The 144,179-nt window shown below is 30.3% G+C and overlaps 4 protein-coding genes and 1 long non-coding RNA gene across 6 annotated transcripts; 1 reads left to right on the top strand and 4 right to left on the bottom strand.

Moving 5' to 3' along the window:
* Positions 1-27,733: 27,733 nt before the first annotated feature.
* LOC122269491 (zinc finger BED domain-containing protein 5-like) lies at positions 27,734-28,690 on the bottom strand. Its single transcript, XM_043042897.3, has one exon. The coding sequence runs from the start codon at positions 28,688-28,690 to the stop codon at positions 27,734-27,736; it is 957 nt and encodes a 318-aa protein (XP_042898831.3).
* Positions 28,691-36,560: 7,870 nt separating this feature from the next.
* Positions 36,561-48,835, bottom strand: LOC147812709 (uncharacterized). Its single transcript, XR_015432250.1, has 2 exons — positions 48,496-48,835; positions 36,561-36,762 (listed from the first exon to the last, which is right to left on the bottom strand). It is a non-coding gene; the product is annotated as an uncharacterized LOC147812709 (long non-coding RNA).
* A 3,517-nt stretch (positions 48,836-52,352) lies between these two features.
* LOC107439715 (uncharacterized) lies at positions 52,353-71,244 on the bottom strand. Its single transcript, XM_016052394.3, has 8 exons — positions 70,815-71,244; positions 65,419-65,607; positions 63,553-63,639; positions 60,266-60,329; positions 60,056-60,182; positions 58,984-59,227; positions 55,939-56,084; positions 52,353-55,628 (listed from the first exon to the last, which is right to left on the bottom strand). The coding sequence occupies exons 1-8, from the start codon at positions 70,864-70,866 to the stop codon at positions 55,464-55,466; spliced, it is 1,074 nt and encodes a 357-aa protein (XP_015907880.1). The 5' UTR covers positions 70,867-71,244; the 3' UTR covers positions 52,353-55,463.
* Positions 71,245-71,338: 94 nt separating this feature from the next.
* On the top strand, positions 71,339-80,693 carry Gorab (Golgin, RAB6 interacting). Its single transcript, XM_016052395.4, has 6 exons — positions 71,339-71,576; positions 73,197-73,425; positions 74,331-74,453; positions 75,524-75,664; positions 77,494-77,701; positions 79,319-80,693. The coding sequence occupies exons 1-6, from the start codon at positions 71,495-71,497 to the stop codon at positions 79,475-79,477; spliced, it is 942 nt and encodes a 313-aa protein (XP_015907881.1). The 5' UTR covers positions 71,339-71,494; the 3' UTR covers positions 79,478-80,693.
* Positions 80,694-84,738: 4,045 nt separating this feature from the next.
* LOC107439717 (uncharacterized) lies at positions 84,739-128,761 on the bottom strand. 2 transcript variants are annotated; one of them, XM_087158596.1, is made up of 10 exons: positions 128,378-128,761; positions 112,738-114,429; positions 107,033-107,302; positions 102,069-102,587; positions 98,826-99,018; positions 97,427-97,585; positions 93,816-94,000; positions 89,189-89,423; positions 88,244-88,261; positions 84,739-85,089 (listed from the first exon to the last, which is right to left on the bottom strand). In XM_087158596.1, the coding sequence occupies exons 1-10, from the start codon at positions 128,435-128,437 to the stop codon at positions 84,908-84,910; spliced, it is 3,513 nt and encodes a 1,170-aa protein (XP_087014722.1). In that variant the 5' UTR covers positions 128,438-128,761; the 3' UTR covers positions 84,739-84,907. The 2 variants fall into 2 exon arrangements, with proteins under 2 accessions (XP_087014722.1, XP_087014723.1); XM_087158597.1 differs by lacking the exon at positions 88,244-88,261.
* Positions 128,762-144,179: the final 15,418 nt, after the last annotated feature.

Raw genomic sequence — 144,179 nt, 5'->3', positions numbered from 1 at the left:
TCACTGCCGGGGTTTGAACTCCTCCCCTCTCGCTCGAGGCGTATTTCGCAAGCACATGGTCTTAGCCGTTGGACCGCGCTTACACTGCGATCGTGCTACTACATAGCTTCAAGTACCCTCTCCCGGCTAGCTAAACAAAAGATTTAAGGAGCCATAGCGACCCCCCTAATCTATCTATAAATACATTCGTTGGAGGGGTGTTTAGCCTTGTAGGGGACCAACTTCGGTTCGAGTTTTAAAATTATAACTTAATATTAAAGGGAGTTAAGCGGTCTTGAAATTTGAAACTTTTTTCTGAAATTTTATTTTATTTTATTTTTTATTCCATTATGCGTTCTTTCACTAAGAAAGACAATTGATTTTATACATAGAACACATTTCGTATGCTAAACTAAAGCGAAAATATTGTAAAACGAGTTTAAAAAAAATAATATTATATAAATAAACTTATTTTCCGGGATTTTTCCAGTTTTAAAGAGTTATTTGAATATTCCCGAATAAAAGAAAATATTTTTTTTTATATAGGATCCCTTAATTTATCGAAAAGCACATTAAATAAATAATTTAATGTAATATAAACAAAAGAGAAAAAAAAAGAAGAAATTTTAAAAATCGATCACTGCCGGGGTTTGAACCCTTCCCCTCTCGCTCGAGGCGTATTTCGCAAGCACATGGTCTTAGCCGTTGGACCGCGCTTACACGGCGATCGTGCTACTACATAGCTTCAAGTACCCTCTCCCGGCTAGCTAAACAAAAGATTTAAGGAGGCATAGCGACCCCCCTAATCGATCTTTAAATACATACTTTGGAGGGGTGTTTCGGCTTGTAGGGGACCACCTTCGGTTCGAGTTTTAAAATTATAACTTAATATTAAAGGGAGTTAAGCGGTCCTGAAATTTGAAACTTTTTTCTGAAATTTTATTTTATTTTATTTTTTATTCCATTATGCGTTCTTTCACTAAGAAAGACAATTGATTTTATACATAGAACACATTTCGTATGCTAAACTAAAGCGAAAATATTGTAAAACGAGTTTAAAAAAAATAATATAATATAAATAAACTTATTTTCCGGGATTTTTCCAGTTTGTAAGAGTTATTTGAATATTCCCGAATAAAAGAAAATAATTTTTTTTATATAGGATACTTTAATTTATCGAAAAGCACATTAAATAAATAATTTAATGTAATATAAACAAAAGAGAAAAAAAAAGAAGAAATTTTAAAACACGATCACTGCCGGGGTTTGAACTCCTCCCCTCTCGCTCGAGGCGTATTTCGCAAGCACATGGTCTTAGCCGTTGGACCGCGCTTACACTGCGATCGTGCTACTACATAGCTTCAAGTACCCTCTCCCGGCTAGCTAAACAAAAGATTTAAGGAGCCATAGCGACCCCCCTAATCTATCTATAAATACATTCGTTGGAGGGGTGTTTAGCCTTGTAGGGGACCAACTTCGGTTCGAGTTTTAAAATTATAACTTAATATTAAAGGGAGTTAAGCGGTCTTGAAATTTGAAACTTTTTTCTGAAATTTTATTTTATTTTATTTTTTATTCCATTATGCGTTCTTTCACTAAGAAAGACAATTGATTTTATACATAGAACACATTTCGTATGCTAAACTAAAGCGAAAATATTGTAAAACGAGTTTAAAAAAAATAATATAATATAAATAAACTTATTTTCCGGGACTTTCCAGTTTTTAAGAGTTATTGGAATATTCCCGAATAAAAGAAAATAATTTTTTTTATATAGGATCCCTTAATTTATCGAAAAGCACATTAAATAAAAAATTTAATGTAATATAAACAAAAGAGAAAAAAAAAGAAGAAATTTTAAAAATCGATCACTGCAGGGGTTTGAACCCTTCCCCTCTCGCTCGAGGCGTATTTCGCAAGCACATGGTCTTAGCCGTTGGACCGCGCTTACACGGCGATCGTGCTACTACATAGCTTCAAGTACCCTCTCCCGGCTAGTTAAACAAAAGATTTAAGGAGGCATAGCGACCCCCCTAATCGATCTATAAATACATACTTTGGAGGGGTGTTTCGGCTTGTAGGGGACCACCTTCGGTTCGAGTTTTAAAATTATAACTTAATATTAAAGGGAGTTAAGCGGTCTTGAAATTTGAAACTTTTTTCTGAAATTTTATTTTATTTTATTTTTTATTCCATTATGCGTTCTTTCACTAAGAAAGACAATTGATTTTATACATAGAACACATTTCGTATGCTAAACTAAAGCGAAAATATTGTAAAACGAGTTTAAAAAAAATAATATAATATAAATAAACTTATTTTCCGGGATTTTTCCAGTTTTTAAGAGTTATTTGAATATTCCCGAATAAAAGAAAATAATTTTTTTATATAGGATCCCTTAATTTATCGAAAAGCTTATTAAATAAATAATTTAATGTAATATAAACAAAAGAGAAAAAAAAGAAGAAATTTTAAAAATCGATCACTGCCGGGGTTTGAACCCTTCCTCTCTCGCTCGAGGCGTATTTCGCAAGCACATGGTCTTAGCCGTTGGACCGCGCTTACACGGCGATCGTGCTACTACATAGCTTCAAGTACCCTCTCCCGGCTAGCTAAACAAAAGATTTAAGGAGGCATAGCGACCCCCCTAATCGATCTATAAATACATACTTTGGAGGGGTGTTTCGGCTTGTAGGGGACCACCTTCGGTTCAAGTTTTAAAATTATAACTTAATATTAAAGGGAGTTAAGCGGTCCTGAAATTTGAAACTGTTTTCTGAAATTTTATTTTATTTTATTTTTTATTCCATTATGCGTTCTTTCACTAAGAAAGACAATTGATTTTATACATAGAACACATTTCGTATGCTAAACTAAAGCGAAAATATTGTAAAACGAGTTTAAAAAAAATAATATTATATAAATAAACTTATTTTCCGGGATTTTTCCAGTTTGTAAGAGTTATTTGAATATTCCCGAATAAAAGAAAATAATTTTTTTTATATAGGATACTTTAATTTATCGAAAAGCACATTAAATAAATAATTTAATGTAATATAAACAAAAGAGAAAAAAAAAGAAGAAATTTTAAAACACGATCACTGCCGGGGTTTGAACTCCTCCCCTCTCGCTCGAGGCGTATTTCGCAAGCACATGGTCTTAGCCGTTGGACCGCGCTTACACTGCGATCGTGCTACTACATAGCTTCAAGTACCCTCTCCCGGCTAGCTAAACAAAAGATTTAAGGAGCCATAGCGACCCCCCTAATCTATCTATAAATACATTCGTTGGAGGGGTGTTTAGCCTTGTAGGGGACCAACTTCGGTTCGAGTTTTAAAATTATAACTTAATATTAAAGGGAGTTAAGCGGTCTTGAAATTTGAAACTTTTTTCTGAAATTTTATTTTATTTTATTTTTTATTCCATTATGCGTTCTTTCACTAAGAAAGACAATTGATTTTATACATAGAACACATTTCGTATGCTAAACTAAAGCGAAAATATTGTAAAACGAGTTTAAAAAAAATAATATAATATACATAAACTTATTTTCCGGGACTTTCCAGTTTTTAAGAGTTATTGGAATATTCCCGAATAAAAGAAAATAATTTTTTTTATATAGGATCCCTTAATTTATCGAAAAGCACATTAAATAAAAAATTTAATGTAATATAAACAAAAGAGAAAAAAAAAGAAGAAATTTTAAAAATCGATCACTGCAGGGGTTTGAACCCTTCCCCTCTCGCTCGAGGCGTATTTCGCAAGCACATGGTCTTAGCCGTTGGACCGCGCTTACACGGCGATCGTGCTACTACATAGCTTCAAGTACCCTCTCCCGGCTAGTTAAACAAAAGATTTAAGGAGGCATAGCGACCCCCCTAATCGATCTATAAATACATACTTTGGAGGGGTGTTTCGGCTTGTAGGGGACCACCTTCGGTTCGAGTTTTAAAATTATAACTTAATATTAAAGGGAGTTAAGCGGTCTTGAAATTTGAAACTTTTTTCTGAAATTTTATTTTATTTTATTTTTTATTCCATTATGCGTTCTTTCACTAAGAAAGACAATTGATTTTATACATAGAACACATTTCGTATGCTAAACTAAAGCGAAAATATTGTAAAACGAGTTTAAAAAAAATAATATAATATAAATAAACTTATTTTCCGGGATTTTTCCAGTTTTTAAGAGTTATTTGAATATTCCCGAATAAAAGAAAATAATTTTTTTATATAGGATCCCTTAATTTATCGAAAAGCTTATTAAATAAATAATTTAATGTAATATAAACAAAAGAGAAAAAAAAGAAGAAATTTTAAAAATCGATCACTGCCGGGGTTTGAACCCTTCCTCTCTCGCTCGAGGCGTATTTCGCAAGCACATGGTGTTAGCCGTTGGACCGCGCTTACACGGCGATCGTGCTACTACATAGCTTCAAGTACCCTCTCCCGGCTAGCTAAACAAAAGATTTAAGGAGGCATAGCGACCCCCCTAATCGATCTATAAATACATACTTTGGAGGGGTGTTTCGGCTTGTAGGGGACCACCTTCGGTTCAAGTTTTAAAATTATAACTTAATATTAAAGGGAGTTAAGCGGTCCTGAAATTTGAAACTGTTTTCTGAAATTTTATTTTATTTTATTTTTTAATCCATTATGCGTTCTTTCACTAAGAAAGACAATTGATTTTATACATAGAACACATTTCGTATGCTAAACTAAAGCGAAAATATTGTAAAACGAGTTTAAAAAAAATAATATAATGTAAATAAACTTATTTTCCGGGATTTTTAAAGTTTTTAAGAGTTATTTGAATATTCCCGAATAAAAGAAAATAATTTTTTTATATAGGATCCCTTAATTTATCGAAAAGCACATTAAATAAATAATTTAATGTAATATAAACAAAAGAGAAAAAAAAGAAGAAATTTTAAAAATCGATCACTGCCGGGGTTTGTACCCTTCCTCTCTCGCTCGAGGCGTATTTCGCAAGCACATGGTCTTAGCCGTTGGACCGCGCTTACACGGCGATCGTGCTACTACATAGCTTCAAGTACCCTCTCCCGGCTAGCTAAACAAAAGATTTAAGGAGGCATAGCGACCCCCCTAATCGATCTATAAATACATACTTTGGAGGGGTGTTTCGGCTTGTAGGGGACCACCTTCGGTTCAAGTTTTAAAATTATAACTTAATATTAAAGGGAGTTAAGCGGTCCTGAAATTTGAAACTGTTTTCTGAAATTTTATTTTATTTTATTTTTTAGTCCATTATGCGTTCTTTCACTAAGAAAGACAATTGATTTTATACATAGAACACATTTCGTATGCTAAACTAAAGCGAAAATATTGTAAAACGAGTTTAAAAAAAATAATATTATATAAATAAACTTATTTTCCGGGATTTTTCCAGTTTTAAAGAGTTATTTGAATATTCCCGAATAAAAGAAAATATTTTTTTTTATATAGGATCCCTTAATTTATCGAAAAGCACATTAAATAAATAATTTAATGTAATATAAACAAAAGAGAAAAAAAAAGAAGAAATTTTAAAAATCGATCACTGCCGGGGTTTGAACCCTTCCCCTCTCGCTCGAGGCGTATTTCGCAAGCACATGGTCTTAGCCGTTGGACCGCGCTTACACGGCGATCGTGCTACTACATAGCTTCAAGTACCCTCTCCCGGCTAGTTAAACAAAAGATTTAAGGAGGCATAGCGACCCCCCTAATCGATCTATAAATACATACTTTGGAGGGGTGTTTCGGCTTGTAGGGGACCACCTTCGGTTCGAGTTTTAAAATTATAACTTAATATTAAAGGGAGTTAAGCGGTCTTGAAATTTGAAACTTTTTTCTGAAATTTTATTTTATTTTATTTTTTAATCCATTATGCGTTCTTTCACTAAGAAAGACAATTGATTTTATACATAGAACACATTTCGTATGCTAAACTAAAGCGAAAATATTGTAAAACGAGTTTAAAAAAAATAATATAATGTAAATAAACTTATTTTCCGGGATTTTTCCAGTTTTTAAGAGTTATTTGAATATTCCCGAATAAAAGACAATAATTTTTTTAGGATCCCTTAATTTATCGAAAAGCACATTAAATAAATAATTTAATGTAATATAAACAAAAGAGAAAAAAAAGAAGAAATTTTAAAAATCGATCACTGCCGGGGTTTGAACCCTTCCTCTCTCGCTCGAGGCGTATTTCGCAAGCACATGGTCTTAGCCGTTGGACCGCGCTTACACGGCGATCGTGCTACTACATAGCTTCAAGTACCCTCTCCCGGCTAGCTAAACAAAAGATTTAAGGAGGCATAGCGACCCCCCTAATCGATCTATAAATACATACTTTGGAGGGGTGTTTCGGCTTGTAGGGGACCACCTTCGGTTCAAGTTTTAAAATTATAACTTAATATTAAAGGGAGTTAAGCGGTCCTGAAATTTGAAACTGTTTTCTGAAATTTTATTTTATTTTATTTTTTATTCCATTATGCGTTCTTTCACTAAGAAAGACAATTGATTTTATACATAGAACACATTTCGTATGCTAAACTAAAGCGAAAATATTGTAAAACGAGTTTAAAAAAAATAATATTATATAAATAAACTTATTTTCCGGGATTTTTCCAGTTTTAAAGAGTTATTTGAATATTCCCGAATAAAAGAAAATATTTTTTTTTATATAGGATCCCTTAATTTATCGAAAAGCACATTAAATAAATAATTTAATGTAATATAAACAAAAGAGAAAAAAAAAGAAGAAATTTTAAAAATCGATCACTGCCGGGGTTTGAACCCTTACCCTCTCGCTCGAGGCGTATTTCGCAAGCACATGGTCTTAGCCGTTGGACCGCGCTTACACGGCGATCGTGCTACTACATAGCTTCAAGTACCCTCTCCCGGCTAGCTAAACAAAAGATTTAAGGAGGCATAGCGACCCCCCTAATCGATCTATAAATACATACTTTGGAGGGGTGTTTCGGCTTGTAGGGGACCACCTTCGGTTCGAGTTTTAAAATTATAACTTAATATTAAAGGGAGTTAAGCGGTCTTGAAATTTGAAACTTTTTCTTGAAATTTTATTTTATTTTATTTTTTATTCCATTATGCGTTCTTTCACTAAGAAAGACAATTGATTTTAAACATAGAACACATTTCGTATGCTAAACTAAAGCGAAAATAATGTAAAACGAGTTTAAAAAAAATAATATAATATAAATAAACTTATTTTCCGGGATTTTTCCAGTTTTTAAGAGTTATTTGAATATTCCCGAATAAAAGAAAATATTTTTTTTTATGTAGGATCCTTTAATTTATCGAAAAGCACATTAAATAAATAATTTAATGTAACATAAACAAAAGAGAAAAAAAAATAAGAAATTTTAAAACACGATCACTGCCGGGGTTTGAACTCTTCCCCTCTCGCTCGAGGCGTATTTCGCAAGCACATGGTCTTAGCCGTTAGACCGCGCTTACACGGCGATCGTGCTACTACATAGCTTCAAGTACCCTCTCCCGGCTAGTTAAACAAAAGATTTAAGGAGGCATAGCGACCCCCCTAATCGATCTATAAATACATACTTTGGAGGGGTGTTTCGGGTTGTAGGGGACCACCTTCGGTTCGAGTTTTAAAATTATAACTTAATATTAAAGGGAGTTAAGCGGTCTTGAAATTTGAAACTTTTTTCTGAAATTTTATTTTATTTTATTTTTTATTCCATTATGCGTTCTTTCACTAAGAAAGACAATTGATTTTATACATAGAACACATTTCGTATGCTAAACTAAAGCGAAAATATTGTAAAACGAGTTTAAAAAAATAATATAATATAAATAAACTTATTTTCCGGGATTTTTCCAGTTTTTAAGAGTTATTTGAATATTCCCGAATAAAAGAAAATAATTTTTTTATATAGGATCCCTTAATTTATCGAAAAGCACATTAAATAAATAATTTAATGTAATATAAACAAAAGAGAAAAAAAAAGAAGAAATTTTAAAAATCGATCACTGCCGGGGTTTGAACCCTTCCCCTCTTTCTCGAGGCGTATTTCGCAAGCACATGGTCTTAGCCGTTGGACCGCGCTTACACGGCGATCGTGCTACTACATAGCTTCAAGTACCCTCTCCCGGCTAGCTAAACAAAAGATTTAAGGAGGCATAGCGACCCCCCTAATCGATCCATAAATACATACTTTGGAGGGATGTTTCGGCTTGTAGGGGACCACCTTCGGTTCGAGTTTTAAAATTATAACTTAATATTAAAGGGAGTTAAGCGGTCCTGAAATTTGAAACTTTTTTCTGAAATTTTATTTTATTTTATTTTTTATTCCATTATGCGTTCTTTCACTAAGAAAGACAATTGATTTTATACATAGAACACATTTCGTATGCTAAACTAAAGCGAAAATATTGTAAAACGAGTTTAAAAAAAATAATATTATATAAATAAACTTATTTTCCGGGATTTTTCCAGTTTTTAAGAGTTATTTGAATATTCCCGAATAAAAGAAAATATTTTTTTTTATATAGGATCCCTTAATTTATCGAAAAGCACATTAAATAAATAATTTAATGTAATATAAACAAAAGAGAAAAAAAAAGAAGAAATTTTAAAAATCGATCACTGCCGGGGTTTGAACCCTTACCCTCTCGCTCGAGGCGTATTTCGCAAGCACATGGTCTTAGCCGTTGGACCGCGCTTACACGGCGATCGTGCTACTACATAGCTTCAAGTACCCTCTCCCGGCTAGCTAAACAAAAGATTTAAGGAGCCATAGCGACCCCCCTAATCGATCTATAAATACATACTTTGGAGGGGTGTTTCGGCTTGTAGGGGACCACCTTCGGTTCGAGTTTTAAAATTATAACTTAATATTAAAGGGAGTTAAGCGGTCTTGAAATTTGAAACTTTTTTCTGAAATTTTATTTTATTTTATTTTTTATTCCATTATGCGTTCTTTCACTAAGAAAGACAATTGATTTTATAAATAGAACACATTTCGTATGCTAAACTAAAGCGAAAATATTGTAAAACGAGTTTAAAAAAAATAATATAACATAAATAAACTTATTTTCCGGGATTTTTCCAGTTTTTAAGAGTTATTTGAATATTCCCGAATAAAAGAAAATAATTTTTTTATATAGGATCCCTTAATTTATCGAAAAGCACATTAAATAAATAATTTAATGTAATATAAACAAAAGAGAAAAAAAAAGAAGAAATTTTAAAAATCGATCACTGCCGGGGTTTGAACCCTTCCCCTCTCTCTCGAGGCGTGTTTCGCAAGCACATGGTCTTAACCGTTGGACCGCGCTTACACGGCGATCGTGCTACTACATAGCTTCAAGTACCCTCTCCCGGCTAGCTAAACAAAAGATTTAAGGAGGCATAGCGACCCCCCTAATCGATCTATAAATACATACTTTGGAGGGGTGTTTCGGCTTGTAGGGGACCACCTTCGGTTCGAGTTTTAAAATTATAACTTAATATTAAAGGGAGTTAAGCGGTCTTGAAATTTGAAACTTTTTCTTGAAATTTTATTTTATTTTATTTTTTATTCCATTATGCGTTCTTTCACTAAGAAAGACAATTGATTTTAAACATAGAACACATTTCGTATGCTAAACTAAAGCGAAAATAATGTAAAACGAGTTTAAAAAAAATAATATAATATAAATAAACTTATTTTCCGGGATTTTTCCAGTTTTTAAGAGTTATTTGAATATTCCCGAATAAAAAAAAATAATTTTTTTTTATGTAGGATCCTTTAATTTATCGAAAAGCACATTAAATAAATAATTTAATGTAATATAAACAAAAGAGAAAAAAAAATAAGAAATTTTAAAACACGATCACTGCCGGGGTTTGAACTCTTCCCCTCTCGCTCGAGGCGTATTTCGCAAGCACATGGTCTTAGCCGTTGGACCGCGCTTACACGGCGATCGTGCTACTACATAGCTTCATGTACCCTCTCCCGGCTAGCTAAACAAAAGATTTAAGGAGCCATAGCGACCCCCCTAATCGATCTATAAATACATTCGTTGGAGGGGTGTTTAGCCTTGTAGGGGGCCACCTTCGGTTCGAGTTTTAAAATTATAACTTAATATTAAAGGGAGTTAAGCGGTCTTGAAATTTGAAACTTTTTTCTGAAATTTTATTTTATTTTATTTTTTATTCCATTATGCGTTCTTTCACTAAGAAAGACAATTGATTTTATACATAGAACACATTTCGTATGCTAAACTAAAGCGAAAATATTGTAAAACGAGTTTAAAAAAATAATATAATATAAATAAACTTATTTTCCGGGATTTTTCCAGTTTTTAAGAGTTATTTGAATATTCCCGAACAAAAGAAAATAATTTTTTTTATATAGGATCCCTAAATTTATCGAAAAGCACATTAAATAAATAATTTAATGTAATATAAACAAAAGAGAAAAAAAAAGAAGAAATTTTAAAATTCGATCACTGCCGGGGTTTGAACCCTTCCCCTCTCGCTCGAGGCGTATTTCGCAAGCACATGGTCTTAGCCGTTGGACCGCGCTTACACGGCGATCGTGCTACTACATAGCTTCAAGTACCCTCTCCCGGCTAGCTAAACAAAAGATTTAAGGAGCCATAGCGACCCCCCTAATCGATCTATAAATACATACTTTGGAGGGGTGTTTCGGCTTGTAGGGGACCACCTTCGGTTCGAGTTTTAAAATTATAACTTAATATTAAAGGGAGTTAAGCGGTCTTGAAATTTGAAACTTTTTTCTGAAATTTTATTTTATTTTATTTTTTATTCCATTATGCGTTCTTTCACTAAGAAAGACAATTGATTTTATACATAGAACACATTTCGTATGCTAAACTAAAGCGAAAATATTGTAAAACGAGTTTAAAAAAATAATATAATATAAATAAACTTATTTTCCGGGATTTTTCCAGTTTTTAAGAGTTATTTGAATATTCCCGAATAAAAGAAAATAATTTTTTTTATATAGGATCCCTAAATTTATCGAAAAGCACATTAAATAAATAATTTAATGTAATTTAAACAAAAGAGAAAAAAAAAGAAGAAATTTTAAAAATCGATCACTGCCGGGGTTTGAACCCTTCCCCTCTCGCTCGAGGCGTATTTCGCAAGCACATGGTCTTAGCCGTTGAACCGCGCTTACACGGCGATCGTGCTACTACATAGCTTCAAGTACCCTCTCCCGGCTAGCTAAACAAAAGATTTAAGGAGGCATAGCGACCCCCCTAATCAATCTATAAATACATACTTTGGAGGGGTGTTTCGGCTTGTAGGGGACCACCTTCGGTTCGAGTTTTAAAATTATAACTTAATATTAAAGGGAGTTAAGCGGTCCTGAAATTTGAAACTTTTTTCTGAAATTTTATTTTATTTTATTTTTTATTCCATTATGCGTTCTTTCACTAAGAAAGACAATTGATTTTATACATAGAACACATTTCGTATGCTAAACTAAAGCGAAAATATTGTAAAACGAGTTTAAAAAAAATAATATTATATAAATAAACTTATTTTCCGGGATTTTTCCAGTTTTTAAGAGTTATTTGAATTTTCCCGAATAAAAGAAAATAATTTTTTTTATGTAGGATCCTTTAATTTATCGAAAAGCACATTAAATAAATAATTTAATGTAATATAAACAAAAGAGAGAAAAAAAGAAGAAATTTTAAAACACGATCACTGCCGGGGTTTGAACTCTTCCCCTCTCGCTCGAGGAGTATTTCGCAAGCACATGGTCTTAGCCATTGGACCGCGCTTACACGGCGATCGTGCTACTACATAGCTTCAAGTACCCTCTCCCGGCTAACTAAACAAAAGATTTAAGGAGCCATAGCGACCCCCCTAATCGATCTATAAATACATTCTTTGGAGGGGTGTTTAGCCTTGTAGGGGACCAACTTCGGTTCGAGTTTTAAAATTATAACTTAATATTAAAGGGAGTTAAGAGGTCTTGAAATTTGAAACTTTTTTCTGAAATTTTAATTTATTATATTTTTTATTCCATTATGCGTTCTTTCACTAAGAAAGACAATTGATTTTATACATAGAACACATTTCGTATGCTAAACTAAAGCGAAAATATTGTAAAACGAGTTTAAAAAAAATAATATAATATAAATAAACTTATTTTCCGGGATTTTTCCAGTTTTTAAGAGTTATTTGAATATTCCCGAATAAAAGAAAATAATTTTTTTTATGTAGGATCCTTTAATTTATCGAAAAGCACATTAAATAAATAATTTAATGTAATATAAACAAAAGAGAAAAAAAAATAAGAAATTTTAAAACACGATCACTGCCGGGGTTTGAACTCTTCCCCTCTCGCTCGAGGCGTATTTCGCAAGCACATGGTCTTAGCCGTTGGACCGCGCTTACACGGCGATCGTGCTACTACATAGCTTCATGTACCCTCTCCCGGCTAGCTAAACAAAAGATTTAAGGAGCCATAGCGACCCCCCTAATCGATCTATAAATACATTCGTTGGAGGGGTGTTTAGCCTTGTAGGGGACCACCTTCGGTTCGAGTTTTAAAATTATAACTTAATATTAAAGGGAGTTAAGCGGTCTTGAAATTTGAAACTTTTTTCTGAAATTTTATTTTATTTTATTTTTTATTCCATTATGCGTTCTTTCACTAAGAAAGACAATTGATTTTATACATAGAACACATTTCGTATGCTAAACTAAAGCGAAAATAAAGTAAAACGAGTTTAAAAAAATAATATAATATAAATAAACTTATTTTCCGGGATTTTTCCAGTTTTTAAGAGTTATTTGAATATTCCCGAATAAAAGAAAATAATTTTTTTTATATAGGATCCCTAAATTTATCGAAAAGCACATTAAATAAATAATTTAATGTAATATAAACAAAAGAGAAAAAAAAAGAAGAAATTTTAAAATTCGGTCACTGCCGGGGTTTGAACCCTTCCCCTCTCTCTCGAGGCGTATTTCGCAAGCACATGGTCTTAGCCGTTGGACCGCGCTTACACGGCGATCGTGCTACTACATAGCTTCAAGTACCCTCTCCCGGCTAGCTAAACAAAAGATTTAAGGAGCCATAGCGACCCCCCTAATCGATCTATAAATACATACTTTGGAGGGGTGTTTCGGCTTGTAGGGGACCACCTTCGGTTCGAGTTTTAAAATTATAACTTAATATTAAAGGGAGTTAAGCGGTCTTGAAATTTGAAACTTTTTTCTGAAATTTTATTTTATTTTATTTTTTATTCCATTATGCGTTCTTTCACTAAGAAAGACAATTGATTTTATACATAGAACACATTTCGTATGCTAAACTAAAGCGAAAATATTGTAAAACGAGTTTAAAAAAATAATATAATATAAATAAACTTATTTTCCGGGATTTTTCCAGTTTTTAAGAGTTATTTGAATATTCCCGAATAAAAGAAAATAATTTTTTTTATATAGGATCCCTAAATTTATCGAAAAGCACATTAATTAAATAATTTAATGTAATTTAAACAAAAGAGAAAAAAAAAGAAGAAATTTTAAAAATCGATCACTGCCGGGGTTTGAACCCTTCCCCTCTCGCTCGTGGCGTATTTCGCAAGCACATGGTCTTAGCCGTTGGACCGCGCTTACACGGCGATCGTGCTACTACATAGCTTCAAGTACCCTCTCCCGGCTAGCTAAACAAAAGATTTAAGGAGGCATAGCGACCCCCCTAATCGATCTATAAATACATTCTTTGGAGGGGTGTTTAGCCTTGTAGGGGAACAACTTCGGTTCGAGTTTTAAAATTATAACTTAATATTAAAGGGAGTTAAGCAGTCTTGAAATTTGAAACTTTTTTCTGAAATTTTATTTTATTTTATTTTTTATTCCATTATGCGTTCTTTCACTAAGAAAGACAATTGATTTTATACATAGAACACATTTCGTATGCTAAACTAAAGCGAAAATATTGTAAAACGAGTTTAAAAAAAATAATATAATATAAATAAACTTATTTTCCGGGACTTTCCAGTTTTTAAGAGTTATTTGAATATTCGCGAATAAAAGAAAATAATTTTCTTTATATAGGATCCCTTAATTTATCGAAAAGCACATTAAATAAATAATTTAATGTAATATAAACAAAAGAGAAAAAAAAAGAAGAAATTTTAAAACACGATCACTGCCGGGGTTTGAACTCTTCCCCTCTCGCTCGAGGAGTATTTCGCAAGCACATGGTCTTAGCCGTTGGACCGCGCTTACACGGCGATCGTTCTACTACATAGCTTCAAGTACCCTCTCCCGGCTAACTAAACAAAAGATTTAAGGAGCCATAGCGACCCCCCTAATCGATCTATAAATACATTCTTTGGAGGGGTGTTTAGCCTTGTAGGGGACCAACTTCGGTTCGAGTTTTAAAATTATAACTTAATATTAAAGGGAGTTAAGCGGTCTTGAAATTTGAAACTTTTTTCTGAAATTTTATTTTATTTTATTTTTTATTCCATTATGCGTTCTTTCACTAAGAAAGACAATTGATTTTATACATAGAACACATTTCGTATGCTAAACTAAAGCGAAAATATTGTAAAACGAGTTTAAAAAAAATAATATAATATAAATAAACTTATTTTCCGGGACTTTCCAGTTTTTAAGAGTTATTTGAATATTCCCGAATAAAAGAAAATAATTTTTTTTATATAGGATCCCTTAATTTATCGAAAAGCACATTAAATAAATAATTTAATGTAATATAAACAAAAGAGAAAAAAAAAGAAGAAATTTTAAAAATCGATCACTGCCGGGGTTTGAACCCTTCCCCTCTCGCTCGAGGCGTATTTCGCAAGCACATGGTCTTAGCCGTTGGACCGCGCTTGCACGGCGATCGTGCTACTACATAGCTTCAAGGACCCTCTCCCGGCTAGCTAAACAAAAGATTTAAGGAGCCATAGCGACCCCCCTAATCGATCTATAAATACATACTTTGGAGGGGTGTTTCGGCTTGTAGAGGACCACCTTCGGTTCGAGTTTTAAAATTATAACTTAATATTAAAGGGAGTTAAGCGGTCTTGAAATTTGAAACTTTTTTCTGAAATTTTATTTTATTTTATTTTTTATTCCATTATGCGTTCTTTCACTAAGAAAGACAATTGATTTTATAAATAGAACACATTTCGTATGCTAAACTAAAGCGAAAATATTGTAAAACGAGTTTAAAAAAAAAATATAATATAAATAAACTTATTTTCCGGGATTTTTCCAGTTTTTAAGAGTTATTTGAATATTCCCGAATAAAAGAAAATAATTTTCTTTATATAGGATCCCTTAATTTATCGAAAAGCACATTAAATAAATAATTTAATGTAATATAAACAAAAGAGAAAAAAAAAGAAGAAATTTTAAAACACGATCACTGCCGGGGTTTGAACTCTTCCCCTCTCGCTCGAGGAGTATTTCGCAAGCACATGGTCTTAGCCGTTGGACCGCGCTTACACGGCGATCGTGCTAATACATAGCTTCAAGTACCCTCTCCCGGCTAACTAAATAAAAGATTTAAGGAGCCATAGCGACCCCCCTAATCGATCTATAAATACATTCTTTGGAGGGGTGTTTAGCCTTGTAGGGGAACAACTTCGGTTCGAGTTTTAAAATTATAACTTAATATTAAAGGGAGTTAAGCGGTCTTGAAATTTGAAACTTTTTTCTGAAATTTTATTTTATTTTATTTTTTATTCCATTATGCGTTCTTTCACTAAGAAAGACAATTGATTTTATACATAGAACACATTTCGTATGCTAAACTAAAGCGAAAATATTGTAAAACGAGTTTAAAAAAAATAATATAATATAAATAAACTTATTTTCCGGGACTTTCCAGTTTTTAAGAGTTATTTGAATATTCCCGAATAAAAGAAAATAATTTTTTTTATATAGGATCCCTTAATTTATCGAAAAGCACATTAAATAAATAATTTAATGTAATATAAACAAAAGAGAAAAAAAAAGAAGAAATTTTAAAAATCGATCACTGCCGGGGTTTGAACCCTTCCCCTCTCGCTCGAGGCGTATTTCGCAAGCACATGGTCTTAGCCGTTGGACCGCGCTTACACGGCGATCGTGCTACTACATAGCTTCAAGTACCCTCTCCCGGCTAGCTAAACAAAAGATTTAAGGAGGCATAGCGACCCCCCTAATCGATCTATAAATACATACTTTGGAGGGGTGTTTCGGCTTGTAGGGGACCACCTTCGGTTCGAGTTTTAAAATTATAACTTAATATTAAAGGGAGTTAAGCGGTCTTGAAATTTGAAACTTTTTTCTGAAATTTTATTTTATTTTATTTTTTATTCCATTATGCGTTCTTTCACTAAGAAAGACAATTGATTTTATACATAGAACACATTTCGTATGCTAAACTAAAGCGAAAATATTGTAAAACGAGTTTAAAAAAAATAATATAATATAAATAAACTTATTTTCCGGGATTTTTCCAGTTTTTAAGAGTTATTTGAATATTCGCGAATAAAAGAAAATAATTTTCTTTATATAGGATCCCTTAATTTATCGAAAAGCACATTAAATAAATAATTTAATGTAATATAAACAAAAGAGAAAAAAAAAAGAAGAAATTTTAAAAATCGATCACTGCCGGGGTTTGAACCCTTCCCCTCTCGCTCGAGGCGTATTTCGCAAGCACATGGTCTTAGCCGTTGGACCGCGCTTGCACGGCGATCGTGTTACTACATAGCTTCAAGGACCCTCTCCCGGCTAGCTAAACAAAAGATTTAAGGAGCCATAGCGACCCCCCTAATCGATCTATAAATACATACTTTGGAGGGGTGTTTCGGCTTGTAGGGGACCACCTTCGGTTCGAGTATTAAAATTATAACTTAATATTAAAGGGAGTTAAGCGGTCTTGAAATTTGAAACTTTTTTCTGAAATTTTATTTTATTTTATTTTTTATTCCATTATGCGTTCTTTCACTAAGAAAGACAATTGATTTTATAAATAGAACACATTTCGTATGCTAAACTAAAGCGAAAATATTGTAAAACGAGTTTAAAATAAATAATATAATATAAATAAACTTATTTTCCGGGATTTTTCCAGTTTTTAAGAGTTATTTGAATATTCCCGAATAAAAGAAAATAATTTTTTTTATATAGGATCCTTTAATTTATCGAAAAGCACATTAAATAAATAATTTAATGTAATATAAACAAAAGAGAAAAAAAAAGAAGAAATTTTAAAACACGATCACTGCCGGGGTTTGAACTCTTCCCCTCTCGCTCGAGGCGTATTTCGCAAGCACATGGTCTTAGCCGTTGGACCGCGCTTACACGGCGATCGTGCTACTACATAGCTTCAAGTACCCTCTCCCGGCTAGCTAAACAAAAGATTTAAGGAGCCATAGCGACCCCCCTAATCGATCTATAAATACATTCGTTGGAGGGGTGTTTAGCCTTGTAGGGGACCAACTTCGGTTCGAGTTTTAAAATTATAACTTAATATTAAAGGGAGTTAAGCGGTCTTGAAATTTGAAACTTTTTTCTGAAATTTTATTTTATTTTATTTTTTATTCCATTATGCGTTCTTTCACTAAGAAAGACAATTGATTTTATACATAGAACACATTTCGTATGCTAAACTAAAGCGAAAATATTGTAAAACGAGTTTAAAAAAAATAATATAATATAAAAAACTTATTTTCCGGGACTTTCCAGTTTTTAAGAGATATTGGAATATTCCCGAATAAAAGAAAATAATTTTTTTTATATAGGATCCCTTAATTTATCGAAAAGCACATTAAATAAATAATTTAATGTAATATAAACAAAAGAGAAAAAAAAAGAAGAAATTTTAAAACACGATCACTGCCGGGGTTTGAACTCTTCCCCTCTCGCTCGAGGCGTATTTCGCAAGCACATGGTCTTAGCCGTTGGACCGCGCTTGCACGGCGATCGTGCTACTACATAGCTTCAAGTACCCTCTCCCGGCTAGCTAAACAAAAGATTTAAGGAGGCATAGCGACCCCCCTAATCGATCTATAAATACATACTTTGGAGGGGTGTTTCGGCTTGTAGGGGACCACCTTCGGTTCGAGTTTTAAAATTATAACTTAATATTAAAGGGAGTTAAGCGGTCTTGAAATTTGAAACTTTTTTCTGAAATTTTATTTTATTTTATTTTTTATTCCATTATGCGTTCTTTCACTAAGAAAGACAATTGATTTCATACATAGAACACATTTCGTATGCTAAACTAAAGCGAAAATATTGTAAAACGAGTTTAAAAAAAATAATATAATATAAATAAACTTATTTTCCGGGATTTTTCCAGTTTTTAAGAGTTATTTGAATATTCCCGAATAAAAGAAAATAATTTTTTTTATATAGGATCCCTTAATTTATCGAAAAGCACATTAAAGAAATAATTTAATGTAATATAAACAAAAGAGAAAAAAAAAAGAAGAAATTTTAAAAATCGATCACTGCCGGGGTTTGAACCCTTCCCCTCTCTCTCGAGGCGTATTTCGCAAGCACATGGTCTTAGCCGTTGGACCGCGCTTACACGGCGATCGTGCTACTACATAGCTTCAAGTACCCTCTCCCGGCTAGCTAAACAAAAGATTTAAGGAGGCATAGCGACCCCCCTAATCGATCTATAAATACATACTTTGGAGGGGTGTTTCGGCTTGTAGGGGACCACCTTCGGTTCGAGTTTTAAAATTATAACTAAATATTAAAGGGAGTTAAGCGGTCTTGAAATTTGAAACTTTTTTCTGAAATTTTATTTTATTTTATTTTTTATTCCATTATGCGTTCTTTCACTAAGAAAGACAATTGATTTTATACATAGAACACATTTCGTATGCTAAACTAAAGCGAAAATATTGTAAAACGAGTTTAAAAAAAATAATATAATATAAATAAACTTATTTTCCGGGACTTTCCAGTTTTTAAGAGTTATTTGAATATTCCCGAATAAAAGAAAATAAATTTTTTTATATAGGATCCCTTAATTTATCGAAAAGCACATTAAATAAATAATTTAATGTAATATAAACAAAAGAGAAAAAAAAAGAAGAAATTTTAAAAATCGATCACTGCCGGGGTTTGAACCCTTCCCCTCTCGCTCGAGGCGTATTTCGCAAGCACATGGTCTTAGCCGTTGGACCGCGCTTGCACGGCGATCGTGCTACTACATAGCTTCAAGGACCCTCTCCCGGCTAGCTAAACAAAAGATTTAAGGAGCCATAGCGACCCCCCTAATCGATCTATAAATACATACTTTGGAGGGGTGTTTCGGCTTGTAGGGGACCACCTTCGGTTCGAGTTTTAAAATTATAACTTAATATTAAAGGGAGTTAAGCGGTCTTGAAATTTGAAACTTTTTTCTGAAATTTTATTTTATTTTATTTTTTATTCCATTATGCGTTCTTTCACTAAGAAAGACAATTGATTTTATAAATAGAACACATTTCGTATGCTAAACTAAAGCGAAAATATTGTAAAACGAGTTTAAAATAAATAATATAATATAAATAAACTTATTTTCCGGGATTTTTCCAGTTTTTAAGAGTTATTTGAATATTCCCGAATAAAAGAAAATAATTTTTTTTATATAGGATCCTTTAATTTATCGAAAAGCACATTAAATAAATAATTTAATGTAATATAAACAAAAGAGAAAAAAAAAGAAGAAATTTTAAAACACGATCACTGCCGGGGTTTGAACTCTTCCCCTCTCGCTCGAGGCGTATTTCGCAAGCACATGGTCTTAGCCGTTGGACCGCGCTTACACGGCGATCGTGCTACTACATAGCTTCAAGTACCCTCTCCCGGCTAGCTAAACAAAAGATTTAAGGAGCCATAGCGACCCCCCTAATCGATCTATAAATACATTCGTTGGAGGGGTGTTTAGCCTTGTAGGGGACCAACTTCGGTTCGAGTTTTAAAATTATAACTTAATATTAAAGGGAGTTAAGCGGTCTTGAAATTTGAAACTTTTTTCTGAAATTTTATTTTATTTTTTTTTTTATTCCATTATGCGTTCTTTCACTAAGAAAGACAATTGATTTTATACATAGAGCACATTTCGTATGCTAAACTAAAGCGAAAATATTGTAAAATGAGTTTAAAAAAAATAATATAATATAAATAAACTTATTTTCCGGGATTTTTCCAGTTTTTAAGAGATATTGGAATATTCCCGAATAAAAGAAAATAATTTTTTTTATATAGGATCCCTTAATTTATCGAAAAGCACATTAAATAAATAATTTAATGTAATATAAACAAAAGAGAAAAAAAAAGAAGAAATTTTAAAACACGATCACTGCCGGGGTTTGAACTCTTCCCCTCTCGCTCGAGGCGTATTTCGCAAGCACATGGTCTTAGCCGTTGGACCGCGCTTGCACGGCGATCGTGCTACTACATAGCTTCAGGTACCCTCTCCCGGCTAGCTAAACAAAAGATTTAAGGAGGCATAGCGACCCCCCTAATCGATCTATAAATACATACTTTGGAGGGGTGTTTCGGCTTGTAGGGGACCACCTTCGGTTCGAGTTTTAAAATTATAACTTAATATTAAAGGGAGTTAAGCGGTCTTGAAATTTGAAACTTTTTTCTGAAATTTTATTTTATTTTATTTTTTATTCCATTATGCGTTCTTTCACTAAGAAAGACAATTGATTTCATACATAGAACACATTTCGTATGCTAAACTAAAGCGAAAATATTGTAAAACGAGTTTTAAAAAAATAATATAATATAAATAAACTTATTTTCCGGGATTTTTCCAGTTTTTAAGAGTTATTTGAATATTCCCGAATAAAAGAAAATAATTTTTTTTATATAGGATCCTTTAATTTATCGAAAAGCACATTAAATAAATAATTTAATGTAATATAAACAAAAGAGAAAAAAAAAGAAGAAATTTTAAAACACGATCACTGCCGGGGTTTGAACTCTTCCCCTCTCGCTCGAGGCGTATTTCGCAAGCACATGGTCTTAGCCGTTGGACCGCGCTTACACGGCGATCGTGCTACTACATAGCTTCAAGTACCCTCTCCCGGCTAGCTAAACAAAAGATTTAAGGAGCCATAGCGACCCCCCTAATCGATCTATAAATACATTCGTTGGAGGGGTGTTTAGCCTTGTAGGGGACCAACTTCGGTTCGAGTTTTAAAATTATAACTTAATATTAAAGGGAGTTAAGCGGTCTTGAAATTTGAAACTTTTTTCTGAAATTTTATTTTATTTTATTTTTTATTCCATTATGCGTTCTTTCACTAAGAAAGACAATTGATTTTATACATAGAGCACATTTCGTATGCTAAACTAAAGCGAAAATATTGTAAAATGAGTTTAAAAAAAATAATATAATATAAATAAACTTATTTTCCGGGATTTTTCCAGTTTTTAAGAGATATTGGAATATTCCCGAATAAAAGAAAATAATTTTTTTTATATAGGATCCCTTAATTTATCGAAAAGCACATTAAATAAATAATTTAATGTAATATAAACAAAAGAGAAAAAAAAAGAAGAAATTTTAAAACACGATCACTGCCGGGGTTTGAACTCTTCCCCTCTCGCTCGAGGCGTATTTCGCAAGCACATGGTCTTAGCCGTTGGACCGCGCTTGCACGGCGATCGTGCTACTACATAGCTTCAAGTACCCTCTCCCGGCTAGCTAAACAAAAGATTTAAGGAGGCATAGCGACCCCCCTAATCGATCTATAAATACATACTTTGGAGGGGTGTTTCGGCTTGTAGGGGACCACCTTCGGTTCGAGTTTTAAAATTATAACTTAATATTAAAGGGAGTTAAGCGGTCTTGAAATTTGAAACTTTTTTCTGAAATTTTATTTTATTTTATTTTTTATTCCATTATGCGTTCTTTCACTAAGAAAGACAATTGATTTCATACATAGAACACATTTCGTATGCTAAACTAAAGCGAAAATATTGTAAAACGAGTTTTAAAAAAATAATATAATATAAATAAACTTATTTTCCGGGATTTTTCCAGTTTTTAAGAGTTATTTGAATATTCCCGAATAAAAGAAAATAATTTTTTTTATATAGGATCCCTTAATTTATCGAAAAGCACATTAAATAAATAATTTAATGTAATATAAACAAAAGAGAAAAAAAAAAGAAGAAATTTTAAAAATCGATCACTGCCGGGGTTTGAACCCTTCCCCTCTCTCTCGAGGCGTATTTCGCAAGCACATGGTCTTAGCCGTTGGACCGCGCTTTCACGGCGATCGTGCTACTACATAGCTTCAAGTACCCTCTCCCGGCTAGCTAAACAAAAGATTTAAGGAGGCATAGCGACCCCCCTAATCGATCTATAAATACATACTTTGGAGGGGTGTTTCGGCTTGTAGGGGACCACCTTCGGTTCGAGTTTTAAAATTATAACTTAATATTAAAGGGAGTTAAGCGGTCTTGAAATTTGAAACTTTTTTCTGAAATTTTATTTTATTTTATTTTTTATTCCATTATGCGTTCTTTCACTAAGAAAGACAATTGATTTTATACATAGAACACATTTCGTATGCTAAACTAAAGCGAAAATATTGTAAAACGAGTTTAAAAAAAATAATATAATATAAATAAACTTATTTTCCTGGATTTTTCCAGTTTTTAAGAGTTATTTGAATATTCCCGAATAAAAGAAAATAATTTTTTTTTATATAGGATCCCTTAATTTATCGAAAAGCACATTAAATAAATAATTTAATGTAATATAAACAAAAGAGAAAAAAAAAGAAGAAATTTTAAAAATCGATCACTGCCGGGGTTTGAACCCTTCCCCTCTCGCTGGAGGGGTATTTCACAAGCACATGGTCTTAGCCGTTGGTCCACGCTTATACGGTGATCGTGCTTGCTCTTCTATTCCTGATAATTATTATCAATAATTTGACGGTCAATTTAACGATTTTTTATATTCTTTTGGTTCACGCGAGAACATTGTCATTAATTTTAAGTTATTGCACAGGTGTCAAAATTTCTAAAAATATATGCATACGCTGAAAAATATGTACTAAACATCTTTAAAAATTTGTTTATCTTGTCCGCATCGCCCTAGATTATTAGCACAGGTGTCACTAAAATCGATAGTGACGCAAATATGATAGGAGAAGGGTCGGGAATATTCTTTATCGTCTTCTTTTTAAATACACTATAGTCTATTTCAGTTACAGACATTGCTCTCCTTTTTTTATAATTAACATTAATAAAATATTAATAATTTTTTATATTTTTTAAATCACGCGTGAACTTTGTTATTAATTTTAAGTTATTGCACGGGTGTCAAAATTTCTAAAAATATATACATACGCTTAAAAATATTTATTAGACATCTTTAAAAAAAATTTTATCTTGTCAGTGTCATCATAGATTATTAGCACAGGGTGTCGCTCAAATCGATAGTGACACAAATATGATAAGAGAAGGATGGGGAAAATTATTTCTTGCCTACTTTTTAAGTACACTATTGTCTATTTCAGTTATAGACATTGTTCGCCATTGCTTTCTAAATAATATTAAAAACTGCATCTGAGGGGATCATTTGGCGGACAGTTAAATGATTTTTGATATTTTTTTGGCTCACGCGAGAACTTTGTCATTAATTTTAAGTTATTGCACAGGTGTCAAAATTTCTAAAAATATATATATATATGCTGGAAAATATTTATTAGACATGTTTAAAAAAAATTTATCTCGTCAGTGTCACCCTAGATTAATAGCACAGGTGTATCTGAAATCGATAGTGACGCATATATGATATGAGAAGGGTGAGGAAAATTTTTTCTTGCCTACTTTTTAAGTACACTATTGTCTATTTCAGTTATAGTTGCTGTTCATTTGCGTCGCACTGGAGCTGCACAATGGGCTATTGGCGTCGGTCTGGGAAACATCCCTGAGGTGATCCGAAGACATGCCATCACAATTTTGATCCTCTGCGGAGAGGATGGCACCCCCGCTTCTGTAGCCCGACGACCTACACGCGAAGTCGAGCACTTTACGGTAGAACAGTTTAACGAGGACCCATATCGCACACCCTCGGTCCCTACGCAGACTGATCCAAGTGGTCACCCACCGCATAGTGCCCACAGCCAGTGATGCTTGACTTCGGTGATCTGCTGGGAACTGTGTCTTAACGATCAGTCCACTGCGGGACATTTCAGTTATAGACATTGTTCTCCTTTGCTTTCTAACTAATATTAAAAACTGCATCTGAGGGGATCATTTGGCGGACAATTAAATGATTTTTGATATTTTTTTGGCTCACGCGAGAACTTTGGCATTAATTTTAAGTTATTGCACATGTGTCGAAATATCTAAAAAAGTATGTATATGCTGGAAAATATTTATTAAACATTTTTTAAAATTTTTTATCTTGTCCTTGTTGTTAATTTACGTCGCACTAGAGCTGCACAATGGGCTATTGGCGATGGTCTGGGAAACATCCCGGAGGATGATCCGAAGACAAGCCATCACAATTTTGATCCTCTGCAGAGGGGATGGCACCCCCGTTTCGGTAGGCCGACGACCTGCGCGCGAAGTCGAGCACTTTACGGTAGCACAGTTTAACGAGAACCAATACCGCATACCCTCGGTACCTACGCAGACTGATCCAAGTGGTCTCCCAGCCGCACACTGACTGCTGCCAGTGATGCTTGACTTCGGTGATCTACTGGGAACCGTGTCTTAACTATCAGTCCACTGCGGGACTTTTTTATCTTGTCAGTGTCACCCTGGATTATTAGCACAGGTGTCGCTAAAATCGATAGTGACGCATATATGATATGAGTAGGATTGGGAAATTCTTTTTGGAATACTTTTAAAGTACACTATTGTCTTTTTCCGTTATTGACATTGTTCGCCTTTGCTTTCTAATTACTATTAAAAACTGCATCTGAAGGGATTATTTGGCTGACACTTAAATGATTTTTGATTTTTTTTGGTTCACGCGAGAACTTTGTTATTAATTTTTTGATTTAATTAATTCACAGGTGTCAAAATTTCTAAAAATATATACATATGCTGGAAAATATTTATCAAACATCCTTAAAAAATTTTTTTATCTTGTCAGTGTCACCCTGGGTTGTTAGCACAGGTGTTGCTAAAGTCGATAGTGACGCATATATGATATGGGTTAGGTTGGGAAATACTTTTTGGAATACTTTTAAAGTACACTATAGTCTTTTTCCGTAATTGACATTACTCTTCTTTGATTTCTAATTAATATTAAAAACTGCATCTGAGGGCATCATTTGGCGGACACTTAAATGATTTTTATATTTTTTTAAGGGAGCATAATACCGACGCAATTAACGAGCTCGATGGAAGAGCCAGGTAAGTGACATTTTTAGGGATATTTTCTACGGATTTCCTGAACAAATTTTTTATTAACCTTTTCTCTTTTAACTTTGCTTTTTAGCACAACAAATAGCTATACATGCTTTAGTAAATAATAAAAATAATTGATAGCAAATAATAATTATGAATAACACAAAAGAACTTCATAAAGCATATAAAAGCAATTGTGTTTTGTCTGTAAAAGGGATTGTTTTAAATAATAATCATATAAGGAAAATTTATTTCAACACGATTTAAGCAATATTTTAAATAAGCTGCCTAAGATAACAAACTTGATCTTCCGTCCCTGAGTGCAGGATGAGGGTAAACTTTGAAATCTTTATTATGAACTCCCATTTTTCTTTATTTCATGATTCTCCAAAAAAAAAACTACTCCTATGTTTTTGTTTTACCCTTATCTATAGGTTTATTTATTTTGCTTTATAGATGACGTTGTAGGGGAGAAATTTATATACATCCAATTGCTTAAAATTAATTGAGTTAATTGAACAAGAAGGATATCTATATTTAAAATTTGCTATGTTGTGATCAAATAGATAGTAAGTTGGAAATACTTGACATCGAACTTTTTCAACTGTTAAGTTTTATCAATACATAAAAATCAAACAGCTTTTTTAACTGTTCAAAAACGAAATCGGTTTAAAATTTTTAGTGAATATAGTTGACTCTCAGTTTCCTAAAGCACCCAAATTTTCTTTGATTCCAAAACAACTGAACCGATTAAACTTTGTGACATTACGAACTATAAATTTGGCAGCGGATTTAAATTCCGAAATGAGTCCTACACACAGACTTTCATTTCTATATATATAGATAACGTGATAAATAACAATGATTTATTCTAATAAAAAGCTAAAAATTTAGCACTTAATAATACTCAATTGCTATTAAATTAGCTGAAGCAAAAATATTTTACGTCGCTCAAAAATTTAAACTATTTATTGTAGTTTTCTCTTTATACAAATCTGAATACGGCGTTCTCTTATGATTAGCTAACACTTCCGAGGATGACTTCACAAACCTACTGAGACGCCTTGACTCTTGGTGGCTATGCTCTAAACCAGGGCTTCTTAAACTTTTTTATATAGCGACCCCCTTCAAGCTTAGGAAATTTTAAACGACCCCCTCCTCCATATAATGAAATATATATTAACCGTAGATGTAGATGTAATATCGCACTATTTTACAATGTAAATAAAATAAGGATTAAAGAATACGTACCCATTCATTTCACATATATATAATTGGAAACGTTGACGGGATATCGGTCGTAATAAAACACAATAAATAGAATGACATAAAACTATATATATATTTATTCAATAGAAAAAATAAACTTTTGTAACAATTTTTTTATAAGAAAACATAAAACTATATCTATATATTCAATAGAAAAAATAAACTTTTGTAACAATTTTTTTAATAAAAACATATCATTAACATCAAACAATATTAATGTGACGGATGTGATTGTTTATTTTTACACAAATAATTAAATCTAGGCTCAATTTGAGTTAGTGCAGATCGTAATAAATTTTCAACGTTTATTAAAGTTGAACGGTATTTTGATTTTATGTAAGTTAATGTGGAAAAGGCTGATTCACATAAATATGTTGTACAAAATGGCAGTAATTTGTTCATTGCCATTTCCGATAGTAGGGGATATTCTGATTTGATTTCTATCCAAAATTCATGCACAGGCACTTGAGAAAATCTAAGTCGCAAGGTAGTATCACTTGTTAATTCGGCAAATTCTTCTTGTGCTTTTAAGTTTAAAAAATTAATTTCTTTCATTTCAATTGAAAATGGATTGCAAATCCATTGTTGTGTATCGATATCATTGGGAAAATACCTATGCATGTAAACTTCCATATCCTTCAAATGATTAACTATAATTTTTGTTATAGGAGTATCTTTTTTTGAAATATTGTTACTAATTAAATTATATACTCGTCAGTAAATGGAAACATTTCGAGCAATCCACTTTCCACTCTGTTCTTCCATATAAGAATTTTTTTAACAAAGGCCTCAAGTTTATTTTTTAACATAAACATATTAACGCAGACTCCCTGCATTGATAAATTCATATCATCGATTTTATCAAAAATATCTGCCAAATAGCATAGCTTGAGAAGCCATAAATTATCTTGAAAATAATCGGCCAAATTAGAATTTTGCTCTGTTAGAAATATAAGAACTTCATCTTTTAAAGTTAATAATCGTTTCAAACTTCGACCTCTTGATAGCCACCTAACTTCAGCATGTAGCAATAAACTTGTATAATCCGAATCCATATCAATGCACAAATTTTTAAACAATCGACTATTAAGTGCTCTACTTTTAATAAAGTTAATGATTTTGACTGCATCAAAAAACACAGTGTTTAATTCTGGTGCAATTTTTTTTAACAACAAGTGCCTCTCGGTGAATCATACAATGTGTAAATGTAATATGATCATTTCCAGCTTTAACAAATGCTGTGAAACCCAGATCTTGTCCGGTCATTGCTGCAGCACCGTCCGTGCACACACCAACACAATTTTTCCAGTTTAATCCTTCTTTTTCAAAAAACTCATTTACTTTTTTATATATATCTTTTCCACGAGTATGACCTTCCAGAGGACGACAAAACAGTATATCTTCATGAATGCTTCCCTCATAAATATATCTTACAAAAAGTAACAACTGTGCCATTTTTGAAATGTCTGTCGACTCGTCCAGTTGTATTGCAAACTTTGAGCTGTCTTTAAGCCTCATAAGAAGCTGTTGAAATTGATCATTGCTAATGTCTGAAATTCTTTTGGACACAGTGTCATTTGATAATGGAATTTTACTAATTTCAGCAGCATACTGTTTTCCATGAACAATTTCAGACATTCTTATAGCTGCAGGTAGTAAAAGTTGCTCTCCAATAGTAAAAGGCTTTTTCGTTTTTGCTATCAAATACGAAACTTCATACGATGCCAATAGATATTTATCATTCAAAGTAACATACTTCTCCAAAGTGTTCTTTTCTTTATTTGATGTTTGCAAAAGACGCTCAAAATATTCTATTGGCTTTTTTGATAACGTTGCATGTTTAGTATTCAAATGTCGTTGCAGTTTTGACGGTTTCATGCTTTCTGCAGCCAAAACTTCTTTGCAAATTAAGCACACTGGTTGTTCTTCATTGTTGTGAGAAGAGCATGTGAAGCCATACTGCAAATATGATTCGTCATATTTTCTTTTTTTTGTTTTGCTAGAAGTCGGATTTGAAGCACTGCAACTTGGTTGTGACGGCGTGGCAGACTTATTAGTTGGAATTTTAATTAGCCATTTATCCATGATGGTTAAATAATAATAAATAATTAAACAAAATGTAGTTGAACTTTAACGTAATAATTAAAAACACCAACTGAAAATTACACAGTAAATACACACATGTCACTACGAAGACAAAGCTGAGTCCAAACTGAAGTACAAACAGAAAAATAACTACACTCGAATCTTTACCAGTGCAATGACAACAAATTACGATCAGATCAACCCCGACGCATGGCGTGTTCAAAGTGTGCAGCGCACAAAGGCACCGTATCACAAAGACGCCGAAAAAGAAGCTTTCATTTAATTTTTTTTATTATTCTGTTATAAAAATAATATGCCGATTCGCCTAGCCTAGCTTGATTATGCTTCCGTATTGTATGTGTAAGCTGTAAGGCGACGCGGCGTCTGGGTACTTATAATCACTAAGTTATCTTGCAAACACTGACGCCGGCGGCCAGACATCAATGTCGAACGTTCAGTTGAAAATCGAGGAGCGCGTTGTATTTATTATTTTAAATGCTACTTCCATATTTTCATTTATAGGCCCTACATAACAGTTTTGCATTGCCACTTTTTTAAAAAAATAGTTATAATAAAACTACAATAGTATTTTGTATGATTTTTATTTGTATTTATATTTGTACGTAGTGTGTATACTAATTTTAAAATTTTATTTATAATGATTGAAAAGTATCAGATCTTTGCGACCCCCTTTCAGTAGTCTCGCGCAGGGCTAAAGAGAATAGAAGGGCTGGTTCACTCCTTTGAAGTATCTCTTGCCGCGCCGATCCTCTGACGTCACTCTAGTGACGTCACTTTGGCGCAAAGCTCGCACTTTTACTTCAAGAACGGAGCGTTTGGCCTTACTAGCTCTAACTAATATTGGATCATTTCTTTTTGCGAGATATTCTAAGACATTTGTTATTTTCTATAATGACTTTCCTCAGTTTTTGCAGTGAATTTACAAGAATTTAAAACTATTATCGAAATGCCAGTTTGCGCGATTGCAACTTGCAAAAATTCTGATATAAAAACAAAAGGAAAAAGTATAATTTTTCGCGTGTTCCCTAAAGTAAATGAACAACTATGTAAAGAATGGATTCCGAAATGACACAGTTAATATAAAACCGCAATACGTTTATTCTGTCGTAAAGAACTTTTATAAAAATTCATTATCTAAATAGAAACCGCCTCGCTACTTCATAAAGAAAGGCAGGTGAAAAGAATTAAAAAATGGATAAAGTCAAAGAAAATTAAAATGTAAGTAAAAAGTATAAATAAAATATATAGTATATAGTTGAAATTCTCCTAATTTCATAACATATTTTTTAATGTAGTTATTCTAAATATTTATGATTTTTTTTAAAAATTATAGTCTCTTCAATTTAAATATCTATATATTATATCATCGTAAATTTAAATGTCTATAAACAATTGTAAAATTTCTGATGTCATTATGAACCTAAATTATTATTTTGTTTCAGTAATTAGCGTTTAAGGTTGATGTTTCCTAATGATTAAGTATGAACAACTTGCTATTAACGACATATTTTAAAATCAGGGATTCTAAATTTAACTTAACTTATCTTTATAAAAGAATATGTAGATAAAAAAAGTGTCGATATATGCCTCCATTTTTCTTAATAGTTAAAGTTAAAACTGAACTTTTTAAAATAAAGTATTTATCGTGTCATTTTCACCAACTAGCAAAACATTTTTATAAGTTTAAAATGGTATTTTTTTAATATAATAACCAAGAAAGTTTTTTTTGAACTATGTTTATGAACGGAAATAATGTGTTAATTACGTAAAGTTTGATGGCTAATAACCAGAAGAAGTCTAACTTATTTTTACAAGAGAAAGATGCAAAGTTATCATATCTTTGCTTGCGATCTCCGAGATCTGTAGACACAGTGACGTCATGAGGAGGGAAATCGTAGCTTCAGCTCTAAGAGCGGAGTGAACTAGCCCTTGTATTCTCTTTAGCCCTGAGTCTCGCGACCCCCCTGGGGGTCGCGACCCACAGTTTAAGAAACCCTGCTCTAAACCATGATCCGTCTACCATTGAAGATATTTTACGTCAGCACTGTGGTCGGTTCAAGTCGGATGCGAAATTCGTTTCGACCAGTCATCGTTGGGATTCGAACCCGGTTCACCTCATTGGAAGGAGAATGCTCCACCCCCTGAACCATCACGGCTCTAGGTAAATGATTGGTGAACGTCTTATAAAGCTACTTAGCTTCCTTGAAGCTGGGTATATACTTTAGCTGCGAGCTGTCAATCTCATGACCAGCTAAAGAGGGGTTCGAATCTCAGCGCTGACACCACAATATTTACTCCATTCCTCCAGCACATGAGGAGTTTCTACTGTCTTGCACTTTTCATATACATGGTTAGGTTAAATAATTTTGTCCGAACGTCATACTTACAATAAATACATTGTCATTTACACACATCTGGAACCAAAGCAATCAATCTGGAGCTCTCATATAGCTCTAGGCACCTTTAGTTTTTTTTCCTATTTTCATTATTTTAAATTTTTTAGGCTTAACATTAAAAAAAAAATTCTTTCGTGTTTTTAATACTGATTTTTTTATTTTATTTACAGACAATTTTCGCCTTTCAGAAATATTTTATTTAATTTTGTTTTCAATTGGGTTATGCAGTATTAATTTTCATTCTAATATTTAATAACTATATCATAAAAATCCTAATACTATCTAAAATTCGTTTTCATTTTTGCATTTAAAATACCTTGTTCCATTTTATAAAATAAATTTTAAATGAAGTTATGAAATTCAAAAAAACGCATAAATAAATAGTAAAAATGCTGAAGCCTTAGCGGAGGTAGAACTTTAGCTCATTATCTAAGTGCGAAACTGGAGCATCAAAAACTGATCGGCTCCCTGGTCATTCCTATGATGTGGTAGATATAAAAGCATTATCTCATTCTAAAATAAACAGATAATAAACTGTTTTTGCCCCATGTTTTATTTATTCAAAATAAACACATGATGATCCAAAGGAAGATAAGGTACACTTTGGACTAGGTATGAATGAACAACGCGAAGATATCTAAAAAAAAATAGCAATAGGTTTTTTTTTTAACAGAAAATTGCCATTATTTGCTCCTTATCCTCTGTGTTAATATATCTTCTATGCTTTATTTATGCAGAGTAATCTCTCGGTAGTGATCACTCCCGCATTAAAATGGTCGTTGATGTAGGTGGGTCGTTCTTAGAAGTTACCTCCATTGACTTCAAAAATATTATCAAAGGTACATGATTTATCGCAAATGATATTAATTTTTGTCATTTTCTTGGTGCGGCAATGCCACTTCTGTTCGCGTCATGAAAAGACGGATCGATGACTGAAATTTAGTGAATATGAAATTGATCCCAACTGATATAAAAACGTGTAAAAACAAATGTACCAATTTTGTATGATCAAGTTAAGTAAATAAACAACTACGTTTTTTTTTTTCCTTCTAATTTTATATCATGAAAATTAGTTAGCTTTAAAAGGTGAGAAGAGGTTGATTTATTTGAAATGCTTGTTTCTTCTAAAAAACTTTTTTCCTAATTCAACTTTCCACTCTAAAAGTAAATCACTGATAGCATCATCTTTCGTGCACTTTGACTGCAACATGAGACTGTATCGTCAAAAAGCGATCTCTAAATAAGAGTCTCACACAAATATTTTGAATACATTTTAATCTAGTTAAATTTTCTGTTTTTATATTTTTTCGTGTTTCCTTATTTGACCTTTTCCACATTTGGTGCAGTTGTTTTCCCGGTAGCTGGAAGAGGTTTTAATGATCTCTCTTAAAGGTTTTCTTCAACACTAAGTCTATGGAAAAAATTCCGTGCCTCCCCAAGGTGATCGCAAATAGAGGTGGTCTATTCCTGGAGGTTTCACGTAATTACATAACGTGTCTCAAATAAGGAGATTAAAAAAAAAAAAACAATCATTCACTGAATGATTAACAGAACAATCGTGTTTGGCTTTTAAAAAAGTGATTTGATTTCAGACATTCTGCGAAGTTGACGTAAAGGAGTCTCGTAATATCATAAATAAAAGGTAATTATATTGGCAACCACCAGTCTTTTGAAAGACTACAATACAGGGTTATTCATAATTCCCTTAGCCTGTAAGGGCCATTTTTCTTTACTACAACTGGTTTCAGTGGTACATGTTACTGCCATCTACCGGCAACTACTTAAATTAAAACTTGAATACTTTCGAAATAATTTCAAATGTTCTTTTTTGCCATATTCGTCTTCTTTTTTATTTTATTTTAACGCTTCGAAACCCCGGAGGGAATTATGAATAACCCTGTAAAGATATTTCACTGTTTTTTCATTCTCAAGACTGAATGATTTCGTATCAAAATCTTCTGCATTCCACAAAGTCTTTCATTGTGAATCTTCTATGAAAAAAAAAACTTTTGAGTGTTCAACATTTGTACCATAATAACCTTATGTAATAGTTTTCCTTTCTAATTGAATAGAACACTGTATCAATCATTCATTTTATTTATGAAGATTCAGAAAAGAATCATGCAAATTTCGCAAAAAAAATATAGGTAATTCATTTTTATTTCAAATTTTCTCCTGGATCAATTTTAAAACTTTTCCAGTTTTCGATTCTTAAATAAAAACACAGTAAGTTTTAAAAAATTATTTTTTGCAGTTAGGTTTCCGGTTAACGGGGCCCTGCTGAAGTGAGATTTCTGTGACAAAAAAAAATTATGACTTATACCACCATTTTCTAATACACTGGTTATCATAAATTAAGGAAAATTCACAAAAATCGCGATAACTCAAGAAATTACACATGGAATTTTATGAAACTTACCCACAATATACAACACATAGTAAGGTATTAAACAACATAAAAAGAAATTATCAGACATTAATAGTAGTATAGAAATTAGCACATGTATAAAATAAACAAATTGGAAGTATCGGTTTGCAATAGAAAAAGTACCTTTAATATGGAATATGATTGCCTCTAGAAGCAATACAGCACAAACAGCGATGTGTGATGCTTTCAATTATGCGGTCTATCAGTTCAATAGGAAGTGAGAGCCATTGCTCTTGTAAAGCAGTTGCAAGCGTGGCAAGGGTCTGAGGGGGCGGATTGATGGCAGATACACGCCTCCCTAGAGCATCCCAAACGTGCTCGATAGGATTCAAGTCCGGGGATCGAGCTGGCCACTCCATGCGAGTAATTGTTTCCTGTTGAAGATAATCATCAACAATGCGAGCTCTGTGTGGTCTTGCATTATCGTCCTGTAACAGGAAGCAATCACCAATTGCCCCGGCATATGGGCGCACATAAGCATCAAGGATGTTGTCTCGATAAACCTGAGTATTCACGGTTCCCCTTGGAAAGACATGGAGGTATGTGCGCCCTCCTAAGGATATGCCTCCCCAAACACAGACACTGCCTCTTCCGTATGCATCTCTTTCACGGATGTTTGATGGATGATAACGGGTCCCAGGTTCTCTCCATATCAAATAACGTCTACTGTCACTTTCTAGACTAAACCTGGACTCATCCGTAAAGAGAACAGGCCTCCATTGATCTGACGTCCAGTGGACATGTTGTCGGGCCCACTGCAAACGGTCTCTCCTATGGCGTGATGTGAGCGGCACGCAAATGGCTGGTCGTCTCGCATACAGACCACCTTCGTGGAGCCTTCTGCGCACAGTTGACGTTGACACCAACCTTCCGGTGGCTGCAGCAAGAGAGGATCTAAGATGTGTCGGAGTAGCGGTTCTATTCCTGCGTGCACTTAATGTCAAATATCGGTCATCGGCACTGGTCGTAACAGTTGGCCGTCCTTGACTGAACCTCCTAGATGCCGAATCTGTGGTTTGAAATTGCCTCCAAAGTCTATGAACCACAGATGGACTCACATTTAGCCATCTGGCCACTTCTGATTGACTCTGCCCTGCCTCTAGTCTCCCGATGGCTCTCCATCGTAGTTCTTCAGGCAAATGATGCCTAGAGGTCATTATTACGAATTGGCTATCTCAGATTTTCAATGTCGCAATCACAGTAAAATTTGTGTGCTTTCTCTCAAACTTGGACTTTTATGCTCCAGGCAGATGACGTAAGCCGAGTGCAGCGCCACTAATTTGCATATTGCAATTTTACTCAGCTACTCTTAGTGGACAACATATGCAAATTTTGCACGGTTTGGCTTACTTTTGAAAGAGTTATCGCTATTTTTGTGATTTTTCCTTAATTTATGATAACCAGTGTAGTATAGGTTCCCTAATATGGAAATATTAATAAAAACTAACTGCAATCATAAAATTGCAAGAATCAAGCAGGCTGACTCTAGACTAGTTTAGAAATTAATGTTACGGGAGCAGCAATAACTCAACGACTAAACACATTGAAATGTTATTGTCAAAGACTCGTGTTTCATTTTCAGTGTAGGCTTAAAGTTTTAGATCCATGGGTTGCAGTTTAACTGATAAGTAAATAAGGCTTCACTGTCATAATCATGCAATTGCAGAGCTGCCAACTTAAAAGTTGTAGCGCTTGCTGTTATTTAAGGTGGTAGTTAAATATTAAAGTAAACATAGGTCCTTAAAGTTTCTCCAATATTATACATAATATATACCTTTCAACTATTAACATAAAGTGTTGGTCAAAATCTTTTTAAATGAAATGCTAAAACACATCTGTTAGCACTATAAATATTTAAGAAAAATCTCAGACTAAAGGCAGAGAAGTTGAAAGGTCTGTGGTTGTCATTAAATTGTTGAGTCCTAACCTTCATCACCATGTTGGCATACAATGGGCTGCAGTAAGAATGCTTTGCTTTTATGCCTAAACTACAATGCAGTGAAAAACAATGCCTGATGCGACTTTTCCAATAAATGTCTTTGTATTATTTATGTGGTTTTATTCTTTATTTATTTTGCTTATTTTCTTGATGAATATAGCAAAGAAAAAGTTATTTTTACAATTTTAAAGTAATATTAGAAAAATAGAAAAGGTAGTAGTAATCTGTAATGTAAAGCCAAACTAAAAATTCCTTATTTAAACTATTAGCAAATGTTGATGCATGCCTTTAAATTATCTTAGTGCAAAACATTTGAATTAAAATTAGTTCATTTAAATCTTTATACTAAAAAAAATTTTTTTTTTTAAAGAAACAATTCTACACTATGTGGTGCAGCAGCCTATGAAGGTTAAAAGCCTACTGTGCTCATCCCAGTTTTTGTGACTAAGTTCTGGAGCAAATGTTCCAGTTGGGTGGTCAGCCAAGAGTGGAAATTCCCAATGTTTGATACTCATTCAGGGTTCCCACTCAATTTCAGAAAAAAAAAATTCTTCTACCTTTCCGGATATTTCAGAAAAAATTCACATCATATTTTATCTATAGCATGCAATTTTTGATCAGAAATAATTTTATGGGACTAAGATAGCCTTATTATTAGGCACTGGACTATCGTTCATGAGAACGGGAGTTCGAATCCTGCCGGGCAAAGACTCCCTGTGTAGTAAATGATGATTAGTGCACTTCAAATCTGTCGGGTCACAACATCTTCTATGTCCTCATTATAAAATATACCTCTGGGAGTACTGAATTGGAGATTAATTGTTCTCTGTTTCAGGTTGAAATTACAATTTGTTGACATCTTCAACCTCCATGCTATAAAAACCTTTTTCTAAAACCCAGAAACAAATAATCACTTTTATATCCTTTTTTTTGTTACAATAAAAGGGATGAATTTAAATATGATGATGAGTTACTCAAAGGATGAATTAAAATGAACACCGCATAATATTCAAACAAACAAAATTAAAAAAAAAAATTATCTCTCATTTGCAAATAAATTGAGTCATTAATAGAAAGTCACTTTAATTCAAGCAATAAAGAAATCAAAAATTTAATAAATATCTTTTTTACATAAATATTTCACAATACACAATCTGTGGTCAAAAGTCGTATTCTTCTCATCAGGCAATATCTTGACATCTGACTTGTTTGCATCGTTCCAAATGTGTCATTCTCATCAGCTTCAATACAAAAGTTATTTTTTTCATATAACGACTTTTCCACAAGGCTATAAATAGTTAAAAATTTGAAATTTTACAAGAATAAAAGTAAGTAATCATTAATTCAATAATGGTGAAAATAAAGATCTAAAAATAGAGAAAGATTTTTCTTTTCATTTTTGAAAGATATAGAATAATTTTCAATATAAAAAGAACCTTAAACTTGTGTTAATTTCTCATCAAATATAAAAAACTGGATAATCAAAATACTAAGTATAAAAAAGTTATTAGTATAAACCAAAGTCAAACAAAATTTTCAGATAATTGTATATACCTTGCACTTTCATGTTGCTTCAATTTTATGACATAAAAATAAAAAAGAGTAAAGAATATTTTTGGAGGAACAGACAAAATTATTCACAGTAAGAGTAGGGGTAATTTCCTAAGCATATTTGAAGATTTCCTAAAAGTCAACAGAGATTTTTTTTTTTAAATATTGAAATCAGCAGACACAAAATTAGGATGAAAATTTTAATTTTCTTTAATTCATTTGAATATATTATAAATAAAATTTAAAGAAATTAGGAAACTTTTATTTATTTATTTGAGGAATTTCCGAAATTTACATAAAATATGATTTTGAGTTCAATTGTATATCTAATATAAAATGTTTGCTTGATATATATATATATATATATATATATATATATATATATATATATATATATATATATATATATATATATATATATATATATATATATATATATATATATATATATATATATATATATATACATATATATACATATATATATACATATATAGATATATATACATATATATACATATATATATACATATATATATATATATATATATATATATATATATATATATATATATATATATATATATATATATGTATATATATATATATATATATATATATGTATATATATATATATATATATATATATATATATATATATATATATATATATATATATATATATATATATATATATATATATATATATATATATATATATATATATATATATATATAAGACCATGCTCAATTTTTGGAATATTTACAAGACTATTCTCCGCGGAATCCTAAATGAAGGTGAGAATAAGAAGATTGTGCTGTTAGACTTATATAGTTTGTCTACAGTAAGAACTCCCCCCGCCACAAAGTCTGAAGCCATCTGTTGCTATGGAAACAAGAAAAGCGTATTTCAGGGAGGGTAGCTCCTCTCCTAGAGAGCTGACACAATAGACCGAAGAAAAAGATTCCCTTTCTCTTGCCGACACAAGCCAAAACCTGTCCTAAACAGTGACTCTAAACCCCTACTGAGAATAGTTATAGCTACCATAGCACCATATTATAATTACCATAGTCACTACTATGGTTTCAGACAAAATGCTAGTGAACTATAAGTTGTACTGAAATGCCAGCATCAAAAATACAAAAGTAATAACTAATCAGAGTTTTAAATGAAGGAGTACATAAAACAAATTAAACAGTTAGCCGGAAAGCATTGATTTAAAAAATGGTTCTTAATGTGGGGAATGAATCATTAAAAATAATGTTGCTCTAGAACAGAGGATCGGAACGTCTTTCTACAGCAGCAGGGTGTGTTGAAATGATAATAATATTTGTTTTCTTGGAAAGATGCGTCTTTTATGAAAGAGCAAAATACTCAGCATTTATTCCATTTCAATGATGATTTAATTTCCATTAGAACAATACAGTACAACCTTACAACAACATAGAATTCAATACAACTTAGCATTCACAAATAGCGCAATTCTAAGATGTATATATTACTTAATTCTATATATTCATAAAAAATAGTATAATTAGGTATATATTTACTATAAAATAAAAAAAAAATCAATACCTAGGCAAATTTTAAAAAATATACGACACTGAAATTTTATACTTTATTGTGAACCAGATAAAATTGTATCGACTTTTTGGAATCAATGTTTTAATTTTTGGTTAAATTAGAATGAACTCTTATTACCTTTTCAGAGAACTACATTTAAATCACTAAAAATATTTTCTCACAGCACTTCAGATTTGAGTTTATGCTCTTTTGTTTTCCTATACGGTCTATACTTTTCCATGTTTGCATTGTTTTAGAAATGGTCTCAAGGAGTATAAAAGAATTATCGTAGATTAGTTGCAAAATGCAAAAATTCTTTACTCTTGGTAGTTAAGAAAAATAACGTATTTTAAATAGATTGTTATGAAAATTCTTAAAAACCATAATTTAGATCCTTATTTTGTCCATGAAATCATAATAGTTATGAAGAAATTATAATGGTTGGCACCTCTGAGAACAGCACAGGAATGTGATGTTATTTTTCAACATTTGTTTTGGTGCCTGTTGATGGTAATCACTATTTAGAAAGAATAGCTGTGAACAAATCGTGTAAATATTTTCAAAAATACATTCATATTCAATACCAAGATCAAAGAAAAATCATATGAATCTGAATCTGTTGCTGAAAAATTTAGTGTTAAGGGATTTGTACAGCATTGAGTAAAAGAATGGTTCAATCCTCTTCTCCCAATAAAGATATCTCAACACATTTATCTTTAGCACAACTTTATATTTTATTTTATAACTAGCATTGAGAAGTTAACCCAGTTTCAGGTTTACAACCATCAATGCTTAACTACGTTTTCTTTTAAATTTTGAACCCAACCCAGAAGTCAAGACAACTCCAGGATCAAACATTGGGACTAACCAACCCTCGTAATGGTAAACACAATTTTTGCACAGGACTTCCTTTATAACCCAAATATAGAGGTACTGTGCTTCAGAAGATATCATTTTCCATACTTGTAAAATATTTTCTTGACAGTGTATTGACAGATATATCTAGTCCATCAAATTGAGAGAGAAAAAGTAACTAAAAATAAAATTCCTTAAAAAAGACAATATTTTACAAGGTCTAACAAGCAAATACACTACATTAGAGAATAAAAGGAAGATAGTAAATATACAAGTACAAAGTAATAGCAATCATGTATGTTCACCTTTAAGACAAGTCTAAATATTTTTAGACGTAAAAATAACTAGTAATGCATATTTTTTCAAAACATATTTTACATTTTTGTTAAAAAAATATAATTAATATGTTTTAAAACTAAATAAATAACAATAAAAACCAAATTGAAGAGAATTTAACTGTTTCAAAGATCATTTGACTTAATATAGCTTAATTGGTATATTGTATCATTACAAAGTTTTAAAATTAAAATATTAGAACATAAAATGATTACATAGAACATATGAAAACAGAGCATTGAACATAAAATGAGAACATAAAAAAAGAAATTAAATAAATTTTTTTATCTAAAATTTTCTTCTTCAAATACAACATTAAAGTGTTAATACTAGCATTTAAATCTTTCAATTGAAATTGTGAAAGCTAGGGAACTAAGTCAACTTGTAGCTGTCTCATACTAAGAGAAGAGCCTGAAAAGAATATACAGGGTGTCTATAAAAGAACTCCGGGGTTTTAAAAATTCATATCTCACTAACTATAAAAGATAGCAAAATTTAGTCGATTTCTCTGAAAAGAGTAGCTCAAAAAGTTTTACTCATACCAATTGGGAATGTTTGTATCAACTGTTGGCGGCGCTGCAGGGCGTTGACCTTGAAATGGCGTCACGAAATTTTAAATGATGGCGACTCCGCAACAAAAGGCTCAATGTGTTATTTGGCTCATAGAAACGAAGTCTTTAGTTACCGTACAAAGAAACTTTCGACGTAACTATGGTTTTAACCCGCCTTCTGACAAAAACATTCGTCAATGGTTCAGTGCATTTAAGGAAACAGGAAGTGTTTTGAAGCAAAAGTCGCCGGGTAGGCCGAGTGTGTCTCAAGAGAAAGTGGACAGAATCTGAGCTTCATGCCTTCGAGGCCCTAAGAAATCGTTGACAAGAGTTGGGATTACCAAGATCTCAGGGAACGAATAGTCAATTGTGTGGCAACCGTCCCCCCCAGACATGCTCGCCAGGACATGGGAAGCGGTAGAATACCGTTTAGACGTCTGCCGTGCCACTAACGGGGCTCATATAGAACTTTACTAAGTGTTAAAAAAAACTTGATAATGTAAGCTTTTCAGTCATGTATAAAACATGTATGTATGTTTTTTATTTCATTAAAATATTTTGCCTCAAAACCCCGGAGTTCTTTTATAGACACCCTGTATAATACACTTCATAAGCTACAAAAAATCCAAGTTGTCTAATAAAATATAAATTAAAAAGTAATCAACATTTCTTAATCATAAATACCCATTTGAAAAACATATAAATGTAAATTTTGAATATTTTAGATGGATCCAGGAATCTAGCATAGAATTTCCCAAGTTTGAAAAAGTTAAAGCTGCCCAGAAAGATCAATCTTTCCTTACAATGAAAATTAATTCCAGAAATATTTTATCTGAGAATTTAAAGATATAGTAACTGTTAGGATATTTTAAAAGATTTTGAGCATAATGAAACTTTAAAAGCAAATTATGTTATTTATGCCCATATAAATTTTATATCAACTATAATGCACAGAAGATTTAGTAGATTTTGAATGAGTTTTGGTTCCATTTTGAATTGAGGCACTATGACATAGTATCGGTTTCAATAGTAGAAAAAATAAAACTAATTTTTTTTCCAAGAAAAAAAAACTATTTTGAGAGAATTTAATGAATATTTTCAAGCAAGGAAGTATTGACTGTAATATTATCAAAACAAAAATAACAAAATGCCTATCACAAAACGACAATTAACCTTCAACCACTCACATAAGTACCGTGAAGTTCAGATACTTAACATTAGACAGCCTTTGTAAGCACTTTGGGTTTATAATTTTGCTTTCCTGAAAAAAAAGGGGGAGCTAACAAAGTAACTATCAAAATAAAGTTTAACCTCTGAAAGCATGCTTTACAGATTTTTGCAACTGCCTTTGCTGTAAGGTAAAAAAAATAATAATAAAAAAATGAAAGCAGATGTAAAATTACATATTACTAAATTTGGCAAATAATCTTCATTTATACCTTAGAAAAACTTTCATAAAACTGAGGTTTGTGCCGTGCCCTCCACCTCCTATTATTCACAGAGAATAAATTGAACATGAGACCTCTAAATGCCAAAGACACCATATAATCATTTGAATATATGGTGTATATATATATATATATATATATATATATATATATATATATATATATATATATATATATATATATATATATATATATATATATATATATATATATATATATATATGTATATATATATATATGTAAGTTCAAAATGAAGAATAAAACAAAGAAAAATTATAGACATATGAAAAAAAGGGGTGGGAAATAATAAGTAAAAAAAAAAACAACAAACAATATTTTATTTAAGAAAAAAAAAAAAGTGAAATGTTAATTAAAAAACCGGAAAAAAAAGATATAATCTTTTCTTCAGCCCACACGATTATATCCGCAAAACAGAGTGCTTTCTGATATTGTATCAATAAAGCCAAAGCAAAATATATTAATACAATAGTGTGAGGAGCACTCAAAAATTTTTATAAAATAACTACGTAAAAATAGATCATAAAAAGTAAATATAACATGTAAAAACAGATAATAAAATAAAATAAAAAGAAAAAATAAAATAAAAATAAAAAACATTAAAAAGGGGGGACTATAAAGCGAGTAGCAAAATCATAACAACTTACTTGGACAGTTATTTTTCAAGAATGATTTAAAAATGTTTTCGCAGAAAGATTGCCAGATTACAAAATATGAAAACAAAAGATGAAAACAAAAGCGCAAATTGAGTGTAACAAAAGGGTTCTAAAGTGTCGTTCTTACTGCACTGCTGAAGTGATTTGTTATTCTGAGTTTTGATTTGTTAGTTACCAAGGATGGGCCCGAAATGGATGTGCACAAGGTAATATTATACTGGATAATTTTAAAAATTGATCATAAATAGTTTTAGAAGATAGATGTTTATTTAAGAAAAAATATAAAATAGAAAAGAGAAACATAAATTGCCTGCTTTGTAAATAATTTTAGCCGCGGATTTGCACGATATGGATTAGTACATAGAAAAATTATTTAAATTATCAAAGAAAAAATTTTAATAGATAATTTTTAACACGGATTTGCCCGAAATGGATTTGCACATGGAAAAATTAACAAAGAAAAAATTTTAGCTGATAATTTTAACCACGGATTTGCCCGAAATGGATTTGCACATGGAATTGTATAAATTAATAAAGAAATTTTTAGCAAACAATTTATCCACGGATTTGCCCGAAATGGATTTGCACATGGAAAAACTGTATAGATTAACAAGGGAAATTATTTAGCAAAGGAATTTTTAGTAAATAATTCTAACCACGGATTTGCCCGAAATGGATTTGCACATGGAAAGATTAACAAAGAAAAAATTTTAGTACATAATTATAGCCACGGATTTGCCCGAAATGGATTTGCACATGGAAAAATTACATAAATTAACAAAGAAATTATTTAGTAAATAATTTTGGCAATGAATTTTGGCCTGAAATGGATTTGCACATGGGAAAATCATAAAAAGTAACAAAAAAAATGTTTAGAAAATATATCCACCAAAATATACGATTAATTCAATGATTTTATATAAAATTTTATTACATTAGTTGGGTATCCATTGTTTTTTATCAGATTTTGAAAGAGTTTATCGATTTGTATTTTGGATAAATAAATATTACTACATATTCTTTTAATTCTGTTCATTTCATTAAAAGTGGTATTTAAATAGATGCTCCTAGAAACATTAGAATTCCAAGTAACTAGTTTATTAATATTAAAATTAAAATCATTTCTTTTATCGTATAAATCAACAAAGCAGATATTTTCAACTTTCATAATACTCAAATCCAAAAAATTGAAATTAATATTATCATCATGATTACGAAGTAAGATTAATTCCTCAGGGTATATATCACTCAATAAAACAGTAAAATCTTGGAAATTAAAGATAATTAAGTCATCAATATATCTAAAAACAAATTTAATACTCAGAGTAAAATTTTTTTCATAATAATGCAAAAATAAGTTAGCTAAGAGAGATGAATAATTAGATCCCTGTGGTATTCCATTAATTTGAAGAAAGATATCCCTTCCATTGTAAAGATAATTACTAAAAAGACAAAAATTAATCAGAATTTCCCAATAATCAAAATCGCAACAAAGGATATTTTTAAAATCATGGTAATAATTCAAAAGGACATCTTTTAGTTTAGAAAGGGGAATGCTATTGAAAAGATCCTGGAAATCAAAAGTCGCAATAGAATTAATTTTATTATGTTTAATGAAATCTAAAATCGGTAATTAATCGTATATTTTGGTGGATATATTTTCTAAACATTTTTTTTGTTACTTTTTATGATTTTCCCATGTGCAAATCCATTTCAGGCCAAAATTCATTGCCAAAATTATTTACTAAATAATTTCTTTGTTAATTTATGTAATTTTTCCATGTGCAAATCCATTTCGGGCAAATCCGTGGCTATAATTATGTACTAAAATTTTTTCTTTGTTAATCTTTCCATGTGCAAATCCATTTCGGGCAAATCCGTGGTTAGAATTATTTACTAAAAATTCCTTTGCTAAATAATTTCCCTTGTTAATCTATACAGTTTTTCCATGTGCAAATCCATTTCGGGCAAATCCGTGGATAAATTGTTTGCTAAAAATGTCTTTATTAATTTATACAATTCCATGTGCAAATCCATTTCGGGCAAATCCGTGGTTAAAATTATCAGCTAAAATTTTTTCTTTGTTAATTTTTCCATGTGCAAATCCATTTCGGGCAAATCCGTGTTAAAAATTATCTATTAAAATTTTTTCTTTGATAATTTAAATAATTTTTCTATGTACTAATCCATATCGTGCAAATCCGCGGCTAAAATTATTTACAAAGCAGGCAATTTATGTTTCTCTTTTCTATTTTATATTTTTTCTTAAATAAACATCTATCTTCTAAAACTATTTATGATCAATTTTTAAAATTATCCAGTATAATATTACCTTGTGCACATCCATTTCGGGCCCATCCTTGGTAACTAACAAATCAAAACTCAGAATAACAAATTACTTCAGCAGTGCAGTAAGAACGACACTTTAGAACCCTTTTGTTACACTCAATTTGCGCTTTTGTTTTCATCTTTTGTTTTCATATTTTGTAATCTGGCAATCTTTCTGCGAAAACATTTTTAAATCATTCTTGAAAAATAACTGTCCAAGTAAGTTGTTATGATTTTGCTACTCGCTTTATAGTCCCCCCTTTTTAATGTTTTTTATTTTTTTTTTATTTTTTCTTTTTATTTTATTTTATTATCTGTTTTTACATGTTATATTTACTTTTTATGATCTATTTTTACGTAGTTATTTTATAAAAATTTTTGAGTGCTCCTCACACTATTGTATTAATATATTTTGCTTTGGCTTTATTGATACAATATCAGAAAGCACTCTGTTTTGCGGATATAATCGTGTGGGCTGAAGAAAAGATTATATCTTTTTTTTTCCGGTTTTTTAATTAACATTTCACTTTTTTTTTTTTTCTTAAATAAAATATTGTTTGTTGTTTTTTTTTTACTTATTATTTCCCACCCCCTTTTTTTCATATGTCTATAATTTTTCTTTGTTTTATTCTTCATTTTGAACTTATCTAATGAGTGCTGTTTACTTGCAGCTTAAGCGCAATAAATGTTACTTATTGTTTTTCTTAACTTTCTTAGTGTTTTCTTGTATTTATTTATTTATTATATATATATGTATATATATATATATATATATATATATATATATATATATATATATATATATATATATAAACAATCCTACAGTAGTGGAAGAGGCACTTTCAGTTTATGCCAGGGAGAAATTAAGAACCTTTTAATTTGTATTGATTATTTTGGTTCTTATTATTTATATTATGCTATAATAAAAAACTTATTATATTAGAGATTATAAAAAACTTATTTCTTGGTCCTATGTTTTTTTGCTGTAACTTTAAAAATATTCAACACAAGTAAACAAAATCTTTACAGATATTTCAGATTATTTACAAAAATATTGATTTAATATTTTAAAAAAACTTCAATAAAAACTGCTTAAGATATGAATATTTAAAGTAGTAGTTCTTTTATACAGCGCATGCACAGAAATTTAAAAAAAACACAGAATTTTGTAGTGAATTGTATTTAGCAACTAATGAAAACATTCCAATTTGAATATCTTTAAAATTAAAAAAGTTTAAAGCAATTTTCTAAGTAGTTTATGTACTTTTTAAAATAAAGCTCAAAACGATAAGGGTTTTTCCACAAGCTTCTTTGTATTATGAAACAAGATTTGTTAAAACTGACACCGGCAAAAACAGCCGAGACTACAAAAGGAAATTTGTGAAAACCCCTAATCCTTTTGTGATTTCTTTTGAGAAGTACAAAAATTACTTAGAAAATTGCTTGAAACGTTTTAAATTTTTAAGATATTGAAATACTCTTTTTCTTAGTAGCTAAATCCAATTCCTTACAAAATTATGAAGAAAAAAAAATGTTTCATTTTTTCTGCACTTGCACAGCATAAAAAAATTACTTTTTAATACTCATATTTCATGCAGTTTTTGTCAAACTTATTTCAAATTTTAAAACTATAATTTTATAATTAATTTTAAAATGTTCCAAAAATTTTGCTTAATTTTATCGATTAATTTTAAAGTGAAAAACATGAAACAAAAACATATATTTTTTATAAAAATGTCCATATTTCCAGAAATATTTAAGCTAAGTTTACAAACTTTTGTGTTGCTATTTCAAATAACAATCAAAGTAATTGATACAAGTAACAAGCTTATTTCTTGATTATCTGTCATAGGGTGCTTAAAAATACTTTGTTTTTTTTTTGTAATTTATTGTCCCTCAAATTTCTGGAAGCATTAAAATTTATTGCTAAGTAAGAAAAATCGCACGAACTAAACGCTTTTAAACTTAATAAATCATTTTCTAAGCATTTATTGAGAAATTTTAAAAAATATCAAAAACTGAAAGTGTCTTTACCATTATTTTAGGTTAGTACATATACATTAACAAACTAAATCTAATTACTTTTTTAAATCTAAGAAAATATTTAAAAAAAAGGGATTTCATTTATTTTCACATTGAGGTTAATAAAAACATTTACAACAGGAAATGCCTAATTATAACAAAACATCAGTTATCTTGATTAATATTATATGACATACTCTGTAATTTAATACCTCCGGCATGTTGAAAGATTTCATTGAAAACCAATTTAATCTTTATTATGGTTTTCTATAATCAGCTATATCACTGATTCATAACTTCTGAAGCATGATGTGTTCTATTTGTAATTCATGTCAAAATAAAAAGCAATGTGGATAATGTAAATACAAATCACAATGAATTCCTAAATTTGCTAGAATAAAAATCATGATGTGTAATTTGAAAACAATGTGAATGCAAAGCACATCGTATAATTCATAAATTGAAGGAATAAGACTAACTCTGGTTATTAGTAACTTACATGAACAGATGAGTTGTTTTTAAATATATAGAGAAATTACAAAGAAGATAGATTGGTAGAAATAAAATGAGTTCTCTTCTGTTATCAGCTGAATGAAAATGTTATGGTGATGGGAGGACAGAACAAAATAATCCTTCTATTTGATAAGCTAAAAATCTCTCTACATTTAAATAAATATAAATGATTTAGCTCTCTGATTAAACTAATTCAAGAAAATTCATATTGAGGGTAAACCATATACTAGTTATGCTAACTTACGAAAATGGAAAAAAGGAATATTCTGCTAATTTTTCAAAATTACTTAAATGAGTTTGAACCTCCCCCCCCCAAAAAAAAAGAAATGAATAAATAAAGTAAATATTAAGATTAGTTGTTCGTTAAATATTTTGAAATTTTTTTTAAAAAAGGCAAAGATTATTTAGTTTTCAGACAAAAGAGTACATACATGGCTGCAAGAAATTATAATTTTTATGTGATTAGTTTTGTGATAAGTTTTGATTGTGATATGATTTGATATGACATGATTTTTTATGATCAAGATAAATCTTTCTTTAGAAAATAACAATTAAATTAAATTTAATAACTATAAGACCAATTTGAAATTTTTAAAAAGGAAGAAAAATGTAATGCATATCTTCAGACATATGATTACGTGACTTTAAATACTCTTTATTAGATTGCTCAGAGATTTTCTTAACTAAATTAAATGGCACAGAAAAAAAATTCAACTGAAACAAGTGATTCTAAAATTAGGGAGTGGAGTACTGCAAATAAATTAAATGTCACATGACTTTCAGTCGCAAATTTTTTTTAACATGAAACAAATTGATTAAGAAACCAGAATTTGACAAGAAAGTTTCTGCAAAATTATTTCGTTAATGAACATACAACATTGAAAAAACTTCTCAATCATAGAGCCTTTGGGTATTGAAATGCTTGCATTACTTTCTAATTGAGTAACATTTGGTGGAAGAAAGTTTGGAAAAGCTAATGGGTCCTCCATTGAAATTTAAGCAAAAGTAACTATAAAAACAGAGTGTTTGTCTTTAAGAAGAGAATTATTTTGGGGGTTATTATTCCCTCTCACAAAAATTTTTGAACAGAAAGATACATTAGATAAAGAGCTTTGATCTCTATTTTTCAAAATGTTTAATTATATTATTAACAGTTTTAAAAAAGAAAGTTATACATACAATCCGTAGAGCACTCACATAATCAGCATCACTTAACCAAAGTGCACATTCAAAGTTAGCTTCAATGTCATCAATAAAGGGAATAAATTCTCTTTCAAAAAAGATAAAAGATTCGGCAGAAATAGATGTGTTATCAAACACCTCTAAAAACAATACAACACAAGATTAGAAAACACCAGTAAATGAATAAAGGCAATAATTATTAAATACAGTCATTACTGCGACCAATACATCGATTTCATAGACACAATGTTATTTTAACGTGTGTTAGAAAATCTGAATTGAACTGTATGAAATTTTTGTTTCATTTTTATAAAAAAATCACATCAAATATAGTTGTTAAAAATTTTTGCTGTTTCAAGCATTTGGTTTAAAATTAAGGAAAACATGTAAGTGCTCAGTAGTAGTAAAAATCATATTTTCAAATACAACTAAAATATCACATGTTTTCATATAAACGCAACATTTTGGTACACTTTCAATATGAAAGCTAACCTTAATTTTGATAAATATTGAATTGTTCATTCCAATATAACATGAAATCTTTGTTTAATTTTATGTAAGAAAATCACATCAAAAACAGGAGTTAAGCATTTTTGCTCTTTCAAAACAAACATTTCTTCATAGGCGAAAATTCAATGGATAGCAAAAGTTTCATGGGAGTCCACCTATTCTTTTGAGGTTAGTGCTCAAAGAACAGAGAGCATCTTGAATTCCACATGAAAGTACGAAAGAACTATCATTTCTTAACCTAGACGTAATCTATGGTAAAAAGGATGGTGGAATATCAGTTACTCTTAATTATTAAAAATTAAAAATGTGTAACGCATTATTATGTGGAGTTTTCTGCTAGCAATACATTAACAACATTAGTACATTTCTTTCATGTTTCATATATTTCTTGTTCAAAAATTGTACTTAATCTTTTTAAAAAGTGTTGTAATGAATAACTTATTTTGGAGATAAATCATGTATTCTTCTTGACTTTATTTTTGTTCAGATTTAAGAGCTTTCTGAACATATGTTATGTAGCGGAAATATATTATTATCAGCATAATATCACATGCTTAGTAGATAAATTAAAAATTTAGAATGGAGTAGATAGAATAATAATATTTTTGTCAAAATAAATTCTGCATTTATGAGTACTTAATTCTATATATTTACGATGCAGCGACTTATCGTATCTCAAAGTCCTCCATGTTCCCATAACATACCTCTGGGGGTACTGATCCAGGAGTTTCCTTGTCTTCCGGATTGGTTCAAAACGACAAGGCTGCGGTTTTGATTTTACATTAATTTTCAAAAAGTTTGCGATTCATAGAAAATGTTTTATTTCATTTTTTACAAAGATTATACAGTGCGCGAAATAAAAAAGGAGCTACTTAAAAACACTAATATTCAATCTTAATGGTTCCAGAATCTAGCTTTAAACATGTTAACAAATAAGTGCGAACCGTGGTGGGAATAGAGCGCTCCTTTCCCCAACTTGCACTGAGCGGATGTAAAATATCCTCCGTGGTAGGCAGGTCATTGATTAAAGTCTTCTTGCCGTCAGACTAACCATGGGAAATTTTCGTGCTTTTCATCGGCATGTAACGCAAATGGGAGCTAGTTTCATCAAAAAAAGTCTTCCACAAGGGTTGAATTCTCCTAATACGTACTTGATTGCACAGTCTTCTGGATTGGGTCAAAAATTTTCAGGCTACAGAATTGAATATCGTTAGTCGTAAATTCAAAATCGGGTCGACTGTTCAATGATGGATACAAAATAAAGCTATTAAGTACGGAAAATATTTTGAAGTCACAAACTCGGGCCTAAAAAGGCATTTCTCATTACTAAGCCATCATAGTTTTTCGAACGATTCGCTTTTCGTGACTCTAAAAAAATATTGGGTTACTGTAAATTGGAAGTTATAATCCCACTAGTTCAATCTGGTGCGCGGTTGAACATTAAGATCCCTTAATAATAATTTCTCTTTTTGCATATTTGTAATTTAAGGGAAATTGTTTTTCCTAGCAATTATGAAAGTTGCTTATCGATCTATAATTTGAAGCTGAAAAAAGTTTTTACAATTATTATTTTTAAATTATAAATTTAAAAATGGTAGCAAAATTTAAAATCATACTCATTTTTTTTATCATTTATATAAATACTACAACTTTAAATGACATATTTAACATTGTATTTATATAAATGATAAAGAAATGAGATTAAAAATTATGAATTCTTAAGAATCAGATTAAAACTTAAAAATTTAATTTTTTTTAAAGTTTCTTTACTTAAAAACTGTGTTTTCATTCTTATTTTCTACTCGCACTTTCATTCTGTGACATTTAAAATTTTTAGTCTATCATTAAATTAAATGGTACTGAAATTTTTTTTTTTACATTTAATTATTTTTGACTAAATGTGTTTCATAATAAGGAGCGTTTGATTTGCTTAACTATGTGCAGAGATAAACTGATGAAGCAAAAATTGGAAATTAACATTAAAGTGTAGACAATTTTGGTCACTTTTCTGAGGCCATATTTTAAACTAGAGAGGCCATATTTTAAAGATGGCGGTTATCACTATAATTTAAGGATTAAGATTCAAAATATAATCACAAAAAGCTATGTTTATTCAGAGGAAGTTTTTCTGTTTGATTCTGCAACTTTTTACTTACTTAGCATTATTACGTCACACCAGAGCTGCACAATGGGCTGTTGGCAACGGTGTGGGGAACATACCTGAGAATGATCCGAAGACATGCCATCGCAACTTTGATCCTCTGCAGAGGGGATGGCTCCCCTGTTTTGGTAGTCGTATGTTAGTAATTATTCAGAAATAACGTACATAAAATATGAATGCATAACTAAATTCCTTAAATATGAATTGCTTTAAATTTGCTCATCCAGGCATATTTACATTAAAAAGGGAAAATTTTCTAAATTTATTTACTTTTTAAACTATGGCTAGATAGTGTCACAAATTCTTTTAAATTTTTAAAATATCCTTTTATCATGTGCTATGCTTATAGCCAGTTTCGCATAACTAAACTAACCGAATCATCCGCAATAAATATTGTTTAGTGTTGAAATTTTTATTTGAAATAATGCTTTTGACACTTAATATGTATCAAAACGGCATAAAATATTTAAGAAATGAGCCTATTAATTTTAAATCATTGCATAGGTGTCAAAATTTCTAAAAATATATGCGAATGAAGAAAAATATTTATTAAACATGTTTAAATTTTTTTTTATTTTGCTCGTGTCACCCGCACCTTAGATCATTAGCACAGTTGTCGCTAAAATGGATAGTGACGCAAATATGATATGCGAAGGGATAGGAATATTCTTTTTGGCCTACTTTTTTAGTACACTATTGTCCATTTCAGTTATAGACATTGTTCTCCTTTGCTTTCTAATTAATATTGAATACTGCATTTGAGGGGGTCATTTGGCGGATACTTTAATGATTTTTTATATTTTTTGGGCTCACAGGAGAACTTTCCTATTAATTTTAAATCATTGCATAGGTGTTAAAATTTCTAAAAAATATATACATATGATGAAAAAAATTTATTAAACATCGTTAAAAAAATATTTTTTTGACCATGTCACCCTAGATCATTAGCACAGGTGTCGCTAAAATCGATAGTGACGCAAATATGATATGCGAAGGGATAGGAATATTCTTTTTGGCCTACTTTTTTAGTATTTTTGTAGTAGTAGACACACTACAGTGACATACTAGAAAGAATGCATGAATTTTGTACTACAGTATATGCTTTCATAGTTTAATCAAATACTTATTCTGTTCCTATATTTTGATTTCCCCCCCCCCCATACAAATATTAAAAAAAAACAACTAGACGTATTTACTTTTATTGTTAATTGAAATGTTTGCAAAAGATACATTGAATGTCAGTATACAGGAAAATGACTATAATGTACAAGAAGATCTTAACATTCAACTTAAATGCTAAAAAATGATGACAAAGCAGTCAATGAGATCTACATTCCTTAAATAATACAACACAGAACTTGTAACACAATAAATTATACTGTAGCTAAGTATTTTTTTCTTTTCTTTTTCCTTTCCTGCTTTTTTTATAATTATACGAGATTAACTCATTTTTGGCCAAAGGTGCACAAACGCACCATTACAATAAATATATATTTTTTTATTAACAAAGTGACATATATTTTTCAGCTATTGTCAAGGGTTCTTAAGACACCTAAAAATTAATAGTAATTCAATTGGAGTAAGCACTTTCTGTCGAGAACTTTTTTAAACTTAAAACAGCTATTGGCAAATAAAAATGTTTGAAAAATGTATAATTTTTTCTAAAAAAATTTTTTCTTCTGACTAAAATGTATAATCTTTTGTTTTTATGATTGATTAAAATTGTACCACAAATAACAAATTTCATAAGAATAAAAAAACAAGCGTTCATCTAAATGGTTTGTTGATTGATTTGGTGAATGGTGCACCATTTTGTTTCTTAAATAAAATATCACTTTTTTTAAGTCTTAATAAATATAATGTAAGCATATTTTAATGAAAATAATACCACATTTTTAAAATCTATATGCTTGGCCTAAAGTGGGTTAATATTTAGTTGTTTAACTCTTTTACACTAAAAATATTGTTGTTAGCAACAAAATGCGGATACATTGCATTGTAAAAAGCAATGTCACAATTGATTAATTGACCTCTCTATGGAATAACTTTTTTTTTAAAAATGAATTTAAAAAAAATAGCTAAATAACAAATACTTAAATAGAAATGTCAGCTTTTTATAGAACAATTCCTCACTAACAAAATTTATACAATATACCTATTTTACTTTTAAAATGAATTGGAAACTAATGTAATTTTTTAAAGTTAATAAATCAGAAATATCACAGATTCCTTCAATCTTATGAGTAATAAATGACTAGTTTAACAATAAGATTAGTATATAGAATATATTAGATGATACAAAAAATCACATCAAAAATTATTTCTATTAATATTTTACATCATTACCAAAAAATGAATAATTAGGAAAAATATTTGCTTCTAAAAAAGATCGAAAAAGTAGACTCTAGTTAACTATTATATTTTATTATAAATATTTTAATAGGACGTATGAATTTTACAATGGTCTTAAGAGGACGCAATACCACGGAAGAAAACTTTTGTCACAAATTCTCTTTCTTCTTCATTACTAATTTAAAAGAAAGAAAAAGTAAGTTCAGGCAAAACTAGAGTTTGTCATAAAATTTCAATTGCTGAAAAAATATTAAATTGCAAACAAATTATTCGAAGAGAGCTTCTTCATTGTGTATTAATTATCATCTCATAATTTATTTTCATTTGCATATTTTAAAATTTTCTTTTCAGTATTTAAAACTTCATGGGTTACTCTAGGTTTGTTTGAACTCACTTTTTCTACACTTTAAATTAATAATGAAGGAGAAAGAGAATTTGAGAGAAAAATTTTCTCCCACGGTATGACGTCCTTTTAATAATTTAAGACTGTTAATACACTTAATGCTAGTTTAACCTTCGTGTTCACTTTCTGTTCGAAATAAGTTTAACACAGAAAAATAGAACCTGGAACCTTAATGTTAACTTCAAATTCACTTTCTATAAAAAAAAAAAAAGTATGTAATAAATTATTAGGACAAATTAAACCTGCAGTAAAAAAAAATCTTGAAAGTTTAAAGTCATTTGGGTGAAATATAAAACAGGGTGCTAGGCCAAATCTTTCAACAAAAAATAAACACCTTTTAAGTACTTTTTTAGCACTTAAAAAATATTTTTAAGCACTATATACATTAACAAAATGCAAAACAATTTTCAAAACCTTTACATGATCATGATAAAATAACTAGTTTCTGACTAGGAACTCTTTTCGTGATTATATTAGCCATCATAAAATTATCAAGAGATATTTTGGTTCGATATCAAAGGGGGGAAAATGAAGTCTGAAATTGAGAATATCTTGCAACATGAGAGAGCAATAATCTCATTGAACCCAGTTCAGTAGATGCACCTGTGGAATCCAAAGTATTTTATTAAACATGTAAAATAATTGGCACATTTAAATGCTATAGACCGAACGTAAGCCATTGTGGTCGAATGAATTGTTAAAACATAGAATAGAACAATGTGAAAAGCACACTTTTGCTTACAACACGACGAAAATTGAAATGGTTAAGAAAAAAAATCTAACTTTCGAATAGGGAAAATTAAGCACTTTTTCAAAACACTCAATGAAAAAAGCACCTTTAAGGGCTGTTAAAAAATGAAAATAACAAGCACTTTTTAAAAACGATAGGCAGCTTTAATGTTTGATTGTGGGACTGCACGCGTGTTTTGTGCGATTGTATATACAATAGTTGTTGAATCTACATAATAAAGAGTAAAAAAATGTATCACTTTGCGTTGTCCCTTGTTTTAAAAACAATCTTTCAAAAGCTAATATTTAACTTTTTTCATTTGCCGGATATAATTAGGGATAGTCAACCAGATGGCTAATTAAATGTTTTTTTACACATAAAAAATTAAAATTTCAACTTAAAACTTGTGCATTATTTTAGTTCCTTGTATTTATTAAAGAAATAAAAAAAATATGTTTATTCTTTTATCTCAAAACAATTGGTAAGGGAAGCCGTTAAGCAATTTTTAAAAAACCTATGATCTTATTTTGATTATGAATTTTTTTTTTTTAACTTCATTTTTGTATGGAATTTATATAATTAGGGATAGAACTTTTAGCATTAAGGTACAACAGCCTTAAATACACAATATTATCAGTTATATAAAAGCCTCAATTAAAAGAAGAAACATATTTTAGAAAACTTACACCAATTCACACTAATTTTATGAACATTATATAATACTAATATATAAATGCCTTTCGAATACATTATAACATTGATAGCACTGCACAGCAAAATATTTGATAAAATTCCAAATAATAGTATTGCTACAATGCTGTTCGCTCGTCATAAACGACAACAGCTTCATTCTCCACTAAGGAATCTGTGTCCTTGTGGACGACGGTCACAAAGGGTGTACGACTTTTGTTCATGGCGATGGCAGCAGCACTGTCGCTTCGCATTCTGTTCTTACGCTTTTTACTAAAGCTAACCTGGAATAAAATGAGGGATTTATGTATTTTCAGGGTTGTCACAGAAAAGAAAATAGTTGCTTTTAGTAACCTAGAGTATGAAAATAGTTGCCTAAAATTACGAATTTAACTGCCTAAATAAGAACAAAAATATGACTAAAATTTATTTAAATGAATCAATTGTCATATACCATGATCCATTTAAAAAAAAGTTTTATACAATTATAAAAAATGTACACAACAGAAAATGCATACTTAGATAAAAGTTGAAAACAGTAAAAAATTATAAAGCTAATGTTGATGAAGGAAAAAAACTAGGCAAAAGAGTTACCTTAGCATATAATTCATTAACATCGTCTTCTGTAGAAAGAGGGCGAGGACGTGCCCTTCCCCAAAGAGGGAGACTTCTAGTTTTCATCGTAGTATTTGGGTTAACAGCAGTGTAAATAGAGCTATATGCAGATGCACCATCTAAGGCTGAAACAAATATATTTTTATTTGTAGATCAATTAACCATTATGTAAATTTTAAATCAAAAAGGAATTTTTTTAAAAAAAGGGGGCTTTAACAATCTGCGGTTGTTTAACACCATCTTAACAAATCCTCGTTTATTTAATTCATAAAAATCTATCATGATTGTTGCAAATGAATGTTTAGTTGTGAAATTTGATTCTTAAACATATATTAGTTATTCGAGGGAGAAATTCAAATAATGGATTAGTCCTCCTTGTATGTCAGATTCAAATCGTTGATAGATTATATAATCACTTCATAAAAGAAAATCGTTCCATTGACACAGGCAAATGTTTTTTTCTTCTGGGTGATTCCTTCAAATGATTATTTCATCATTACATGCAGAATTTATACGAGCTATCTGCGAAACTAAACTCTCTAATACTAATATCTTTCTACAAGATACTTTTAATAATAACAAATATATTGTAACTCATTTAAAATAACAAAAGCGCTGCATTTACGAAAGGAAAAAAAAGAAGGAAAAAAAACTATTCATAACTTTTTTTAATTGAACATATAATAATTTTTTATTCTAATATTATGGGTGATATTCTCACATTTTGTTGAGGGTATGCAGAATTATTTTCTTCCTCGCATTTTGTAAATAATCGTCACAATAAATTAAAAAATATTACAAAGCATGAAATCTATTATAGTAATTATCGAAAAAAAAGATCGAAGGTGAAGTCACGCGAATCAGACTAATCGATTGCGTGTTTCATTTCGAAATTAAGTTGTAATAAATAATACAGTATTAAAAATATCGTATTTCTGTGGAGAAATCCACAGCAATAATTGCCAAAAGTTTGATAGAATTATTGCTTTAAAAAGTAAATACTCAAGTGGACGATTCTAATTTTCCGTATTGTTCAAAATATATAGGGATATTTAAATAAACATGTGAAAACCAATATCAGCAACTGCCGAAAATACCCTTGACAAAAGTAGAAAAATATAGTGTTAATAAAAAAATATTTATTGAAATGCTACATTTGTGCACCTTCATGGGTAAAATTAAATTTGCTGATCAGATCATATCCACGTTCATGACATTCTGTGGCATGGTAAACAGATAAGGGATGGATTACCGTAATTTCGAGGAAATAGGCCGCAGCATTATTGATTTAAAACTTGAAAATCAACTCATTTTTTTCACCTGTTTCTGTGCCTTTTATTTATTTTTTCCTGCCTAATGTTACGCCAAGAAACGGTCAGCACACCTGGAATTTCCCCCTCCCCAATCCTTTCTTGGAATCACTTTCTGGTGACCACTATCCACAAGAGAACAAAGTCTCTCTTTCCCCTCTGTCATATGAACAGCTGTTGAGTCTAGGAAATGGGCTTGGAGTGGAGAAGCATAAATCAGAAAGGAATGAATGAAGGACATCAGGGTGGGGCCAGTGATAACCTTAACTGTAAAACAAACACCCCTCTGTTTCTTGCAAGAAATATGTCTCTTCCACTTGTCATGGAGGCCTCTCTCCACTCCCCTCTTTTCTTCAGCTGGTTGTTAAAAACATGTGTATGTTTGTCGATTAAAGGATGCTGATGAGCTTGGAATGACCTTCAATAATCTTACAATTAGAATGTTCAAAAAGAATTTCAACTGAGAGTCAGAGAAGAGGGGAAAAAGGAAAGTGTGTGAGAATTATAGACAAGGAAAAAAGAAAGACCGCCCTAGGCAGAGTCAGTAAAAAAAAGAAACCTGATTTGAGAAGCGAAAATAGGGGGAGGAATTGCAAAAAATAGAAACTTGTTTTAAATGCTTGGGAGAGCGCTTTTTATTTTTTTTCATTGCTCATATTTCTGTCTGATTTCGATCATCTTCCTCAACTTATAATTTTTTTTATCTTCAATTCTGATGCCTTTTTGTTTTATTAATATTTTTCTTTCGTTGATATTTTGTTTCGTTTATACTATTTTCGTTTTGTTTTAACATAGCTTGTATTTAAGTTATCCATTTTAAATGGATAACTTAAAGTAAACTCCCATAAAGAGGTTAAAATTATACCTCTGTGCTTAAGCTGTCAGCAATTAAAAGAGAAAAAGAAACTGTGATAAATGGCTTTAAAAAAGTGGAAATCATTCCGGGACAAAACGAAACCGAAAGTGAGGCTGAAAGTGTGAGAGATGGAGATTAACCTGAAATAAACAATTAACTAGTAAACCTAATTTGCCCTGATACAGAGAGTTCTGATTTTGAGGGATTTTTAAGTGCAGTGATATGAATGTATAGTGATAGGTGATATCTAAATAAATTATTTTTAAGTTTTTCTTTGAACAAAATTCGTTTGGATTTATCGTTTATTGTTAAAACAGGATTTTGAATTGTTGATTTAAAAGTAAGATCGTTTTATTTTTAAATATTTTCGTACTTATTTTAATGGTTTTTGATATATTAATTACTTTATTTATATTTAAATGCTTCAAAATTGGAAAACGATTAATTTTACTTAGAAAGTTATTATAGTTGAGCTATTTTATATACTAGGATTTTGCATATTCAATATCCTTTTACTGGTTTTTATTTAACTATTTAAATTATATACATATGCATATTTAGAGCATGTGTTAAGTCTTTAATCAATACCTGCGTTAAGTTCAAAAGTTGTTAATTGTTAAAAATTCGGCGTGGTGCGGCGTGTCCGGTGAGAAGCCCTTTTTTCCAGTCGATTTTTGAGGGCGCAGCGTATATACCAGGGCGGCGTTTCTCCGCAAAATCCGGGTACTAATATTTAGAGAACATAGACTGGTTCAAAAGTAAGATACAAATCTGTCTTATTTGACTTCAAAAATAAAATTAATTTAATGTAATTTACTGTAGTCATTGAAATAAATTAATTGGGTAAGAATTGCGTACCATTGCAAGAGGCATATAGGACTTGAGGTGGTGTGTCATCAGAACCTCTGAATGCCATTTCAGGAATGCTGGGAAGTGGCATGGATAGTTCGGCCGCATCCTCCAAGTGATGATAGTAATGAGGATGGACTGAATGTGCTCGTTTTGGAGAGTAGAGATTGGATTGAAATATTGGTAGGTGGACAGGTTGGCTGACAGGTCTTTTCTTTGATGACTGTCTGTTAATGGAATGCAATTTAGAAGGCTGAAAAAGAAAAATTAATTGAGTTTCAGGTATATGAAGGGGTAGAGAGACCAGTAATTAAAGTGTATTTTATGTGTTGAGTTTCTATTTTAAATCCGTATTAGAGTTTATAACGATCGATAAATCAATCAAAATGTGGACAAATATTCGATTATATAGTGTTTTTAGGAGATCTTTTTCTGATGAAATTTAAATCGTTTCCTGACCACTCCAAGTCAGAAATTATTGCCGTAATGTCACCAGTTAAATTATCAGTTTCCTCAATTCCTGCTATTAGTTCACACTCTCTCAATATCTTGTTCAAATTACCAATCATTAATAAAATACTTTACATTCATGCACTCAAGTTCAAATACATTTTTTTTAAAAACTTGTTGTGGATGACACTTGATGTTAATACAGTTTTTATTTCAAGTATTAATTCATTCATTAAATAGGGATAAGTGAAAAACGAAAAGGAGTTTTCTGATGGGATGAGCGTTAGTCAGTGGTTTAAATTTTACTCTGAGCGATTCAGTTTCTCAAATTTTTTAAAAGTAACATCAGTGATAATTCTTAGCTTATAACTCTATTTGCCCAAAAAAAAAAGTTTATTATGCACACTTAAATATTTAATTACTATATATTCACTGTGTCAGATAAATTCAATAAAGAACATGACATGGAGTTGCCTTCTAGTCCAATTATTAGTTGACTGGGTCTTGAAACAATTGTTCCTGCATTACCCCTTTAAGTATCGCTTTTGATATTGTAAAATTTTCATAGAATCATGCAAAACAAGAGGAAAATCTTAAGAAACAATTTCTTCGGTTGAAAAAAAAATCTTACTTCTTTTCCCTCCTTCAAAGGAACAGACTGAGATCGAGTAAGAATCGACTGGCAAAGATCGTTTTTAATTCCTATTGCACATGTTGCAATCTGACTAGATTTTGAACCCAAGAACACAACAGAATCACTGCAGCAACCGAAAAGAAAAAAACAATTAGTATACCTCAATGCAAGAATCATAATTAAGTTATCAGCAGGAGCATTGATTACCTATGCATCATTGTACCACTTCCTTGTTTAATTGAGCATTCATCAGCACTTGAATTATCCAAACCTATTGAATGAGAAAAGTAAAATATCACAAGACTTTTACTCAGAGTTGGCAAGGTTTAGGACAGAATGGATTAATCCACGGTTTAAACCGTCCTGCCCAAAACCTTTTTACTTAAATTATGTCACAATTTTAAAAAAATGTGAAAAATGAAAGGTTAATTTTTGAACAAGAAACAAAATGAAGACAAGTTTATGTTTTACTAAAAAAGTTAATTATTATTTTTAATATTGCATTATTTATCCTTTTGCAAAAACATAATTTCTCAATATCAAAAGCATATTTAAAGGATTAAGTACTCACTTTTTTTGTTCATTGAATTGTGAAGCTTCAAAAGTTATTAATTTTTTCCTATTATATTATTTTCCTTTAATAATTTAAATTAAAAATTAAACTGAAGTAAAAGTATCAAATATTTATTAATATATGTAATTATTATGTGTACAATGTACATACAGAATTTTAACCTTTTACCAATGTTCAAGGTTTTGGACACTTTAAGACAGTTTAGGACAGTAAAACTCATGTGTTCTGTCCAAAACCAGTTTAAGACGTCCAAAACCCCAACCCTGTTTCACTATGCCATTTATTTTAACGAAATACATTTTTTTTCTGGTGTTTAAGTAAGAAATACTTAATGAGAAAGGGCAAAACATTTTTATTTATTAAAAGTAAAGTCTTAAAATTTGCTGTACTTTTAGATTATGGATAACTAGGCCATTTGGCCTGCTACGCTAATGTAGACCTTTAGCAGGGCTAAAGAGAGAATAGAACGGCTAGGTCACTTATTAGAAGAGACTCGTGATGCTCCGAGCTTCTGATTTCAGTCAGTGACGCCACGGCGGCGAAAGCATCACCTTCACATTCATGAAATAAATTGCTTCGCATGTAACTAGCATCTTTTTTAAACTTAATTTCAATACATTCATTGTTTTTTATATTTTTAAGGGGATTTTCTTCTAATATGATTGCAAAAATGTAACAGTAGTAGTCAAATATCAGCTTGCGCGATAGGGACCGGCAAGAATTATAAAACACAAAATGAGAAAACGCAATTTTTGAGAAACTTTTGATTTCACCATTAAAATTGATCCCGTTTTGTCACTTTAAACAGAAAAGGAAAAAAAATTTACAAGGTCCAAAGAAAAGAAAATCCTGAAATTCAAAAATAAAAGTCATTAAAGTAGTTTTTAAGGTCATATTAAAATGTTTATCTGATTTAATTATAATGCCTTAATTTTAAATATTTATGAGCAAATGTATTATGTATTACCATTATTATATGCTCAAAGATTATTTTTTTAGTAATTATCATTTAAAATTTTTGCTCCCTAGTAATAATATATACAAAAAAAAATTGCTATTACAATTATGAATAAGAAAATATATTACAATTAGTCATCCCAATTAATAAAATATAAGGATACTTTTATAGTTACATATTCTTATTAGACAATATGTTACCATAAAAGTGTTCTTAAATGCTTTCATTTATTTAACATTAAAAGTTAAAAACTAAAATTAGAAAACTAACAACTAAAATTTTTCTTTTTCTTAATACTACAAAGAAATACCAAGAAAATGCATAAATACTATATTTTTGAACAGAAATAATTTGTTGTCAGTGTAAAGTTTGACAGGTATTATCAGAAAAGTGTCAGAACATTCAACTCATTTCTTACTGAGAGCAGCAAATTTTTCATATCCTCCAGTTCTGATTTTTGAGATCTGTGTGTGGCATGAGGTCATGAGGTGGGGAATCGTAGCTTTAGCTTTGAGTACAGAATAAACCAGAATAGTGAGTCTGGACAAACTAAATCAGGGTGGCCACTCAAATCAGATTTCAAATTTCCCTGATTTTTCCAGGTTTTCCAGATAAAAATCTTAAAATTTCCAGGTTTTTGTTTCTTTTTTTCTTATAAAGTATAGGATGTGTACAAGAAAAGTGTCTATATTATAAAATATTTTATTCAAAATGTTATTTTTTTAACATATCATCTTGAAAAAAATAATTTATATTGACAATTTTCAAGATTTTTTATTTATTTTTTAATGTTTTGGCATAAAATTTTGAATCAAAAATCATATATTGACCACCAAAGGAGCCTTTTTTGTTTAAAATTAAAATATGTGATAAGAGGTTAAAATGAAATAGAAAAAATTAGCATTAATGCAACAATTGTAACAATTTGTCGACAAACATTGCTGTTAGTGATTGTAAAAAAATGTGTGATTGGTTGGTTTGCTCAGAAAAAATAATTCACAGATTTCTTTGAATAGGAGTAGAAAAGCTTTCAGAAAAAGAGTGCGATATAAAATCTATTATCATAAAATTATAACCAACTAATTTTTGGAGACTTTTATAAAGTTAAAAATACAAAAACATTTTGTCAAAATAGAGAAAAAAAATAACCACCAAAGCATCGGAACAAACTTGAGCCATAAATGGATTCAGCCCAAGGACAGAATTTAAAAACAGAAGCTAATATCCTAATCCCTTTTCCCACCAGAATCTTACCTAAATTTTCCTAAATTCCCATAGCGGTCAAAAGTTTCCACATTTGTTTAGCAACCGTGGAAGAATTTTATATGGCATTCTAGTTTAACAGAACTATAATGGAGCAAATTGTGATGCAAGCAAAGTATTGCTAAGTTGATGATATTTCAACTGTTTGGCGATACATTTCCGTTAAAAAAAAGTGGGTATAATGGATGAAATAATTTAAATTAAGAAAATTAGCAAATAATTTAAATTAGTCAAATTTGAAAAATCATCAAAGAAAAATTTCCAGCTTTTCTTTAAAAATCCCTGATTTTTCCAGGTTTTTATCCAAATTTCCCTGATATTTCCAGGTTTTTTCCAGTATAAAAAAAATTCCCTGATAATTCCAGGTTTTCCAGGTGGGTGGCCACCCTGTAAATGTTTTAGGGTATATTTAATTTTAGAATGTCTTTTTTTTTCATTCTAGAAATTTCTTTTACTCTCAGGAAACTGTGTTCTTACATTTATTTATGTCCAATAAATGAAATATTAATTTCCTGACAGTCAGTGTCATGTTTTTTCCCCCTACATTTGTGTTACAAACTAATAATCAAAGCTGGAGTGGGGTAGGGGGGGGGAGAATTACTTCTGAGATTATTATCTAATCATCTATGAAATCTGTATTTTAAAAAGAAACTGAACAGAAAAGTTTAGATAAATACTTAAGCAGCCTGAAATACTTACAATAAGCCTTGTCTGGTCGACCTCTTAATTTGCAGCAATGCCATACAATAAAAACAGCTAAAACTATGGTTATTAAACCAGCCGCTCCTAAAATTTCAAACACAATATTTGTAATAAAAATACGAAATATTAAAAAATAAATATTTTTACCCGATTCCCGCACAGAATGATAAGTTTCACAATAAAAATGTGTCACAATGACATTAAATATTTTTGGTTTCAAAATAAGTTACACTTGTGTTTTTTAGAAATCTACTTCACTTCCATTTCTTAAACAGGGTGCATAGCCAAATCTTTCAACAAAAAATAAGCACATTTTAAGTACTTTTTAAGCATTAAAAAATATTGTTAAGCACTATATACATTAACGAAGAGATAAACAATTTTCAAAGACATTGCATGATCATGATAAAATAATTAGTTTCTGACAAAAAACTCTTTTCTTGATTATATTAGCCACCATAAAGAGATTGAGAGATTTTTCGCTTCAATTTCAGAGGTCGGAAAATAAAGCCTGAAATTGAAAATATCTGCAAAATGCAGCAGAGTTGCAGGTGAGAGTGCAAAAATCTCACCGAACCCAGGTCAGTAGACGCACATGAGAACCCGCAAGTATTTATAATCAAACATGTAAAATGATTGGCACTTTCGTACACTACAGACCGATGGGATGCCGAAATAGATTGTGGTTGAATGAATTGTGAAAACATTGAATAGAACAATGTGAAAAGCACGCTTTTGCATAATATGTGGCAAAAATAGACATGGCAAAGCAAAAATAAATAAATAAAAGCGCCTTTACAGACTTTTAAGAAATGAAAATAATAAGCACCTTTAAGCACTTTTTAAAAAACCTAGGCACCAAGTTGAATGATAATGAATGAAAGCAGATTTTTTCACCTCTTTTCTTTAATATTATTAATAAATGACATATTTCCATTGCTTTAAATTTTTTATAGGATATCTATAGTGTTCTAAAAGCTATCAAGTATTATTTCTCCAAATATAATAACAATAAAGCCTTTTGTGGTAAGCATTGGGCTGTTGATGGATTCTCAGTCATTATTAGTTTGTTAAGAACAAAAAATATCCAGAAAATGAAGTAATCCTGCAATAATTTATTTGCAGTTTGAAACTTTGTAGTTTAATTGAGCTCACTTTTCTCTCAAATTCTTTATGTAGGTGAACTCAATTGTTAATAAAATACTTTTTATTCATCCACACAAGTTCAAATACATTTTTTTAAAACTAGCAGTGGATGTTAATACAGTTTTTTATTAATTCGTTCATTAAATAGGGATGAGAGAAAAACGAAATGGAATTTTCTGATGGGTTAAGCGTTAGTCATTGTTTTAAATTTTACTCCAAGCGATTCAGTTTTTCACAAATTTTAAAAATAACATCATATCAATTTCTAACTTATATAAATCAATCTTTTCTATAGATCTATTTGAACAAAAAAATATTCAATCACTTTATAATTCGCTGTGTCAGATAAATTCAATGACGAACATTACGTGGTAGCAAGCGTGGTCCATGTCACCAAATTTATACTTTTATAAGCTGTCTGATACCACACTCCTTTTTTTTAAAAAAATCCTAAGATTAGTTTACACTCTCCCTATATTTGTATATCTTACTCAACTTTTTAATCGTTAATAAAATATTTTTTATTCCTTAATTCAAGTTCAAATACATTTTATCAAATATTAATTCATTGACTAAATTTAATTAATTCATTCTAGTTTTATGTTGGAGAAAATTTTTTTTAACAGCTTAGTAAAAAGTAATTAAAATAAAATAAGTAGGAATTGACTTTATTAATTTTTTTATATTATTTGTTTTACTGCGTATGATAGATATTACCTATGGAAGCAGCTACTAGAATGGTGAGATCAGTGATTGCGAAACCAAGAAGCATTCCGGGCTCTGAACTATTTGAGGGCAGAGCAGAAACATTGTTTGCCCTATCCATGTAGGCCAACATTGTGACACTCTGCTGCAGAATTATTTCTCGATATTCGTGTGAACCAGAAGACTCGCCTTCCATTTCTCCTGTTGACAAAAAAAAAATAATCTTATTTTCAAATATGCAATCATAATAAATTAAAACAATATTGTAAATAAAATTATCCAAAAAAAGAAAAATCAATCAAAACTATGTTAACTCATAATTTTATGCATATTATGCAGCTATTGTACGCATGTTTTTCTGTTTCATAATTCATCGATGGGGAACTGAAGTATCATTGGGGATATTTCTGTATCGTGATCTGTCATGCCAACTACAATTGCTAAGGTGCCAAATAGATTTAAAAGTTTTAAAAAATAAACATGTAGATGTTTGCCCGGGGATGGGTACGAGTTATACCTTTCGAGTGGGTCCCTTTCTGAGATGTTTCTTTTTAGTTTCTCGCGGGCCACTTCCCTGAAGTTTCCAAGACTTGGCAATTATTCTGCCACAGATCACGATACGGAAATCTCCCCGTATCATTTTGGGTAGAAGTATTTTTCCTTTCCTATTTTTAGAGAAGGCATAAGAGGTCTCAAAACTTTATAAACTGACAATTTTAGGCACAATCATTAGACAGAAGATGCAATTCCTTGCAGTTGTTTGAATTACGACTGATTTACATAGTTTCTGACTAATTCCTTAAATAAAATTCTAATTTAGTATTTTATTCATAATTCTAATTGTACATGTAAAATATGTTTTAAAACTATATAGATTTCCTTCAGGGTTGGCAAGTTTTTGACACATGACGGTTTTTACCGTCATGTCAAAAACGCCTCTGTCAAAAAACCATAGTTTTGGTAAAATAAATTTGAGTATTTGGTAAAATAATTTTGAATCTTCTCGAATTTTGGACTCATTCATACTAAACTTAGAAATCGACTGAGCAATATAAAATGCGCAAAATTAGCCACTTGCTTTCGTATGCACAGTGACCCCGACTACTGAACATGTAATTTTGTTTGTAATTAAGTTTTGTTTAATGTGCTTTTTTAACCGAATAAAAGTTTTTAACTTGACAAAATAGCAGTAATTCTTGACTTTGAGTTTGTTACTAGTTACAAATTTTGAAAGTTTTGCTTAGCTTATTTCTATATTTAAGAAATGCCAAATTTTAAATTCTTTTTAGTTCTTGAATTTATTAATAGTTCCAAGCTTTTTTGTTTGTTTGTTTATTTCTAACAATTAAGAAGTGCAAAATTTTGAATCCTTTGCAAATCAAGCTATTATGATAAAAGTAAGTATCACTATTTTCAATAAGTATATTACAATATTTCTGTATGAATGTATATCCTTCTATAAGAATACATGTATATAGTTGCAAAATCAATAGCAATCATTTACAACATTCATTTATAAAGACAGTTATGTGAAAATAATATATTATCCGCCATATGCCATAAATTAAAGAAAACAGTAGGTTTTTGACAGTTTTTACCAGTAAAAACACGGTTTTTATCACTGTCATGTCAATAACCAGCTTTTGACAGCAAAAACCCAACCCTGATTTCCTTTGTGGGGTCAGAGTGCCTTTAAGAAAGGCCCTCATTCTGGTTAGGGTATGATCACTTTTTTAGGACTATGGTGAGTTCGACACAGTATGAGTGCACATGTTTATACAAATCAGCAATTCTCAACCCATCCACACAAAATTTAGAATGCAGTGCATGAAAAGAAAGAAGATAATACTGGATACCTTTTTAGCAAACGTCTATGATCGAGGTCTCAATTCTCATAGTTTGAAGGGGAATATGCTAATTAATCAAAGCAGAGCTCATTTTAGGCAGAAAAAAGGGCAGGGTGCAAAAGTTTTTAAAATAAAAAGGGTATTATTAGTCTAAAAAGGCAATAATTTCTTTCTGTGGGATTTACACGTTCTATTAAAAAGCATTGTCAACTAGTAAAAGAAATTTCTTTTTTACTTTACCAAAAGTAGCATAGTACTAATTTTTATTAATAAATTAACATATATATTGAGTTAATGAGCTAATTAGCTTAGTAGGTAATTTATTTAAAATGCATGCATATATTAATAAAATAATAAATGTATGTTTTTAAGTGTCTGTAGTTATGATTTAATAATTAAAATGTTTAATAATAAATATGATTTAATGATAGTGGAAGTAACTGGAAACTTTCAAAGACAAGTGCAACAAGGGTGTGGCTATTTTTCCTTTCCCATATAAATCTATGTATTGACAGCAATGACAAACTAAATAAAAAGAGTTGAAAATAACAAAAGTTTAAGAAATCAATTGTAGAGTTTGGGGAAAAAATAAAGGGTTGAGGAAAAAAAAGGGTATGGAGTCGATTATTCTATATTCACTAATTTACTTCAGGGGCAACAGGGTGGATTCTTTTGACTAAAAGGGCAGCAGGGTGCTGCACCCTGTTTACCCTGCTAGAATGAGCTCTGAAATGCAAATGATATCTTAAGTTACAAAATCAAACACAAAAATGCACTCTGAATAAACATACTTTTTTTGACAAATTCTGACCTCAGAAATAGAAGAGGTAGCCGCAATCTGGGAAATATGGTTCTCATAGTTTGGTCAGGATTACTAAAATGTTAAAAAATACTATAGCAACCACTATATATTTTTCAGCATTCAGAAGAACATGTTTTTGATGCAGAGCTCATTCTAGGAAGGGTAAACAGGGCGCAGCACCCTGCGGCCCTTTTAGACAAAATAATCCACCCTGTTGCCCCTAAAGTATTAGACCCTGATGTAATAGACTCCATACCCTTTCTTTCCTCAAACCTTCTTTATTTCTTCCCCAAACTCTTCAATAGATTTCTTAAACTTTTGTTATTTTCAACTCTTTTTATTTAGTTTGTCGTTGCTGTCAATACATAGATTTATATGGGGAAGGAAAAATAGCCATCACACCCCCTTGTTGCACTTGTCTTTGAAAGTTTGCAGTTACTTCCACTATCATTAAATCGTAATTATTATTAATCATTTCAACTATTAAATCATAACTATAGACACATATATATATATATTATTATATACATATTATTTTATTAATATATACATGCCTTTTAAATAAATTACTAAGCTAATTAGCTCATTAACTCGATTTATATGTAAATTTATTAATAAAAATTAGTAATTAATGATTGCTTTGCTACTTTTAGTAAAGTAAAAAATTCTTTTACTAATTTACAATGTTTTTTAATAGAACGTATAAAGCCCATAGAAAGAAATCATTGCCTTTTTAGAATAATAATGCCCCCTTTTTAAACTTTTGCACCCTGCACTTTTTTCTGCCTAGAATGCCTATTTTTTCTGCCTATTTGATGTACCCACTTTATCCCAGAGTAGGGTAAAGCTATATAAAATATAGAGCATTGGATACTTCTTAAAACCAACAGAAAATCCCTATTATATCTCAATATGAATTTTTAAATCTATAGAATATATAGACATAAAAAAAAATCCCTACCATAGAACACTTTTCTGCTCTGTGCCTTAGATGTTCCTCATCCAGTTCGAAATAAAATTATTAGTTTTTGCCAGTTTTGAATGATATTAGAAGAAAGTTCCTCGGCAGCTTAAACTAATACACAGTATAAGTTGATCATAAATCGAAAGATTGTACTAACAGTAAAAATTTTATTATAAGTTTTTAAGAATGAAATAAAAATGATTGCCTCAATCCCAATATGTCTTAAAAAACATCAAACAAATTTGTGGCGTAACTACCACTTTAAACAAATACCAATTCACTAGTATATAAGACACGTTGACTTCATTCTATCTAGATGCAACTTTTGATAGACAAAGGTTGACATGGTCAATTAAAACATTCCCTTCAAATTATCTAAATTTAAAAGGAGAGACGTAGCCGAATTATACAACAAAAACTAAGCACTTTTCAAGCACTCAAATAATATTTTTAAGCACTTTAAAAAAGTATCATAATTTGGTAGGGTTGGAAGTTTTTGACAATTGATGGTTTTATCTGATTTTCATTGTCATGTCAAAAAATAAAAACTTATGGCATTGTTTTTGATAATTGTCAATTTGTTTTAAATCATGTAAATTGAATGGGGTTTTCATACCCTACGGACTGACGATGCGCCGAAATAGATTGGGGTTGAGTTAATTGTGAAAACGTTGAGTTGAACAATATGAACAGTGTCTTTCTGCATAATTCGTAGCGAAAATCAACATGTTAAAGGAAAAATCTCCTGTTTGATAAGGGAAAATTAAACACTTTCTAAAAACATCCAATGAAAAAAGCACCTTTAAGGGCTTTTAAAAAACTGCGTCTCTGATGTTTATATGATGACAGCAGCCATGGTTGAATGTTCAGGAACGCAGGCAAACAGTAAGGGAGGAAAGAAACTGATATTTATTTAAATAATTTTAAAGAGATGATAGAGCTTTTCACATCATCTCATGAAATCATTTTCAAGCAATGGCGGAGCTCAAATCTTGCTCTGAAATATATGTGCTTTAGCAGGGGTCTGCTCAGGCCTAATTTACTACCATTTAGAGGTACCTTCACAAATTCAACTTTAGGAAAAATGGTAGTTTCACAAATTCAACTTCACGAAAAACGATAGTTTCACAAAATACTTTTTCTAAAAATTTTATTTTTGTATCCCTTAAAAAACGATAAATTCATATTTTTGTGTTGATTTTTCAATATAATTTTTAATTTTTCCAATTTATGTCTAAATTTTCACAAAATAGGTACCTCTCAGAAAAACCTAGACAGATCCCTGTTTAGTTTTTATCTTGGGGAAAGTAGCATACATTCCCCCCCCCCCTCTCCATTTTATAAGGTTTCAGTGAAAAAGGGAAACATTAATAATTATAATTCGTCTAGGTCTATCAAATAGGTCTAGGGAAATTTAGCTTTCTCATGCCTAGTTACAGGGGGAAATGTCTAACTGTTAATTAATGCATACTTAAACTAAAAAATAGATAAAAAGACAGGATGTGAATTTTGAAGTGAGAGAATTAGCATTTCGATTTGAAATAAGAAAAATATTTACATCAAAGGAATAACATAAAAAGATTAGTTGAATCTTTTTATGTATTTATACATATATATTTATACTTGTATAGTTAGTTCCTTGTGGGCCACTTACCCAGAAGTCAACAAAACTTGGCGATTATTTTGATGCTGGTACCAATACGAAAATTTTCATAGACAATTTAAAATTTCAAAATTGTCAAAAACGCTAGGGAACCCGTAAGCTAAGCAACCAATTAAGAAAATCGCAACTTACCAAAATCTGAATCATCATCATAATAAGTAAGTGCGTCCAATATTAATGGCATTTCTTTGAGTACAAAATGGGAAGGAGAATTTCAAGCAATCGAAATTTCACCATCAAATACTATGGAAGAAAATTGTTTTAATTTAAAGACCACCGATTAAAGAATTATTTTTCTTTTTCATCTTGCGCATCTTCGATTCTTCCAGACAAAAGAATTGATCACAATGTGTTTATGAAGCAAGTTTTCAGCATGCTAAAACAGTTCTAATATAAATAGGAATTTAAGTAAAACAATTTAATGACCAAACAATACAGAATAAAGACTTAGAATAAAAAGACATTACATTATTCTATAGCATAAACAACATAAACTACACTAATCACAAAAATAAAGAGTGAAGTAGAAAGAAGAGCCGACGATATAAAGGGGTGGAGTCAATGAGAATTTTTTGTACGATTTTCACGCACAGCTTATTTTAGTACAAAATTAAGTGAAAGCTATAAGCTGAAGTTTATTTTTCCCATAAATCTATAAAAGTAGTATCATGTCAGTGCTAAATCAAAACAACACGTATAATGAACTCTGCAGAAGCTTTTCAAAATAGGGAGTTTGAAAATTAAAACTGGCCGTGGGTATTATAGTATATCCATTACGACTAATTAGAATGCTTAATAATTTTCTTTGAAATATGGCTTCTAAGAAATGGGCTGGTTTTACTGATGAAGATATCGAGAAAATGAAATTGAATCCAATATTCTCCGAAAATAGTAGTATGTATTTGTTTTTAAGTGTATTACTTAATTTGGTACTTACTTTATAAATTTTCTGTTTAAATATTGACGTAATATTTTTAATATGAATATTTAATATCCCTGATTGGGTTGAATGAAAAATGTTGTAGTTGTGGATATCTAATATTTTATTTTATTTTAGTACTTCATAATCAGACGCTTTTTTACGAAGTTTTTTGTGGACAATTGGGGGATATTTCTGTGTCGGGATCTGTCGCTCTAACTAGTAGATTTTAAACTTGCAAATCTTTTTAAAAAAAATATGTAGATGTTTGTCCGGGGGGTAGTTACGAGTTATAATCATTCTAGTTGGTCCCTTTCTGTGGTATTTCCTTTTAGATTCTCTAGGGCCGCTCCCCGGAAATTGTCAAGATTCAGCAATTATTCTGCCACCTATCACGATACCACAGTGTATGTAAACATGTCCTTTGTACTACCTGTGCCAAAATTGTAATAAGTTTTACAACTTCCGAACAGCAGCCCCGGAAAAACTTTAAAAGGAAAATAATATTCCAGTCGGTGAGTTAAAACTGAGATACATATATGTTTATGTAAGATACCTTTATGTTTATGTATATATATAATAACTAAAACACAGTGTAGCAGAAAAGAGTGTCATTTGGTTTTTGATTCATGTTTTTTTATCTATGTTTATAACCATAGTTATGACACAAAATAGCATATTTCATCTTAAATTTGACGTTACGCATTCTCTGTATTCTAATTATTCATTTAAGTTTACTTTTTTAAAAATTTGTTTATAAATATTAATAATCGAGTAAATAGACGTGCAGATATGTTTACAGACAGGTAATATCTTATACTTACTGATCCGTTGGACCAGTGATTAGATTTTCTTAATTTTTATCCCTTTCGGTGAAATTTTTCTTATTTTTACCATTTAATGTTTTACCTGACCTTACTCTTCATACATTTTTTAACTGTATTTTTGACACTTTTGTTTTTGGTTAATTTTACTCTTTTAGATGTTTTAAGCGCTTTTGACTTGTTTTTAAGAGTTCTGGTTCTCTTCAAGATCCCTTTGATCTTTTATTTTAATCCGGACACTTGGACTGGTTGCTGTTCCGGGGCCTTTCCCTTCCATGGAGAACTTTTGGCCATTGGTGATCTCTTTCGTGATAGCCCAACACTTTGATGTCTTGATCCAAAATTTTATATTTACTTTCACTATAAATCCCTTTTGGAATTATTATGATTGATTTTAAATCTCATTGGGGAGGCTGAACTCTCTGTTCTTAGGCGGCTTATTTTGCTTTCATTTATCCATTTCCTATTTTTTACTTTCCTACATGGTTTGAAATACTTGATTTATTGTTTTAAATTGCACGTCATCTATATTGTGATGTTTTCTAATGTGTATCAATCTTTGTTAGTTTTAATTTTACTTAACTGTAATTTTGTAGCGTTTAGTTCTAACGTGGATACAGGTCAAACACTTATCCGAAAACTTCTCTGGGGGCAGGGCGGTCACTATTAATTTTAATTTTTATTCCTTTTTCTATTTTAAATATTTAGGATGTTGTTTTTTATTTATTTATATATTCTTATACTGATAATAGAATTTTTTTTTGTTGATAGCTTTAGATGAAGCAAGTTTAAATGCACTAAAACTGGCTTCTGCCATTAAGGATGTTTCTGAAGAAGAAGTAGCTCTTAAGAACAGCCCTACTTCCTGTAAACTGCCCAGGGATACTTGGAAAGTAAATAAAAGTGATAATTCTTCGTCATCTAATGACTGTACCTGCAATCACATTGGTTACACTACTGAATACCATGAAATGGCATCTAATTACGATGAAGCGCCCAAGTAAGCCAATTTAATATTTTAAATGCTATGTGATTTCTTAATGACTTTTAAAGCCTTAGTCATCATGCATAACGTTTTAAGGGCATCAAAGTGCTTATTTTTGTTTTTTTAAAATCCCTTAAAGTTGTTTTTTTTTTCATGGCATGTTTTTAAAAATTGCTTAATTTTTTCTTTTTCAAAAATCAGATTTTTTTTTCTTTACCATGTCGAGTTTCACTACGTATTATGCAAAAGCATGGTTTTCACATTGTTCCATTCAATATTTTCACAAATTGTTCAACTATTCAATCTATTTCAGCCGGCGTACCGTCAGTCTGTAACGTATGATAGCGCCAATCATGTTACATGTTTGATGAAATGCTTGGGAGTCCGCATGTGCGTCTACTGAGCTGGATTCGGTGAAATTATTGCACTCTCATGTGCGACTCTGCTGAATTTTGCAAAATATTCTCAATTTCAAACTTCATTTTCCACCCTCTGAAGTCGAACCGAAAAATCTCTCAATCTATTTATGGTGGCTACTATAATCCAGATTAGAGTTCTTTGGCAGAAATTAGATGTTTTATCATGCTCATGTAAAGTCTTTGAAAATTATTTTGCCTTTTGTTAATGTATATAGTGAGTAAAAATATTTTTGAGTGTACTATTCGAACTAACAAAGTACTTTAAAGTTGCTTATTTTTTGTTGAAAAATATGGCTACGCACCCTGCTTAGTTGTATTTTATTAAAAACTAATCTTTTTACTTAATGATGTTCAAAAGTTCAGTTTAATCTTGTCAATTAAATTCTTCAGTTAATCAATATTTTTAACTCCTATTTGAAAGAGCTCATGGTATTTTTATTTATTTTATATCACAATGTCTTATACATTAATCTGACATTAAATTTTTTCTTTTTTTTTTAGTGATGAAAGCATCAGGTTTCCTACTGATTGCCAGGATTTAGAAGCATTTGAGTTAAGACAAAAGCACATTGAAGCTGAGAATGCCCGGAGAAGAGCTCTCATCAGCAAGGCCATCACTGATAAGTGTGTTATTTAGTTGTGAGGAATGATGACAATCATTACTTATTGAAAAAAAAAAAATAGTTCTCAATCATTAACTGTCAATACTATTTAAAGCTTTTTTGATTCTGTAATACACTTGCATTCTATTTCGAATTTAATACAATTTATCTGGGTAACTGTGCACCTGGAAAGTCATGAGAAATCATGGACAATTATGTATTTCGGTATTGAACAAAATTTGTAATGAAATGTCAAGATTTTAACTGTTTTTTTATTTAAAAAAAAACTCATGGAAAGTCAAGAATTTAGGTTGCCGAAAATCTAATTTTTTAAATGGAATTTACCCCCCCCCCCATTTCACGGTGTCTATATCTGAATTGGTAACAAAATCCCCACTCACAGTCATAGTTTATTAAAATATAAAATGTTTTTATCATGTTCTTTAAAAATTATGTTCTTTCGAAAAATGAAAGAAAAAACATCATTTTTAGAGCAAATTATCTTTTAAATTTCTATGATTTCAGAATTTTGGTTATTATTTATTTATTTTATTTTATCAATTTAAAATAGTAGTTGTAACAAGCCAGTCATTGGTGATTTTTTATTTCCGAAATTAGAACAGAAAAATCAGGAGTATTTCTTTCCTTTTCGATGAATATGAAAAGTTTCTTTAGAATATAATTCTGCTGTAAAAAAGAAGAAAAAAATATTTGCTTTTGTATTATTTTATTTGTATTATTGCTTCAACTCTTTCTTTACTCTGTTTTTTTAAATTTAAAATCTACAAATATGAAGATGTAGAGTATAACAGAATTGGTTATACCTATAATTTCAATTAATGTTATTATAATACTTTTTTAAATTTATTGTTGTGTTTTTGTCAGAAAAAATAGTAACTTCGTTAAGTCGTGAAAAATGTTTGGAATTAGTTGGGGAAAGTCGTGAATTTGAAAGTCTTAAATGTAGCAGATACCCTGTTTACGCACCCTTTCTTTTAGGGCATTTTATTTTAAATAAAATGGCTAATTTTAATTTGTGTGCTGAATTATGAACATAGCTCCACGTGTTTCTTATTCCATTTTCTATTTTAGAAAAGAAAAGACCCAAGCTGAAGCAATAAAGTTGTCACATATTACTGATGAATTAAATCGCCTCGATAACATTCTAAGTTCCGACATCGTCATTTTACGTGACTACATCGAAAAAGCCAGCAGAGAATTTTCTCAAGCTGAGTATGTATTATATATAGAATTATTTTAATAATATTTATACCATACTTTTAATGGTAACTAATTTTAATAATTTTATTCTTTGCTTTCACTGGAGATTTGGAGTAAGTTTTAATGCACCTTATTTTATATAACAATTTTGTTTAATCAGATAATTGTGCAATGTGATCATTAAGTGATGATTAATATATTTCTTAATTTTAAACTTATTTGGGTTTTTTTTTTAGAAATTTTTCCTAAAGTACGGATTGTTATCTTTTACCTTTTACTATTATACATATAACTTTTTAGAAAAATATGAGTTTTTATTAAATTATTTATTATTAAAATTTGCAATCTTTAAAAATTTACAATTATATAAAAAATTTACAATCTTTGGAAGAGAAGCATCTAGCTATTTATTCAACATATCAATATTTATTTTTCGTTTATAACATAAAAAAGCCATGTTTACCAAGTCTCCTGTATTTTACGACTATCTCCTGTTTACCTGCATATTTTCAAATTTCTTCATATTTGTTGAAGAAATTTGAAAAAATAAATTGGTGATAAAATATCCACTTCTGGCAAAAATACTTCTCTTATTCCTCAACGGATATGCTAATGCCAGTACTATTGTATGTTGAGTGTTAATTGTTTAAGTTGAGCTGTGGTGGCTCAGGGGATAGAGCATTTGCCCTCCGAAATGAGGTAAACACAGGTTTGAATCCCAGAGATGACTGGTCAATATGCATTCCGCATTGGACTTTCGCCGACCACAGTGCTGACATGAAATATCCTCAGTGGTAGGTGGATCATGGGTTAGAGTCTCCTTGTCCTCTGGTTAACCGTGGGAGGTTTTTGTGGTTTTCCTCTCCGTGTAACTCAGATGCGGGTTAGTTCCATCAAAAAGTCCTCCTCTAAGGCACATTTCTCCCAATACTTGATCCAGGATCTCCCTTGTCTTCTGGATTGGGTTCAAAATTACAATGCTACAGAACTGAACACAAGTAGTGGTAAACCCAAAATTGGGTTGGTTAGTACAATCTCCTTTATTTTATTTCTCTAATGTTGGCTGATATCCCAAGCTAACAGCTATTAAAGTATCGTCTATACTTGTGACTCTTGAATAAATTAATAGCATTGTAAAACTTTTGTGTCAAAACAAATTCTAATTATACCTTGCATACTTCCAAATGAATATTTGATGGCGTTTCTGTAAACCTAGCTTTAGCTCAATACTTTTTTTTTTTTGAGACATGCAAAATTGATATTAGAAACATGGCACTCTCATTTTTTTTAAAATTCCTACTATTATTTCACACTCTCCCTATATTTGAACAAAAAAATAGCGCATTGAACTGTAGCTGAAAATAGCTGTATTTATAGCTAAAAAAAATAGTTTATTGTGCACATTTGATTATTTTATACTCGCTGTGTCAGATAAATTTAATAAAGAACATTACGTGGTAGCCCGTGTGGTCCACGTCACCAAATTTATACTTTTATAGTTGTCTCATAATACACGCCTTTTTTTCTTCTTCAATTCCTACAATTAGTTCACACTCTCCCTACTTATAGTATATTTACGTATCTTTTTCAAATGTTCAATCGTTAAATAAAATACTTTTTATTCATCCATTCAAGTTCAAATACATTTTTTTTAAACATGACACTCGATGTTAATACTGTTTTTTCAAATATTAATTCATTCATTAAATTTAAATAATTAATCTTAGTTTTATATGGGAGAAAAAATTTTAATTATTTAATAAAAAGTAACTAAAATTAAAAAAATTCTTTGTTGACTTTTAAGTAACTTGTTTATATGTAATTCTTTGTGTGTGTTGTAGGAAGAGATACCTAAAAGCAGAGAAAGAGTTCATTGAAGCCAAATTTTTCTTATTTGAAAAAATGCAAAGGAAAGAACAGTTGACTGAACATCTTTGTGCAATTATCGAACAAAACGAGAACAGGAAAGCTAGTAAGCTGGTAGAGCTTATGAAACAACTCGAAATGGAAACGGTTGTTGAAGATTTTGAAATGCCCGAAATGAAGCCGGTAAAGCAATTACATAACTTAATTCTTTCTTTTTACCTATTGAAATAAGCATTTTTATTCTTGTCTGATAAGCAGGTTGTTGATGATAAATGCATTTTCGGTAGATTTTTCTTCTTCATTAGTACAGTATTATTTACAATTTGGTATTTTCGGGATTAAATTGATGTTTCTCAGCATATTTCTGCACTATCTTCTTGCTATTTTTACTTAGTAACCGAAATAAATAAATAAAATAAATTTTTCTATTTAAACGACTTTCGATACACAAGAGCTTTATATGGCCTAGTGTAATATTTTTCAAAATAATTAGTATTGCCTCAATGCCAGGAGAAAACTTCTTTGCAGGCATTTATATGATTAAAAGGTCATAATATAATCAGAATATCAAGTGCTCCTTCACTGGAAAATTTTGTATTTATTCACTGGTAGGAAGTGTTCCTTTACTTGGTTATTGAACTACTTATTATTTGAACCCCAAAAATCTTAAAACATTACTTTATAGTTTCCCCTGCATTTTTTTTTATATAACCATTTAGCAAAAATTACAGATTTATGATTTTTTTAAGAGACCATTTAATTGTTCATTCACTTGCCCGTTTACTCTGGTTGGTTATACTTTTATAATTGAGGCACGCTGGTTCAGTGGTTCAAGGCACTGATCTGTCATTGCGAAGGACCTGGTGGTTCACTCAGCTTGTCTTGGATGTAAAGGCGGTCTATTGCTGACTATGTTGCCACATTCATGCCATTGGTCTCAAAAGTTAGGAACCTTAATCTCCATGACTCACAAAGGGCAGGAATACTTTATTTTAATAATTACTCGTCATACCTTTCTTTACATATTACACTTTCTCTATTTATTTATTTTAATAATCACCATAAATATCCCAGTTTTAAGTACAGTCGGACTTCTATTTAACGAACTTCCATTTGGTGAATTTCCCTATTTTATGATTTTTTTTTCAAGGAGCCAAGAACATTTTGGAAAATTTCTTCATAAAATAACTTCCAAATAGTGAAGTGAACTTTTCTTTGAGATCCACTTTCCCTATTTCCTAAAATAATTTAGATCATTTTAAACTTGTGAACGCATTTTATGGGGTAAATGACCTTGAATTGATTTTTGATGCCATTTAACTTTTAAGAGAAGGCAGTTAAATCCCTTTCCCTTTTAGTTTGCATTTCAAACGAAAAACTAAGACAAAATGAACGGATTTTCTCAATAGCAATTATGCTTATGAAACGCATGTGGTATGTTTAAAATTACTTTTATTATAAATGCGGCTATAATTGTATACATAAATTTAGCTTTTTTTTATTGAAAATGTATGTAGCATGATAGTGTAACACTGGATAATGTTTTGCTTTATTCTTGCTTTCCTTGCAGATTTCTTTTATGGTTAAAATTTATAAAATAAATAGTAGATACTCATTTGCAAAATAAAGGTGTATCAATTGCTATTTTAATTATGTCTAGTGTTTATGAATTTAAAACCTGTTTCGTGTTGTTTAAGTATTTCAAAATGTGATTTTCTATTTCACGAACTTATTATCTGGATTTAGTGACTTTGTTAAATAGAGGTCCGACTGTATTTTCATTTTTGTTTATTCAAACAGATTCTTTCAAAGTATTGTGTTGCAAATGAGGAAGTCTATCGTTCCTGTCAAACATTTAAACCTTCTTTGAAGAATTCTGTTCAGGAATTTAAAAACAATCGAACTGACGATTCTAAAGATGAAGCATCTGATGAAGGATCTCAACCCGAAGCTTCATAAATGTTTTGAGCTGGCTCAAAATATCTTTTCTAAACATACAAATTATAATTTCTTTTGGGTTTGTGTGCGATTTTCAAGCATTGTTAACTATATTTTTGTTGCATTTTCTTTTAAAGTGTATTTGTTTTCTCACATTTTGTGATGTACCTGATTCTATTGTTATTTGTGAATGAAATCTTTTTTTATATTTTTTATTAGCTGCTGCTAAAAACTTTTACTGTTAAAATATCTTTTATTTTACAATGTTTCATGATTTAAGTAGCTTTTGGCAAAACAAATTTATTTAATCTGATAGAAATCTCATAAGTTTAATTTATTTATTTTTTTAAATTTCTTTTTTTTTAATCCAGTTTCTAATTATGAATTAAAGTATTTATATAAAACAATTAATATTTATTGTTTTATTTTTAAAGTCAATACAGAACAATTAAAGATAAGATTTGCATAAATTTAGAATACTAACTTATCATTAATGATGCTAAAAATTATTATATTGATATTTTAAGTAGATTTAATTTACATATATTTAATAAAATTTAGTTTAAATATATTTGATCTGACAAAAATCTCATAAGTTTATTTTATTTATTTATTTTTTAAATTTCTTTTTTAAAGTCCAGTTTCTAATTATGAACTAAACCATTTATTTATTAATTGTTTTATTTTTAAGGTAGATATCAAACAATTAAAGTTAATATTTGCATAAATTTGGAATACTAACTTATCATTAATGATGCTAAAAATTATTATATTGATATTTTTAGTGGATAAAATTTAGTTTAAATATATTTGATTTGACAGAAATCTCATAAATTTATTTTTTTTAAAATTCATTTTTTAAAATCCAGTTTTTATTATAAATTAAACTATTTATTTAAGCTTTTTATTGATTAATTGTTTTATTTTCAAATAGATACAGAACAATTAAAGATAAGATTTGCATAGATTTGGAATACTAACTTATCATTAATGATGCTGAAAATTATTATATTGATATTTTTAGTCGATAAAATTTAGCTTAAATATAATGGTTATACAAATATTAAAATGAGGATTAGACTAAAATGAAGTAAAATATGAAACTATGTATAGATATTAAAATTTTTCATTTTAGTACATGCTCCCTAAAAAGTACTTAATTATAGTCTTAGAATTAAGTGCCTTATTAATTTTTTTCAAGCTGAAACATCCTTTTATTTCTTTGAAAACCTTACAATTTTTTTTATTTTTATTTCTCAAGGCCTTAAATTTCATTTTGACTTGGCCAGCTTACTATTCTTTATGCAAATGAATTCTTGTAAACTATCCAGTACAATCGGATTGTTTACAATGGATTTGATAATTGAATAATTTGCAATTCTTGTAAATTATCCAATATCAACAATTATAACATAATTATTATCAGATCTTGTTAAATATTTATTTCAGTATGTTCAAGAACCAGACACTTTTTACAATTATTGATTGATTTATTATTGATCCATTTAATAATTATTGATTTGTCTCTTTGTTCTGATTTAAAAATGATTGATTTCAATGTACAACTCGTTTTCCAGACTGTTGAACTGAAAGATTGCTGTCTACTACATTATTTTTGTATAAAAATGTTACTGTTAACTATGAATTGAGGTTAATATAGCCATAATCTAAAATTATTTGATTTGAGAAAACTTGAATTTGTTTTTAAATTTTAATTAAAAATGGGTATGAGAGACTAATTGATACTCGTTATTTTATTAATGTAACAGTATACTATAAAACTTATTATATATTGATCTGTTATCTGCATTATAGTGAATTGTTAAGTGTACCATTAATAAAATTGTACTGGTAACTATCAAAACTCTCTGTTCTAACGAGAATAATCTTTTTTCTTGTTTGCTAATGTCCTGATTTTTTTCGTTGACACAAAATGAGCAGACTTAAATAAAATGAAAAACTTTCTACAATCTTTTATTAAATTTTATAACTGATTTCAATCCTTTTGTCATCACCTCTTTTTATCAGATTAGTTTAAAAAGGTTTTTTCTATCAGTTTTTTTTTTTTTTTTTTTTTTTTTACAGATTGAAAACTTTGAGAAAATATTTTTGATTAGTTTTATTGTTTATTTTTTATAAAAGTTTAAAAACCCATGTAACTTTTTAAAAAAAAAGTGATATTAACTGCAAAAGAAATTTTAATCATATCTGCTTACACAATTTCAGGACTTTTTTTTTTTTGATGTGAGAAAACAATTAAGCTATATCCTTCACAAAAAAAATTGTGTGATGAAGAAAATATTATAAAGTACAAAATAGAGATAAAATATGAACAAATCAATAGGTGCAGAAAATATATTTAATTTTGCTTTGTAACAGTTTTAATGACTTCCAAATGAAATACGAAAATAAAAATGATGGAATAACTACACAATAATAATGGTGTCCCTTTATTTGGAATTTTGTAGTAACAGTATCATAGTATTTAATTGCATAGTATCTTTATAAAAGGTTTAAAATAATTAAAACTATTCTTTCATAAATTGTAAATTGAAACAAATAAAATTTAATATGAATTATAAATGAAAATTGAAAAATTCTAGAACTTCAAGCACTGTAGCATATATTTTGATATATTAACAATAGCCAATTCAAATATTAAGCAGTTTTTTTTTTTTAACAACCTTTTCAGATTAATACACATAAAAATTTCAGTTTCTGAACAGAATGCTTTTCAGCAAATCATAGATTATTTTATTTTATTAAAAAACAATAAATAGTTTATGAACACAAAAAGGTTCAATATACAAGTATTTCCTTCTGTATAAATTAAACTCTTATCTCTTTTATCCACTTAAAAAAAATACAACTTTTATCATTCCATATTAAAATTCTTATTTAAATCAACAATGATTTGAGTGCAAAAATTATCATAATCGGGACAAAATGGGAATAACCAATATGCGGAGAAAATAAATAATGTTTTCATAAATGTTCTTGCAAATAGAATTCTTTTTGCTACAGTTTTGGAGTTATTCATTTAAGTCAAAGCTTATACCTGCGACAGTAAAGATAATATAGTTTTCAAGATTAGAAAAAGGAACACAATTGAGAAGAACAATGATCAGAAATTGAAACTAAAGAAATATTCAATTTTTGAATAATTAAAGGTAAACATTTGTGGTATCCAACAAATTACTCAAGATTTAAAAACACATTTGATACAGTTCTGGTGGCTTGAGAGGACTCCATACCGCAGAAGAAAATTTGGGCCGCAAATTCTCTTACATTAATAACATAAAATTTAAAGTATAGAAAAAGTGAGTTCAGACAAGCGTAGAGTAAGCCATGAAGTATTAAATACTAGTGCAAATACTGAAGAGAAAATTTTAAAATATACAGATGAAAATAAATTACGAGATAATAGCTTAGTATTACGCAATGGAGTTATCTTGTAATAATTTGTTTGCATCTTAATATTTTGAAGTATTTTTTTCAGCAATTGAAACATCATGACTTACTCTAGGTTTGCCTGAACTTGCTTTTTCTTCACTTTAAACTAGTAATGAAGGAGAAAGAAAATTTGCGATAAAAATTTTCTTTCACAGTATGGCGTCCTTTTAATAAATAAACACTCTATACATTTTGGCTAGTCAAAAAATGTTTCACTAATCATGTAAATTATAAGCATAAGTTTTTTTCAATTAAAAACATTAAAAATTTTTTTAAATAATTTGGTCTGCAGCCATATATGATATTAAAATATCACGCTGAAATAAATACACAAGAATTTGAACATTTTTAACAGAAAACCTTGACAATGGATGGGGATGTTACAACATAACAAAAGTAAAAAAAATAAAGCAATTGCAATGTTTTCATAACGTGAATACAAGAAAGATAAAAGAATCCAGTAAATTTTAGTATTCCACAGGTAGGGAATGCTAGACATTATACAAAAACATTGCTATATTAACGAATGAAAATTTAAATAAACAGCAATATTTGTGACTCGTAAAAACTCAACTATGTCATAATTTTTAATAGTAAATATATATACCAGCAGAAGTATTATAAGGCAGGTCATGCACTCAGAGAGGCAAGGGGTAAGTTAGAAACATTAATAAAATTCTTAAATATTTTTGTAAAAAATTTTATAAGATTTTATTATTATAATTTTTTTTCTTTTCTTTTATTAACACTCACATACATGCATATATATACATATTGCTGATAATGTAGGGACATTTTATTAGCAAATTTATGTGCGAATTTTAATAAAATAAGTCGAAAGAGACCTTGAGCAAAAGTAACCTGAAAAAGTATCTCCTACTTAGGACCAAAATTTTATAAATAGCAAAAAATATAAAAGGGGGGAAATTATGCAAACAAATTGCACAGTTGATTTCTTTATACTTAGTTAATTGGTGAAAACTGAATTAAGGATATTGTTATATTTTTTATTAAATACGTTAGTGAAATTACGAAAAAGGTTGTTCAAATTAACCTTGGTTAACGGCACATAATAATTATAGTGACATTGAATATAGATACAGGGGTCTGTCTAGGTTTTTCTGAAAATTAAAAATTATATTCATAACTGCCAACACAGATAGAATGAAATCCAATAGATTTTACGAAATAATATAAATTTCATGAGAATTGTTGCAAAATATACTAAATATTTTGCACAAAGGGAATTTTATAGAAATAGAAAAACTGCAATATTTTCCAGTTATGATTTCACATTAGATGGTCTTCAAATGTAATGCATTATGTTTGTACATAATTTTGAATAGTAATTTAATTCAAAGATAAGTAACTGAATTTTGTTAATGAGGCTCGCTTTATTAGTGACAATTAAATATTCAAGCAAGCAATAATCTCAATAGGGATTTTTTTTTAAATGAAACTACTTAATGTTAGCGAATTTTCTAAAATGCATAAAAACCAGGAGAATTTTTATTAAACCAGGACAAACTGGCAAAATCCAGTAGAGTTGGCAGCTAAGTATATTAAAAAATCAACACAAAAAAATAAATTTATTGTTTCTTACAGGATACAAAAATAAAATTTTAATAAAAAGTATTTTGTGAAACTACTGTTTTTCCTAAAGTTGAATTTGTGAAGGTAACGGCAGTAAATTTGGCCCGGACAGACCCCCGAGATATTTTTAAATAGTATAAAAAATATGTCCACTAAAATAGTTATCATTACTTACCATAGAAACTATAAATGAAACATCCAAACTTAAATGAATTAATTCAATAAATTAATAAACATTTTATCACACCAACAAAGATTGTTTTATAATTATATGATACACAAACAGCATATGACTTTTATGATTCACTTTACATTATATATACAAAAATAATAGATATATAAAAATAGAAAATATCTATTAAAAAACTTTTTTTCATCAAAATGGGATTATATTTCATATTATCCCTAATAAAATGGGATATCTATAGGAGGAAGATCACAGGAATTGTCACTATCTACAGTAAGGGTGGTATTAAAATTGTTCTTTTCAATATGAAATCCGGGATCGGTAGACACATCCGAGTCGGAACCTACAGTCACCACGTTGATGTCGCGTTTCTGAATGATGGATGTTGGTTCACCTGGCTCTAAAAAATAAATAAAATATTAATGATACAATAAAAGATAAATAATTTACTAGCCCCGCGGCAGAATCGCGGTGACAATGTCGCAGAACGTTACAGAGTTCTTGCAGAAAGATTTTTCGTTTGATAAGTAAAAAAAAAAATTTACCTATATTTATTTTTTTGACAGAAATTTACCTATAATATTTGAATCGCGCATTTAGATAATGACTTTTTTACATGTTCAATATACACCAGTAGTATCGTAAATCGATGTAATGTTTCGATTGTATTTTCGTCAGTTATTGATGTTGATTTTCATGCGGATTTTAAATATTTCGATAGACAACATGGAAAATTCGAATCGTGCATTCGAGTATTTACTTTTTAAGGCAATAATTCTATCGAATTTGATCAGTTACTGCTATTGACTTCTCCATAGTTTTTAAATCTGATATTTTCTATACGATATTATTTATGACAACAGCTTAATCCTGAAACAAAACACGAGTTTGAGGTGCCCGAATTTCACGATAATTATTTCTTATTGTGATGTTTATTTACAAAATGGGAAGAAAATAATTTGTGTGTCCCCCCCCCCCCCTCCAAAAAATGTGAGATATAATATTAGAGTAAAAATTACATGTTCAATTAAAAAACATTATATATATTTTTTTTGTTGTAAAAACAGCGCTTTTGTTATTCTAAATAAGTACAATATATTTTTGTTATTATTAAAACTATCTCGCAGAAAGATATTAGCGCTAGACGGTTTTGTCGCAGATAGCTAGAAAAAATTCTGCCACAAGGTCTACTATTATGACAGGTTTCCAAGTCAAGGTGTGTAGCCAAATTGTTCAACAAAAAATAAGCACTTTTCAAGCACTCAGAAAATATTTTTAAGCACTTAAAAAAAATATCATAATTAGGCAGGGTTGGAAAGTTTTCGACAATTGACGGTTTTATCTTGCTTTAACCGTCATAAAAAAAAAACTTATGGCATTGTTTTTTACATTTGTCAAATATCATGAAACTTGGAATAATGTAAAACGAATGGAAATTTTTGTATGCTACAGTCTGACAATATGCCGAAATAGATTGAATTAATTGTGAAAGCGTTGAATAGAACAATGTGAACTGTGTCGTTTTGCATAATTCGTAGTGAAAATCAACATGGTAAAGGAAGAACCTCATTTCGAAAAAGGAAAAATTAAGCACTTTTTAAAAACACCCAATGGAAAAGGAAAAAGCACCTTTAAGGGCTTTTAAAAAACGAAAATCAAAAATAAGCACCTTTAAGCACTTTTTAAAAACGCTACGCACCCTACAAGTCACTGATAATGTTAAAGATTCAAAAACAGTATACTTATAATGACTAAATAACTAACATTCTATTATTGCAAAAACAAAAAAAATTCTTACAGGCAGGGTAGCTGCTACATATTAGATTTTCAAAACCATGACTCATTCCAAGAATTTTTAATGACTTACCGAAGTTACTATTTTTCTCCCTCAAAAAGACAACAATAAACTTAATGATTCTCCTTTATCCGCTCAAGCACACAGCATTAGCCTTTAACCACTGTATATCATTTCTGGCCACTCTCAATGCCCGTTGGGCAGAATCATGGGCAACATGACGACATTGTTGCAGAACGCAATTGAGCTCTTGCAGAAAGGCTAAAGGATTTTTCTTTTCAGGGATAAAACATTTTTCTGTCATTTAACCATGCAATATTATATAACCGGGTTCGCCGTTATTCAGATTTTCCGCATAAAAATATTTTGTCCTTTGTCTGGATTTTTGTGGGTGTCCAGAACATCCTAATCTATAAGGGGCCAATTTTACAGAAAATAGAACAAAATGGGGTTATTTATATTTTCTTCAACTTAAATTGGCATAGTCTATATAAGTTTTTTTTAATTTTATTTAAAAGTACAAAAAAAACTAATATTGAAAATTTTTTCATATTTCTCAGTAATTTATTTTCATTTATTTATTTATTGTATATGACCTTGAAAATAATATTCTTTTATATCAAAAATTTGTGAATTTCAATGCCTATTTCCAAATATCAATTTTTATAATATTTTTGTTAGCTTTGTTAAACTATTTTCGATTTATTTATTTTTATAAAATTAGTAAATATCCTTTTTTCAGTTAAGATTACAGAAATGATTTTAAAAAAATGTACTACTGTGATAAAAACGAAAAGTATTAACTTATAATATTCAAACTCGGTCAGCTATTTTTAATATAATATACTTTAGTACCCTACCAAAGGAATTTATTGTACACAAATTAGGCGGCCCACAATAATTAAGTATGTATATATTTCAAAATGCATTAAAATGAACTTATAATAACTTCTAGGTCATTTATATTAGGGATAATAATAAAGGTTAATTAGTTTCCCCGTGGCAGAATTGTGGTAACATTGTCGTAGAACGATACAGAATTCTTGCAGAAAGTAATATTTGGTAACATTTGACACGTAATATTTGAATTGTGCATTTAGATAAGAATTTTTCGACGCGCACAATTAACAGCGCTAGTATTTCAAATTGATGTAATGTTTCAATTGTATTTTTGGCAGTTATTGATTTCTCCATAGTTCTCAAATCCGATATTTTTTACACAATATTATTTATTACAATAACCTAATTTCGAGAAGGGAGTCCGATTTGCGTGATTTTGTTGTCGACCTTTTTTTCAGCAATTACTACTAAGGATTTCATGATTTTTAAACGTGATGATAATTTACAAAATGCCAAAGCAGGGCTCAGTTGAGCCATTGTATTCAGTTGCCTCATTGACTTTTGACGAGCATTACTCCATCAGGAAAAACAAGTCTTGGAGGGTCCCTTCATCCTATGATTGGTATTGGCAGATGATTGGTATTGATCCTGGGGGCTCCATTGGCCTTTCCTGCAATAGAGCCGACCAGACAGCGCTGTCGAGATTTGCCAGCGGCCACCTGAAGAGTGGCTTCTTTAGCAATGGCAATAGGGTTTTCCCGGTTTGTGCAAAGTGCATCCCGGGAGCACATTCTGGCTTGTCTTCGCATTTCTAATGAGTCTTTCGCGACAGACCCTTTGCTTGCCCTGGATTTTTTGAGAGTGTATGGACTCATGGATAATGTCTAGCTCTTAAAAGTTGAAAATTAGGTAAACTTACTCAGCATTTTTGCAGCAGCTATAATATGAAAAATTGAAAAGTATTAAAATTCTTAGTATGAATTTCAAATAACGAAAATCTAAAAACTACTATATTACTATACTCCGTTTCACCTCAAGTTGGCACTGGAGAGAAAGGCAGGTAAACCAGATTGCAACCATTGTCGTGGTAACTGGGTTGCTCTAAGACAGTTGGGGTATGAAGTAACAAAAAGGGAGAAAAAGTGGCTAATACTGGCATTTAAAAAAAACAAAGCACTGATTTTTTCTCTCTTTTTTACCAGAATCTTCCTCAAACTTTGAGCAAAATACAGAAAAGAACAAGATTTTTTTTCCAGCATTCCTAATAATTGATTTGTGATACTAATTGTAAACTGATTTCTTATTATAATTTTTAAATATCAGATATCCTTATTATGACTTTTAAAAAATAGACTTTTTTATGAATATTTTTTAACTAAGCGAAACTTATTTTAAATGAAACAAAATTATATTTAAAAAGATAATTTTTTAATTAAATCTAAGTTAAAAAATATATATATTATACACAGATGCACGTAAATACTTTACTTCAGATACTTATTATTTGTATGCAACCTTTTCTTATTTTACAAATTCATAAATTTCAATTAAGGCAATATAGGCAAGATATCATTGATCATGAAAAAGATCATATGTATGTTTTATAATATTTACTGTTCTTTTTTTATATAAAGAAACCATATTTTTTTCTGTAAAGTTTTCGCTATTGTAAAATTAATTTGTTTATACACATTTCTTACTATACCACATATATTTATATTTGTACGCACATTTAAACTGTAATTAATTCAAAAATAAAGAAGAACTACTTTTCAAAGGCGTAGTATTACATTTCTTGAAGTGCTAACTTGAAGTGAAACGAAGTATAACTGCTACAAATAAAAACTTCTGAACTAAATATTACCTTCAGCAGTTGGAGTGGCAGGATTTGTGGATGGCAAGTTGTCATCATCATATTCTGCATTTGCATCATCTTGTTCCCTTTTGTCATTTGCATCATCTTGTTCACTTTCGTTGTCTGCTTCTTCTTGTTCACTTACATCATCAGCATTTGCTTCTTCTTGTTCACTTCCCTCTTCTACGTTTGCTTCTTCTTCACTTCCTACAGATTCTTGTTGTGCAGCATATTTTTCAATAAGCTTATGAAATAAAGAAGCAACTAAGTCAAAAATACACAATTGATAAATTCTTATCTATAAATCAACACACTACAAAAATTGTATCAATGCTTAGACAAGGTGCATATCCAGATTTTTCAACAAAAAATAAGCACCTTTTAAGTTTTTTTTAAGCAGTCAAAAAGTACTTTTAAGCACTTTTTTTAAAAAAAATCATAATTAGGATCTGTGCAGTAATACAAATTATTTTTTTCTATAGTTAAAAGTTCTTAACTTATGAACATAAAATCAATAAAATTCAAAAACATTTTCACAAACTTCACATAATCATGATATAATAACTAGTTTCTGATAAAAATTGCAGAGAAAATTGTGAAAATCATGTATTTTTTGTTATTTAGAACGACAACTGACATAGCAAAGAAAAAAAATCTCTTTTCAAAAGATAGAAAATTAAGCACTTTTTACAAACCCCGAATAAAAAAAAAGCACCTTCAAGAGCGTTTAAAAATGCAAATAAAAAATAAGCACCTTTAACCTCATCGAGAGAGTCGAGTCATATATGCATTTTCAGGGTGGCGAAAATCACAGTAAGAAAGATAAAACTGTAGCCTATTTATTTTTATTGCAGTTGGTTTGTGGGTGGGGTGATAATAGTTTCCGTTATTAATATCACCAAGACGTAGTTCAAATTAAAAAGCATATAGTTACACTTTAAACAAACATAAATTGTATGCATTAGATTTAAAGTGAAAGCAAAAATAAGGTTGTTAAATTAGCCATGCCGAAACTTAAGCTATCACTTTTTATTTTTTTCCACCCTGTTTCTGATTCTATATGAATATATTTATGACTCGCCCATCCCAAAAAGGTGAAGCACTTTTTAAAAACGTAACGCACCCTGTTAGATCAAAATTAGAAAAAAATTTGTCTGGAATTTCTGTTATCAAATTAAAGGAACACTATGTTCAACTATCTTACTCAAGTACTAGTTAGAGCAAATTAAATATTTAAACTAACTAAAAACAATAAAATAAATCAAATATCTAACTTAAATAGACAAAAATAATTTTGCTTTTATCAAACTAAAAATCTAGGGAGTATCATTTTTGCAACAAATTTATTATCACCATCCTTTTATCCACCCCTGTTTTTCAATAGTCCTTTTTTTTTTCCAGTCTGATGAAAAAAAAGATTTATTTTTTCTTTTTCAGTTTACATTAAAAATGTATTTTTTAAAATTTATAATTATCTTATTTTTAGTTATCTGTCAGTCAGTTGTTCACGGAAAGTCATAAAATTTTTGATTGGTGATAAAAATGGCAAAACACTTTTGCTAGCAATAGTAACTTGTACTGACACAGAGCTCCGTAGAACTGAAAATTATAATTTTTAGTTATTAGCCAGTGGATTCTAATAATTGAGTAACACCCCTGTAGCAGAATTTTTTTAGGCCTTCTGCAACATATCTTTCCAATACTAATATCTTTCTACAGGATATTTAAGAATAACAAAGATATTTGTTACTAATTTAAAGTAATAAAAGCGTTAATTTCAACAAAAAATTTTTTTTTTAAATAAATAAATAAAAAAAAAAATTTTATCAAATAAAATTATTTTTTTAATTGAATATGTGATATTTTCTTAATTCTAATATTAAGGGCGATATTGTTGCATTTCGTAGAGAGATAACACATTAATTATTTCCTTTCTTGCATTTTGTAATTGATCATCACATTAAAAAAAAAAAAAATAATGAAATCTGTAACAGTAACTACCGGGGAAAAAAAAAAAAAGATCGACGACGAAATCACACGAATCGGACTCTACAGAAAGGGGTTACTAAATGCGTATTTTAATTTCGAGATTCAATTGTTGCAATAAATAATATCGGATTTTTAAAGCTATGAGGAAATCAGATCTAATAACTGCATGAAAAAATAGACTGAAAATAACTATATAAAAGAAAACCAAATTTTTTACTTCATTATTTTTTATTTTTCATTATTCCCAAATGACGATAGGAAAATCATGAGCATTTTATTCCTCACTTCGATGGGCGAGAAAGGCATCTTTTGAATACAATTGTCAAAAGATAAAAATCTTTCGAAAATTTCTGCAGACAAGAAAAGCAAAATTTTCTATTTCCAAAAGGAAAACTCTTTCTGCAAGAACTCGGGAACGTTCTGTGACCAAGTCGCTGTGTCAAGAGGGTAGCCACTTTTTCCTCCAACTGAAATGAGTTGGTAAAAAATATCGATAGGTCCTGTTCATATAATAGCCACTTTTTTTGTCTTTTTGCTAGGATTGTTGTTGTTGTCTTATGCCACTTGTCAAACTGACAAGCCTACTTTTAAGGCAAAAAGGTGCACTTCTTCTTGTTTTCCAGTAGCACCATAATGTTCACTTGTTAGGATTAAATTATATTGTTTTACAAAAATTTCATATCAGAAATAATAAGTTAATTCAACAATATGTATAGATTAAAAATATTATATAAAATATCACATTTAAAATCTTGTGAACTATTCAACCGATTTCATTAAAATTTTATATTTACTATTTTAAGGTTATGTAAAAATTGTATGCAGTTTTTAATTTTTCGATTGTCATCAAATAAAGTAATAAAACACAGCAAATAAATATTGAAAATTATTTTAAATGTATTATTTTTGCCTAAAAGAACTTAATAATAACTTTCGTCTGCCCTCTTGAATAAACTATTGCGGTTATCCCTTATATTTTGATGAATCTGATTTTGTTCAATGCTAATTTCAGAAAAAGGTTAAAGCAGAGTTGGCAAGATTTAGTAGAGAATGGATAAAACCTTCCTGTTCAAAACTCTTTTATGCAAATTATGTCACAATTTTTAAAAAATATTGGTAAAAATAAAAGGTTAACTTTTGAACAAGAAACAAAATGGAGACAATTTTTTGTTTTTATCAAAGTTTATTATTATTTTTAATGTTGTATTATTTATCCTTAGGCAAAAACATAATTTATCAGTATTAAAAGCATATTTATTCATATTTAAAGGTATTCACTTTTGTTATTCAATGAATTGTGCAGCTTCAAAAGTTATAAATCTTTTCCTATTACATTATTTTCCTTTAATAAGTTAAAGTAAATTGGATAAAAAGTATCAAATATTTATTAATATATGTACTTATTATGTGTACAATGGTTACAAATCTAGAATTTTTACTTTTTAACAATGTTCAAGATTTTGGACAGTTTAAGACAGTAAAACACAGGTGCCCTGTCCAAATACAGTTTAATATGTTTAAAACCCCAAATCTGGGTTAAAGTGGCAGTATCAATTTTTTAGTAAACGCTCCCCAGTTGCAATGCTCATGGAAGTAAATAGCCTTGTTAAAGATTTATACAGGGTGTGTAGCCAAATATTTCAACAAAAAATAAGTACCTTTTAAGTACTTTTTAAGCACTCAGAAAATATTTTTAAGCACTATATACATTAACAAAATGCAAAATAATTTTCAAAGACTTTACATGAACATGATAAACTAACTAGTTTCTGACAAAGAACTATTTTCTTGATTATATTAGCAGGGGTCTGTCTAGGTTTTTCAGAGAGGTACCTATTTTGTGAAAATTTAGACATAATTTGTGAAAAATTAAAAATTATATTAAAAAATCAACACAAAAATATGTATTTATCGTTTCTTAAGGGATACAAAAATAAAATTTTAAGAAAAAGTATTTTGTGAAACTACCGTTTTTCCTAAAATTGAATTTGTGAAACTACCGTTTTTCCTAAAGTTGACTTTTGTGAAGGTACCGCTAAACGGTAGTAAATTCGGCCTGGACAGACCCCTGATTAGCCATTAGAAAAAGATCGAGAGATTTTACGGTTTGATATCAGAGGGTGGAAAATGAAGCCTGAAATTGAGAATATCTTGCAAAATGCAGCAGAGGTGCACATGAGAGATTGAACCCTGCTCAGTAGACGCACATGCTGACCCACAAGTATTTCATCAAACATGTAACATGATTAGCGCTTTCATACGCAATGGACTGACGGTACTCTGAAATAGATTATGGTTGAATGAATTTTGAAAATGTTGAATAGAACAATGTGAAAAGCACGTTTTGGTATAATACGTGGCAAAAATCGACATGGTAAAGAAAAAAATTTCATTTTTGATAAGATAAAATAAAGCACTTTTTAAAAACACCCAATGAAAAGAGTACCTTTAAGGGTTGTTTAAGAACAAAAATCGAAAATAAGCACCTTTAAGCACTTTTTAAAAAAGCTATGCACCATGTGCACACTTTCCTAATTAGCCTTAGAGCAGCTGGCTGATTGTAATAAGCCTAAACTATACCACGCAGATAAAAAAAAGGCTCATTTAAGGGTCTTCAGCATAAATATTTATTATAAAATAGACATACTTCTTTGAGCTTTTGTTCTCCTTGAATCACACTATTTGTTAGTTTCATCTTTAATTCTTCATCTCCTTCAGCAGGATCTTCTTCCAATTTAACATCATCTGTTAAGTAACAACCAAAATTATACTCTTCGTCCTTTCTTCGCCTCTTTTTCAATTCATTACCAACTTCTTCAAATATATCACGAGCTGCAAAACAAAGGGTGAGACATTCACTGGATTGCCCTAACGTACGTCACAAATTGTAGACAGGATGTAAGTAAAAACAAGCATGGAGAAAAAACAATAACATGATATAAGACTTTTGTAGACAAATCATAACCAATGCTAAAACCAATAATCACCAAACCATCGGACCCGAGTAGGGACATTTTCGGTAGATCAAATTAACACTCCAGTGACCTTGATTTCGCCACTAAGCTGATAAACCAAACGCAATATTTTTTTTCCGAATAAAATTGATAGTTCTTTAGGTTAGTAATTCACAATGGGATTTAAAAATGGTGCAGTATCTCAGAATCTATGCAAGTTTGGCGACCATTGTTTCAAATATATAGATAAAAAAATTAGATTTCATTTCGCTCAGTAAATTTAATTTTCCTCTGTTAGAGAGCGGTAAAAACTTTGATTTCCGATGAAATAGCAATAAAATTTGCGTCCATTGATCACAGTTGAAATGTGAGTTTTCGCATTACAGATAGTCTACACTTAATTTACAGATCTTAGTCTACAGATAGTTGACACTTAATTCCCTCCCTGAGATGAAGAATTCGGTTTGTATTGATCAAAAAGTGACTGACATTTACACTATTATGAAACATAGAGCTTTTAAATTTTTCAGAAAATGGGTTAGAAAAAAAAGGAAGGCCAGAAAAAAATTTACTTTATTTAAATAATTTAACAAACAGGATGCAAAGTGAAATCCTTCAACAAAAAATAAGCGCCTTTTAATTACTTTACAAGCACTCAAAAAATATTTTTAAACACCATATACATTTAAAAAAATGCAAAAATAATTTCAAACACTTCGTCTGATCATGATAAAATAACTAGTTTCTGACAAAGAACTCTTTCTTTATAATATTGGCCACCATAAAAAGATTGATAGATTCTTGGTTCAATTTCAGAAGGCGGAAAATGAAGCCTAAAATTGAGAATGCCTTGCAAAATGCAGCAGAGTTGCACATGAGAGTGCTAGAATCTCATCGAACTCAGCTCAGTAGACGCACATGCAGAAAGGCAGGTATTTCATCAAACATGTAAAATTATTATCGCTTTCATACACTACAGACCAACGGCACACCGAAATGGATTGTAGGTGAATGAATTGTGAAAACATTGATCGGAACAATGTGAAAAGCAGGCTTTTACATAATATGTGGCAAAAATTAATATGGTAAAGAAAAAAATAAAATTTTTGAAAAGGGAAAATTAAGCACTTTTTAAAACCACCGAAAAAAGCACCATTCAGGGCTTTTATAAAAAACGAAAATAAGTATCTTTAAGCATTTTTTAAAAACGTTATGATCATGTTTAATATATACAATATAACCCACCTAAAATAATACTGCAAAATGATATAATCAAAATAATAATTGCTTTACAACTGCCAACTCATGAAGCAATTAAAAATAGGTGCAACATATGCATATTAGTTCATTTTAAAGAATAGTGTATGCATTTGATTTTCCTTTATTTCAAAAATTAACTCAAGAATTCTAACCACTAGTATTGCATTGAAGAGTTTTAAGCCCTTGTTGCATATTTCAAATGTTGTTTTTTTTTTCTAATTTTTTTTATTTTTGCACTTCTATTTTGTAATTTTTGAAATTTATTTGCCAGAAAATAGTTGAAATTTTGATTAGAAATAAAATTTGCATACTACACTTAAAAAATAATCGTAACTTGCATTGCCTCTTGCACAGAAATCGAGTTGAACGTTGAACACTCTAGCTAGTGGCCCTTTTCTGCAATTATTTACTTCTTAATTGAATCGAAATAATTACAATATTGGCTACTGTTTCCAATTGACTATAAAGAACCGAATCCAGCTCATATATGTGCATGCGGACTCGCAAGTATTTCATCAAATCAGTAAAATGATTGGCTTAATGCAATCGACCGACAGTAAGTTGGAATAGATATTGGCTGAATGAATTGCAAAAACTTTTAATAGAACAGCGTGAAAAGCACGGCTTTGCATAATACGTGGTGAAAATCGGTATGGTAAAGAAAAAAATCTCATTTTCAATAAGAGAAAATTAAGCACTGTTTAAAAACACCGAATGTAAAAAGCACCTTTAAGGGCTTTAAAAAAACAAAAATCGAAAAGAAGCACCTTTAAGGGCTTTTAAAAAACAAAAATCGAAAAGAAGCACCTTTAAGCACTTCTTAAAAACGCTACACACCATGAAATTTTTTTTTAAAAACCATTATTCATAGTTACTTAAACTACAAACACAATTTTCATAATAACAAGTAATTAGCCTTATTTTACAGAATTTTTACATTTTCCGAACATAAGTAGCTTATTTAGCTTTGCATACAAAATTTTAATCAAAGCTCTGTTCATAACAGTTAACAAAGGAAATTACTTTTCAACAGCAAGTGATGAACTAATTTTTAAACTTAAGAGAAAATTTTCTTGCGCTCTGTATTGCTAAACAGAATTTACAGTATACCTAACATAACATCAGCTATATTTTTTAACTGTCTTTAAAAAAAAAAAAAAAAAGAATACAGTTAATTTTTTAGTTGCACAACTAACACCTACAATAAATGATTAAGAAACATTTACATTTTGACGATCAGTAAAAATACAATGCAAAGAAACGAAATTATTTTATTTTACATTATAACCATCGTTGAACAGCCAACCCAATTTTTTTGGTTTACGGCTACTAATGCTCCTTGTGTAGCCTTGTAATTTTGAGCCTAATCCAGAAGACAAGGAAATTCCTGGATCAAGTAGTAGGAGAAATTTGCCTTCCTTGAGGACTTTCTGATGGAACTAACCCGCATTTGGCATTTGTGTTACATAGAGAGAAAGACCACGAGAACCTCCCACTGTTAGCCTGATGGCAAGGGGACTCTAACCCATGATCCACTGGGATATTTCACGTCAGCACTGTGGTCGGTTCAAGTCGGATGTGGAATTCTTATCGACCACCCATCGCCGGGATCGAACCGGGTTCACCTCGTTGGAAGGCGAACACTCTACCACCTGAGTCATCGCTGCTAAAATGAAATTATTGTTAGATTTTTATAGGTAAAATTATTCACTGAATAAACGAGTCATAGCAGCAATCTCACTACATCCGGTCTGGTCGACACGGCTGCACAAGAACTGATGATAGTGCCATCAGTTGAGGAATTCTTTAAAAAATCAATGAAATTCGAGAATATACGGGTGAACAGGAAATACTCTTAAAACACAAGAGTCTTTGCTAAAAAAAAAAATTAGATTTGGCAGGTATGCACTAGATTGCAAACTATTGAATAATAAACAATTAAAATTAATTCAGAAATTACTTGAAAGAAAGAATAAATGAGCTAGACTAGAAATAATTGACATATATAAATTATTAACTCAGGTAATATACATATTATACTGACCTAAACTAGAATATTCAGACTCTTTTATTCCAAGATTGATTGATTCATTAGTTGCTTTCACTAGGTTGAAGATGTCTACATAACTTGGAAACTTATCAACTTTTTTCCGTTTATTAATTAAATTCTCTACAGCTTGATTGATTTCATGATATCTAGTTCCTAGAGGAAACAAAAAGAAATGTTAAAAAAAAAAGGGCACAGAATTTTACAACAGAGTATGAAAGAAATTAAAAGCATAAATATTATAACTTGAAAGTAGAAAGATAAATTTTCTTTGGATAAAGTTGTCTCTACTTGAACTATTTAAAAAAATTTAATTGAATATACATACTTAAACTCAGTATTAAATAATTCGGAATTTTTTTCAACAACTTATAATCAAACCTTCTTTTTATCACAATATTAGGTTACATCGATTTAACAATCTAAACGACAAAACTAAGAAACAAATCCATAGTATAAGAAATAAACTCTCCAAGAAATAAACCCATAGTATGCAGAAACCCTGAAAATAGTGCCATGAGAATGGTCACCTTTAAGAACCCCAAGGGGTGACGTCCCAGAGGCAGACCATCTACTAGATTGCTCAACAACATAGAAAATGACCTGAAAATCCAAAAGAATAGAAATTGGAAGGGAGTTGCCATGGATAGGAGACACTGGAATTTGTCAGTTGCTGTGGCAGCCAAGGCCTGCAATTGGCTGTTGCGCTGACAAAGAAAAGAAGAAGAAACCAATAACGATTTCCTTAAATCAATGACCCTACCAGGGTGGCCACTCAAAGAAGGTTTCAAATTTCCCATAATTTTTCCAAGTAAAAATCTTAAAATTTCCAGGCTAGCAAGTTTTTTTCTTCTTTCCATAGTGTAGAATGGGTACAAGAAAAGTGACAATAATATAAAGTATTTTATTAAATTTTACTATTTTTTATTATATTATCTTTAAAAAAAATAACTAGACTAAATTTATTTTAACAACTTAGCAAAACTTTGGTTTTTACTGGTTGAATTTTTAATGTTTTGGCACAACATTAACTACATACAGGAATTTTGTAGCATACTTCAAATGGATGTGCCTTTTGTTCACTATTTTATTCACCATTCTTGACAGCTAACTGTTGAAATCAACTTTCAATGCAAATAATGGCCTCAAAAAATATTCCATTAAAATCCCTAGTCTTTTTCATTGCGATTTTAACATTAATTTATGTAATTACTAAAGCCACAAGCTCATTGAAACATTTCCATTATCGTGGATTGAATAGACTTTTACTAAACATAAAATTATGCTTATAACCCAAAAAGAATCCACAGAGTTGAACTAAAAAGAAACTCAAAATAGTAATGAAATGAAGAAAATTGATTAAATGAAGAATTATAAGTAAACTTTGCACCATTACCTTTAAAAAAATATCTTCTTTCCATTTCAAACTTTAAGCGTGCCGATTGATTTTTCAATCTGCACCATGTTTTATGAATTTCAAGTATCCTCTTTTTATATCTGTCTTCTAGAATGTAGGTAGAGTCCTCATCGTTAAGGTCATCCAGTGATAATTCTTTTGCCTGAAGTATCTTTAATTTTTTATGTAGTTTCTTAAAATTGAGAAAAAAAATATGTTAAAATAGTAGAATAAGATGAAAATCAAAACAATTCAAAAGTAACGGTGAACTCATTAGAAAGGTTTATGCATATTTAAATAGCCAATTTTAAAGTGAGGTATTCAGATAACATTATTGTACAAGTAGGCAACAACAATTATAATTTTTACCAACTATTTGTGATTATCTCAAATTGTAATATTCAACATTAATAATTTATAATATTAAGTTATAGCACAGAATTGATAACATTTTTATGTAGAAGATTTTTAAAAATTTCCTTTTTATTTCATAATATAGAGAAATTTCTGAAACCATTTACAATAATTTCATTGGGAATTTTGGGATAATTATTTGCTTAGCAATAAGAGCTTTTCAGATTTTTGAAGTAATAATTTTACATTATCTAGAAATGTATAAGTAACCTTTTTTTCTTCCCTTTTCTTATTATATGGCATAAATAAATAATATGATGCTAACTTAGCTACACCAGATAATTTTTAAATATTTTTTCAACAAAAAGGAATTATTATTATTTTTTTTTTTGGATCGAAAACTACATTATTATTTTTGTTATTTTCTAAAAAAAGTTAAGAAAATTCTGAGAAATTGTGTGTAGTAGTGTTTGTTTTAGATCAGATAAGAGAATCTGCAACATAATAATTTTAAGTCAATATTATTGTTTTTATTATTTTAATTTTAATAAAAATATCTATCAAATGGTGAGTGATCATTAGACAAGAAAATTCATCTCGAGCGCTATAACTTACTAATAAAGCCAATTACACTATATCAATTGTAACATTTACAAAGAAAATATGACAAAGAATATTTTTATTCCACCAGACGTTTGCTACAGAGTAAGGTTTTGTCCCCCTTCCTTATTTGAATTGTTTCCAAAGTTAAATTTTATGAAAATATTTCTGAAATCCCCTTCAAATAAAATACACCAATTTTACAATAAAATTAGCATTGTTTTACAAGCATTAGAATTACATTTATAAAGATATCTAAAAAACAATTCAATTTTGTTTGTTTGTTTGTGATATTTTTTTAATAGTATAATTACTTAAAGAACTTATATTACGAATTATAAATACATTAGTATGTTAACTTATATTTCATACTAATGTATTTATAATAAGAGTAGACATGCTTGTATATTTCTTTCATGCATTTTTAACAAAGTAATGCTATTTATTTATTTATTATTTTTTTGTCACCTGTTGCTGTAACTGTTACAATCAAATTGCTAAAAAGTAATCACAAGAATGACTAGTTATTGGGAGTATAAATTCGTTCGGTCCATTTTCCAAAAATGGCTCTGGCTGATATGAATGTTTCGTAGTGACAGCTGGTTTTAGAGAGGTTAGACATCTGTCAATAATATTCATTTGATATCGCTTTGAGTTTCTTACAAAAACCCTGTTTCTTACTTTGTTGAATGTGTAGCGGTAATTAAGCAGCATTTGAGAGAGGATTTATGTTTCCGCATTAATTGGAAGAAAAGTGCAGCTGAAGCACATTGAATGCTTGTAGAAGTTTATGGCATACCTGCCAGGGAAAAAAATAGGAACACGTCACGCGATCGCGACATTAAAGTTTACTTCTTTACATTAAATGTTTGCATAATTGTAACTGTATAAGATTTAATGTAACAATTATTATTGATTGTAATACATATCAACTGACAAGATTTCTGATAATTATTCAACAAACTAATTAAATAGAAATGATAGCTGATTTTAGTAATTTAAAACATATTTAAAAACAAAATATTTTATTATTACTCAAACATATGTGACAATAAACACATATAACAAAATAATCAATTCTTCTTGTTAAGTGCTACAGTTGTAGCAGATTTGGCTAATTTTAAAAACTTTTCATCAAACACTTGTCTATAACAAGGCTGAATCATTTGGGACTTGGTAAATCAAAATTGCTTGCAAAGTAGACACATTCATGCTACCCCTAAACTCAGTTTTATTTTTTGGAAACATCGCACAAAACAACTTTGATGCATGGTCCGCAGCAGCTAACGGAATATTGTGTTCAAGGAGAAATCCCTAAAGCAATATTTCGCTTCTAATTGATTGTAGATCAATAGTGGACGACACAAAATCGGAAATTTTTGCCGCCTTTTTCATATTTGTATATTCGGTAGCATGCTTGGCTGTTTTCCCGTGTGAAATGATACACTTTCCGCCATGTGCTATACTAATGTCTGTATTGCAAGCAATACATAACGCGTACGATGTCCCCTTTCTTGATTTTTTGATGAAATCAAATTCTTCACTATAATTGTCGCAAAAACACTGACTTCGCCGAATTTTTGACATTTTTTCAGATTACCACGTGGAAAAACATTCAAAGCTAAACTCGAATCAAAAAGATGCGTTCCGAGTAAACATTAAACACCTGTACGGTTGCAAGTAAAAGACAAGGAGTCAGGAAGCTAAAATTTCCTCTTGGTGTCTGTGAAGTGACCTGTACATACGTCATCAAATATATGAATGTAGCTAGAGGTGGAGCTAAGTGATAACGCGACTTGATTGGATTTCGCCAATCGGACATGGATCGCTTTATAGAGTAAAAGAAAAAATTACGCTATGATAAAAAATCGGAACATTTTGACCCAAAATCGTATTAACGGAACAAGGCATAAAAATCGGAACCGTTCCGATAAAATCTGCACACTTGGCAGCTATGTTATGGTGACAATGCTCCAACTGATAAATCTTGTAGGGAATTGTTTCAATGTTACATGAATGGTGTCACTGGTTCACTTCCTTCACCAGAAATCGAAAATTGGCTCCCAACTTGGATCGCCTCAAAAGAAGAGACATTTTTTCGAGATGGAATACGAAAATTGCCTGAGAGGTGGGAAAAAGTAGTAGCCAGCGATGGACAATACTTTAATTAATCTGCTCTTTCATATTGTTCCGAAATAAATGCATTTTTGGCCACACAAAAATGGACCAAACTAATTTGTACAATACTTTGCAAAATTATCTTATCGTACAAATATAAATCATACTTACTTCCATATGATTATCTAATTTTGAAATTTTTTCATCTAATTTCTTCTGAGCTTCCTCAGCTGATAATATCGGAATGGCAGAAAGACGTACTTTTTTCTCAGACTTCATAGATTCGGATTTTTTCAGATTATGAACGTTGAAATTTTTTTCAGTTTTTTTATCAGACAATGACCGAGATGGCATTTCTAATGTCTCTCGTTTCTTAAAATCAGGTTCAGAGACAACAGAATTTCCAGAGGGCACATTCTTGATAACTTTGTTTTTCGATGGTGATTCGACTTCACACTGGTCGTGAGTTCTATTTTCTCTCAATTGTATTCTTAGATCGAGGAGAAATTGACTTATTTTATGGGGATGTTTTCTTATGTTTGCAAATATAGTATCGATTAAATTACTGAAGTCTAGACTAGAAATAAACTGCTCAGATGCCTTCTCTAACGATTTGAAAAAATTATGTCTCATTTGCGATTTTTCTTCCCAACTCGATAAGCGCGACTCCATCAACACAAAATCCATCAACTGAAAACAAAGAAAGAACAGTTTTTAGCTGGATACACTCATTTCAAAATTAATATTAGACATTTTCTAGAAAATAAATTATGAATTAAATAATTTATTAATCAGATTCTACCACTTCATGAAATTACTATTTCATGTCGGCCAACATTGGAGAAATAAAGTAGCGAAGATTTTACCCCGTAGCCTTGTAATTTTAAACCCAATCCAGAAAACAAGGAAACTTCTGGATTAGGGTTCCCACTCATTATCAGAAAAAAATTCTTTGAATTCCAATGATAATTGAGACCCAATTTTCATCAGAAAACTTTGATTATTTTATTTGTTATGTGAAATATTAAATTTTCTATAAAAAAAAATACTAAAAAATGAGGATGGGAACACTTCAGTTTGACTAAAATGTGACATTTTTACAACAAATAATTGTAATAGATGTTAGAATTATTTATCTCGAATCTCAATAACTGTTTACTGTTACTGACAATTTTAAGATTGGTTATTTTCCAGGTATGATACAGGAATATTCCAGGTTCTTGTAAAAAAATTGCAACTTTCCCAGACTATTCTCTGATTTTTAGAGTTAAAATAAAATTCCCTGACTATTCCAGATTTTCCCTGTTCTCCCTGATCCATGGAAACCCTGTGGATCAAGTAGTGGTAGAAATTTTGACTTCTTGTTGAACTTTTTGATGGAACTAGCCCGCATTTGCATTACATGGAGAGAAAAACCAAGAAAACTTTGCTGGGTAAGTCTGACGGCAATGGGGCCATGATCCAGCTACCACAGAGGATATTTCACGTCAGCACTGAGGTCGCTGCAAACTGGATGCGAAATTCATATCGGCCAGTCATCGCTGGGATTCGAAACCAGTTCACATCATTGGAAGGCAAATGCTCTATCCCTCGAGCCATCACGGCTCGACTTAAACTCACAACCACAGCACTCAACGTACCACAGTACTGGCAATAGCACCATCTGTTGAGGAATAAGAGAAGCATTTTTGCCATCAGTAGATATTTTATCACGAAATTTGTTGTTTAAAAATTTCTTCAACAAATACAGAGAAATTTGAGAATATACGAGGGGACAGGAGATAGATGTAAAATACCGGATTTCTAGTTAAAAAACAGGAGACTTGGAAGGTATGCTTAGAGTAAAAAAAAGGAACAGATGAACATATTTAAATAATGCCATAGTAAATGAGATAGTTTACTGTAGCCAGGGGTCTGTCCAGACATTTTGTGAAAGGTCCGTTTTTCGTGAAATTGTGGAAAAATTACTCACATTCTTTCAACCAGGGTCCGCTTTTATGAATTTGTGCAAATAGGGTCCGGTTATGGCAAGAAACTTTTTCAAGAAGTTTTTTAATTGTAAATAGATACAAGATTATGCTCAACACGGTAAAATTATAATTAAAAAATTAAATTTTCAAAAATAAACAGCAATTGCTGCTTCTAAATTAGAGATAAAACATACAAATATTTGGTATTTAGCCTATACTGCTGAACGCAAAATATTCATTTCGGACGAATAATGGAAGAATCGTCTGTGGAAGACAAAACTTAATTCGTTTACATCCATCTTTCTTGTTTTCTGCCCTGGGAAGGGTTTATTTGATTAACAAAACAATAACAAAGATTAAAAAATTTGTGAAGGGTCCGATTAAAAGAAAAATCATTTTGTGAAGGGTCCGTTTTTATGAAAAGATATTTTGTGAAGGGTCCGTTAACGGACCCAAATGTCCTCTAAACAGACCCCTGGTAGCTTAAATATCCCACAGAACGCATTTTGAGTAATCACCATTTTTTAAAAGACTAAAATAAGAAGCAAAATTCCCTGTATTTTCCCCATTTGTAAAGGAAAACTCAAAATTCCCTGCATTTTCCCTATTATTTTAGGCGATTTTTTAATTCTCTTTATTTTCCAGGTTCTCCCTATTCTTTCCTGTGAAGTGGCAACCCTGTAATAACAACAGATAAGGTATTGATGGCAGTGTAATCCAATAATTGTTGTCAGGTTTACTGGTTCTTTTCTTAATGATGCTAGTTAATATTTATAAACACACTCGTTACCTTTCGCCCCATTTCTCTCCCAATTGCTCTGTATAATGTTATTTATACAGAAGAAGAAAAAAAAAAATCTCCAAGTTTTGTTCTAATTATTGGATTTTTACCTTCAGATTGCCAATCAAAATGATACATAAAAATCTCAAATATGCTAAACAATAAGTTTCAGGGTGCATAGCCAAACTATTCAACAAAAAATAAGCACCTTTTAAGCACTCAAAAAATATTTTAAGCACTTTAAAAAAATATAATTAGGCAGGGTTGGAAAGTTTTTTGCAATTGACGGTTTTATCTTGCTTTAACCGTCATGTAAAAAAAAAAACTTTTCTCATTGTTTTTGACAATTGTCAGAAATCATGAAATTTTGAATCTTGCAAAACGAATGGAGTTTTCATACACTACGAACTGAAAAATAGGGCGAAATAGACTAGGGTAGAGAGAATTGTGAAAACGTTGAACTCTGTCTTTTTGCATAATTCGAACCGAAAATCAACACGGTAAAGAAAAAATCTGATTATGAAAGAGAAAATATCAAGCACTTTTTAAAAACACCCAATGAAAAAAGCACCTTTGTGGGCCTTTAAAAAACGAAAATAAGCACCTTTAAGCACTTTTTAAAAACGCTACGCACCCTGAGTGTTAACTATAGTTGCAAAATAAAAAATTCACCATTTCCTTATTTTGATTTTTGACTATCAAAATATGGGGGGTATCGTGAGGCTGGAAAACATGGTCCCAATAGCTTAGTTAAAAGAGTAGTCAAAAGTTAAATCCTTATGTTAACTTTCTGCAGACAAACGAGTAACTTCCTCCCAAAAAAAATAATTTCCAATAATTATTTATTCATTTTATCAGTAAATATTTCTTTTATCAAAATAAACTTCCCAGCAAAAAAATAATTCCTAATAACTATTTATTTTAGTATTTTATTTAATGATTTTTGCATAATTTCAAAATACGTAATTTTGAATGAGAAAATATAAATCTTTTATAAAATCAGTTGAATAGTTACTGAGTTAACAAAATCTAAGAAACAAAGTAATTTTAAATTTTTATTTCTGGTGAACTATTTTGCAGTTTTAACTCAAATTCTACATCATGGCATATAAAATAACATAATTTAAAATAATGTCAAAGTTTGCAAAGGATACAATTAAAAATTTATTCAGCCACTAATTAATAAAATAATAAAAAATAATTATTAAAAATTGTTTTTGTATGGAATTAACTTCGGCTAAACAAGATTTAAAATACTGTGCAAAAAGTTATTAATTAACTTTAAAAGTTCTTGGGGTATGGTGAAATAAAGACATCCTTCATATCAAAAAGGAGATTAAAAAAGAGATCCTTCATATATTAAGGTTTCAGGAACATAAAAAAAAAATTTTGTTTGCTCAGTATTATTGCTTAAAGTATCCTCTCTACTAATAATTTTCACGTTTATACTCTCTTTGCTTGATAACTAAATCAATTAATATAATATTATTGAGTTGTGCTTAGTTTGAATGCAATCTTTTATAGTTTGTCAAAAGTAAAAACTCCCCAAGCCATTCGTCAGGATTCGTAGTGGTGACTAAGGTAACGAGGTATAATTATTTCAACAGTGTGCGTAGCCAAAACTTTCAACAAAAAATAAGCACCCTTAAAGTACTTTTCAAGCACTCAAAAAATATTTTTAAGCACTATATACATTAACAAAATGCAAAATAATTTTTAAAGACTTTAGATGATCATGTTAAAATAACTAGTTTCTGACAAAGAACTCTTTTCTTGATTATATTAGCCGTTATAAAATGATCCGAGAGATCTTTTGGTACGATATGAGAGGGTGGAAAATGAATCTGAAATTGAGAATATCTTGCAAAATTCAACAGAGTTGCACATGAGAAGGCAATAATCTCACCGAACCAGGCTCAGTAGACTCACATATGGACTCACAAGTATTTCCTCAAACATGCAAAATAATTGGCGCTTTCATAAGCTATGGTCCGAAGGTACGCCGAAATAAATTGTCAAAACGTTGAATAGAACAATGTGAAAAGCACGCTTTTGCATAATACGTAGCAAAAATCGACATGGTAACGAAAAAAAATCTCATTTTTGAAAAGGGAAAATTAAGCACTTTTTAAAAACACCAAATGGTAAAAGCACATTTAAGGGCTTAACGGAAATCTAAGAAAATTTAAGCACTTTTTAAAAACGCTACACACCATGTTCAAGTAGGGGTGTGGGATCATTATTTAGAACAGGTTTTGGTTTGGGTCGATGAGAGAAAGGGAAACCCTCCATGAAATGCACCATTCTTGTTTCCATAGAAGCAGACGGCCTCAGACTTTGTGGCAAGGGGCATTCTTACTGTAGACAAACTGTACATAACTTACCATTTCAAACTTTTGCTTGTTTGATTCAACCGAACACGTTTCGTGAGAAGGTCCGGGTATGTCATGTTTTGCGTCTCTATTAGCAGAGTAGTTCACTGCAATGGATTTATTCTCTTTATTAGCAGAAGATGTAGGATCTTCATTATGACTTGGTCGCTCTGCCAAAATCTCTTTTGACCCTTCATTTGAAAAGAGACCTTTCTTGGCGGAATTCAACTGTTCACCCTCTTCTTGCCTCTTCCTCTTTAAAGAGAGCTTAGGCGAAGTAACCTAAAAAATATATATACATACAGGGGTCTACAAAAAATCACAATTGTCAAAAACTAGAACCAATTTTTAACACCAAACATAGCATAATCGGTCAAATGACCGTTTAAGAACTTGCACGCTCGAAATGCGCTTATCATCTTATCAATTTTGCACATTTGACTTCAAGACTCTTTCTAACAATTACATACAGTTAAGATTCTATTGTTATTTTTTTTTGTATTGCTTTTTTATCGACTAATACTTGTCATATGCCTATTTCTGCCACAACAGCTCATTTGACTGGAGAACAACTCATTGCTTTATAAGGTCATTGGATCAGAAATTTCGATGTAATGCGTGTTCCACATATTGCATTCGATGAGTTGCGTAGTGAGTTCAATCAGAATAACAGTGAATTCAAATTTCAAGAAAGGACCTAAAATTTCAGATTGTCATTTTCGTGTCATAAAAAGTGACAAAAAGTAAATGTTTTGGTAAGCAGTTCATATTTATGTTGATAGCTTTACTTCATTTCTAACTAGCTGTTAGTTTTTTTAGGCCCCAGTGTCTTCGAGGGTCTATTGAACTTTATGTATAAGGAAAGAAATATCATTCATACATAAACTAAATTTATTAACTAAAAACAAGAACACAACCATCTGGTTTGACGGCCGAGAATGAAAAGGTAAAACTGGAAAAGTGAAAAACCAAATTACAACTCAGTTGTCAACGGAACGTTGCCAACGGTGTTAAATAAATTTAAAGCTTTAAATAAAGTTAGGTGAGGCTAGATCTGTAGCTCACCATAGTACTCCCCCTCCAGTGAGGTCCACGAGCGTTACCAAAAATAAGCTGCGCAAATGTCTATTGCGGGTAACGAACAGGTACTTGAACTTTTCTTCCTCTCATTGTAGTTTTGGTTAAAGATCGAGGAGAGTTTTCAAATTTAACCTTATGCTGTTTCAAATTTAACCTTATGCTGTTAGGTGAGGCTAGATCTGTAGCTCACCATAGTTTTCACCCAGAAAAATGTCGGAACAATCAAGACATCACAAGTTCTTAAAATAAATAACATTAATTATGAGAATAATTATAAGAATTATAGAAATAATAATAATTAGAAGAAATGTGTTTACAAAAAATGTACAATGGAAAGACCCTGTATATGTAAAATATGTGTTGAGCAATGAATTAAAAATTCATATTCTTTGTGTCTGTCATGCGTAAAAATTGGCAATATACAACTTTGCTTAATTATAATAAAGCTTTTTTTAGTTTATTTCCTTCCTAACATAAATATTTCATAGATTCAATCAAGAAACAAAGTCCGGTCATTTCACCGGCTATGGTAGAAATAGGTATAGCTTAAGTGCTTGTATGTTTAGTGCTAAGAACAACAAATTAATAAAACATTTATGAAAACTCAAAAAAATTTTGATAGGGTAATTTTTGAAAATCTGAAGTATGGTACATTGTCATAGGGTGGTAACTACTTACATACCTGTCAACATTGGAGAAATATAATACTGGAGATTTTACTAGCGACATTTTTTAGGCTACGGTTAAAGTTTTTATACATCATGTAAGTCAAAAAGAGAAATTCAAAATTGGAAATAATGTAAGCACTTGTATTTAGTGAGGTAAAAAATATATATATAAACCTTAATCTAAAGAAGATTTTTTAAACCATTATTTATAATTACTTAAACTATTAATACTCAACATACTGCAGCACTGGCAATAGCACCATCTGTTGAGGAATAAGAAAAGTACTTTTGGCATTAGCCGATATTTCATCTCCAAACAAATGTTTCTTTTTTTAATTTCTTCAACAAATACGAAGAAATTTGAAAATATATGGGTAAGCAGGAAATAGGCATAAAATACCAGAATCTTAGTTTTAAAAAAAATAACAGATATTTTATTGCGAAAAAAATATTTTATCCATCAATAGATATTTTAACACCAAACAAATGATTTTTTTTTAAAATTTCTTTAGCAAATATGGAGAAATTTGAGAATATATGGGTAAACAGGAAATAGTCATAAAATACTAACTGAAGTACTAGTAACTTAGTACTTCAGAAACTCTATTTTTGTGCTACCTTGAAGAAAAAAATATGAAGGCTGAATTGAAAATTTATTAGTTTCTTCTCATATAAGAATCTTCGGTAAGCCAATTACTTATGTATGTAATACAGTAACAACAATATTTTACTGACCAAATAAATATATTGCTGTGGAGGGATATATTGAGGGCCTACATTATATACTTTGGTGACCCAATAAGATTTTTTAAAATTTTAATGCTATATACGTATACAATTTAAATAAATTCAGAAAATGAGATCGTAAACATACCTGAAAACTGCTTTTATTGAAGATATTCAATATTTTCGTTTGTTTATTCATTTTTTTTTACTGTTAAGTCCACCAACAAAGTAGGCATTGAATCCAAAGCATGAAAATGATTTATGTTTGTGAATGGTGCCCCACCCACCCTCTAGGGAAAAAATTATCTTTCAGGTGTTAATGTGATGCATCATTTGTGACTCATGATTGTGACTCATGTGATGCATCATTTGTGACTCATGATCAGCTTTTCACATGAAGGAAATGAAATCAGATAGGAATGTTACATCTGTGACTTCTTAAGTGATAAGGGAGGCAATTCTAAGAATGGAAGCTCTTGGGGTGGTCAGCAGTGAGTCTTCTCTTGTCAGAAAAAATGGCAAAAGATAAAATTTATAATTTTTACATTATTTAAAAACCAATTACAAATGGAGAAAATAAGGTTGAAATTTGGAAAAAATATAGTTTTACTGAGGTTTATTGCTTCAGAGGATATCGTCATATTGAGAGGAGGATAATATTAATTAATATGCAAGTTCGTCGGGACCATGAAACATTATCATAATAGAGGGAGTTATTGTTGTATAGGAGATAGTAGTAGAGAGAGCTTACTGTATATTTTACTCCTATCACTCGTCAAAATTAGACAAATGTAATTAGACATCAGATATTGTACTATTTAGCCCTTTTCTATTTTTAATTTACTAATATTTTGAGTTCTGGCACAAATATATCTTTGCAATCAAGGTTAAACCTTTGAGTTCATTTTGTATACTTTTGACTAACTATCTCATGGTAGATTCAATTCAATTCTTTTTTATTTTTTGCCCCCACTATACTTCTAAATATTACACAGAAAGAACATACAGTAAAACCCTGATATAGTGAACTCCCCGATATAGTGAACGAAACGTTCGCTCCCATGCCTTGCTACACTTGTATAATGTTAATTTTTGTGGATATAGTGAACCAAAACAAGAGAGGAAGTTTGATATTATGAACTTTTTTCTGTCTTCAACTGATTTAGTTCCATTATTTTTTTGTAATAATTTTGAAATTTCTACTTCAAAATAAATACATATACCAATTTTTAAAACCATCCACAGCATGGAAAGTAGCAATATTGAATTACTTCAGCATTCAGAGAAGCCACAATTGTCCAGTATCTGAACAAATGCTTCAAGTCAAAGCCAATGAATTTGCTAAGCGATTTGGTGAGACTACTTTTATGAGCTCGAATGGCTAGACAGGTTTAAAATTTGGAACATAAATTGAGGACAAAATGATCGGAGAGTCAGGAAGTGCTTCTGTATCTGATGTTGAGGATTGCTCCTCAGCAAAAGATTACTAATTTTATTTATTTTTTTGTACGCAAGATGAAGAGTAATAAAAAATAAAAGTTAACATATTTTTGTAACTAAGTATTCTTTTTCAGTCATTTTTGTATTTCATTCTATTCCTCATTTATTTAAATAATGTTGTGGGTAATAAAAGGGGGAGTTAAGAACCATTAGTAAAAATTGTTTGTGGAACGGAGATATTGAATTTCCGGTTATGGTGAACGAAATTCCGGTCCCTGGAAGGTTCCCTATAGCGGGGTTTGACTGCATGTGCTAATTAGGGAAGATAAGAAGTAGTCAATGTAACCCTTTGTAGAAAGCGACAATTACAAAAATTGTTATTACACGTTGCTTTAATGTAGTAACAAGTATCTAAAAATTTTGTAATAAAAAGATAATAATCCACTAACCACAATAATTTATTGCCATGAAATAATAATCACATCTGACGATTCTTATTAACAAATTCATTACCTATCTTAGTTTCATGAAAAAATTTACTACAGTTATCAAAATGTGCAAACATTTTTAAACACTTCTAAAATTGTTTTTGGAGAGAGTATTAGGAGAAAGAAAAAGAAAAACTTGTACCTTTTGATCTGTTTATTTTAGAAACAAGTCTCAATTTTAAAAGGAAAGAGGAAGTTTAATATGTTTGTTTTTTTTAAATAATTTCCAAATTATTTTGCTAAAACGGCCTGTTCAGATTTTATGGTGAAAAATTTGCAGCTTTTAGATATTAATTTTTTTTTTCTTTCAAATTTTGAGGCTAGGGGAAGAGATCTAAATATTATTTCAATGTGCTGAAACTTACAGAATATCAGTTTTATTAAACCAAATGGCACCTTTTTAAGGGGTGTCATGAAAATTTCTATGAAAAAAAATTTTTCTCATATGAATGAAAGCCACTCGAATAAATAGTATGCATAATTTATGTTAATATAAATGCACTTTATTATTACATTTGTTTAGGAAAATGAGGATCATTTAATTAACATTTAATATTGGAAGCCATAAAATTGGAAGCCATATAGATTTTAAAACCTAGTATAAAACTAAAATAATTAAGTAATTTCATCACAATCATAATGCCATCGTAATTTTGATATTCTACAGAGGAGATGGCTCCCCTGCTTTGGTAGCATGCATGCAAGGTCAAGCACTTGACGGTATAACAGTTTAATGAAGACCGATACCGTGCACCCTCGGTCAGCACGCAGGCTGATCAAAGTGGTCACCCACTCGCTTACTTTTTATAACCGTCATTGAACAGCATACCCTAATTTGGGTTTATGACTAATAGTGCTCAACTCAGTAGCCTTGAACCCAATACAGAACATAAAGAAATTAATGGATGAAGTATTGGGAGAAATTTGCCTCTGTGGAGGACTTTTTTGATGGAACTAACCCGCATCTGAGTTACACGGAGAGGAAAACCACAAAAACCTCCCACAGTTAGCCTGATGGCAAGGGGACTCTAACCCATGATCCATCTACCACTGAGGATATGTCATGACAGCACTGTGGGCGGTGGAAGCCGGATGCGGAATTCCTATCGACCAGCCATTGCTGGGATTCGAACCCGGTTCACCTTATTAGAAGGTGGATGCTCTATCTTTTGAGTCATCGCGGCTCAGCCACCCACTTACTGACCACAGACAGTGATGCTTGACTACAGTGTTCTACTAGGAACCGTGTCTTTACGATCAGACCCCCGTGGCAAATGCCAGCTAATAATACATAAATAAATTACGTCAAACATACCTCTTTAGGCTGTCTCACGGCTGTTTCAGTCAGTGTAGAATTGCTAAGAAGATACTGTTCAACTTTCTCAGAGGCTGGTATAGGTTTAGAGGCTAGAATGTGTATAACATCTTGAAAACTGGCAGACTTTGTTGAGTTGTTGACTACTTCACTAGCAGTTTTATTTCCAGCAATCGGTGATTTGCGATCAGTAGATGAACCTGCAGCATTAGTTTTTTCTGGTGCATCCAAGAAAATTACATCAGCATCAAGCGAGACCAATTCTTTGTCAGATTTGATTTCCGCAATTCCATCGGATGACACAGTAATGATGTGTCCGGATGAAAGAAATCTGCCCTCCCTTTCAGTTGTTTCAGAATTCAGAATGACTGATGAAGAGGGTATCTTGCTTTGAGCTTTCGTATAAGTTGAAATGGGTTTAATCTTAAATGGTTCACATATACTTTGACTAACTGATTCATTTTTTGTAGTTAATTTCTTATTGAGTTCAGATATAGATTGACTTTCAAGCTTAGAATCATTGCACATAGGCAGTTTTCTATTAGTAGATGAGTCAGTCTTGAATTGACTTCCGGCTGAAGATTCATTATTTTTAACTGTTTTTTTACGTTCCAGTGATTCAGGTACAGATCTAGGTTTTGATTCATCATTTTTAGAGAGTTTTCCCTTCAATTCATTATCAGTTGCTTCAGAATTCAGATTGATTGATGATGAGGTTCTCTTGCTTTGAGCTTTCATATCAGTTGAAATGGGTTTAATCTTAAACAATTCATGTTTACTTTGACTAACAGATTCTTTTTTTGTAGTTAATTTCTTATTCAGTTCAGATTTAGTTTGACTTTCAAGCTTAGAATCATTAGACATAGATGAATCAGACTTAAATTGACTCCCGGCCGTAGATTCAATATTTTTAACTATTATTTTATGTACCCGTGATTCAGGCACAGATCTAGGTTTAGATTCATCATTTTCAGAGAGTTTTCTCTTTTTAGACCAACTTAAAGGCACATCTTTATCAAATTTTGTGGAGTTATGCACGCGTTTATTGCATTGTGCGTTATTTGTAAGAGTTTGATTTTCAAACACGCCATTTAATATATTAGAATTTAACTGAGCATTTGTGGTTAATTTTCCCGTATTGTTATCACTATTTGTTGTAATTGCACCACTAGAACTCCTTTTATCACTTTTTACATTTGAGCTAATACTTATGCCCCTTTCCTTCAACTTAGCAAAAGGTAATTCGTCCTTCGGTGTATTTAATGAAGTCGTAGCAGCTTTATTGTTAAGAAGTAACTTTTTTGAGCTTTTAGATTCAGTAACATGTATTTCAATAGGTAAGGAATGAACATCCGTGTCCTGAAATGGTTTATCAGTTAAGACAATAGTTTTTGTGTCAAGAGTTTGTTTTCTATTGTTGCTATCTGAAAAACTATTTTGAGGTGAATGTGATGAATACATAGACTTGCGTGCAGTGAATTTTTCTTTTTTATTGAATGCTTTGGCCGTAGTTGAATTTACATGATTAGGAATACTGTTTGGAATATGAGAAGAATTATTTCTAGAAGTACTTGGTTCACATGACTCTGAACTTCTTATGGCTGCAATATCTCTTCTAGTATTTATGGATTTCCGAGCACTTTCCTTCAATTTTATTGTTTCAGTTTTAACCGCTATTGGTGTCACCTCCTCCTTGAATAAAAAAAAAAAGAGAATTATATAAGTTGAGTTTAAAAATAATGAAAAATTGAATTGAACTTTCTTTAAATTGTATTGTTTCATTTTTAACGGCTATTGGTGTCACTTCCTCCTTGAATAAAAAAAAAAATTATATAAGTTCAGGGGTACTAGCAAAGTATTTTAAAATCTTAGGGTAATTTTAAGAGCTTTTTTCAAAAAATTTTAGGGGTAATATATGATTTTGCTAGGATAAAAACAGATCACACGGTAGTTTATTACATAACAGAAGATTATTCTTATTCATCCATACATATCATAAATAATTGCAAGCCATAAAATAAAGCTCTGAAATTTATTAAGTCAAGAATGAAATCTCTAAAGTGTAAAATTGAAATTTCAACTTTACATATTACCTATCAAAAATTAAGTGCATAATTCCGAAACAGGCAAGAGTGAGGATAAATCAAGAGAAAAAATAAATTAACACCAGCTTGGAAAAATTAAATATACTCTATTAAATCCGAAACAATTCGTAAATTAAAATGCAACGCCAAATAAAAAATTAAGGAATATTTGACTAAAACTTTACGAACTTAAAATTATTATAAGCGATATATATATTAAAAAAATTCACAATTTCATTTCTTACCTATCCCAGATTAAGTATACAGAAATTGATTTATTCATTTATGAAGTAAAAATATACCATATAAAAACTGTATCAACTTAAATATTAACAAAAATATTACTGTCTTAAATTGTATATACTTTAAACAATTTAAATTCTCATATCTCTTATACTTATATGCACTATTAAAGTACACAGAAAAGTTTCCAAAATTTAATATCAGATAAAATTGAAGGAAATCATGACAAAAATATTGCTAACTAAAGTTACATATACTGTAAACAGTTCCCTTTCTCATCCTCTGCGATGTTTATATAAACAATAAAAGTTTTTTTAAAAAAATAGTTCGAAAAATCAGAACAAATAATCTGCATACCTTTCATTAAAATTATTACCATAAATTAAAATTCTATTTCGATTTTATAGTAATTTTTAAAAAAAAAGAATCTTCCTCTCTAAAATAGAATACTTTTTTATTTGATTTTTATTTAATTTTTACCTTCTTAATCAAAACTTTATTATTACCCTTTAAATTACCTTATTAAGAAAAACTATTGTGTGATTTTATTAGATTTCAAATCAGCAATTTATATTAAAAGTTAGAGAAAAACAAATTAATTATGATCATTTTGCTAATATATTCTTGATATGATTTGTAAGACTCTTTTACTGCCCTCAATAGTGTTGTGGTGATCTTCACCATTCCTCCATAATTTCGAATGGTATCTTTGATTAGTCTAAGAGACATAATAGTATTCTCATGGTGACTCACATTAAGCATTGCTTTATTTATCGAAAAACCTCTCTCAGGATCAGAATTCCCATGAGGCAAAATTAAAACAGTTTTAATTAATGTAGTTAAATTATTATATTTTAGATTATTGCTTTTTTTATTTATATTTAGCATATAACTAATTTTTTAGGAACACCAACAAAATGTTATGAGATTTTTAGGAATTTTAGGGTTTGCACATAGTTTTAGGAATTTTAGGGGGAATGCGACCCCTGTAAGTTGAGTTTAAAAATAATTAAAAATTGAAAGATTTGCATAGCCAGGGGTCTGTCTAGGTTTTTCCTTTATACATAATTTGGGAAAATTAAAAATTATATTATAAAATCAACACAAAAATATGGTAAAGTAAGAAGATATTTTCAAAAATTGTCACAGCAAATAAAAATCATTTATGACTAGTAAATTTTTATATATTTTTCCCCAAATATTAAAAAAAATTTTTGCTATTGTAAATTTTGGGATTAAAATTGCATCCAATTTTAAAAATCCATAAAAATCACTGTCCATTGTTAAATTTCAACTTGAATTTAAAAAAAAAAAAAAAAAAAAACGTGCATTGTAGAGGCTGTTGGTTGCGTCAGTTCAGATTGCATGGAAAACTGAGGTAGAAGGATCGAGGATGGGAACGAAGATCGAAGGTAGGAGGACGAACCGAAATAGTTCCTGCGCGGAGGAATACCGGCGGAGGAGCATCAACCGGCGGCCAAGGCAGGGAGTGAAAAGGCTGAAGTCCAGTATTTAAGCAGATGACAGTTTGCCTTCGAGAGAGATTGTTGTGCAGCGTCCGAGACTTCGTCCCGATATCCCAATTCTTCCCGGTGACGCCCACCTGCAGTATGCGACATTTACAATCAGAAGTTTAAGTTTTTAATTGTTCTTTTAATAACAACTTTTAATGTTTTAAAGAATAACTTGTTAATTGGAGTTTGTGAAGTTTCGTAGATGGTTTGTTATCTTTCAATATTAAAGAGGATGTTTCTTTGCCATATTGTTTTCATTTGAAAGTCTTACATTCCCATCACCGAATCATATACAATTCGGTGATGGGAATGTAAGTACTTGCACTAAAAGTTATTTTCATTATGAGAACATTTCCCATGGGGTTATATAGAAAAAACTTCACAGAGAAAAAATTGTTTTATACAAAAATAAAAGTCTGTTAGAATAAACTTAGTAAAATCTCGAATGTTGTTTAAAATAATGTTTTTCAATTACGAATTTCAACTTCAGTTTACAGAGAAAGAGCCTCTTAAAAAACTCTGCAAAAAAAATACTTGCTATAATATGGTGTAAGCGACCGTTAAGGCTTACCATACCGCACTATCTAGCAAAGTATGTGCTACCTATCTGTGTAGGTGAAATTAATCAGGGATTAATTATTTTTTACGGGGATACAAAAAGGCGGAGAGAAGAATCTTAAAACTTGCCTTTTTAAAAGCATTTTGTTAAACTACGGGGTTTTTTTAAAGTTCAATTTGTGAAGGTACGGCTAAACGGTAGTAATTCGTTTCCTGGACAGACCCCTGATTATTAGCACATAACAAAATCATAAAATCTTGACACAGGTAAAATCACTTAAATTACATTAACTTCTAATTACATGGTAGGGTGCATAGTAGAGATGCAATGGATATCCGGTAGGCAGTATCTATCCGGCAGATCCGGCTAGTAGGCCATATGTCCGGATATTATTATTATCCGGCTGTAACATTTGGCTCGAAATAAAATATTGAGTAGAAAGGTCAAAATGAAATATATATATATATTTCATCACAATGATGGTAGTAAATGTAATTTAAACATAAAAATCAATATTCTTTTCAAATAAAATTTTTTTTATACTTATAGTGTTTAAAAAATAAAGAAATTATACTTAAAATATGTATTAGGTATTAGTTTTTACCTTGGTCACGCCTACAACAGCTATGTTATACTAACCATTGATATAAATATTCTTAAAGTATGTTAGTATTTTGAAAGTTTTGTAATATAACACAGTATGTAGTATAAAAAAATATGGTATACAATTACAACAGAATATATTTACTATACAGATATACATATTTATTATATTATAATTATATAATAGCCAACCTCTTTCATTTTTAAAATAAAATGAAATTGGCAATCTTATGAAATAAAAGCATATAAATATTGACTAATAAATAACTAATTTAATTAAATTTTTTTTTTTTAGTTTCACTTGATTTAAAAAACTGAGAAAAGATCTGAATGGTTGGCAGTTATATTAAAGACATATATTAGAATAGGGGTGCACAACCTTTTTGAGTGAAGGGCCACTTGCGCAGCTGGTTGGATAACGAAGGGCCGCACATGTATTTTGACATGTTAATGACAAATGTAGTAATGTTTATTTAAACATTAGCGTTCCATTTTTTTTATCAATAAACTTAGCAGTGTTCCATTATTAGAATTCATTCAAAAATAAAAAAACTTATACTTTTTTTTTACAAAAAAAAACTTGCTATTTTTATTATCTGAACAATAGATTTATCAAAATAAATAAACATTGAAGAAAAGAAATGTTTTTTTTTTATCATATCATGCAATACGAAAATTCATTTTAGAATTAAATTCTAATAAATAAAAAAAAACTGCAATGCCCACAGAATGAAAATAGGAAAAGTTTAGTCATATTTAAGTATTATAAATTCAAATTAAATATTTTAATTGAAGAAAATTTATAGGTTTTAAACAAAAGCCTAAAATAAAAGCAAAACTGTGATAGTTCAAAATAAAATTCAATGCTTATTTTGTAATGTACTTTGTTATTTTATTTTATTAATTATTAGATTTTTTATATCGTAAACATTTTCCTTTTTTTTTATCGAAAAAGATCACTTAAGCAACAAAAAATTTAAATCTAAACTACAAACAGTGAGCAGTTTAAAAATTCACGTTTTCCGCCATTTTATGAATTTCTCAAGTTGAAATAACATTGCATTTAAATTAGGGAGGGATGTAACGAGTATTTGGCCGTTCTGTGAAAAATTCAGTTGGTTGAAGGATCAGTCAAATATTCGGCAGAATATTTTTTAGAAATGTATTTTTCTAAGTTTTTTTTATTTTTGAATTTTTATAAATATTAATAAAATACTTTTTTAAAAAAAATTATAATCAGACAATTTTATCAATTTTTTCGATACTTAGAGAATTGTGAAGGATTTTTTTTCTCCATTTTTTGCAGTTCTTATTATAACCCAGCATTTTAACAGAACGTCTCATAGTATTAATTTATTATCACTCCTTCCCTGTACTGTAATATAAATAACCAGTAACATAGAAAAGTGTGATTTTCAGTATTAAAGTTTTGTTTCAGGAACTAAGAAAAATTTGTTTCTCCTGTTCTTCTTTTTTTAGGCATTTTTATTATGACTCAGCATTTTTTTTAAAAATAAAGTTTATTTTATAGCAATTTTTTTTCTTCTAAAATTATGGCAATGAGAAAAATTTAAATTGAGATTCTCAGCATAAGTTTTTCATTTTAAAAATTAAGAACGTTTTTACTATCTTTTTATTTTCTTTAAATAAAAAAAAACTTTTTTTAGACGTTTTCACTATAACGCAGTAATTTTTAATAGCATTTCTGATGACTTAATTCATTTTTCTTGGCTTTCTCTGGTAATTGAAAAACTGAGATGTTCAGCTTTAAAAAAATTTTTCAAAAATTAAGATTGATTTTTATGTTCTCTGTTTTGCTTTTCGACATTTTCAAAAACTTTCTTGATTCGTCTTGATTGGCAAAAACATTCTTTTTAGAGTTAATTTATGAATACGTTTTTCCAGGAAATATTATTCTGAGCATTAAAATTTTAGTTTCAGTGTTTAGTAGCAGTAAAAGATTTTGCTATTTGGCCCCAATTGTACTGCGTTCAGTTGATTTTTTCTTCTTTTTTTTTGCCGAATATTTGGTTTTTGACAAATCACAATTCATTACCACATTCGACCAAATCATATTCGTTGCGGAAATAAAAACGAAGGAAAAATAACTAGGACTTACGATAAAACTGTACCGAAATACCGTATCAAAAAGTGATTATTTAATTGCGCGATTAACAATCACGTGTCGTAATGACATCATAGTTAAATAACGGGATAGTCAAAATCATGTGGAAAAACATAGAATTAAGTGGGAAAATATATACTTATGCTGAACTCAGCACGAATAAAGCGTGTTAAATGCATGATTTAAAATTTGCATGTCGTAATAGAATAATTGGAATTTTTTATAATGCGTGAGAACGCATAGCAATAACTGCCAAAAAAAAAATGTTGAAAAAAAAAGAAAGAATTGCAAAAAAAAAAAAAAAAAATCACTTAGATTTAAGATGAAATCGTCACAAATAAAGTGCAAGAAAAGTGATTATTTAAATTTGCGATTTGAAACTCGCGTCGTAATAAAAATTCAGGATTTTCGAAATCACGTAGAAAAGCGGAAATAACTGTTTAAAAAAAATCATTTATATTTACTATAAAATCGACTTAAAGAAAGCCCGTTAAACGTACATTTACTAAAGAATCTGTTAAAATTGATTGTGTCAAAACGTGATGATTTAAAAGTGCGATTAAAAATTGCCATTTTTTAAAATTTTTTTATTGTGTTTAGAAGCTTTCGCGGGCCGCACTTCAGTAGTCGAAGGGCCGCATTTGGCCCGCGGGCCGCAGGTTGTGCACCCCTATATTAGAATAAAGAAATAATCGATCTGAGGAATTGTTTTATAAATACCAACAAAATACGAGATCATATGAGATATTATTTATTAAATTTATAATTATTTTTCACATTTTTATTAATACAAACATTGCATGCAACTGCTTTTTAAAATTAATTTATATTGGTCTAGCATTAAAATAATAATATTAATCCATGTAATTATGATTGTACTTATTAATTAATACGGTTAATACTGTGATGACAATATATACATTGATTTGAAATAAAAAAGTAAATAAAAAATGTTTTTTAAGCCAATTTATCATTTTTCAAAATCGATAAATTGTGATGCAAAAAAAGCAACTGCTCAGCATTTTTTGGCAAAATTCTGTTTCTTCTTTGCTCATAAATAATGCCTGCTTCAGAGAACAGCCTCTCATTATAAACACTGCTTGCAGGAGGAGATAGATATTTATAGACTAATTTTGATAATATGGGAAAATTATTTTGATTTTTTTCCCACCAGTTGAGTGGTGATTCTTTCCTTTCAATAACTGGTAATGAAATATATTTATTCAACTCCTGCACTGAAGTTAACGCATTTTTGTCAGTATCAGTAATTTTATTATTTATATTACTGTTGTTAGTTATTTCTGAGAAAACATCCAAAACACATTCCTCACCTGAAGTTGACTTGTGAGAATTTTCAGAACTTGAATATTTTGCGATTGACTTACTATTGTTCACATTTTCTGAGGATTTAAAAATTTCAGATGCTTTTTCCTTCATTAATGAAAGTAATAAAGATTTCACAACTTAATCATAACTCTGATATTTATCAAAAAACAGTGTTTTATATAGTGGGTCCAAAATCGCTGCCAGTGAATGTTTGTTCAACTGTATTGTCGAAAAACGTTTATGTACATTTTGTTCTAATGCGTCTTTCATTGTTCCAATTCCAGAAACTTCAACAGATTTTAACAAATATTGTTGTAAAGTTATAACTATAGGAATAACTTCAGAAATTAATGATTTTGTACTACTTATCTTTAGTTATTTCTTCAAATGGTTGAAGCAATTTTATACAATTTTCAATTAAAGTCCACTGATATGATGAAAAGTTCTGAATTTCATTGTTTCCATTTGCATGGATACAGCATTTTGTAATTCTTGTAAGCGGTTCAACATGTAAAATGTACTGTTCAATCTTGTTGAAACATCCAACACTAATTTTTTGTATTGTATATGTAACTGTTTTTCTTGTATTTCTTTAAATTTTGAACAAGCTAAAGAAGAATGGTTGAAATGGCCAACAATTCTTCTTCCTAGAGCAATGATATCCTTTAAATGTTCTTTGGGAATTTAATGCATCACTTACAATTAAATGCAAATTATGTAAAAAACAAGATTCACCTTCTAAATAGAAATCATTTACGGCTTTTACAATATTTGAACCACCATCACGAATGACCAGATATATTTTACTTGTCACATTCCATTTCTCGCTCAAGCTGCTTAACATCTTGCCCACATTTTCTCCAGTATGACTTCCTGGAAAGTGTCTTGAGCTTAATACAAAATGTTTATAATTAAAATCATTATCTATCCAGTGAGCAGTAAAGCTAATAAAACTGTCTTTATTTACTGAATTAGACCATATATCAGTAGTTAAAGATACATATGTAGCTGAAGAAAGCAATGACTCAATTTCTTCTTTACATTTTGAATGCATTTTTGGTATAATTACTTGTTTGAAATATTCCCTTGATGGAAATTTATACTGTGGTTGTGCTTTTGCCATGAGATTTCGAAAACCTTCATCTTCCACAAATAAGTATGGCTGATTATCTACTGCTATCATTTGGCCAATGGCCAATATTGGAATTCTACAGCTTTTGGATTGTTTATATCCCAGATTTTTTTCTTTTCCAGAACTGCCTCTAAAGTTGGTTGCTCCAATCTTCTTTTTTTAGAACTTGTACTGGGATCATCTGCATTTACAGTATCATCAGTGGATTCAAAACCTAAATCCTGGCCTTTTTCATTGCAGCAATTAATTTTGGCATATTCTGCTAAGGGTGATTCCACAGTATTGTGCATGTTGCGGACATGACATTTACAAAGTTTAATTACTCATAATTAAATAAAAAATTGAGCTAGGTAACTGGTATCTGTCTCATAAAATTCAGGAGACATGTCATCTATTAACCCAATGCATATTTAAAAATAAAAATGAATTTAAACAGCTTTAAAATAAAAATTTGAAGCGTTGCGGACATGACGCAGAAAAAGATGGTTTTTAGAATGTTTTTCTACATCCACCAAAATCTCTGAATTTTATGAAATAAATTACAACTTTTTTTTAGGTAAGATTTCAATGTATATTTATATAAAAGAAATTACAAGAATTTTGAAGACATAAAATTAATTTAATTGCAAATTACGAAATTAAAAACAATATGTACGTTGCGGACATGACAGAAAGTTTCTCATTATAAATAACCTTCTTGATAATATCATATATCATTAGAATATTATATATTTCTTTTGTTAAATAAAATATTGAGTGAATCAGGATTGTTAAATAATTTTTCTTTTAATATTTTAAATTTTTGAACTTTATAAAAAAATTTTTTTTTATAAAATTAATTAGTTAAGAATTTAGTTAAAAGATGTCTAAAGAATCACATTACAATTTATTTATTATATTATTTATCTTTAAAGCTAGTTCTGAATTGTATGAAAAAAACTGTGCAGAATGATCAGGTGAAGGATCGCATGGCAAAGGGTATAAGTCGATTGAAATTGTTTCAAATTGCGGTTTTTCCTAACAATTAAACTTGTTTATAGCTACGGGTTTGAAGTGGTGTTTAAGTGTAATATTTTTCTTGCTTGTAGAGATTATTTCGCCTGGCCACCAATAGTTATCAAACAATATGGCTATCCACGGTCCTTCTTCTAAAACTGTAACTTGTGTTAAAGCTTGTTGTTGTGAAGCTACGGCAAGATTTGAAGGCAGTTTAGTAAATATTTCAGCTAGGTGCATAATTGAGGGACTAGAGAAAGGAGAATTTAAAGAAAATTCAACTGAATTAAGTGTTATAATAATCTCGTATTTGAGATCGATTTGCAGAGACTGTAACATTCTTTCAACATTGATGCCTCATGATCGACAGTGTCTTTGCTTACATACATAATTTTTATATTCCCACCTGAAATTTTACAAGCCACTTCAAAAAACGATTTTGCGTCAGCGGCAACTTCTCTGCCTTGCAATACAGCTCTCCAAACTACATTTTTGATAGTGCCACTTATTCTATCAACGGCACCTTTACCATGAGCTGTTTCGAAGATTGACCAGTCCGCATCAATGTTGAAATCTTCTTTGTGACAAGTCAAATTTTCAAACATAAATCGATTTTTGAATTGACTGGCAGCTCCACCAAACCATTATGTACTTTTTTTTGTTCCATTAGATGAGATAAATTTTTTTATTAAAAACTTGCAAGCTATCTTTATTGTGTGAATGGTCATCAGAGATAATGGCATAGGACTGATGGTTTTAAGAATTATTTCTACCATCCTTGAAATATGTTACACAAGTGTACACTCTTGATTTCTCGATCGTGTTTTACCGTATAGTTCTCAGTAAAAGTCAATATGCATTATGATTTCATTCTCTGAAAGATTTTCTTTTAAATGACGAAATTCAAAATGTTGTTTGTAAACATTATAGATGTGTCTTGCAAATTATTGCAGCTGATATCCTATTTCTTCTTTTCCACTACCTAAATCAATAACGATTTCTTTTTTAACTGTGAAACCTGGTTCATTTTGTTGCCACTGATGAAATTTGACGATGTTGTCTAAATTTTTTCCTCAATTTTTTCATCTAAATATTTTTCGACACTGCAATCGTGACAGGACCTGTCTATGCAGTCGATATGTTCATCATCAAAATTAAACACACTTTCTTTTGCAATTGTTTCCGAATTTTTCAGAAGATCAGGACGGAGAGCTCCGATTCCTGAAAGAATCATAGAAATGTTTTCGTGATATATATATACATACAGACTTCTTGGTCTTTCGTTCCAGGTGGAAGAACATACTTAGGACGAAGCTCATGAAATTAAGTTTTCCCAATATTTAAATCAGAATTTTCTTTCAAAAATAACTCATACGCTTCTCGAATGCTCATCAGGAAATAACGCTTTTGATGTATTTCTCTTCCTTTAGGTGTCTTTATGGATATCACTTCCTTTTTTCCTGGGCACATACAGCTGTCATCTCTAACAAAAAATTGTTTTACTTTTATTTCAGTTTCCGCTGGTAATTTATCACTCCTTGTTTTTCGAATATTAGTCAATTCTGTCTTCATCTTTCAATGTTGATCTTCTCAGTTTTGACCTTTCTGCATTTGTTAATGGCATTAGAAATTTTATAGTTTTACCAACTTAGTTTAGAATTCTATAATCTATTTCAAGTTTCATAAATTTTAATTAATTATATAATAATCAAATGAATCAGCTAGTAAAAATTAAATCCTTTAAAATTTTAATTTAAAAATTTAATAGAAAAATTTAATTTAATAGAAAACATCTGCATATAAACAAGTGCTAAAACTAAATAATTTTGAAAATAATGTTCTATTTTAAACTATGTTCTATTCTAATTAATATTCTATTAACTGTTTTGTTGCCATTATTACTAACATAATTCAGAGCAAATAAAAATGTTGCCGTAATTCAAATGTTTAAATTTAAAAAATATATATTTTTTTATAAATGTAGAAATTAGACATGTTTCAAACAAAGTAATTGGTCAGTGTAATTGGTGATTAAGAAAATAAATGGCAACAAAGCAAATTTTATAAGTTTCATAGTTTGTGATAGGAATTTCAAGCTTAAATGCTAAATAAAAGTAATCAAAATTGTATTTTGCAACTTGTCATGTCTGCAACGTTGCGGACATGACCAATTTGAAAATTCTTTAAAAAATATTAAGTAAAAAAAATTATAATTTTTTAAAAATTACAATAATGCAACACTGCAAATAGTCGAAAGAAATCCAATTTTTAAGAAAATAAATCTTTTAACTACTTTGTTTTAATAAAACTTTTCAAAAAAATCATTAAAAAGCAAAATTGTTCTATTATAAGTACCCTATATTTAAATACTGAAATTAAAAATAACGTTTTTACAGTCATTCATTATGCAAATCCAATATATCTGTTAAAATATCATGTTTAATTACAAATATTAAATGCTGCAACTGCAATTTTATTTTTTTCCTCTCCGTCATGTCCGCAACTTTTTGACCTAATTTTTTCACATTTTATGCAATTGAAAGAATTTGCATCATTATTTAAAAAAAAACTAATTTAATATTCATAAAATACATTTAATGACCTTAAATTTGATATGTGGTTTATTAAATTTATTGGAAAAATTTTTTTAAGCATACCAGGCTACAAATAGTGTGGAATCACCCCTAAATGTTTTCTCCTTAGATGATTTAATAGTGGAGAAGTTGATGCTTTTTTGCCTGTTCCTCCTCTTGAGAAAAAGGAGGAACAAAGATTGCATTTCACTTTAATTGCATCCTCCCCATACTTGAAATAATTCCATACAGCACTTTTGCTTTTAAAACTCTTGATTATAATTGCCTTTCAACAGTTTATGACAAATTTATTCTCACAATTACAAAAATAAAGTAAAATATAACTGCAGCCTATAACTATCAAAGCACAACTGAAATAAGTATACAGATTCAGTTACAGTTAACAAAGGGGAAAACACCATTGACCATTACACAATATATCTTATCTCTTATCTTAGGGACCTGGTCTTACAAAGTGGGTGGTAAGAATAACCTATAGAAGTAAAACCTGTTTTTTCAAATGGCAAGAACATAAGAACATTATTTCAGAACAAGAACATTATTTCAGAAAAAGATGATTAAAATTATATATATACTTCAATATTAAGAACAAAAGAAAGAAATATTTTTAAAATTATTAATTTATTCATTATTTCAATTTGATTTTTATTATAAATAAGTTTGAATCTTTAACAGATGTTTGTTTCTGCCACCTACTTATAATAAATATTCTATCAGTGGTTTTATTTAAGCTAAGCACAATACTCAGTGCAGATAACATTCTTTAACTAAGTGTTATTTACATAATAGTTATTTATTGATATTCAGAAATTTAAAGTTAAGTACTTTTAATTGAAAGTTTATTTAAAAGAAATATATAATCATGTAAGCAAAAGAAAAATAATAGTTTTGTCTAGTCCAATTAAATATAAATACTTATTTTAAAAAAAGTACTGCGGCCAGATACCGGATATCCGACTCAAAGATTGGCCGGATATCCGGTATCCATTATCCGGCCAAATTAAGATCCGTTGCATCACTAGTGCATAGCCACATGTTTTAACAAAAATAAGGACCTTTTAAGTACTTTTTAAGCACTCACAAAATATTTTTAATCATTTAAAAAAAAAAATCATAATAGGATCTGTGTAGAAATAAAATTTATTTTTTTCTACATTGTGTAAAGTTCTTAATTTATAAAACATAAAATCAACAAAATTCAAAGACATTTTCTAGAACTTTACACAATCATGATAAAACAACTAGTTTTTGATAAATACTGCAGAGAAAATTATGAAAATCATGAATTTTTTGTAATTCAGAACGACAATTGACAGGGTAAAGAAAAAAAATCTCTTTTGATAATAAAATGTGCCTCATTTTCTATCTTTTAGATAGAAAATGAGGCACTTTTTACAAACCTTAAATAAAATAAGCACCTTTAAGCACTTTTAAAAACACTACAAACCCTGCCTGGGGAATCAAGTAGCATAACTACCAAAAACAATCCACAAATTTTTACAACTATGGGGCTTTTCAAATATTAGGTGAACATATTTTCAGCTATTTCGGATTAACATGAAGAAAATATTTAATATTTTATTAGTATCTATAATTAATAAGTAAATATATATAAAAAAACATTTAAACAAAAGTTTTATTTATATCTTTTAGGAAAATTCGGTAATTCTATATTTTAAGGTAACATTAATAACAGGGATGATTGTGAGCCCAACTCAAAAATCTTGAAAATTTCGTGAGTCAAATCATTAATGAGGCATTTCAAAAAATTAATGTCTTCATAAATTTAAATCATTGATATTTTCAAAACATGAAATCTAAATAAATTATGTACAGCGTAATATAAGTGAATAATTATGCATAAGTTTACATTTACCTCTAATCACATTCATTGTTCTACAAGAAAAAATATTTACTAATGAAAGAAATACCAAGTATGAATTCTATTTCTAAATATTCTAAATAAAATATACTACAAGAATTTTTATACATAAATGTGATCGCTGATTTCTTGAAACTTTGGGACCTTGGATTTCAGGAAGCTTCCGGATTTTTTCCGGAGCACAATCATGGATGTTAATAATACTAACCATGGTTGTGATGATAAATTCTGTTGAGGTAAAAATAAATTATAGAAAAAACAATTCAGAAATCTTTTAGAAATAAATTTTAGTTGTACAGCGGATTAGAACAGTCTGAAATATATATTAACAAAAAATTTAAAATAATTGAAATATTGCTTCAACGCTGGTTTTAAAAAGTCTTATCAGGTAGTCTGAACGTTTCAAAAATTCTGTTTCAGTAAATTTGACGAGGAAGACTGTTCAAGGAGCATTGAAATGTTTGACTTGTGTATGAGTGTGTGATCAATTTAATTATTTTATATGATTTTGCTTAAAAAATGTTAATGGAGGCTTAAATAAAATTTTAAATAAATTTGAGTACATAAATTAATTTTACTAACTATTGATGGTGATTCCTCATCGGATGACAACAAAGTAATAACTTCTGGAAATTGACTCATATTTGATCACAATATGATCAAAGAAATCTAACTACACATTACAAATTTGAAAAACTTTAAGAGACTAGATATTAAAATATTCAAATTTTAAAATTGTTTTAACTACAATCTTTAAAAAGAGATTTGTTGCCAAAATAACATATAACAATAGAAGTTGTAGTAGCTAAAGACTTTGAAGGTACAAAAAATTTAATTCCAAAGCTAGATGAACAGCCGCTGTCTTAAAACTTGTGGTATAGGCGATAGCAACGCTCGAATGCGCCATCTGGGGAGAGACCGGTTTCATGCCATTGGCCCATCTCCCTTCTCTCTCTTCCTCTTTTCAGTTGTATGGATGGGTGATCGTGTAAAGCTAAGGGTGGTGGTGCTAGTGGTAAAATTACTCTTTCAAAACTTCCGGGTTACTGCTTCCGATATATTTTTACGCCGCAGATTGAAAAAACGCGCCATCATATTATTGCATCATATCTTTTGCAGTATTTCACATGTACCGAGTTCTTTCTTTCAGCCTTTAAGCTTCAGCATTATCATATTAATATTATAATCATTAGAATATTTTCTAATTAGGCTATCTTAAAAAGATATTTTTAAAGATATTTTTGTCGACATTTTATTCAAATGTAGCCAAATAAGGGATAAAATACAAAACATGGCAAACCTTAAGAATTATTCACAATGAGATATTAACTTTCCAAAATTTTTTTTGGCCATACGACATCTGAGAATCAAAACATTTCTGAAAGCTCTTATGAATGGTACAATTATGTTTAGATTTGAACCCAAATTACAATAACAAAACTGCATAGAATATTAGGCTTGTTCACACATCGCCTCGTAGTCATAACATAAGCGGAGGGATACACTAGAAATTTTCTAAATTTCTTCCGGTTTAAGAACGCTTGTTATTGTTTGCATTAGACCACCCATTCATAGGAATGTACTACGATATTTTTCCTTTTCTCAGTATTTTTTCTTTTTATTTAATAAAAATATTTTTAAAAATTTCCATGATACTTTCCTTTAGAACTATGTTTAATGTAGTTTCCAGTTCCATACAGTTTTAAAAATTAAAAGATTTTAATCTGCATGAGAACCAAGACAGAAACTAACGAACGTCCAAACGCTAATGGAGAAAACATGTGGAGCGTTGCCATAGGTAGTGAGTTCTGCTCTACGCCACCTGCAGCTCATTTCGATCGTTTATTCCCCCCCCACACACACAAACGAGCGCTTGTATATACAACGAGAAAATTTAGTAAGAGTCCTGAATATCATAAACAATAAAGTAAACAAACTATCAAGGACAAGAAACTTGGGTGACAATTGTCTCTTTTACGAGGTATCTCTATTTCTTAAAAGGCTTGAATAACCCGGTTGGTAGGCGTTGGGCCCACGTATGAAAATTCGTGAGTTCGATGCCTGAGTGCCGAAGACTCCCAGTGCACAAAATGGCGACTGGTACACACTCAATTTGTTGGGGCTAAAAGGCTTTCAAGTTCCGATAGCAAATCAATACCTCAGGGGGGTACTGGATTATTGCGATCTGCAAATGGTGCGTAAATGTGTCCTCGCTGTAAAACGAGTCCCGATGTATGTATGTTGTCTCCGGATCATCCTATGACACGTTTAACAAGGCCGGGATAGCCTGGTCGGTAGGGCACTGGGGCCCATGTCCGAGAGTTCGAACCCCGCCTGCCGAAGACTCCTCGTGTAGTAAAGTGACTGATGCACGTTAAATCTGTCGAGTCGCAAAAATCCTCTATGTTCTCATAACAAATCAAAACCTCTGGGGGTACTGGATTGGAGATCGATCGTTCCCTGATTCAGATCAGAATTAGGATCTGTCCCAGATAGCAATATAAGGTTTTTTCAACACAACAAAAATCTTTTCATGCAAACCTAAAAAGGGTTTTTTACACGGTTTACGTGTAAACCTTCTAACCTTAAAACGAGGTCTGCGACAATCTGCTCTATTCTACGCACATTACCCTAATCCAAAACCTTGGAAAACAACCTTCAACATAACAACCTTAAAACGAGGTTGTCTTAGGGTTTTCAAGCGGGAAAAAAAACCTTGAATAAAGCTAGTTCTAAGATGAAAATCATCTTAAATCTACATAATTATAAGGTTTCCTTTTGCAGCGTTTTCGTATGCTCAGCTAAAATCTACCCTGTCATAAGATTTTCATTGACAATGCAATTTAATGCTATTGCTAGTGTACGTCGGCTAAAACGTCATTCTGATGTCATCTCTCCCACGATTGCATGACGGCGCGTTTCATTATTTGTTTTATATTTTACTTCTTATAGCTTTCCCAGTCCGAGGAAAATTCTCCTTTCCATCAATTTTGCTTGATTATTTTGGGGAAAATAGTCGTTTTTTATCAGTCTGACTTACTTTGATGTAGGAACTTAATGATTTACAAGTGAAAATATCGTTTAATATGAAATTTTTTATTTTATTTAACGATTTGATTAATAAAAACACAAAATAAATAGAACATATGTAATACTCAAGTCCCGCAGTAGACTGATCGTTAAGACACGGTTCCCAGCAGATCACCGAAGTCAAGCATCACTGGCTGCGGTCAGTGTGCGGATGGGTGACCCACTTGGATCAGTCTGCGTAGGGACCGAGGGTGTGCGGTATTGGTCCTCGTTAAATTGTGCTACCGTAAAGTGCTCGACTTCGCGTGCAGGTCGTTGGGCTACCGAAACGGGGGTGCCATCCCCTCTGCAGAGGATCAAAATTGTTATGGTATGTCTTCGGATCATCCTCAGGGATGCTTCCCAGACCGTCTCCAATAGCCAATTGCGCAGCTCTAATTCGACGTAAATGAACAAAACAAACAAACAAACAATGTAATACTCAAAGAGGGTCTGCGTATTTTCTTCTTTCTTATTCAGAAATTTATGCGGTGTGAGAAATTTTGATTAGTCAAAAGTGTTCAGTTTTTTGTATATCAAAGAAAATTAACATGAAATATCTTCTTTTGTCAAAATAAATAAAATGCAACTGATTAATTATCTCTTACTTAATATGCATGATATGATAAATGTAGGAAATTTAATGATAACAAAATATTTTTGTTTAAAAAATCGTTTAATGAATGTAGAAATTCCAAACATATTTTTTAATGCACAACAACAAATAAATATTATGATTATCATAACAATTAGTATATGACAAGTGCATTTGTACAAATCAGATATGCCATAATTATATTAGGTATTTTGCTAATATATAAAAATATTATCTGTATAATAACCATTAGTGAATAATACAAAACAGATGTACCATAATTAAATCAACTATTTCGTCAATACATAAACAAATGATATTATAGGTATAATAACCACCAGTGAATACGTAACATATTTAACATGAAGGAGTTAGCGAAACAATCTTCATTCAAATAAATGACTTCCTCGTCAGATATGCTCCTTTCTCTGAAAAATAAGAGGAAATATTTGTGTGCGTACTTGCGTATATTGAATGAAATTTTATGCATATACATATGAATTGTATGTACATACAGGAATACATGCCTACATAATATGTATACAGGTGCATGCACACGTATAAATAAAAATACATGAATACACACACAGTATATAATTATATATCTGTGGTTACTTTAACTATCGTTGTATGAATAACATTGTTATTAGACAGTACATGCATATAGTACTTGCACACGTGAGTACATTGTATGTCATATGGACGTAGAATGAATAAATTACTTGTTGAAAACAAAAAGCAGACTACTCTGAAAATTTTTTGATCTAATGATCGGTTGTTTTTGTTGGTCTATGTCGTACTAACGATGAACAATGGGCTATTGGTGTAGAGTTGGGAAACATTCTTGAGGATGATCCGAAGACATGTCAACACAATTTTGATCCTCTGCAGAGGGGATGGATCTTCTCCTTGACGACCTGCGCGTGAAGTCGAGCTCTTAATGGTGGAAAAGCTTAATTAGGATAGATACCGCACACCTTTGGTTCCTTTGTAGGTTGATCAAAGTAATCACCCATCCACACACTGACCGTAGCCTGTGATCCTTGACTTCGGTGTTCTACAGGGAGCCGTATCTTGAAGTTCACTCTACTGCGAGTTGATCTAATGATCGGATATTTACGTTTTTGAACTCAATCTTAAGGGTTAAAAGGATCTCAAATATGTTAATTAATTAATGCAAACCATATTTTAAGTTATGAAATTAGACAAAAATAAAACGTACTTTCTCTGAAAAACATACCTTTTCTCGACGGATGCACATTTCTGACCCACAAAATATAGGGGATAGCCGCACTCTGGGAAATATGGTCCTAATAATAGGTTGGTCAAAAGAGCCGTCCAACGGGTATTCGCAATCCGAAATAAATCGTCCCAATAGTGAGGTCTGAGTCAAAAGCTTAGACTCCTTAATGTTAATTTCACTTTTTGCGTATTTCACCATGTCCTGAGAACTTTTAAAACGAATTAAAGTAATTTTGCATACAAATATAAATTTTGTTTATCCAAAGATAATTCTTTGCAAAATATAACTTTCAGTAAATATTTACTGTTTTTAAATTTTATTTTGTAATAGCCGAAATTTTTTGATTATTAAGTATATAATTTTTTATAAGATTATAAAGAAGGAAATTTTAAATGGCAAAATACAACATTTGAGTAAAATGGATCGAATAGTTCCTGAAAAATTGAATTTTGAAAAAGTCGCATTTTTAAGAGCTATTCGATTGATTTCGTTCAAATTTTGCGCTTTGCCATTTAAAATTCTTTAACTTAAATTCAAAATTTTTTAGACTATCATTGAATAAAATAATAAAAAATGATTATTTTGACTAAAATTTATATTTTGCATGGAATTAGCTTTTGACAAACGAATTTTTTAATTGAGTGCAAAAATTTTTTCAATTCACATAAGATGCTCTCAAGATGTGCTCTCATACGTAAAAAATATTAACATTAAGGGGTACAAACTTTTAACCGCTCTTCTGACTACAACTATTGGGATTATTTTTTTCCAGATTGCGGCCATCACTATAATTTGAGAGACAAAAACCCAAGTAACACCATGAAACAGGTATGTCTGTTCAGAGAAAGTATGTTTTTGTGTCTGATTTCATAACTTAAAATATCGTGGGCACAAATCAATTAGCATATATGTCATCCTCTCGCACCTTTAAGATTGAGTCCTTAAATGTGAAGATACGATCATTAGATGAAAAATTATTTAGAATGGACCATTTATTTTATGCGTATCGTACATACGTATATATACTTTAAGTAGTACATATAAGTATGTATAATTTTATCTACGTTAATTCACATATATGTAGATACACACATACTTTATTGTTGTTGTTGTAGTTGTAGTTAATTAACGTCGCACTAGAGCTGCAAGATGGGCTATTGGAGACGGTCTGGGAAACACCCCTGAGGATGATCCGAAGACATGCCATCACAATTTTGATCTTCTGCAGAGGGGATGGCACCCCCGCTTCGGTAACCCGACGACCTGCACTCGAAGTCGAGCACTTTACGGTAGAACAGTATAACGAGGACCAATACCGCACACTCTCTGGCCCTACGCAGTCTGATCCAAGTGGTCACCCATCCGCACACTGTAGCCAGTGATGCCTGACTTCGGTGACCTGCTGGGAACCGTGTCGTAACGATCAGTCCACTGCGGGACACACATACTTTATATGAATATACATATAATGTATATATGTATCTATGTAAATGTGCGTATATTTGTACTCCCGTATGTTTGTACGTATATACACAATTTATGTTCAATATATGTAAGCATGTATTCATGTGCTATGTAATAACGATGTATGCATTTATGTATAAACAGGGCGCAAGAAAGGGAAACCCCTGAAAATATTTTATCTATTGATCGGACTTCAATGTACATACTACAACTCGATCTTAGTTGTTTGAATGTCTAACTTTATGAGGAATTCAGCTCCTAGACCCTTAAAACAGGAGAAGCACCTGCCATCTGCAAAATATGGCATCAACAGTTTATGAAGGAGAACGGTAGAAAGTTTGAATCACTTAATGTTAAAATTCCTTTTTGCAAAGTTCGCCTTGTATAACTTTTAAAGCAAATTTAAAATTTGAATGAAATCAATCGAAGAGTTCTTCAGAAATCGAATTTTACATAAATAACTTTTTTTTAAAATTGGACTAATTGGAAACTAGTAGTCCGATTTCATTCAAATTTCTCATTTTGCCTTTAAAATTACTTTCTTAAAAATTATAAAAAATTTTTTCTATATTTTGCAATGAAAAGTGTTTTCGACAATTAGCAAATAAAATAAAAAATAATATTTATTTAAGGTTATTTTTTGCATAGAATTATCTTTGGATGAACGAATCTTATAATAGTGTGTAAAAACTTCATGATTCGCTTAAAAAAGTTTTTCAAATCTAGCGAAATGCTCAAAAAGTTTTGTTAACATTAAGAGATCCAAACATTCAATCGCTCTCCTGCCTAAACAACTTTGGCAATATTTTCAGGCTGGAAAACTTTTAAAATATTAACTACCTTCCATATGTTGAGGATCAAAAATTCAAATCCATCGGAGTAGAAAAAAGCGTTTTTTTTTTTTTTTGTTTTTTTTTTTGGTTTTGTAACTTAAAATATCGTTTGCATAAATTAATTAGCATGTACAAGATTATGTCCTCGAACAAAATAAAATTGAGACTCAAGACGTAAAAAATTTACATATTAGATTGAAAGTTATTTCAGCCGAGTAATTTTGCTTCGCACTATACATAAATATGAAGTCGAATCAATAGATAAACTACATTCAAGTTCCGAAAATTTTGTCGTAGAAGCAATCCATCAATTAGTACTCATGAGCCGCTACAATCGATCACGTTATCTTCCATGTTGAACCCGAACTATCGCCTAAAACAAACTGAACTAGGGTGTCTTAGAACTGGTCACAAAAATTTTTATGGACATTATTCGAAACTTGACAGTATTCGACGCTTTTTGATCAATTATAGAGATCAAATTTCTCAAATGAATTCCAATTTCAAAATGAATCACAATTATGCCTATAAGCAATCAATTCTACTTATGGTGATTAAAAAACGAATAAAACATATATTATCCTGTCTTGAAATTAAAATTGCTTAAGCTAATCGGAAAGTTACCGAAATTACAAGTACAATCTTCTAGCCATAGATACACTCGAAAGTGGGTTAAGAAAATATTATAAATGCTACGTTTGGCAAAAATCAGAATCAAATTATAGTAATAAACAGTTTCTATTCTAAAATCTTGATAAGTAGTCTGGAGCCTCATAAAACTTTTTAATATGGAAAAATCTTCAATTTCTGAAATATTATTTTTATTTGTTGAGCTATATTTTGGTATTAATGTAAATCTAACTAACGTTAGTGCTAATTTCCATTTTTTATAATAACTATAAATGTATTGTAAAGCTATTTACTTGAATCTATCGGCAACTCATACATCCAAAAATATAATAATAATAATAATTAAGGTAAAATAGTAATAACAGTAATAAATTAAAATATTGATAATTAAATTTAAATTATAGTTTCAGTGTTTACTTGAAACTTACTGAAATTAAGAAGGGAGCATAATAACCGTTTAATGTCCTTTGGGTAAGGCCGTTCCAAGCATAAATTTAAGTTTTAAATTGAGTTAATATTAATTGATAATCTTAAAAAAACAAATAACAATGCGTAAATTAAATACTTAATAAGGCAAATGAAATGCAATTAAACCGTGCACCTACTTTCTATATCAAAACAAGGAAATATCTTAAACGTGGAACAATAAAACATAATACCATTAAGAAATTTCAATTTTAAACTATTATCAAGCAAGTAAACTCCAAAAGTGTAAATGATCAGAAGCCGTAATATTAGTGCAAAGTTGCGCATGACGTAAGCAGCAGTTTTTAAGACAGTATTTTGAGAGAGAGGAGAATCTGGGGTTTACAATAATTTTCCAAAGTTAAATTTAGAGAGATTATTTTTTTATTTTATTTTATTTTTTTTATTTTCTTTTATTTTTATTATTATTTTTAATTGAATAAGAATATTGAAGTTTGAACATTAAGCATTGCCTCAAAGTTTCGGTACAATAAGGCTAATAGAAGATTTTCTAGTTTTTAAAAGAACTTCGTTTAAAATTTTATTTATCGCATTTCAATTTTAATTTTATGTATTTTAGACGTACATTTGTATATTAAACAGACTTATATTAAACAGACGAATATTAAACACGTATATTAAACAGACCTTTAGAAAAACTTGTTTTTCTTTTTATTAGTTCCTTTTACACTTTTTTTTTATTTTAAATTTTTATTTTCAACAATGTTTTGCCGATAATGTATAGAAAAAAATTCGTGACATGAAAAAACTGCTGCAAAATTTCAGGAATGGTTGAACATCAACATACCTGCTTACTTATGAGAAAATCTATAACAGCAGTGACAAAATTTAAATTGCGAGGTATAAAATTTTAACATCCTTCTAAAATATGTAATTTCACTTGACAAAATGCAAAATTTGAGCATAATCGGTTGAATAGTTTCAGAGAAATCGAATTCTAAATATACACAGGAACAATTCGATAGATTTAGCTCGATTTTGCATTTTGCCATGTAAAATTACGTACATAAAAATTGTATAAAAAGTTGTCTGCCTTTTAATTCAAAAATTTTCCGGCTATTATTTAACAGCGTAATAAAAAATAATAAATATTTACTAAAGTTTATTTTCTGCATGCCATTATCTTTGGATAAACGAATTTTAAAATTATGTTCAAAATTATTTTAACTCGCTTAAAAAGGTCTCTATGTATGGTGAAGTAAGCAAAATGTAACATTAAGATAGAGGATTCCAAACTTTGGATCCCCCTCATGATCAAACTATAGGGACAATATTCCCCAAATTGTGGCTAATCCCCATATTTTGGGGGTTCAAAATCTGAATCCGTCCAAAATCTGAAAAAAGGTATGTTTATTCAGAGAAAACACATTTTTGTGTTTAATTTCGTAAATTAAGAAATCGCCAGCACTAACTAATTAGCATATTTGAGATCACATATTTGAGTCACTAAATTAAAACTTAAACCGTGACCAGGACCGAACTCGTGACCACCGAGTCCACAAACGTCTTTTCCCATGGCGCTAACAACCACACCACGACTCACACGCTGCTTCCACGAATATATAGCTTAAATAACTTCCTTCTCGTTAATTAACAAAATCTATTTTGGCCCACTATGTGCCCCCTAATTAGTGTATAAAAATTTCGTTTATTACGATTGTTTGGTATATAAAACTCTAATTTCTGGCAGAGTTTGAAAATTATAAGTTAATATCGAAGGAAGTTACGGAGTGAGTAGTGTGCGTAACTCCGGAGTCGAAATTTATCCGTTTTTCAGCTATTATTCCCTCTTTCCCAAAGAAAAATAATTACTTTTATATATATAACACTTTATTCTCGTTGAAATATCGAAAAATGAATTTTAAAAAGTAAAATAAAGTAAATAGAAAAAAAAATTAAAAATTAATCCGTGACCAGGACCGAACCCCTGATCACCGATTCAACAACCTTCTTTACGCATGGCGCTAACAACCACACCACGACTCACACGTTGCTTCCACGAATATATAGCTTAAAGAACTTCCTTCCCGTTAATTAACAAAATCTATTTTGGCCCACTATGTGCCCCCTAATTAGTATATAAAAATTTCCTTTATTACGATTGTTTGATATATAAAACACTAATTTCTGGCAGAGTTTGAAAATTATAAGTTAATATTAAAGGGAGTTACGTAGTGAGTTGTGTGCGTAACTCCGGAGTCGAAATTTATCCGTTTTTCAGCAATTGTTCCCTCTTTCCCAAAGAAAAATAATTACTTTTATATATATACCACTTTATTCTCGTTGAAATATCGAAAAATGAATTTTAAAAAGTAAAATAAAGTAAATAGAAAAAAAATTTAAAAATTAATCCGTGACCAGGACCGAACACCTGATCACCGATTCAACAAACTTCCTTACCCATGGCGCTAACAACCACACCACGACTCACACGTTGCTTCCACGAATATATAGCTTAAAGAACTTCCTTCCCGTTAATTAACAAAATCTATTTTGGCCCACTATGTGCCCCCTAATTAGTGTATAAAAATTTCCTTTATTACGATTGTTTGGTATATAAAACTCTAATTTCTGGCAGAGTTTGAAAATTATAAGTTAATATTAAAGGGAGTTACGTAGTGAGTTGTGTGCGTAACTCCGGAGTCGAAATTTATCCGTTTTTCAGCAATTGTTCCCTCTTTCCCAAAGAAAAATAATTACTTTTATATATATACCACTTTATTCTCGTTGAAATATCGAAAAAAGAATTTTAAAAAGTAAAATAAAGTAAATAGAAAAAAAAATTAAAAATTAATCCGTGACCAGGACCGAACCCCTGATCACCGATTCAACAAACTTCTTTACCCATGGCGCTAACAACCACACCACGACTCACACGTTGCTTCCACGAATATATAGCTTAAAGAACTTCCTTCCCGTTAATTAACAAAATCTATTTTGGCCCACTATGTGCCCCCTAATTAGTGTATAAAAATTTCCTTTATTACGATTGTTTGGTATATAAAACTCTAATTTCTGGCGGAGTTTGAAAATTATAAGTTAATATCGAAGGAAGTTACGTAGTGAGTTGTGTGCGTAACTCCGGAGTCGAAATTTATCCGTTTTTCAGCTATTATTCCCTCATTCCCAAAGAAAAATAATTATTTTTATATATATAACACTTTATTCACGTTGAAATATCGAAAAATGAATTTTAAAAAGTAAAATAAAGTAAATAGAAAAAAAAATAATAATTAATCCGTGACCAGGACCGAACCCCTGATCACCGATTCAACAGACTTCTTTACCCATGGCGCTAACAACCACACCACGACACACACGTTGCTGCCACGAATATATAGCTTAAAGAACTTCCTTCCCGTTAAATAACAAAATCGATTTTGGCCCACTATGTGCCCCCTAATTAGTGTATAAAAATTTCCTTTATTACGATTGTTTGATATATAAAATTCTAATTTCAGGCAGAGTTTGAAAATTATAAGTTAATATCGAAGGAAGTTACGGAGTGAGTAGTGTGCGTAGCTCCGGAGTCGAAATTTATCCGTTTTTCAGCTATTATTCCCTCTTTCCCAAAGAAAAATAATTATTTTTATATAAATAACACTTTATTCACGTTGAAATATCGAAAAATGAATTTTAAAAAGTAAAATAAAGTAAATAGAAAAAAAAATTAGAAATTAATCCGTGACCAGGACCGAACCCCTGATCACCGATTCAACAGACTTCTTTACCCATGGCGCTAACAACCACACCACGACACACACGTTGCTGCCACGAATATATAGCTTAAAGAACTTCCTTCCCGTTAAATAACAAAATCGATTTTGGCCCACTATGTGCCCCCTAATTAGTGTATAAAAATTTCCTTTATTACGATTGTTTGATATATAAAATTCTAATTTCAGGCAGAGTTTGAAAATTATAAGTTAATATCGAAGGAAGTTACGGAGTGAGTAGTGTGCGTAGCTCCGGAGTCGAAATTTATCCGTTTTTCAGCTATTATTCCCTCTTTCCCAAAGAAAAATAATTATTTTTATATAAATAACACTTTATTCACGTTGAAATATCGAAAAATGAATTTTAAAAAGTAAAATAAAGTAAATAGAAAAAAAAATTAGAAATTAATCCGTGACCAGGACCGAACCCCTGATCACCGATTCAACAGACTTCTTTACCCATGGCGCTAACAACCACACCACGACTCACACGTTGCTTCCACGAATATATAGCTTAAAGAACTTCCTTCCCGTTAATTCAGTACCGTCTTTACGTATGGGCACAACCGGGCAGTGCCCGGGGGCCCTGAACGCTCAGGGGGCCCTTGAGAATCTAATTCTTTATAGATTATATTTTTAAAAAAACTTATGATAAATAAACTTAATGCTTATAATTTTTTTTAAAATATACATTATGAAAGAATTCCTTCACTAAACACTTTGAAGTGCATACTTTGCTTTTCTTTCTACAAATAGTTATTGGTTACAGCAGTGCCGTAACTTCACCCCTCGGGGCCCTGGGGCAAAAGTTTTTGGCGGGGGCCCTTTCAAAAACTTTCAGTACTCCGTCTGTAACCGTCATTTTAGCTTTTTATGTATTATGTTTGCGAATATATTTATGAAAACAAGTTATTTGTTCGCTTATAAATAGGATTACAAAACATTGTAAATTCTCAACACGCTAAAATACAAAATTTCAGCGAAATCGATTAATCCTGAGAAATTAAATTAAAAAAAAAATCTTACTTATAAAGCTTGATTTCTCAGAAACTAATCAACCAATTTCGTTCAAATTTGCGTTTTCCATGTGGAATTAGATACTTTAAAATGATAAAAAAAATTAAAAAAGCTATATGCCTTACGATTTAAAAGTTTTCCGACTATTATTGTCCCGCAGTGGACTAATCGTTAAGACACGGTTCCTAGCAGATACCGAAGTCAAGCATCACTGGCTGCGATCAGTGTGCGGGTGGGTGACTACTTGGATCAGTCTGCGTAGGGACCGAGTGTGTGCGGTATTGTTTCCCTCGTTAAACTATTCTACCATAAAGTGCTCAACGTTACGTGCAGGTCACCAGGCTACCGAGGCGGGGGTGCCATCCCCACTGCAGAGGATCAAACCTGAAGGGACGTTTCCGTCGCCAATAGCCTATTGTGCAGCACTAGTGTGACGTAAATGATCAACATCAGACTATTATTAAATAAAAAATAGTAAATATTTACTAAAAGTTATTTTTTGCATGGAATTATCTTTAGATAAAACAATTTTATAATCGTGTGCAAAATTGTTTTCAATTCCCTTAAAAAGCTCTCGATCTGTAGTGAAATACAAAAAAATGAAATTAACATTTGGGGATCCAAACTTTGGATAGCTCACCCGACCCAAGTATTGAGACCATATTTCCCAGATTACAGCTACCTCCTGTATTACGGGGGTTAGAAAATCGAATCTGTTGAACAAAAGTTATGTTTATTCAGAGAAAGTATGTTTTTGTGTCTGATTGCGTAATTTAAAATAAAATATCGTGCACTAATTAATTTGCATATAAGTCATACCCTCGAATTATTGAGAACGTGAAGATCCGATCATTAAATCAAAAGTTTTTCAGGGTGGTACGTTTTTGGTTCACTGTACGTCAGTTATCAATTTACGACATCTCACCGAGGAAATACGACTAGGGGGAAAAAAGCTATTCACGTTGTCTACTATTGTCCCCCCATGTCCACAGTAAAGGCTACTGTATGTAATCATAAAATACCAATTTTATAAACCTGTTGAATCCGGTTACTATATCGTAAGGAAGGTCTTTTCAAGACAAAACCATTATAAAAATGAAAATTATTTTTAAGTTTCAAATCTAAAGGTTTTTGATCGCGTTATGGAAACTGAAGGAAATTATAGACTTTTTTTTCTATCGACACGTATACCCACATTTTAAAAAGTCCTTTTAAAAATATTCAGAAATGTTTTCTCCATATACATAGATTAACAAAAACAAAGTTACCTTACTCCAATATGGACAGGTCCCTAGAAAATATAGCTATATTTTGCAAAGAATTCGTTCTTGAATATTTGGCCTATGTATTCATGATGAAATGTAATCATTTGTGACAAAATTTTCACAAAGAGTAATAGTTTGTTTTTTATGAAAGAAAAATGAGGAAAAGTCAAAGCATATTTGCTAATTAAAAAAAATTCTTTTTAACGGTTAGTCATGGCAATCAATTTTAATTGCTACGGATTTCTAAGCTGATGTTCATAGCTTTTCATGAAATTAAATGCGATCTTTTATTAAATTAATTATGATTTTTTTGTATAAAATAAAGATTGCATTTCATTTTTTAATGAAAACAAAGTTGTTAAAAGCCCTGAAAATTCCAAGTTCCAATTTAAAGAATTTAAATGTTTTTATAATTTAAAAAACATAAAATTACAACAAAATCCATGCACACAATAAACAGTAAAATTATCAATTAAAGTGCTAAACAAATTAAATTTTATGTACGAACAAACAAAAAAAGCGATTTTTATGTTACCATTCTTATAAAAGAATTCTAACAGTATATAAATATAAAATTTAAGCGATTAAATGAGTTAATGAAAATATTTACTTACCTCCTTATAAATAAATTTAAATTTGTTTTCTTGTTTTCCAAAGAAAAATTTTATTAAGAATGGGAATTATTGATATCACGATTTATGTTTGAAAAAAAGGAAGTTGTAAATAATTTTAATAACTCTTAATTAAATTTTAATTTAAAAAATTGAACAAAATGAAAGCTGACAGAAAATTTATATCTGAATTAAAAATTATTAATTTAATTGATGCAGTTAAATGAGTTAAAAACTGGAATTTAACTGGAACGTTTTACGTTTGCCTCAGAAAAAATCTCTTGACAAAATGACCTAAGTAAATGTTAACAAGAGTCATCCCCTTGGATCCCTTAAAAGCTTACATCCGTTTTCCTAGAACATCTAGATAATTGCTAGTTTCAGACAACTTAAGGGACATATAGATGGTACTGTAAATATATGACATTTCATAAAAGCACAAAAGAGCCCAGGGTCATAAAAATGATTTAGGCAATTTAAAGAAGCAAAAGGTCATTTTCCTCTTAGTGTAAAAGGAGATGGCTATTTTTTGAGGAGTCAGATAACTGTGGGTTAACTCTGCGGGTGGTATGAAGATTTTAACACCTTCATACCACCCACAGTCAAAAGATGCTTTAAAATATGTCGATTAGTCTCAGTGTAGGATGCATTTTTCAGGATGCAAAACAGTGGTGCTTATTTTAGTCTTCTAAACACCTGTTATGTTTTTTTATGATGAACACCTCTTCTCTTTTCGTGTTTTAGTTTTAAATTTTTTTAATAAATTAAAAGTTGTAATTTGTAGAAAAAAACTGAAGCAAAACCAAACTATTTTTCTTGTGGGGGGGGGGGTGTTATTTCAATTTGGAAAATAGCTAGTAAATTGGAAAAAAAATAATTTCTTTTTCTAAAATTCTGAATTTTATTTTACTTTATTGTAGCGAATGTCAAATTTTCAGAAGGGCTGGGGCATATTATCTTCCATCTCAATTAAATTTCAGAGGAAAATAAAGTTTTCGATTTGGAAAATAGTTTTAAAGTCGAAAATAAGAGTTAAATATAAATTCTGCTTGACTTTGTTCCTTCGAATGTTTGAATTTCAGAAGGGGTAAAGTATATTATTCACCCCCTCACTTTAATTTAAGAGGAAAATAAAATTTTCTTTTTGGAAAATAGCTTCAAAGTTTTTTTTTTTTTTTTAAATAATTTTACTAGACTTTATTATTTCAAATGTCTGAATTTCAGAAGATGCAAAACACATTTTAGCCCCCTTTACTTTATATCAGAAGAAAATAAAGTTTTCTATCCCCTTACTATAATTTAAGAGAAAAATGAAGTTTTCTATTTGGAAAATATCGCCGAAGTTATGTAACAAAACAATTTTTTTTCTTCTAAAATGTCCAACTTCACTTGATTTTATTCTATTAATGTTTAAATTTCAGAAGATGAGAAGCAAATTCCACCCCCTCCCTCACT

The sequence above is a fragment of the Parasteatoda tepidariorum genome, chromosome 3, assembly GCF_982258835.1.
Source record: "Parasteatoda tepidariorum strain Cologne lab strain chromosome 3, Ptep-v5.0, whole genome shotgun sequence".
Lineage (NCBI taxonomy): Eukaryota > Metazoa > Arthropoda > Arachnida > Araneae > Theridiidae > Parasteatoda > Parasteatoda tepidariorum.
The sequence above is the reverse complement of the archived record's forward strand: the minus strand, read 5'-3'. Positions and strand labels throughout refer to the sequence as shown.

Bases quoted from the DNA above. Each gene is read 5' to 3' on its own strand.
- LOC122269491 (XM_043042897.3), bottom strand. From the start codon at position 28,690: ATGGATAAATGGCTAATTAAAATTCCAACTAATAAGTCTGCCACGCCG.
- LOC107439715 (XM_016052394.3), bottom strand. From the start codon at position 70,866: ATGCCATTAATATTGGACGCACTTACTTATTATGATGATGATTCAGAT. The intron at 63,640-65,418 runs GTAATATCTATC...TTGAAATTTTAG, and splicing joins TCTAGTAGCTGCTTCCATAG to GAGCGGCTGGTTTAATAACC. The intron at 56,085-58,983 runs GTACGCAATTCT...TATTTGTTTCAG, and splicing joins CCTATATGCCTCTTGCAATG to CCTTAGATGGTGCATCTGCA.
- Gorab (XM_016052395.4), top strand. From the start codon at position 71,495: ATGGCTTCTAAGAAATGGGCTGGTTTTACTGATGAAGATATCGAGAAA. The intron at 71,577-73,196 runs GTATGTATTTGT...TTTTGTTGATAG, and splicing joins AATATTCTCCGAAAATAGTA to CTTTAGATGAAGCAAGTTTA. The intron at 77,702-79,318 runs GTAAAGCAATTA...TTATTCAAACAG, and splicing joins AAATGCCCGAAATGAAGCCG to ATTCTTTCAAAGTATTGTGT.
- LOC107439717 (XM_087158596.1), bottom strand. From the start codon at position 128,437: ATGAGTCAATTTCCAGAAGTTATTACTTTGTTGTCATCCGATGAGGAA. The intron at 114,430-128,377 runs GTTAGTAAAATT...TTTTTATTCAAG, and splicing joins ATGAGGAATCACCATCAATA to GAGGAGGTGACACCAATAGC. The intron at 107,303-112,737 runs GTATGTTTGACG...TATATTTTTTAG, and splicing joins CCGTGAGACAGCCTAAAGAG to GTTACTTCGCCTAAGCTCTC.